Genomic DNA, 129,807 nt, shown 5'->3' with positions numbered 1-129,807 from the left:
CTTGCCCGAACTCTCTATCACTCTTCTATTACCTTTTTTATAATGATGTATGTTTGTTCCGAGCACTTTTTTCTTACGCATTTTTGGGGAAGAGGAGGGAGAGGAGAGAATGTCCTTAAATTTTACAATAAACTACCTATAACAGAATTTAATCTGGGAATGAATACTTGGTCTGAAAAGTGTTGTGAAATGATTATGCAAGTACATTTATTTTTAATCCCTAGCTAAAAAAAACAATAGTTTGAGCTGCCGAAATTGATTGGAAATGGTAACAAGCATAAAAGGTACAAAACAGCTGGAAGCAAAGAAAAGTACTCATGCTTGTAGAAACTTTTGTTTGTTTGTTTTTAATACGAATATCAGACACAGAGTAGGGGGTGGGCAGTATTTGTAACTGCTTTGGAGAGCAGGGCCTGGTGAAACTCCAGCTTACAATTAACAAACTTAAAGGATAGTACTGTGTAGTTTAGGGAGATCTGTCAGTGCCTGACTGAGAAGATGAGCTTCAGGAATGAGCGTGCTGTCACATAGCTCCTTCAGAGGAACAGAGTTACAGGTAAGCAGGTTTTCCTTGCCTAACTCTCGCCTAGGGCTAGCTTGATACATCAAAGTACAAACATTAGCTATTACAATTCCATTTAATACCGTCTGTCCCCAGGTGGATTGAATGCAATGAAGGCAAGTCTGATGGGTCTGTTTAGCTACCCATAAGACAAAGTTAAGGTCTACTTTTTTTTTATAACTGCCCAAAAAGTCCCTGCTCTCGTTTTCCTGCAGCTAGTATTGGCATGGTATGTAAATAGTCTTTGTCTCCCTTTAGCTGAATTGCTTGTTCTAGACCATTATAGAAGGCAAAAATACTGTCCTTGATAAACTACGGGACTGATGCATTTTAGAAACTGAATTACTTCAAAAATGTTTATGTTTAAAAATAAAATGGGAAATTACACCGATGTCCCACATCTAGGATCCTAATCAGGGGAAAAGGGAGACAAGTAAAGATACAAGAAGCCCTCTGCTTTAGCAGTGAACAAAACAAATTGCCTTTCTGAATAAATTCAGAAAATGAAATGGAGAGGAAAAATAGTCGGTGCCATTTGCCCACTATTCCCTCTGAACAAGAAGGTGCTGTTTCATGTCTCAATTATGCCAGCCCTTGTCTCACACTCTCTCTGACATAAAGATGAATTCTGTGATGATCTATTTCTTAAAAATGTTTACAGGGATGTTAGGAATGTTTTGATCTCACTTGAGGCAAGTAGTATAAGCATCCTGTTATTCATGACTGCATGTTGAGGAAGATACTCTTAAAGGTGATATAACATATAGTACAGTGATTCTAGTTGTCTATAAAATGCCAACAAACTTTACAGTCAGCATGGTTATGATTTCAAAACAAGCAAAAGGCTAATATTTCAGTTTTCTTGTTTTCTGTCCTCCCTTTCAGCAGAATTGCTTTAAAGGGCTAATGATTTTTGCTGAAAAAATAGATAATCCTTGTAAATGCCAAACAGATGCTGGATATTTCACTGGATGATAGGAACGTTTTGAACACTTGATCATTTTGTTGAATATTTAATGAATCTTAAGCTATTAATTTTATAATTTATGACTTTCACATATGTGTGAATATATAAAAGATTTCTTTATGCTATCTCTAACAGTTTACCCAAACTTTTTAGAGCTCTGATTCTAATAGGACTTAATTCTTTTTTTTCTTCTATATATTATGCAGCATGCTTGAATGCTGTGTAAGAAGGTTGCTGGCCATAGATCTTTGAGCTGTTTCCATTCACCACACAACTCGAACACTGTTTCTGAGTTGTCAGCATAGTTGTATTTCTGTCTATTGTCACTTCTGCCTATCGTATGGCACAGCATTGGCTTCCTTGGGATGGAAACATGTTATATTGACTTGGGTGCTTCCCTTCTGTGGTTGCTTTACACCGTAAGTACCAGTTTGTTATAAACTCTGGCCTTTTCCTTGTTCCAAGGGTCTGGCAAAGTCATTTTGTTTCTGGAAAGAAATGCATGATCTTTACCTGCTCTTGTAATTTCACATCTAGCTTAGATTTTGTTGTTGTTTTCACCTATTGGATAAGGGCACACATCCCCACTTAATAACTGCCCTTTATAATATGCCAGGCACCCAGACATGTTCATGAGGGTGCATAAAATCCTGTGGGTCTTGTCTACCTAAGAAAATGTCACCACTTTGGTGGAATTAGATTGTTATAAACACAAACTTTCAGAGATTGTAAAGTTTTGTTCTGGCATGTCTATTGATTTATTTCAGTCCAGCTCATGTTGCTGGAGAATAGTATTAAGCTAAACTTAAAAAAAAAAAAAAAGCATGTGTATAGTTACTAAACCAATATAAAGCCACTTAAAAATTTTGCAGTACATCATTTCTTAAAGTATCTGACTTAAACCAAAGCAGTGTTCTTACAATGACAATTTCAAAGAAATTTGTGCCTGTTTTGTGAAGAGGTGAAGATTAGTTTTACCCTAGTGAAGTTAGATTCCTTCTATAATGAGGCTTTCCCAAGCAAATATGAGAGCAGGATCTGATTTAGCCAGCTGTTAATCACTATTAATGCTGCTGTCAGTAAACATAATTTAGTAAAAAAAAAAAAGAGTGAATCACAGACTTTCTGTGCATCATGATCCAGTGATTATCTCTCTTTTTTCCTTCAGTATTGCATTCATTTCAAGACTGCATTTCTTTCTAAGGCCCAAAGTTACTCCTCAGATGTCACTGTCGTACCTAGGGCCTTACTGCAGCTTAGTCTAAGTAGGGAAGCTTTTTTCCTGAATATTTTTTCAATTTTACTCTTCAAGTGCTCAGAAATCTATTATATTAGTGTTTATGGGTTTTGAATGGTGCCATAAGCCTCCACCCTGAAAGATTTTGATATTTTCTCTAATCTACCGACAGCCATTCAGCCCCTTGTCTGCAGCTGGCAGCAATTACCACTGCTGCTGCTAGTGGAGTTGAAGATCTGTTAAGAGCAAGAGACCTTGGTGTGAGACCTATACTTTATACACATTGAGTATGTATTAAAAAACACTTGAAAGTGAAGTATTTCTAAAGCATGTTGATATGCGGTTTTAGATTAAATGAAAAACTTAGTTGTTTTTCAAAGAGCATACTTGGAATATCTTTTTTGGGTTTGGTTCTGGAGTTTTTTGATTGTTTTTTCTTTTAGAATTTCAGTGGGAAATGAGGTTAAGTCAGTATTCTGCTGAATTTTGCTGTGATGAACAATTAAACAGGCTCAGAGCAGCAGTACTTGTGATGATCTAATGAAAAACAGTCTCACTGTGTAATTTGCACACATGCAAAATTGAGTACATTCATTGAAGGTATTTTGACTTTCTGTAAGTAAAAGTTAACTGTATTCTAGTCTCTTTTAAGGAAAAAGTTAAGAGTTCACTTCTCAGTCTTCCGTTTTCCTGCAGAGTAAGGGAAATCCTCTTGCTTGGTTTTAATCTGACATTGAGAGGCTTATAGACATTAAACAAACTACCTGTATGTCGCCCCAGTGGAACTTCATTGCACCTCTGGGCACAATACGTGCTACCCTGCAAAGATTAAGAATGGAAATGTCATCTTGTACATCACAGCTTGTACAAGCTGAAATTAAAGTGAACTGGTGCAAAATATAATGTGAATAAGTGAATATTGTATCCTCATCTATATCAAAATCTATATAACAGCTCTATTCCTGAATGGGAATTATTTTTTGTACTGCAATCTGTATTAAGGTTTTATCCAAAAATAACACAGGAAATACTGTGCACCAGTTACTGGAGCAAGGCATTTCTGGCACATTGCCATGGCATGCTCAAAGTCTGTGAACTGGCCTACGTTTGTCTTTCATTTAAAAATGTGGAAAAGATTTTGCTAAGTGCTGACTACAGCTCAACCCCCTACCTACTGAGCAGAGGGTTGAAGAGTCACAAGGCATTGTTAAATAAAGGGGATTTCAAAATTTGCAAGTAAAAGTGTCTTGTGTTAGTGATGTCTTCCTTATACAAGACAATGGATAATAAATTATTAACCGAATGAGGTAAGTAATTCCATTTCCTACAGTTTCCTGCTGCCTGTAACAATTCGAAACCTGGGAGTTTCTAATTTCTCAGGAACAAAATGCCACCTAGTGGTAACTGCTGAATATTTTGAACAAATACTTGGTTTATATTGACATAAAGTTTTCACATTTTTCCTGATACTCTACATTTTACAGCACATTAAGCGCTTGAGAGAAGAAGACAGAGTGGCTGGGGAAAAGTACAGCTTTGCCAGGGCTGTGCCTGTAGGGGCTGGGATGCCGTGCTGCCTACTGCCCAGCTGCTTGAGAACTCCCAGCCTTCCTCTGCCGCCAGCCTCGGGCAGGTAGTGGAGTTTTCCCTTGCTAGGAGTTGAATACACTTTCATACATAGTTGGCAGGCTGCACCTTACTGTTACTTGATAATAAAATACAAAAATGTTTATTTGGCCAGGGCTGTATGAAAAGAGCTGAAAGCCACCTCTGCTTCACTGACTCTTCATCTGTTACTCTTCTGGTGGGAGGCTTTTCCCTCTGGTTCGTCATTCTCCAAGGAGCTAAGGGGAAGCCATTTCAATGTATTCATCAATGTAAAGGGGACAGGAGACAGCAGTCACACCCTGCATGTGATTTGAGCCCATTGATGGAGATACTCCAGCTTTATAAACAGAGCTGACTGAAGAGCACTCTGCAGTGTTTCATCTTTCTATGGTTCTGCACTTCATTGTGATAGGGGATTTGTTGTTGTTGTTTATGCCTTTGCCATGCACTATTTGAATTTCTCCATCTACTGGTCCATGTCGCCCTGTTCCATTGCAAGATGCTTGCAGCAGCGGTCGTCAGGGCTGTAACTAGACCGAGGGTCTCTGAGACGTATTCTGCAGGCTGTTGCAGAAATCTAATCTGTCCTGCTGATGTTATTGTAGAAGTTGATGAAGATAGCATGACATTGGTTTGATGGGCTGTGAAGGAGTTTGTGGATGGATAAAGACATTCTTCAGTTTGATTCTTGTTTTGTATGATATTTGAAGTAAACTGCAGTAGACTAAAGCGTCTGATTAACAAGGACACTCACAGCACAGCTCACCAAGAGGGTTGTTTGAGAGCATGCTGCTGTGGGCTCACTGCCCTTGCTGTGATGCCAGCACTGGCACTCGTGCACTCATCTGGCCCTCTAGGAAGCGGCTGGTTATCTCCCTAGGCCGCGGCAACGGCCAGCGCAGCTGCAGAGAAGGAGGGAGCAGAAACAGGACTAGAGCAGCACTGGTTTAGGTGGGAGTAAATTATCATGGAAACACATTTAGGTAGGCGGAACGGGAAGAGTTTGGGGAGTGTTGGCAAATGCAGCCTGAAAAGCATCAAGAAATTGGTCTTGTTTGTCCTAGCTAAAAATACATGAGGAAATCCCTAGATCTGGGGCAATTTCTTAAAGCTAGACTAGCAGCCTTGAGTAACAACTGCAGGCTTGCAGGTGTTGTAGCTGTATCTGCCCTTCGCTCTCAAGTTTTCAGAGCAGCAGGATGCTTTGAAGAGGAATGATTTTTCACAGTCAGAAGGAAGGTGTTCTGTTGTGCACACAGGAAAGAAAAATCTTAAAAGCAAATGGCCATGCAATCAAACCTTGAAATAAAGTGGAAAGAATAGTGAAAACAATCTGATTAGTAATGATCCATCTGAGCTTTGTGTCTGTTCTCTGAACCTATCAAGCTAAATCCAAATGTAAGTGAATCAGTATATAGTGCCTCCGCAATGTTTTTCATTCCTTTAAAGAAATGGACAAAGCACAAGCAGTGTTACTTTTAACGTTTTATTGTCTTTATATGGGTAATGATTATATGCTATAAAGAGGAAATTAATTTTAATGCTGTATAACATGATAATCTGGATTAATGCTTTTGATTTTGACACTCTCAGAGAATAAACTAATTGGATTTCTTTGTCCTATGTTCCCTTAAAACAGTTCAAGACACATTCTTCTTAAAAATATGTCCATCTAAGAGCAGAAAGGGGAGCAGTTTTCCTTTGGTGGACCAAATAAACTGTTTTTTTAAGAACAGGCAGCAAATCGGCAGTTGAAACTTTGCTGCAACCCACACTGAAATGGTGAGGGCCTTGGTTCCCCTGCTCCTACAGTACTGTACAGTGTTTGTCCAAGAGCTTTGCTTGGTTACATCCTTTCAACACGTATTTCCTTGACTTACTGGGGTTTAAGGGAAAAAAAAAGGTCTTTGGAAACTGCTCCCCTTATCAGTGACTTGTTGCTGCAGATAAACTCTGAATTCTTAAGTCATAATATTTGCACAGGCTGAAAGCATTGGTATAACATCTCTACTGCATGTAAAAAAACACTAGGAACTAAATTTTGGAAGGACTAAACCAGGAATTAGTTTCTTATATATCTGTTTGATTGGGGATTGCGTGAGTTTATAACTGAATACATGAGGTTGAATTCCAGCTCTGAGGTTGGTGCAGTGATGTGCAAATCAGATTGCAAGATCAGTCGTGTGATCTCTGATTTCGTTTAAAATAAAACTGCCACATGCACAGCTGAAAAGTCAACAAGTCTTAGTAATTGTCTCTGGCACTGCCAATTTAGGACCTGGATATCTGCTAATTTAGTTTTGCTTTGTTGAGGGGCTTTCCACATGTCTTGGTTAACAATAAGCAAAATGTGCACAGCCATGGAATGTAATGATTTTATTATTAAAGAAAGGGGAAATATTTATTTTCTCCCTTACCCCTCCCCTTCTTCCCCAGAAAAAACAGTGACATCAGGTACAGAAAAGAGACATTTCTCTCTGTGTAGGCCACATAATAAATTATGCTTTTTGGCACAGATAAAAGAGCTCAGAAGGAATCAGATAATTTTGTCCTTTCATAAGGGATCTTATTGTTGTAAACTTACAGTTCACTAAAACTATTGTGAGACTGGCAGATCAATTAATGAATAGTGAAAATCTCAAATCCTAATTAAATCTCACTATTACTTCCAGGATTGGTTTATCTGCCTGCTCTCCAAGAATACTTGATTTGAACAGCTCATTTAACAGAAAAAGCTATTGATCCCTTCAATAACACTTTAGAATCATTACGAGGAAAAACTTTCATCTCCTTCAGCTCCTTGAAATTGGTTTGGTTAATGTCTGCTGTCTGTGATCCTGAAGGGCTAATGCTGGTCTTGAAAGGTATTGCCAATGTTATTCTATGTCACTTTCTGGGCCCTGCTGCCATTACCTGCCTGCTTGCAGAGGTAGCTGTGGTAAGTGCAGTAAAGCAGAAAGGTTCCACTAGCGCATGTGCTTGCTCACTCGGTTTGGAAGGTTTTATATTCACCTTCAAAAGTCTTCCTGGTGGAAGAAAACACAGCTCTCTTAAAGATTTGAACTGCAAATCAGTCATCCAGGGCTTCTGCTATTCAACACTTTGAGACTTGGACTTAGTAGCATCTTCAGGTCATTAAAGTTCATTCTACAAAAGCATTTGATAACCAGATTGCATTATGTCTATATGGCAGGAAATTCTCAGAATATTCCCAAAGTTCACTTCTTATATAGTCCATTTTTCTAAAGTATCACATCAAACTCAACTTCAGATCTGATGCAGTTTGCCTTACCAGGACCCATACACCTTTGTTAATATAAAGCACATTATTGATCTTTAAAATACCCTTAAATGTTTTATGTGGTCTAAACCTTGGACATTCTTTCAAAGAACCCTTAAGTATCCTAGAAAATGCAACTCTGCCTGAGAAGCAAGTTGCATGGGATAACTAATACCCTCATTAAAAAAGTTATTTTTGACTGCTTTCAGTTACATGTACATTGGCTTTTCTAAGAATGTAGAAATCCCTTTGAGGGCTCTGGTTCTCAGAAAATCAAATAATTGCACTCAGAGTGCACAGGTTCTATATAGGACTTCAGAATTGCAGGTTTGCGTTGCTTATGCTAAGGTTTAATTTCTTTAACGATTCTTCAAAGCCATCCAGTGGATCTAGAAGTCTCAACTGACTGCATGAAGAACCACCACCAACTCTGTGGCATAGCTCATGGCTTCAAGTAGGAGATTATCCGCTAGGGTTAAAGACGTTTTCAAAGTCAGAAATAGAAGTATCTTTCAGATAATTTTTTTTTGATGGCTAGCTTGTTCTTAGTTTTTAGTGTTTATATATGAAATTATACTCATAACAGTTTATTTCTAAGACTATTTTGCCAATGGCTTGCCTTCTGTTTTTTAACTTGCAATTACCAATTTTTTTTCAAATACATACAAGCACTACTTCAACTAATGCCTTAATATGTATTTCTAAGCATGGTATAAAAAGGAAATATTATGATAGTTAAATAGAAGCTATAAGCTGCATTTTACAGCCAGTATAAACACACTTGGGTGTTTTATAGCCATCAGTATTATCTCCTTTGACACTTGAGGCTTGTCCCTAGGAGACAGAAAGCAGAAACTTCCTGGAATTTCTTTAATTAGCCTGTTCATTTCACTTAATAAAACGAGCAATCAAAACCATACTGTGTTTCATACACGCGCCTCTTAAAAATGTAACTTAGAGTACATAGCTCTTACATCTGAGCAAAAGTACGAGCAATTTTGAAATTTCCTAGTATTTTAGTAATTTTATTAATAACTGATCTCACGTTAGAAGTCTATGCTGATGGAATATGCTAGTAAGTGTGCACATGAGCAGTAAGAAAGCTCATAAAAAGTCTGGTGTTAAAGTCTATTCAGACCAGCTGCAAATAAAAACACCCTTTTGCAGTTATAAATATTTTAGTAGCTCGCCTATTTTGATATTGCTCCCTCTAAATATCACCTGGAACCTGTTGCGAGAAGAAAGCTCCAAGGGTCAGCATAAACCCCAACACCCTGAGCAACCACAATCCACAGTGAGCATGAGGGTGACCAGAACCTTGTTTGTGTGCTTGCACCATCAGGAAGCTCATACCCTAACAGAAGGTAAGTCTCAGTTTTGGTCAAATCTAGCAATCTATGTGATAGCAATTATAAATTTGGATAGGCCTGGATTTTCCCTTTCCATATATCACACTTAATTTTCTAATCCTTTTCCAACCTCCATCCTTAGACATGCAGGAGGCAGGAAGACCAGTCCTTCTTCGGCACCGTTGTAGTGCTGAAAGTACCTGTAAATTTGTGTTTGAAAGTATTACAGATGTTCATCAATGTTTATTAAATAAATAATAAGGTAAAGGTGAAAGCTTGGAGGAAAATAGCAATGAGGTAGTTCTTGACTGAAAGACAGGACAGGATACCTGTCAGAGAACCTGAAAGCAGCCACCTAATTCAGAGGAAACGGTGTGCTTCAGATGGACCTAGCCCAGCCTTTCCGTTCTCCAGCCTACTTACATCTGCGGTGTTAGAGCAGAGATGTTACTGAGGGGACAAAGGTAGATGTTCTTGGAAAGTGCTGCTGGCTTTATCTGTTGCATGGGAAAAGCTGGCTATGAAAAGTAATTCAGGTGGTTTTCTTTTAATGGAAATTATGTCAAAGATTAAGATCATATGATTTTGCCAAGATACATGGATAGCATCTACTATATCCCATCCGTAGTACCTGTTCATTATGTAATTATGTACGTCTTGGAAACCCAATTAAGTGGGAGCTATAATGTAAAAGTCCTTAAGGATTATCTTAGAAAGGACTTTGCTCAGAAAACATAGGCAAGAGGGAGCATTCTTCCTTTGTGCTTCCGTTCAAAAATGGCATGTCTCACAACATCATTCTAAACACAGCAAATTGTTTAGATGTTAAGCAAAGAGCTTTAGTTTAGTTTTAAAACTAAGATTGTGCTCCTGTGCTGCTTCCCCTTAGATCTTGTAGCATTCACTTCTACTGTAACCACGAAAAAAATCTAGTTCTAAAGGTTGTCGTCATCACCTATGTCTGTTAAACTTTTTTCATGATCCAGAGAGCCAAAGCAGGCTTGTTAAGCCCATTTTTCATTTAATTGATGTACATCACCTACTGTGCACTTAACTGCTCTAAGTTGTTATGGGACATAGTGCAATTCCTATTGATCAGGTTAGGATGCCAAATGTGAGTTTCTAGTGTGGTAGTTGTGAATTAAAACAGAAGGTATTGTGGATATGTTACACATATCCCACTTTCTTTGGCAATGATCATAAAATTCAACACGCAAGCTCCTCCTAGTAACTGTTACTTTGCTAGTCTGTTCTCTGTAGATAAAAGAAAAAAAAATTAATTACCACTAAAATCTACAGACTAGCATAGATCCCAGTAAAACACTGCTTATGTCTGGTTTGCAAAGGTTGCTCATAGGTGCAGTACTTGATGCAGGGTTTCTGCCTCCCTCTATGCCTGTAATATTGTTGGGTAATACTGTGTTTAAATGACTTTGCCATTAATAATGAACAACAACAGCATCCAAAAGATAAGCTCAAATGCCAGTTCTCTCATCAAAGGGAGAAAGATTACCCAAAATGCTGATAATGTGCAATTACAATTCTGGATTTGGTGATAGGCTTGATGTTATATGTTCAATAAGCTGTCTTCTGTATAAACATTAATTTTAACTAGCAGGCTTGGTAGTCAGTCTTCAAACTTTTTATTGATGACTTTTAAATTAGATAGAACAATTGAATTTATCTTACTGAACAAGTGATAGAAATCTGCCTTGCCATTTTCCAAAGAGTAAATGTTCCGTTGCAAATAGCGTGAACTCTGAATCTGCTCAGAAAAGCAGCCCTTGGCTTCCTCCCCGCCTGCCCCACAAACTCCCAGCAATTACAAATTAGAAGTTAAATAAAATTCTGCACATGACAAGGCTTCTACAGTGCTGGTTTCCTGCTGTCAAGGGGGTCTGTTGCAAGAAGACACTAACTGTAATAAGATGCTACCCCTATTCATCAGGTAAAATCTTGCCATGTCTTCGCTTTTACTTCTTCCCATTAATACAGGACAGCTTTAATTTATGAGGTTTTTTCCCTCACACAACATTGTATTTACTAGCTGGGAACCTTTCTTTATAGTTGTGTATAAATCTTCAAAAATGTCAGTGATTAATTTTAAAATCTCATTTATCACTATATGATCAGTGAATTAGTTAAGGTTTGAAGAATAAATGTCTGGTAATTAGAAGCAATTTTGTACCAGTCCCTCAGACAAGGTGATGGATCAAAGAAAGGCCACTTTGGAAAATGGGCCATTGCTCCCACAGTGCTCAGCACTAAGAGTGAGGGGGCAAAAGGAGAGGGGCCAAAATAAAAAAAAACCTAAACGCTGGAAACCAATCCCAAATCCCGGTAATGAAATTTTTTGGGAAGAATTTAGTAGTAGTAACTGGCTGCAGCATTGAAAGAGCCTTGAGGCTTGGGAGACAAGGCAAGAAACCTACTGAAGGACATCGAGCAGGCCAGAAAATAGCAGGTTATGTATACATTTCTCTTCTGGAGACTCTTGAGGTACATCCTTGTAAATACACCCCCCAAATATTCCTACCAGGTGGCAAGTGTAATAGTGCTTCTTCTACGGAATGTGATGCTAACAAACCAGTTTTGAAAAGGAGAGCTCTTCAAGGGCTAAAGATCCAGGGGAACAAGACACCAAGCTCATCCTTGCTGCCATTTAAATCAAGGTTGTGCAAAACAGGGTCCTCTTTTGTGCTCTCCCCTGCAGAAGAGCAAACATGCGAGCTGGGGTCTCTCGAAAGGAATGGCCCCTCGGGTCGAACAGGGCCCAGCTGGGGCTTTCTGCGAGCTGCTCCCCACGGTTCCTCCCTCGCCCCTGTGCAAGGTGACAGAGCATTAGCACTCGGTAAGCTCCAGCTCTCTTCTAACCAAATTCCCAGAGTTGTAGTTAAATCATTGTTATTGCTGGTGTGCTCAGATGTGCTGGCCTGATAAGGCATTATGTAATTTTAAGATAAAGTTGTTCAACAGAAACCGCCATGAGGATTTCAGGTCTATTCAAAAAGCTGGGTGTGGGAGAAGGGATCTTCACCTAGTGAACTCTGGGCTAATTTTTTTTTCTGATTTGCACCTTTGAATTCTTCCTGCTGTGTCAAGGCTATCAGCCTTTGTAAAAGCCGGAGCTGCTGTCAGTAAGATGGTACATACTGCGTATGCCCACACTCCTTGCTACCCCCAGCACCCTTCTTGTGCCAACTCCTGCAAGGGCCAGATGAGAGCTCTGGGTATGAGCCTGCCTGTGAAGTCCTTCCCAAAACTGCTGCTGCTCTCTGCAGGCTGCTGGAGCCCAGACCAAAACATCCTCCCAAACCGAGCAAATAATCTAATCAGAAATAACGATTGAGCAAAATTTGCTTTGAAAACTCACATCAGCTGCAGAACTCTTCCTGGCACAGTGAAATATGGCTCTAGTAACTAACGGTGAAATGACCAACAAACTTCCCCAGGTTTTAGCCATAACTGCATTAATAGCAAAGGCATTGTTAGACAATTGAAATGACTAATCAAATTACTCAGACTGATCTTAACAACTCTAGTAGTGATAACGCCTATTATGAAAAATAGCGCTATTTTCTCTGGACAGGAAAACATTTGTAATGTAAACATGCAGTTCAGTAGATAGCAATAAAGATTTTGGAGCAGTGGAAGAGTAAAAGCTGGCTATTTAATTGAAGGAAATTGGAGTGAAAGCTTGGTATTTAAATCCAGGAAATACTAGAGGAAAAAAAACCTCTATGAAGCTACAACTTATTTCCAAAAAGCAAAGCAAAATGCTCTCCCTGCACACAAAGGTCAAATCATGTAGGCAGAAAGTCAGGGATTTTTTTTGTTGCTTTATTTCAAACCATTTTTCATCTATTTTTAACCTTCTTTTAGCCCTGCAATTAAAAATATTATTTCTCAGTAGACCAGTTGTTCAATAAACCCTTGCACTTTATACATGCAAAATTAAAATGTTTTGTAAAATCAGGTCCATCATTTGCAAAGGAATAAAATGGAGAAAATGATCACTCAGGGAATATATGTTTATTTTTCTAAACTTTGCACAATAAGCAAAATATATCAACATAAAAACCTAACTTCTGAACTATCTGACAGGTATAACAGAACCCCATATTTTTCTTGTTGTATTAAACAAGATTTAAAGGTATTGAAAACTTCCCCACACAATCTTTCCCTTTTGTTGTCTACAAAAAGACTAGGTGGAATTCAGAGCGTGAAATCCCATGTGCAACAAGCGACAGCAACCACCCCTTTTTCAGACAGACCTTTATGTTTTAGCTGCCTTGCTGCAAGAAAATGTATTTTATGTACTTGCTGACCCTGAGCTGCATTCACACGACTGGAACCACTAATTGCCGTGGCTGTAGATGCAGCCTATGTACGTGCTCTTCCTCCTTCAGACTGTCCTATGGCAAAAACCTTGACTTGGACACTTGCCTCCCACTGCACGCCCGCTCTGGTAGCCACCATGGTGCCCCAAGCGAAGGTGGGACGGGCTGGATGATGCTCATAAAAACGCCTGCACCATCTGCTTGCCCTGGTTGACGTCTCCAAAAAGCCTCTGCTGAAGGTTGTGGATTTGCACAGCTGTAATGGGTTGAATTTGAGTAAACGATTTGTGTCGATCGTGCTCCGGCTGGATTTCAACTCTCAGCACACACAGCTTGCATCCGAAAGGTGAAGTAATACTTGCAAGTGAGAAACTACTGTATTGCTAAACGAGGTGGGTTGGATTCTCCTACATATGGTAGGGAAGATCTGCCAAGTACAAACTAACCTCTGTTTTCAGGTAAAAAATGCAAACTGTATAAATGAGTTACAGCAGGCACGATGCTGTCTTTTCCATTAAATGCTTTTAGCGCTGAAATTTACTGTCCTGGACAGCAAAAAATGACAGCAGCTGGGCTAGCTGAAATTTCTCACACCAAAACATTTTGAGGGGAGTTCCACAGTTTTGCTCTCTTCATGCTTTCTGGCATTTACAGGGAAATTTTAATCTCGCTTTTAAAAAGCGATGTTCCTCACACGAGCGTTGGTTCTTCTCCCGTACCAGGTAGGCGCAGCCCTCCAAGGCTGGAGAGGCAGAGGCCGACCCTGCTGGGCCGCTCCCCGGGGGGCAGCGCGCTACCCCTCTCCCCGCGGAGCATCTCCTCAGCGGAGAGGAGTCGTCCGGGACGGCCCTGGCGGGCGCCCGAGGGACGAGCCGGGCGTGGCCGGTGCCACGTCCGTGTGAGCGGCTGGGGGCCGGGGCCGCCCCGCAGGAGGGGACGACGCTTCCCTTTGTGCCCCGGCGGGCCGGCCGCGTTGCCATGGGAACCGTCCCGCCGGCTGCAGCGGGAGGAAGGCGGGTCGTGTGGCGGCGCAAGATGGCTCCCCGAGGCGGCGGGCCGCAGCGTGAGCGCGGGCGGGGGGGGGCGGGAGGGGCGGGAGCGGGGAGCTCCCCGCCGCTGCCGCGCGTCCCCAGCTGCCGCCTCCGTCCGTGTCCCCCCGCCCCACTCCGCTCTCCGGAGCGCTGCCCCCCCCCCTCCCCGCCGCCGCCGCCGCGGGCTGCGGCCGCCCCGCCCCGCCCCGCGGCAGCAAGTGGTGGCAGCGGCCGCCGGTGCCGCGGGGCGCCCTGACAGCCCCGCGCCCAACTTGTGTTGCAGGCGCGCCCCGCCGCTGATGCGCCAGCCGCCGCGCCAATGCCAGCCCCGCGCCGCCCGGCCAGCCCCCGCCGCCCCCCGGGCCCGCCCCGCCGCCGCCGCCGCCGCGATGGCTCTGACCTTGTTCGGTGAGTAACCGCCGCCTCAGCCCGGCGGGCGCGGGGCTGCCGGCCCCCATTGTCTGCCGCACGGCAGCGCCTGGGCGTGGGCGCCGGCCCGGAGGGCTGCCGCAGGCCGGGGCCCGCTGCGCCGCCCCGCGCCTGGGGGTGGCCGCGGAGGTAACGCGCCCCGGGGGCAGCCCCCGGTGCCGGGCGCGGCGTGGGCTCGGGCTGCGAGGCGGCCGCGGGGCGTGATGCACGCGTAAAAGTTACAAGCCGGTCGCTGAGGAGCGGCGCGGCGAAGCCACGGGCCGGCTAACGAGGGACCCCCGCTCTCCTGGGAGCGGCGGGCTATGGGGTTTAATTGCCCGTAACGATCAGATGCGTGTCTGTAATTGTGTTTAATGGCACAGGTCCGTGAAAGGACGGTTTCAGGAGGCTGCGAGTGCTGCTGTGGTTGGCTTCGCAGCCGGAGACAGTGTAGTGGGAACCAGCCTGTGAAAACTGGAGTTTTAACTGTTGAACATGTGGGTTCCCTTAAGTAAGGTTATTAAGCTTGCTTATGCTTAATACGCTTAATTTTACAGTAGGGAAAAAAAAAAAAAACCACAACTGCAGACTGCTTCTAGCAACATTAGGTAAATGCAACAATGCAAAGGAAAGCAGAAATTAGCGTGGCTAACATCAGTACGGAATTAACAGGATAATCAGAATACTCATACGAAGCTTGTGCACCAGAAATGATTTTCAGTGAATAGGTTTAAGTGATGAAATGAAGTTTATTCCTAGTGTTTAGGCTGTGGATTTTACTTCCTGCATAAACAGATGACTTGCTTTCATTCATCGCGTGATTCTTGGGCTGGTACAATTTCTTAAAAGAGTAAAAATGGTTTCAGGGGTTTTCTTAAAATTTGACACCTGTTATGTTATTGTGGCATATTAAGCCCCATCTAAAAACAAGTTTAGTATGTGTTGCAAGATAGTTCCTAGTAGATAAAATCCATGCGGTATGGGATTTAGCTACACTGCTGTCACTTATATTTCCTGCCTGAGTTTTTCCAGGATGCAGAAAGCGGTAAATCATTGTTCACAGTGGAGCAAACCATCCCCATCATTATAGGCCTGATCTTGTGCCTGAGTTCACACAAGCCCCCGGACTGCTGGAGGGGTCAGCGCAGGTATGGGGGGCCCTGCACGTTGCCAGTTGCAGGGTGGGTATCAAGCTCTTGAACTTAGAAGCACAAGTGAGCACAGAGAGTGCCCAAATGGCAGATGGGCTTCTGTAAAACAGCCTACTGTCCGTATTGCATTGTATTATTGTAACTTCACCTTGTCAAGAAAAGGTGTAGTTGTTACACAGACACTTGAGGTAAATACTGTAGCTGTCCCTAACCAAAAATCAGATTTTTAGGCTATTGAAATACATGCTTTTTCCATGGTAAGTAGTTAATGTGTCATTACAGTATTTGGCTGCAAAAATTAAGAATATTTTAATTTCGGCTTTTAAATAAAGTGGCATTCCTGAGTCAGGTACCTGTTTTTTAAAGCTTACGTGATTCTTTTTTAATTCACGTGTATTTTATCTACTTAATGACATTTTTCTATTAATATAAATTCACATTACAAAGTAAATTGAATTAGATGTTTTTGTGTGCTGTCACATCTGTTGTTAGAGTAAATGACATTGATACATGTAAAAGATAATGAGCAAAGAGAAGATAGAGTGGGGCACCCAGCTGTATGTAGGTTTTAAACAATATCTTGCTAAGGGTAAAACCTCAAGATTTCACCCTTTTAAGAATGATAATAAAAGTGGCAATAAAACAGTACAACAAATAAGGCTAATGTCTGTCAACAAATGAATGTGGTGCCTTTCGTAAATGTAAAAGCTTTAGAGTACATCTTAAACTATGAATGCAAGAGTGTGAGTGGGAGTTGTGTAAATGCAGAAAATGTGCAGTATGTTTGCAGATGAGGTTGTGATTAATTTACGGTTGAGTTAGCACAGCTTAGTGTGTTGCTGTGTGTCCTCTGAGCTGAGGTAGCTTGCCACACTTTGTCTCTTAGTGTATAACAAAGGCGGACCACCACATGAACTTCAGGAACAGTGTTCAGGCTTTATCTTGAATATTGGCTGCCTGTGGATAGTTGCATTTTCAGTTACTGCACCACAGCTGACCCATAGTAGCTCATTAAAAATATGACTCATGAATGAGTGTTTTTTAATTTATTTCAATGTAAACCCCTACCAAAGCAACATCAGCGAATGTGGGGAAAGGCAGAATAAATGTGGCTGAACTAATGTATCTGTTTTGAGGGATTAAGCAGCTATAATTGTACTATTTTAAAATCACACCTGTCTTACACCAGTAAAACTGTCCTGAGCAAACAGGTCCTGAGGGAGGTGTTTGCTTTGGTTCTGCTCACTCACATAAATTCTAGGCTCAACGTTGCATATTTTTTTTCTAATCCATAATGGTATATCACACTGAACCAAATTTCACACGTTCTAGGGCAGCTTCTAATAGGATGTGCTACAAAGCGTGTAAAACTTGAGATAAATTGCCATGTCAGCTTGGGGGGAAGACCCACCAAGTTTGCCAGGTTCCCTTTCAATTATTGTGTGTATGTGTGTGAGCGCAGCAAGAGAGAGAAGAGGGATGGGATATGTCATAACATGCTTTCTCCATGCTCTTGATACTGTTTTATGGCAGTTTCAGTGCATAGTCCAAAGACTGTACTAAAAGGGGACAGGACTGGAGGGCGGGGTGACATTGTGGATTATGGATTGAAACGGACGTGAGGTTATGAGGCAGTTGAAAGGTCAGGTATGCCTTATTTTTTCTACTTGGCAGAGTGGCTGGGAGTTTCCCGTTCCTGTTGGCAGTTGCCCTTTGCTGCTGTCCGCAGAGCAGCATCACGTAGCCGCTGGAGCGCTAACTGCAGTTTGCACCTTTGAGGTTGCACCCTGAGACTCTTTGGAAAGTTGGTTGGAGGAAAGAGCTTCCGGTGTATCAGCAGCATTTGTCTGCTACAGAAGAAGGCTGTTACCCTTGGAGTATATGTGTCCCCTGACTTCTTATTCCATTTCAGTTACAGTTTATTGTCCAGATGGTGATGCAACATTAAAGCACGAAGGAGGAAAATGTTAAGACTCTTCACTTTCTCAGTCTTAGTTATTTTTACATTTTTTTCATCATCTTGTCATGTTCTCCCAGTCATGACCAGGGTGTCCTGTGCTGACTGTTGGCTGTATGGAAGGTGATAGGGAGCTGCCCATGTTCCCACAGCGCAGTGGTACAGCTGATGAGTCCTCCGTCTGTGGTGTGGGTTATGAGGCAGAGCAGCCCCTTTTGGAAGCAATCAGAGATGGGAGAGCATGGAAGTTGTTGGCTGAAAACAGACCTCATGTTACCTATCAACCACCTTGGCTACTTTAGGCAAAAATGTCATCCCAACAGGGTTCACAGTTACACAAAGTTACAGTGGCAGAAATGGCCTGTTGTCACCATAGGTGGTCACCCATGTGTGACATGGCTTTTTGTGATACTAGTAGAAGTAGGGTTTCACCAGTACATTGAGTCTGTGTTCTAGTGGCCAAGCACTTTGAGTGCAGGTTTGATCTAACAGAGGAAGGTAGATCCTGTACTGGGCCACATCAGCAGAAGACTGGAAGACAGTCAATATATCTGAGAAGTGAAAAAAAATTCTGCCCAATCCTGTTGTTTGTTGCAAATAATAGATGTGATTAATTTGATACCCATATTCGTGAATTGCCTACCAAGAGTTGGCAGGGATTTTAAAAACGTCTTTGTCTACAAAACGGTGCAGGCTTTCACGGCCAGTGCGTATAAAAAAAACTTGAATACACGTCCCATTCCAGTGCTGCTGTTCATCTTGCAGTAGATTCATGTTCCCTTACAGAAGGTTGTGGTGACTACAGGTGTAGCCTCTCTTTCTCTCTAACCATTTCTTTCTGCCTGCTGCAACAGCTGGAATGACATATAAGCTGGTGTCCTCTGCCATTTCATCACAAAGTCCAGTGGCTTTGTGCCCAGCCGTTGTGGAGCTGGGCTGAAGCCACTTGCCTGGTTAAGCAGGGAAGCAGCTAAAGGATACCCACTGGTTCTGCTCTGCTGAATCCCTGTGAGGGGTAGCAGCTTCGTGGAGGCAGGAAGAGCAGACAGTTATGTTTCTGTGGCTAGACTTCCCAGAGCCCATCTGTTAATAGCCTAAGCTGTGAGATCTCGCAGTGACAGGGCTGAGGTGTGTGCTGTCTTTCCACTTGGATGACTCAAATATGGGAAAGATAACAAACAATGTAGAGGAAAAAGGAGGGGAAGTGTTAAGTTATCCCATTGCTACTGCTGTTTGCTCGTGTCTTTGAACATCCTGAGAAGTGTTTAAAGAAAGTCAGCATTGTACTTTGAAAGAAAAATAGCTTTATGTTATGTTTTAGTGCTTATGAGTTGTCCTTATGTTTTATGAATTCCCTTTCTGTTCATTTGTTTGCTCATCAACTCTCTTGTGTGAACAAAGGAAGACGTTTCAAAACGGCCATGAGAGATCTTCATGGACATATTTGTCATTAGTTATTCATGCTCTCGCTTTCTTGCTCAGAGCCTGCCAGTGGATGAAAACTCACCCTTCTGAATATTGGTGGTTAAGAAATGAGAAGTGAAGCAATTCTCTTTTAATCTTTGAAGTGCTTGCACTCTGATGAGTGGCTGCAGATGAATGGGATTAGAGACAGAGCTGTAGTCAGCATGACAGATATGGTTATTTAAGGAGATGATGAACAAGGGCAGTTTTTAGAGAAATTTATAGGGAAAATATCAGATGAAAAGAAACAAGCGATACGCTGCTACGGGCAGGAAGGGTAGGGACAAAGAAACCAATTATACCTCCATTTCAGGTGTCCATACATTGTTGAAAGAGCATGCAAATATTAATTTGCCGATTTAACAGAATTCCTTTTCACAGCTGCAAGCTCTGGTGTCATTCTGCACAGAAGTAATTTTCTATGAATCTATTTACTACTATGCGTATGAAGCAAACCTTTTGAAGTAAGGTCTTCCATACTTGAAATGCTAATTAACAAATGACTATTTTAAGTTCTGTTAATCTGTGATTACTGTTTTCCATGCAAACTGTACTTACCATCTCGTGGCTGCTTCGAAAGGTAGGGTATGCTTATGTTGGTACAAGCACATATTTTCTAATGTCACAGGTGTAAAGAGAGAAATTAAATAAATTCATTGTTCTCTAAATAAATGTTTTGCTTGCTTAGGGAAGGCTTTTAAATTTTAGAGTGCTTGGTTAGCTTACATAGAAAGTACATGTTCCTCTAAAAAGTGGCTCACAACAGGTAACGCTTGCAGATTCTCTGCAGGATAGGAAATACTCAAAAATTAATCTGCTTATTTCTTATGTGCAGAGCTTTTCAAGAACAGGAGGTAAACAGATCACACACAATTCAAGTTGTTCTCCTCTGTATTTTTATGTGTGGCCCTGAACTATGCTTAAAACTTGTGGCTAGCTGTGGTGGTAAAAGTTTACTGGCAGAGCCCCTTAACAGAAGAGGCAGTTTGTGCCAGAAAAGTGTTCTTTGGATCTGGTCCTTAACTGAAGTAGGTAATGGAAGTTTGTTCATGGAATTGTGGCATTTATAGTAGGGCTTTTGTCTCTACAGGGAACATAAATGTGGAATGCGATAGGAACGGTACCCGTCACTAATGCTTCTAGGCCAAAAAAAAATGCGTAAAGAACATCATTGCTCATCTTATGCTCCTGAAGTGGTTTTTGAAGTGAATACATACCCCACATTGCACTGCCTATGCTAGATCTTTTTCACCAGTAAAGCAGGGAATTCAGAATGATCTTTTTGAACTGGTTACAGTAGATGCTCTTGAGGTGTTTCTCCCTTGCTTAAAATACTTGGGCTTCATTCAGTACTGACTGACACAGGCTAATTTTAAAGGAGATTTAAGGAATTCAACATCTAATCACAATAGGAACTTCAAATAGTCTAATTAGACAAAACAATTTAAGGACATTAGTACAATGGGGTTTTTTTGACAAGATTTAAAAATGAAGGTGATTTGTTAAAAATGAAAACGATATTAGAGAGAAACTAGATCTTCTGACTCCCATTCATGTGTCAGAGAGGGAAAGTGTCCAAGTGCTGAGAATCGTAAGATTTTCTGGCTAGGTAAGATTATTTTCTTGCTAACCTTACCTAATTTAGAGAACCTAATGAAGCAAATAAGGAGAGCAACCTTGAAAAGGTTTTGCTGGCAGTGCAATCTCAAGAAAGAATCGAAAGGAGAACCTCCATAGGAACTGGGAAAGGAAGATGGATCTATTAACTAGTAAATTGGTATCAATTGATTAAAATATCAGAGGTGACACTAATACTTACACACAAGAATGAAAAAATTCAGTCATGGCTTCTCAGCTTAGCGCTTAAAGTGTGTTTCATGCAGTGGCTGGTATAAAATTGTGTTTTAATTATGAATATTGTATAAGAATCTTAAGAAATTAGAGATTTGAGGATTGTTGCTGAAGCTGGAAAGGGCAGGTCCAACTGTGTGGATAAGTAATGAATTAAGATGAGGTTTTGGAATTTTCTCCAGAGAGGTTCTCTTGCAACATCATCAGCTCAGGCACACCATTGAACAAATGCATCCTTTTTCTCCTTGGCATCAAGTGACCCACTACAAGGTGGACACAGTCTGAGTAGCACAGAATCTCATCCAACAGTGTTGAAGTGAAATATACTCTGGATTTGAGGCTCCAGTAAGAATTCCCAGGCTTTGCTGATGCACACTTCACATCAGCCAAGGACCAACGTTTCAGGTGTAAATCTGGGTTTTCTTCTATTTCTTTTGGACTCAGCTGATCCTTTCTGCCTTGTTGGGTTTGGGGACTTTATTCTCTTACTAACTCTCTCCAAGAGTTCTGAACTGGTTTTTTAGATGGGCTAAAAGATTTCCATGTGATAGAAAGCATGTCTTGGTGTCAAGAAAAGAATGTGTTTACGTACAATGGCAGTACCATAGTTACGACTTCAATACTACTTTAATCACTAAACTCAAAGCATAAACCTACTACAAGCCTTTTGGAAGACTATGTTATTTTTGCCAAAGAAAAGCATGCTAATCGGGGTCCTCCAAGGGCGCAGGCATAGGTAACTGCTCTGTGCAGTCTAACAGTCAACTGTGCGTTGTTAGATGATTCTTGGCATCTGCATCTCAGGCTATTTAGCTGCCCCACCTTGTGGACAGAGATCGTACAGTTCTGCAGAAACGTGTCTTCAGATGAAAAGAAACAAAACAGACCCAAGACCTGGCCCAAGAGCAGTCCTGTAGTTATTAAAAGAATATGAAACGCTTCCTGCTCCCTTGTAAAATCATAAACTGATTTGGTTGTCATTTCAGTGGGGTGGATTCTGTTTGCCTTGCACGTCTTCATAAATGATGGCAGAAGATTAAATACCCTATAGATTTTGCCTTTTCGAGTCTGTCTTGAAACAAGGAAAAGTGTCATTTAAAGCCAGTGAAATATTTAGTGCTCTAAAGCATTTAACAATGCTACTAGGACTTTGTAATTGGATGGCATCTGGGCCTTGAGCGTCCTCACAGGCCAGACCCAAGAAGACACTGGGAAGAGTGCCTGCAGTTCTCTACGCTGTTCCTGAGGATTTAGCTGCATGTCAGAGTAGTGGGTCGATGTCCTGGTTCCAGTCAGGAGGAGGAGGATTGATCACACCTGGCTGGGAAGCCGGGAGTATTCGCCATGTGTACAATAGCCTCTGAGAATGTGACATTTCCAGCACTCAAAATATCTGTTCATCCTTTGTCTGAGTGAGAAAGGTGGTATTTCTGAACTGATTTTATAGTTTCTGGAAAATGTGCTCATAAAATTCTATTTATTCCTGCGGGAGTCTGATTTCCGTGATATATTTTGATACATCAGTCCCCAAATATATTTTTGTCTTTTGTAAGCAGTTCTGTTATAAGTATTGTGGAGAGACCTGGAGCTGCTGTAACTGTCAGAGCTGTTTAGAGCTTCTGGTTAACATTTTGTTTAATGCTGATAGGATGTGGTAACGTGCTCTGGCTTTTCACATGACCAAATCTTAGTCCCTGGGAGAAAACATTAGGAAAACTGCATCCTCTGGTTGCGGACCACTGTCAGAGTTGCAAGCTAGACCTCGCTGCTCACAGTGAGCAGGTAGCTATGCTTGTGGTCTTGGTCATCTCCGTGAGTAAGCCCACAGTCACATCCATGTTTAGTGCAAGTGTAGGATCTGGCCCTGTTGAATACATCGTGTGGTTGGGGATGCATGTTCCTGGTGCTAATGGGAGGCGCTGGTTCCCTCTTCACTGCACTCCTGCTCCCCATCTCTGTCTCCTTCCTGCTTCCTTCATTGCAAGAGCAGCAGCTTACAGGTAGCTTTGCCATTCAGGAATCTCAAATAAAAACATAGTTTCTGACTCTGATCAGAAACTGAATGTCCTGGGACAGCTTGCTTTGGGAAATTCCCACTCCAAATGTAAAGGTAAAACACTGTTTCCTAAATACTGGGATTGTTTTATTGCCCACTGCATGGTGGTGTGCAACCATGGCTAGCAGAGCCGCAACTGCAACTATTTAAATTATCTAGCAAATACAATAGAGCGTCATGTCTTCGAGTACTGCTGCAGCAATGGAAAAGGAGGTATGGAATTACTCCTCATTCAGAGTAAATGGGGAACTGTGAAAAATGGAGTAATAGTATAGTTCTGAAAAACAAACCCAGTGCTTTAGTGCAGGATCTTTCTCTTGTGTTAGCAGGGTACAAGCCAGTCTCCTCAGTGCTGAATTAGTATCTGATAAGTATACAATCCAGAGCAGACTATAAAAATAGCTGATAATTATTTGGTAGGGCCAGTCTTCCATACTTTTTCATCTGTGCTTTATGGTTTCCATATGAATCTGGACATAATGCTTCAGTGCAATGTTGGATCATTTTTTATTAAAAAAAACCAAACAGGATGTAGCTCTTCCTCACCTCTGCCTTACTCACTGAACACGCACACATGGGTATATCCTTCCAATAAAGGAAGCATGATTTTCACACAGCAATTAATTGTGCTGATTTCCTTTTCAGTTTTTTCAAATAGTATATTTATAAGTGGGACTTGAAAGTGTTGAAAAAGTCTGGTTTAATGGAAGCAGAGAAGTATTTCAAAATCAAATAGTGATTCTTCTTCCTGGTGAGAAAACATTCAGAAACTTTGCGTTGCATGTTATTTCAATGCCAGAATTTACGTGGTAAAGGAATTATGTCAGGTACTTTTTTATTGAGAAATAACATTTGTAGTATAACAAGGTAAATATTTGTAAGAATGTAAAAGAAAATTACCAACCCCCCCAAAAAAGAGGAGGGGAAACTTACCACAGCATTTCCAGTGGTGCTGTTGCTTTATTGTGATTCTCGGGGAACTCCTGACTGCACTGCATATCTGCCCGCTTCCACATGGCGTCAAAGCAAGCTGTGGTCACAGCCCCCTCCCAGCACCCTTGCCTGCCCCTTCTCAGTGGCAGAGCAGCAAGCTTATCAGTAACCCGGTGGAGCATCCCGTATTCCTTAGCTTGTATTGAAACTGCGCTGTGTAAGAAGATACCCCCAAGAAGATATCCACATCCAACTGCATCAGACCAAAGCAAGATGATAATTTTTGTCCTACCTTGCTCTTCTGCAGGTTCAGAATTTGCAGGAGTGACTCGTAGCCCCAGTGTTGCTGCTGCCCTGAAGCATGGCGAGCCCCGGGGCGGGACAGAGCGTGCTGCACTCCTGGGACCATAACTTGGGGTGGGGTGGGGTGGGGGTGCCTCCAAGCAACCTCTGAGCTGAGTGAGTCACAGACTGCTCTGTCTGAGGGAGAGCTCACACTGGCTAACTCAGCTACTAAGCTTGGTGGCATTTTTTTCCGCTTAGTAGAAAGGTCTGTGAGAAGGAGGAAGAGTTTTTTCTGCTTATTAAATGTTTTGTTGATGGGGTAGCCCTGCTGTTAGTCATGACTCTTAAATGTAAAAACTCTGCCTTTTTTGGAAGGCATCTTCCTTCTCCCATTGCTGTGCAAGAGCAGCCGTGGGCAGGGCTTGCCGTGTCTCAGAGCTGTATTAGCATTTGCCCTTATTTCTGTACAGAAATCCTTTGTATCACAATCTGACAATTTCTTGTAGCAGCCTGTCTTGTGGCAGTTCCCATCCAGCCACATAGGTAGGCCAGGACCATTTTTAAGCTATAAACTAGGTTTTTGTTCTGTCACATTCTGTAGCTTTTCATGTGTCTGTCTGTATGTGTCTTCCTGTGCTGCCAATTGCCACGGTAGGGTTCTTTTTATAAAGTCAGAGTGAAGCTAAAGACACCAAAAGAGCTGTTATCCAGAGAGGCAGTGCTGGGGAGTTATTGGTTTGGCAGGACTTGGGAATAGAGATACTGATCTTTGATCTGTAGGATGATCTCATCTACGTGGGCCTCTGCTTCTCTCTCCAGAAAATGTTCCTATTGTCTGTTCAGATGTCTCGTTCTGTGAAACAAAGTCTGCTTTTCGCTTGTGGACATTCCTGTGGGATCTCAGTTCCAGTAAGGATGCATCAATATCCCAGAAACGCAGCTAATAATTGTTGAAAACCTCCTGTTTAACATGGTACCATGATAAAGTGAGAGATAATAAATCCAAGTTTCCGTTATTTGCGGACCAATTTGTCTTTCTTCTAATTAGTGGAAAAAAGGAGAGAGAACTTCAAAACAGAGACAAGAAAACCGTCTGAATTAATTTCCTGGAGGGGAGAAGAATCATATGGAGTTACCCAGAAAAGGGCTTGGAGGTTATCTCTTAGCATCAATCATATCGAGCTTTCTGGTCAGTGACAAACCTTTCTGTTCAGCTCTCCTTCCAGCAGCCTGTTCCCAGCTCCCCTGCTCTGCTTTCATCCTCCTAAACGCAGAGGGAACTGAGGACAAATGAGGAGCCCATACAGAAAAACTTCTCTGTGCTTGCAGAGCTGCTAAACCACCTTTGAGATCATCATTTTTGGCTGTTGCTCCAGCCCCACAACGTACTGGGTGGTACAGGAGTGGACCCAGAGCACAGCTTCTCTGCAGACTGGACCTCACACCTGCTCCCTCTCCTTTCTCTGGTTCCTGCCTAGTGCAGCAGATGAACCTCCTGAGGAGGAAAAGAGTTATGAAAAAGATGGATTTAATGCTATAAAAAGGGAGAGACCCGTGGGTAAATATCTTTTGTCGTAGTTCTTTAACTGCAGTTATAATAATGAGCCACGAATTGCCAAAAGGGAATGTGAAGTTCTTGGCTTTTCTACCTAGAGCATCCTACTTTGGCCATTGGAGGCCTCTTGGATGTTTTATATAAGAACAGGAAGAGGTCAGGAATGACACTTGCAGCTTTCAGATTGGGGAAAAGCTCACAGCAACTGGGGAATGACTTTTGGAGTAAGAATTCCAATTCGAGAAAAGACATCCCACCACATTGTGTCCATTTCCCTTTCTCTGACCCTGCCAATAGTGTTTTTTAGCAGTTTTCCTTCATGACGCTATAAAAAATTATCATGGTTCCAGGCAAGGGTACTTTACTTGGTAGTTTGTCCTCCTCCTTCCAACCATGAGTGTTGATGTATTGCATCTGTTGTGGAAATAAGGACGTAAATACAAGCCATATTTTGCATGAGCAATGGCGTGTGTTATTGACGACTGTTTTAGAAAATGAAAAATCTGTTTGTAATAAGAATAGTAGTAGGTTTGTTATAACTCTGATGGTCTAAGAATTTAAATGGGTCAAGTTTGGGGAAGGAGGGGCAACAGCATCTATTAGACCATCTGACACAGCCAGAGAGAGACATGCTTTGGAACACGTGAATCCATCTTGAGGCCAGTTCTAACAGCAGTCAGAAATCAGATCCACTCTTAATTTTTTCTGGGTGACTCTGATTTTTGCCTGGGCTGCTGATGGATGGTTTTGGTTTGTTTTCTTTTTCACCCAGGAGGCTAATGAATGCACAGCAGCTATCTTGGTCTAAAATGCAAGGGAGAACAAGTTCTCAGCAGATTTTTACCAATAGATAGGGAAGCAGGGTCAGTGTTGTGCTCTCCTGTTATGGTTTGGCTTTTGGTAAAACCACAACGCTGTATTCAAAAGTGGAATTTAGATCAGGAAAGTGAATGTGTGTTCATTATCTTGGTGCTGTGTGTGGAAAAAAAAAAATTCAAACCAACCAAGCAAACAGTGATAAAACATGCCTTCCCATTTAGCAGATTAGGGCATTATGCAATGGACGGAGAGATTGTATTTCAAAAGTGCCTGATAGTTCATCCTTTATTGAGGGTCTCTTCCACTCAGCCGTGACTGGACAGACTTCTTATTCAGGGGAGAAGATTAATTTACAGCTAGAAGACACTTTTATACCATATCATATTGTTCTTTTTCATTATTAGGGGGACTGCTCAGAATATTTGTGTAATTGCACTCCAATCAATATTCCCTGCTGGATATGTTAGCAAAATCAAGACAGAAACATATTTTTGTGAATGCCTTGAGGCTGTGGCTATAACACTTGTCACTGGCTTGAAGTTATGGTAAAACTGATAAAAACCCTTGTTGGTGGTATTAATGTTTGGAAGAAGTAAAACAAGTGACAGGAAATGAGCTCAGTCTCTGCTCAGGCAGACTTTTAAAATAGGAGACACAGAAGGGTTTGTGGAAACAAAAAGTAGGAAACAGAAAGGTAAATGTTTTCTCCTATATTATCCCTTGCCATGGTTGGAATGAGAGCAGTGTAAGAGCAATAGCCTCAACAGGTATTTCTCCTGGTTTCCAAACAAACTTCACTGACCATGATGAAAACAGCGTCTCCAATGAAAACAAGTCTGGATTTAAACCAGGGACATTTGATGGCAGTGTCGAGCTTGTGTTACCTGATGTTATTCTGAATTGCTCCAAGACTTTGCTCTACTGATACAGAAGATACTTGGACAAATTATCTGTCAAATCTAAAAGATGTGATTCATCCAATAAAGGCATATTTCTGTCAGTTTTGAACTTGCAAAATTAGTTTGCAAGAGATCTTTCAAATAACCCTTAGGGCGGATGGGAAACTACCCAGCTCATTGATCCAGCACTTCGGCACTGCAGCCAGCCGCAGTCAGTTTTGCCACATTGAGTGTAAAAAAAAAAAATTTGTCAGGCTGTTTTTCTTTGAAATAGATAAATTAAAGAGGCATATTTGATTTTGACAATGTTTTCAGTTGCAAGTTGTCTAGTGTGTAAACCAGAGATTTCAGGATACCTATGAATCTATAGAGCTATTGTAACTCTTGTAGTGATGTAAATCAGAGGGTTACAGACAGCTGGCAGCCTGAGTGTTGTACCTACGGCTAACCCCCAGAGCCATGTCAGGTAGCAGTGTCCATCATGTCTGTCTTTTCTCGGGAAGCGAAGATGGTGTTCCCAGAAATGCTGAAAGTTGGCTGCAGCCTGTTGTCTGGAGTCTGAGACACCCCGCTGGAAATAGAAAGCAACGTTAAATTCTGTGTTTGTTAAATGCCCACAAGGTGGCACTTGTCATCTTTTTACCTTTCTGAGGTCTAAATTTTTACACTTGCAGCAACACTAAGAAATTATTTTAGAGATTTTGAAACTTTTCGTAAACAGTAAGCTAACTGTGCTTTCATGTGCTGTGTATTTCCCACCCCTCGTGAAAGTTGAGAAAGTTGAGAAAGAGGACAACAGCTGTGTTTTGCTCATTTTCATTGCATATGTGAAAATTCCAGTTTAAAATTAAAAATTCATTTTAATTTTTTTTGTTATAAAGGACTTTTAAAATTTTTGTCATCACTTTGTGTAGTCATATACCACTTTATCTGGCAAAGAGGAGGAAAAATGAATACTTGCTTCCCTTGCTTTGGTTAAATGAAAATCTAGAAACAGATCATTTGCAACCTGGTCTAATCACCTAGAAGATGAGTTCATTTAACAGCAGCAGTGCCTGTGATAGGCAAAATATTACTCATTAAAATTTTCCCATCGTTCATAAAGAGGCAGTAATAGTAGACCTGCTAATAAAAGGCATTGAACTCTAGCTGTTTTCAGTGGGTCTCTCATTCAACCCCATTAGAAGCATTCCCACAGAATTATTGCTGTCAGATCAGACGTTTGTAGAAACCAGGATGGTAGTGTAATCTTTCCTCTCTTCTGCCCTCAAGACTGATGCAGTTATTCAGAGCATGCCCTTCTTTAAGCCCCTTTACTTTTGCTGAGAGTGCTTTCTTGTCTCCCACTTGGTCACATCAGAGAAGTGACAGTGGCCCTTGTAGCTTTCTGGGGCATCGTTCACACTAGCTTTCTCTTAATCATTTTTACTCCAGTAATAATTAGGAACCTAATTGTATTTTTTTTGAGTGGTAAAAGCAAAAACATCTGAGGACGAAAGAGCAGAGAAAAATAAGTTCTGTCCCATTAAAAAATTCCTGGGGCACAGTGTGTGCGATGTAGTGCCATTCTGCAGGCAAAGGGATGCTTTCATTATCGGTGCCTGTTTTCACTGGTTTGTATCTTTCCCTTAGATTGTGTTGTAATCCTGTTCTCCCCCTAGATGGGAGTGCCTTTAGAAAATGTGAAGAAAATACTTCAGCTGTTTTCTTGCTTAAATAACTCAAACACAGTTTAGTTTTAAAAGACCAAAGTTGACCACGTGCATGGGATTTTATGGGCATTCAGGCATGTAGCTACCTGCACCAAAGGTCGAGGCAATGCAGTAAAACTTTGTGTAAGGAGATTTGTTGCTGGCAACTGTCCCCTCTGCCCACAGGCTTGGGCACATCCCTGTGGATGGATGGCTTTAGTGCCTGTGTGCCAGCTCCTCCAGGGCTGGTCTGGAAACAGTTGGGTGCGGTTGAGCAGGCTGCCCAGGACCTCTGCCTGCAAGTTGCCATCCCCTGGCAGGAGTCGAACCATGTAAGCTGGCGATAGCTCCTTTTTGGACCTAGAGGCCATTTGTCTCTGTGATCAGACTGGGCTTTAGTTTAACACTTGACAGCTATCGCACTCCAGCTCCCACCAGGGTGGGTTGTGTTGGCAGCACAGCAGCCTCAGCACAGGGGACCCTCGGCTGGAAGGGTTAGCTGCCCGCACGCAGCCAGGACGCATGCTGACCTCTTACGTCTGCCTGCCTGTTAAAGTGGACGCCTGTCTGGCGTCTTTTCTCCACCTTCTTCAGGTGGAGAAAATAGATGGTGCTTTATTTTGAAGCTTTTGCACAGAAGCTCCTTACCGTAATGGTATCTACCTGCCTGAGGAAGAGCCTTAACATGTCTAAAAGTTTTCAGAGCTTTTTTCTTTTTCTTAATTCAAAGGAAATCGTGTGCCAAGGATAACATTAAAGTAGCATCAAAGACTCGATAACAGTCTAGCAGTATCAGTCATTGTTGCTGAGTGTTGTACAGTATATTGTGTATTTGGGAATTGGGAGAAAATGTGATGCTCACTGCCTGGGGTGTTCTTAGCCCTGCAGGGATCTGCCCGTAAACAAAGGAGATTCTGTGACAGCCTAGCTGTGAAACCCTGCATGTTTTCACATGGGCCCAGGCCACGTGTGCCATCAGGTTCTTCTCATTAATGTCTTTGTTTTTAGGGACTAATGGAACTTTTGGATTAACATAATTTATTCAGTCACTTTTAAACCCCAACATTTTTTGTAAAATACCAACGTAATGTTTTTCTATTTAAGAAAAACGGAATATATGAAAAAATATTTAAAAGCATGGTGTAAACCCGTATGAGGTAATTTGGTCAGAAATAATTTGTTACCCTTTGCTATGAAAAGACAAAGACAGGACAAGACTGAGCCAGAGGATCATTTCCCTTTTAATATTCATGTAGAGGACCTGAATGCTGAAGAAGTGTTTGTTCCTAAGAACACATTTCGTGAAGGCAAGAAAGGTTGACCACAGCTTTCTCTTCTGTTTACTGAGCACTGGCTGAAATGAACTTTGCCACCTTTGGCAGCAGTGTGTGTGGTACCCTGTGGGAGCGGGGGGCTAGTTTCTGCAGGACCTCGTGTGATGGGCAGGTAGCCACTGCCCGGTACCCCATTACAGACTGTCATCTAATTTACTGGCTGCTGAGAGCAGAGGTGTAGCAGTGGGGTGGAGAGAGGCTTTGTGGAAAAAAATGTGGATCCCAAGGTCTTGTCTAGGAGACAAAAAAGACCTTTGATGTGTGCCTTGCCTTCTTCAGTACACACACAATAGGAATATTTTGGCCATTCTCTGCACCCTCTGCCCTGTTGCCTCATTTCCAGGAGCTGCCCGCCATCGCCTTCCCCTCCTCTGGCTGCGCAGGGACTTCTGCAAAACGCATCCAGTGCTGCTGGGTGCTGCCACAGCCAGCAATCAGCTTCTCCTATTTACCCTGAAACCATAGTATTGTAGCCCATCTGTTTTACTACCGCTGCCTAGGGCAGTGGCTGTATTCATCCTTTAATTACCTTAATGCTGTTTGAGTTTTATTTTGGTTGGAGTGCATAAAAGCCCTCGCTGCTTGGCTGCTGCTTAAAACATTTTGTGATGGCTTGAGCTTAGTTTCTGAAATGCTGTTGGTACCTGTACTCCAAAAAACAGATGAAATTATATTTTCTGTTCAACTGCACTGTTTTTGTGGCTTGAAAATCTCACCAGCAAATAAATTATGGCTTTATTTCTCTAAGTCAAGTGATTTTACGTGCATCCTTTGGGCATAGAGAAGGTGTTAACAAGCAAGATTCTGAGACTGAGGAGGAATTTTCTAGAAGTTGGTTTTTGAGCACAAAAAGAAGTCTGTTGTATGGGTCAGCGAATAGCCACGTCTGCTGGTCATGCATCTCCCCAGGAGTTAAATTTTGACACATGCCGCTGCCAAACAAAGCAAGATTAGTATCTTAAAACCCATGTTAATGGTCACTAGTTAGTGCCTAGGCTGTAGCTTACAGAAGAATGTTTTATACTTTCTTGCATCTTTTGCACATTTATGACTTACACCATTCCTTGGTCCTAGATCAGTTCAGAAAACATGAAATTGGATTTTCTTCGCCTGAATGTGTTGATGTTTGGTTCACATGGCTAAGAACTGCCCTCTTCCACAGGATTCAATACCTGAGGCCTCACCTGGGTTCAGTAGGGGCGTTGCCAAATAGAAGTTTGGGGCAAGAGCTGCTGTGTCACCAGATAGCTGATTATTTCCTCCCAGACAGTGTTAAACTAATCTCCAGCATGATGTTACAGATCACCATGCTGCAGGGAATGACATACAGTAAAAGAAAAATAAAACTGAATTCTCTACGGGAAACCTCACAGTAAGTCCTAAATTGCTTTATGGGTTTACCATGCGTAGTTAAGATGCTGATGCTCTACCCTAGAGCTGGCTGATCTTCAGTGGGGAGAGAGAAAGAACCATTTCAAGCAGAGGTAAACATTTTTATTCTTTCTATAAAAGGAATACACAGAGACAAGCAGTCTAAACAGTTTGAGGCAATAGTAACAGTTTTCGTGTCTGCAGTTAAAATGTACACTCTGAAAGTACTACAGTTGTCCAGATTTATATAAGGGCTAAAATGGAAATGGGTAAAAAAGAAGGAAAATAACGAAGAGAAATGCTACACTGTTATGTCACGATTAGTCACATTTGTGTTTATGGAAAAATCTGAGATGCTCTCATAGTGTTTGTGTCTGTATATGAACTTCTAAATGGCTGTATGATTTTCTATTGGCAGAAGCCCTTTTCTGTGCAAGCATGTATTTCTGATGATCACTCTGTGCTTTTCACTTCTTAATTGCAGATGATTCGTGCCCAAGATGCATAGTTTCCTTTTTCTTTCATTAATTTGTGTGCTTAAAGGAGGGCACACTGAGCCCAGAAAGCAATGCTTCTGCCCCCTCTGACATTTCTGCCTGTAAAGGGGCTGTTGCCAGAAGCTGCCTGTTGTGCCGTTCTGGGCTTTTCTGCATCTGTTTTCTCTGCGTTTAGGCAATTTTCAAGGAAGCCTTGAGTAGAGATGAGATGGCTTGAGAATGAGATGCTGAGGAGATAGGGTGGACTGGGTAGATGAGTTGTAGCAGGACAGCAGTGGGGAGCAAACCAAAGCATTGCTCAGGGATGAGGGGAGAGGTCTTGTGTGCAGATGCACATTGCTGAGGCTAGGGGAAGGCAAAGTCCTGGAAAAGAGAGGAGGAGAGTGTGTTTGGGAGAGAAGAAGATGACCACAAGAATGTGCTAATAATTGTTTAAGAAATAGGGATCACTTCTGTCCTTGTCCATTGGAGAGAGAGATGGGCTGGCAAACCCTTGTGCTTGGGGAAGCTAAGCGAGAGATAACCTGTCACATAGGGTACTCAAGAAATACAGGTCTGTGCGTGAACTAGGGTCACCAACAGTTATGGGTCTGTGATAAGATGCTTGCTTTGAAGATGAGTTTAATTTTGCTGTTGGTTCAAGAGCAAAACTGCTTCTAGAAGGTAAAGGACTATAAATGTATTTTCATGCATCCTGCACATTGTTCCCCCCCCCCCCCCCCTTTTACCTTGCATATAACTTTGGGTCTCAGTGGGATTTCAAGTGATGTATCAATTTAAGATATTCTTACTCTCTTCTTTACACATACATACATATTTATACTATGGCAGGTCTATTCAGAAGCTTAAAAGTACAGGTTTGGGCATACAGCCGTTTCTTTTCTAATCTATTCCAGGCTGGGAAGTATTAGATACCGGTATGGATTCAGGGTAGAGTTTGAAGAAGTCCCCTTACATTATGTGAAAATAAAATCTTATACCCTTCTAATCAGAGCAAAATTCTGAAGAATTAAAAAACTGTCATTGCTTGGGATAGTGGGGTATTATCAAACATTTTAACTTATAAAGGTTAGGAAGACTATTCAGCACCAGCATCTGTCAGTTTGCAACAGGGCTGAGTTTGAAATTGCAGTTTATGTATATGGACAGTCTGATCTAAAATGTACTTGCTGATGAGAGTGCCCTCATGCCGGCAAAAGGCTCACCAATGCTGGTAGGATCAGTTTATGCATTTATGTTTTCTGTAGTGCTCCAGACCTTTGGAGAAGAGCAGCTTTAAGCTGAATTGCATCTCACTTAAGGCAGAAAATACAGTTAAGATAAAATGTGATGCACAGCTTGTAGAAAACGATTTTATTTTATCGTGAAAACATTTAGCAGAGCTGAGATACTGTGCTGATGGGAGCTGTAGAAAATCTGAGAACTGACAGCGTAGAGTTTATTGCATTAATTAGAAAGTGGTGCAGTGTTAGTGAGAAAATGTATTTTGGGTTCAGCATTTTCTGTGGCTTTTTTATCATGCCTTAAAGTGCTTTTTGGGTACTTTGGATGCCTAATTGGAGATGCTGTATCTGGAAGCCTGCTCTATCTGAAAATCGAGCCCTTTTCCTAATAATGCATTTCAAAGTACTGATGATGTGTTAAATGGGACCGCATCGATTAATCTTTAAAAATGGGTAACTAGCAGACGGGTCTGATGTTTATGCTACTTCTATTTTATCTTTGTGTAGTGGAGTTGTTTTAGCAATAGAAACATTCTTGCACAGAAACAAACACTACAGACCCTCTGCTTCACTGCTGTAACTGCACTGTACTTGCTTCTACAGTATTTTATGTCAGATAACGTGGTTTGGTGGGGTTTTTTTAATCACAATAGAAATGACCTTTTGTTTTTTTCATTACCTCATGTAGGATGGCCGGAGGGTATTCTCACACAGTAAAGGCAGTAAAGCTCACCGACAGATTTTCTAACAAAATCCTTGTGCACAGCTGCATAACATAAATCATTCCTTCCAATTTCAGAATGTTAAATGTTTGTTGTATGAAAGTTACTGCTGTTCTTGCTTGACTTTAACAAGGCTTGGGGTTTTTTGTTTGGCACAAATATTGTTGCTTTTCAGTTTTATAATCATGCTGCCCTTAGTTGTAACAATTATATGGCTTGAGTGCGAGCAAGTGTAGGTTAGACTGCCAAGATATTTGTATTTTCATAACAGTCAGCTCATATTTTTCAAATACAGTGTGTGTTGTCCTTCACTTAAATTATTTATTTGTAAATTCAATTGCTGCATATATTGCCAAAAACCAGACTATAGTAGAAGAAAATTCAGCTAGTGGTGTAAGAGTTGTCTTCTGGGACTAAACCCATTATTTTTACTTACAAGTTTTGCCCTTTTTCCATGTGACACTGCAGTGCTAAGGATCACATTACAATGCTTCTGGAATGAATCGACTTGCACTGCCTTAATTAAAGGTATCAAAGTAGGAATGAATAACCATGGCTGCATCTGTTGCTGATGATGTTGTTTCACTGCCATAGTGCAGAGCAGGCTGCTGAAGGTCTCTGTGCAGATTCAAAGTGCTCTGGCTGATCCCCAGGGCGTGGTAGTGCATCTACAGGATCTTCCAGAGATCAAAACCCATCATATTCTGGAGGATGGCAGTTTGACCAAGTGCTGCATTAATAGTGAAGTCATAATGAATTGTATTTATAAAACCCAGTGCCACTGAGGTAGTCCGTAAGGACTGCACCCTCTTCATGCACAATGTTAAAATACAGGGTAAAAATTGAGCAAAATGATAACTCAGACAGGGCAGAGGGTGTGCTGGGTGAGTCTGGGGAGGGTCTGGGCAAGTCTGTGCCAATTAACTGGAAAATATCTCCTTCCACTAAGATCTAATTTAGAGATATTTTGACATGACTGTAGGTGGGAGAGGTGGATCCTTTCCCAGCTTCAGGCTCAGTTTTGGAGGCCTTAAAGACTCTCAAGTGGAGATGCCACTCAGGCCAAAATTCAAGCAACAGGTTCCCAGATTGCTTGATCTTCACGTAACCTCATAATAAAAACTAGAAGTTAGGGGTTTGTTGGATGCAGCGGGTAGTTCCAGTGAGCAGACAATTGCAAACAGAGCTCGGAAATTAATGCTGCAGTGAGAAGTGGCTTCAGACAGCAAGGCTGGCTGCATGGCTGTCTCAATTTATGACCCTGTGGTGTAATGAGTACTGAGTAACTCCCACCAGCTGCAAGGCAGGTAAGCACAGAATCTTGCAGAAACCTCAGTACCTTGTAGCATCAGAACTGAAGCTGGTCAAAGAGAGAGGAAATTTGCAACAGTCCTGAGCTCAAAATCAGTTGTCAGCAAGTCATAAGGGTGACAGAACTTAGAAGACATTGGATTATTTTTTTTTTAATAATTTTATTTGAGAATTAGAATTTGGGATTAGAAATATGCTGGTACTTTTAATACATATTGACTGCTTCTGAGTAGAGCTTTTATTTGGTATGAAAAAACCCCTCCCTGTTTGAAAAAGTATTTCGTAGTACTTACATACTCTGATTTTATTCTAGGGGTTAACTGCTGTCCAGAAGACGAAAAAGCTAATGGCAGGAATAAATTGGGTGAAAACTGATTTATCAGAATATAATTTGAGATTTTAAAATCTTCCTGGTGTAATTTAAAAGGGAATTTACAGATATATACATAGTAAAATAATATGCATTCCCCTTCCCCCCAGTATTTTGGCTTCTGATCTGCATGTTTGCCATTTTGCAAACGTATTTCTATAGTTTTTATTCTAGCTGGCTAAAGAAAATACCTTCTCATATTTTCAGTTTAAGTAAAGAGGGGGAACTTTTAACAGGTTGTTCTATACTCTGATAGTAAAAAATAATTTTAGAATTTAGATGCAGTATTTATCTTAATAAATCTGCAAGTGCTTCTGCACAGTTATTTGTGTTAAAATGTTTCCAACACAACATTAAGATTTGTTGTTTTTCTTTCAGATACTGATGAATACAGACCACCTGTTTGGAAATCTTACTGTAAGTATCTCAATGGATTTTTTTTTTTTTTTCCCAAGTCAGAGCTGAAAAAGTTTCAGTTGAGTGCTTTAAAAGGTTCATTTTTCTTTTCATCAGAATGTGAGTTTAAGAAGCACCAGAGGGTTCATTACTATTTAGAGATAGGTGCAATTTTTTATCCTCAAGGACCAGTGAATGCAGAGTAAATGGCAGAGTAAATTCACTGCACCTTACTGACATAAGTGGTCTCACTCCTGTGTGGGTCTGACTTACATTGATTTGGCTGCCTAGACCAGGGCTTGCATAAACTCTATTCATGCCTTAAAGTTGGTATCCTTGCAAACTTTTAGGGCTCCTGTGCATCACTGGAGCTGAGACTTGAGCTGGTTAGAAAAATTCAAAATAAATAGTTTTCCCCCAGAAATTTGCTGATGTAGTAAAACAAGAGCATTTGTTTGGCCTGGCGTGAAAAATCATAAGCAGGGTTTTTGAAGCCCTTGAGAGAAGGGCCTGGTTTCCTACCAGCCTGCTCACCTGGGCGCTGCAGCTCTTTGATGTGCATGCTTGAGCTCAGGGGAAGCTGGCTTTGCAGGCTGCCTTAGTCAGGTGTGCAGGGCAATAGTCAGGGCATGTTGCCCTGAGATCAGAGTGCCACTCCCTTGGGAATTTCACAACTTGCGGTTTTCATACCTAAATAAAAAAAAAAACCACAATATCACTGCCCCCTCCCAGCCTCACCCCAAGAAAAACCACACCACCAAAAACCCCTTATATTTTTAAATACAAAAAAATTCCAAGTAGAGGAACGACCTGTTGTTTGGCAGTGCTGATGGAGGGTCAGGGAGATTGAAGAGATCACAAGACAAATTACACCATAGCAAAGCATTGTAGATTTCCACAGTGTCTCATCTCTAAATTCTAGTTCTTTGTAAATAAAAAAGCTAAGGTGCAAGACATTTTGAGACTTGAGGAACCACAGCAAGAAAGAAGTCTTCTGTTAAAAGCAGATTTTGAAAGCAGAATGTTTGTGTGTTTAACACACTTAACAGTTTAGGGACGTCAGACTTATATTTGCATTTTCTTTTGTATATCTTCCCAAGTTTGGTGTCTTCATGCTGGCTAAAAGGATTTGCTCAAGCAATATTTCACATGATGAAAATGTTGCTCTCTAAAGGTTGGGGAGATGTAACACCTGAGAAAATGTAGTTATTTCAAAAAGGTTTCTATCCTGCAGTGGGAGATTCTTTTCAGTCAGAGATTTTGGGTTGGTCTTAAAAGGCTTGATGAAAACTGTGGTTAGAAAGAGAGTAAATGTAAGAGAGCAGATTAAAGTATTTTTGTCAGCTAAAATATATGTAGTAGAATTAAATGAGCATTAGAAAAACAGCTTTCCTGTCACCTAGACCAGTCTTCTGTAATGGCTCACAGAGGTCAGTTGTTTTTGTTCTGTCCCTGCCATTGCCAACCCAATGCATTCAAAAGTCAGTTAGGCCTCAAAACTCATAAATCAGCCTTGTTTTGTTTGGCTTCCAATTTTTGAGTTGTTAATGTGATCATGAGTTACATAGTCAAGATCTTCTATGCAATATGAGCATCAGATGACTTCTGTAAATGAGAACATGTCTCATAAGAAATTTCAAAGAGCTTAGGCTGTAAGTAAATAGATATTGTGAAATTTGTAGTGAAAATTACAGGAGTTGGCAAACTGCATACACCTTAGCAGTCTAGGAATGTCAGGGTCTCTTAAAATACATTTATGTTAATTGAAGAAAATAGAAAGGCAATGTCTAAAAAAAGGCTGAAGACTTTTAATAGTCCATCTTTGAGTGTTTTCTTTAGGTGGATGACTTCGAATGGTTTTTAATAATTGCCAACATTTGCAATTGCTGTCATGTAATGGAGACGGCTGGGACCTTGGTCTGTTTGTGAATCTGGTGGCAAAGCCTGTGTGTGCCTTTTGAATCATCGTTCATTATACCAGTAGCTTGTCATATACCAAGTCAGCCACTTAATATTAAAGAATTTGCACACAGAATTATTTATTTGAGCAAGCTTTTTTCTTGCAGCACAGGACTAAAAGATAAACTGAGACACTTCGCTCCTTGGTATTAAACATTCTTAGTCATGATTGCAGTACATTTTTGTACTTGTTACTGAGATCTGTGTATTTTGCTCCCAACTGTAAGCATTACAAGTGAATCACAGCTCTGTATCTTCTGTGAACTCGAGCAACACGGCCTCTTTGTTTGGTTTATTCCATGCCATAATCTATAACAGGGAAGATCCAGCCTCTCTTAATAGCAGATCTTTGTTGGCATCTTGCCAGGATCTGGAGGCTTGGGCATGTGCAAATATGTGTGCACCCACTCTCCCACACCATAATGCTTCGCCATGGTGAGCCCTTCCCAGAGTTCAGAACTAAGCACAGAGTCATGGGCTTTGATCATAGTTCTGTCCATGATGGATGAAGAGGATGGATGGATGATGATGCTCTTCTGTGGAATTCAGAGAAATCCATATTTGCTCTGTGAGTTGTTGGGGTTTTTTTCCCTTTGAACTTGACTCTACAGTTCTCAGAATTAGATGTGGACAAGGCCCAGTGCCATCAAATAAGACTTTTACAATAGAAGCTAGGGAATCTGTGTGCTGCCAAAATAAATGGTCATGCTATGCTTGAAATGAAAATTACTGGTTTATATACTAGTGTGCATCACTTGCAAAAATCATTTTTGTAATGCCAATACAGAATAGCAAGGACTGATTTTAGTAATGTCAGGAAAAAACATTAGTTTTTTTGTTTGGAACAAAGGGAGTGAATTTTTCCAGTTTATCTTATGATTGCCATATCATCAGGCATCTTGCCATTTTCTCCATTCCCATGTAACTTAGTACATAAATACAGCATTTGTCAGTGGAAAAGACTTGTGATCAGATGAGAAGTGTAATGAAGTTAAGTCTTACTGGTTAAGTCAATGTATGGTCTTATTACCTGAAGAAGATGACAGCACATGTTATTAGATGTTGGTGTTAGTACTAGTGATTGAAACATAATTTAATTTTAAAAGATAACAATTCCAGATGTCCATTTTATCAGTTCTGGAGTATTATTCAAATACTAAGTGTTGACAGCCTCATTTTGAAGGTGGTTTGCCAAACCAAACTCTTCCTAGTATAGAAGTTGAAAGTCACTCCTTTGGTATTATGTTAGAAAGTCTGCACATTAGTACCATTACATTTACAACTGGCTTATAAGACTTATTCTGGCTTGATGAGGCTTATTTGAAAAAAAAGAATAAAAGGGGGAGGGAAGATACTCGTAACTGTATGTCATAATTTGGGCCTTAACTGTTTTACTCTGCTACTCAACTCCTGATGTCTTTAGATCTGCAAATGCAAAGGCAATTTTTCTCTTTGTTCAAAAGGGTCATCAGTGAGTAGTGGCAAAAGGAGGGCGTTTGATTCTGTAAAGTTCTGAATGATTCTTGTAAAGTCTTGACGTATTTCAGGTGACTGAGTGTGTGCCCAGCGTAGTAGGATGGGACTCCATCTGCTTACTGAAGAAAGTCTGACATCAGCCTGATTTGCCTTGACTGGTCTCACCTAGTTACTCCATAGTACTTGATCAATTAATTGTAAAGATAATCAATAATCCCATTTTGGCTAGCAACATTCTGTTTTCTGAGCACTTGTAATTTTTGAGACCTTGGTATATGTATCCTTGCATTAAATCTTAAAGTCTTCTTTATTTAAACGACAGTAGTTAATGTTAAAATGCCTAATGTATACAATGATCCTGTATTAATCAGAATTTAACTTCTGCCTTCTTCCAGTGTATCAGTTGCAACAGGAAGCTCCCCATCCTAGAAGGATAACCTGCACTCGTGAGGTGGGTATTGTAAAGGTTCACTTTTACAGAGTCCGTTAATTCCAAGTGTGTACTTAATGATGTCCAACCCAAACAGCAATTCCTTGGGACACTTGGTGCTGTGGTTAGAGTAAGTAGCCTTGGAGGCACTGGTACCTGGAAATCCATTTGATCTAAAAATTTAATTAAAAAGCATTTTGAGTAGGATGTGTATATCTGTGAATCACTAACTATTTTTTGATTCTTAGATACATGGAAACATGCTTTTTCTCCTCCTTTTTGGGTCAGAAATTCATAGAAGGAAAAGCAGAGCTGTACAAGGGAGCCATGCACCTGTTTGTACATCCATTGCTGCTGGATGCGTGCAATAAATCAACAGAGGGAAGACTGAAACCTCCCCTGGTGCTGTTATTTGAGCCGTAGTAATTAAGACTAAGTACTTAATAATAGTAGCTAAGCTATCAGAGCCACAGATTTTAAGGATCCAAACATTAACAACAAGATCCTGTTAATATACAGTGATACAGAATCATCTGCTCATGGGGTCAGTTGTTGAGGCAGACCTCAAGTTAGGAGTGTGCTCTGAGCTGCCGTCCAGCAGAGCAGCACCTCTCCAGAGCTGTGGTGCTCGAGGGTTTAACTGATACCAAACATCCATGCCAGCAAGATTTTACTCATAACTGCATCTCTCTTCCGGCTTCAGTTAGGAACCTGGGAAACTATTTCAATTTCAAAAATGCTGAAATGTTAGGCTTGAATTGTTAAGCAGTATTACAAAACACAGCTCTTACTGAATAACCACTGGAAGTTATTACATTGCTGCAATAAAACTTAAGCATTTTTATCATGTGCCAAGAGAAATGAAATTAATCTTTGAAATGTGTTAGTCACTTTGACGTAGTATTAAATACAGAGGGACACAGAACTGCCAGGAACATTAACAGCTTACAGTCTAGCTCACGAGGAGGATTACTTTACAGAATTAAACAGGCATTTCTCTGTCATCTTTTCAAATGCCCAGTTGTGATTCTGTGAAGTAGTCTTGTCAATTTTTAAGATGAAAAGTAGAGATTTAACAGAAGTGAAATACTGCACATCGTGAAAGCACTCTCGTTTTCCTTTGTTAATTTGATAGATTTGTCTTTTTATAAAAGGTATAGCTGTAGCTGATTGCACTTAAGCAAGACATAGCTGTAGGAACAATACATGAATTTTACAAGAAGCACTGTAGCAAAAAGTTTTGTTTTAATCAGTGTTTCTACTGTTAATGAGGACCCAAGCAGGGGTATTCTTGTTAAGTTTGTTGTGCAGATATCTATCTTATGTACATCAAATAAGGTGGGACGGAGATTTGAAGGAGAAGTCTATAGAAGATAAGATCTGAGCTGTGAAAAATGGGAGGTTTTCCATTTTTTGATTCCCATTGCAACATTATTAGGAAGGTTCTCTTTATTTTGTGTGTTCTCTATGATAGGGTTTTTCATTACATTAATATACAAAATAACTGAAGTCTTGTAAGAGCTTAGTCTTATAATACAAGTTTGTGATTGTGATTATAAAACAGGATTGTGTACTTTACTCCCTGCCTCCAATGGACTGTGTTTATTGTTGTTAAGTGCTGTTGAATAGTTGACTTTTCCTTCCTCTCCTCAAAAGGATTACACTGGTGGAAGCAGTGCTAGTAGGTATGTAGGTGTATGTATATATGCATGTTGTAAAACATAGGAGGGATTTTTGGTAGCCTGACACTGTTCATTGAGGTGCTGACATTATGGCTGTACAATCACTGTAGTCTTTTATTTGCTGAGTCTTATCTCAGAACCCTGCGATTTTTTATTTATGTAATGACAGACTTAGAGTGCATGCTCATAAAGTTGCCTGGCTCTTGAGGTGATGAGCGACAGTTCTTCAGTTTCTTCAGTTAGATGCTTTGCGAGCCTCAGTTGTGAAGGTTTTAATTCTTACAGAATTAGAGCCTTCATTTTTCTATATACCTTTTGATTTCTTTGGGAAAACAAAACAAAACAAAACAAAAAAACAATAGATATGTAAGGAGTGGGAAGGTACCAGCACAGTTAAGGAAATCTGACAGCAGATAATATAATGATTGTAATTGTTTTGCATGGCCACTGCACAATGCATACGTACCCTGTAGCCAGGGAGAAGCTGTAAACTGATAAAGGGTCCAGCATATTCAATAAGATCTGTTGGCATTGTATCCTGTGCTAGTTTGACTACAGAGAAGTGCTTTGGGGACTTTTTGCCCTAGGTGGTAAGAAGTCACAAACAAATTTTGTACTAAATTCTCCTTCATAGTGTTTCTTGAAATACTGTTAGCCTATCCAGTCAAGTAAGCAAAGATATAAATGTGTATATAGCATCTGAAAATTAAAATTGTCTCCTGCCTCTGGAGTGCTGGAAATCCTTCAGCTATGGATCAGATCCAGATTGCCTTTTTTTTTGGAATTAAACGAGACCTACTCTTGCCAGCCAAATATAAAAGCATCCATGTAAAGTTTCTTCAAATATGAATCACACTGACCACTATAATTTTCTCATCCATGTTATCACTGAATTGTAGTACTGTTAATTATAAAAATTTGTTAGCTATTATACAGGCGGCAAATTGTTTTAGGAAGGAAAATTCGCTGTGGGTGAGTGGTGTCCTGCATGAACTAATCATCCAAGCTCTTTGGAGGGTATCTGAGCATGCTGCATCCGTACAGAGAGAGAGGTGCTCCTGGTCTAATTCTATGAACAGGTAGTCCGTTAAAGCCAGTGGGGGATTGGCGAAAGTACCACAAGCAATCAAAACACTCTGCTGAGTGTCTGTCTTCAGTGTCACTGAAGAACGAAATGTAACACATTAGTGTCTATAATGTCATATTTCTATTAATTTATTCCAAAACGAGCTTATAACTTATGAGAAACTTTAAGTGTAAAACTTTCCCTGGGCCAGTGTGGAAAAAAAAGGAGAGACATTCTGTGTTTTAAAATAGTTTCTTGAACTCTGCAGAGTAAACAAACCTGTGTCTGCACCATGAGCATTGTTAACAGAAACTGAGAAATAAATTCTGTGGGTTTTAGAAACTAATGAGAATTGAACTAAATAAAATAGAGCTATGAAAGATTCAGTCAGTTGCAGGTATTTAGCTGCAGAACAGAGAATATTAAATGTACATTTTCTCATTAAAGAATCCATTTACCCAAAAAAAGCTCTTTGAAGCTTATTTTTACCAAATAAAGATAAAATTGAAATAATACATTATCAGTGTGCATTTTCCTACCTCTGCATTAGTTCATTATAATGCAGATAACTGTTTTTCATTGTAAGTATTGAACAATTTATGCAACTGAGCCAGATTTGAAGTGAAAATATATTCAGCGAGCAGTAACATGTTTAACCTTTCTCTCTGGTCTCAGCCTCTCCTGCTAGTGTTGAGCTTTGTGATCTCCTCTTTCTCAGCTGGGTTTCTATTAGCAGCCATGTGTGAATCAGTGGGGAGCAGAATCTTTTCCTAAGTGGTTGAATTATTCAGCTGTGTAAACAAATTCATAAATATTAGGAAGAGAATTTTGGTCCAGAGAACATCAAAGAGGTCAGTGGGAGGGAACAACATGTAATTTGGTAAGGTATTAGCACGTAAATTGCTCCTCTTGCCTTATTGTATTCCACTTGTTGACATAAGCAAGAGTGATGATTAGGGGGAAAAGCACTTGTTAGAGAATAATTGGAAATCACACCATAAAAAACCCAACCTTTTAGTTAAGGTGCAAAGGCACGTGTTGTACAAGTGCTAATACTGAGAGGTACTTCTCAAATACAGAGGATTTGAGTTTCTTCTCTGTTACATCAATTTCATATCAGAGCAACACAGATCAGTGGAGTTACGCTGAGGTAAAAAGAGCATTGCATTCGTGTGGGATTTTTTTATTGTGAAGGTGCAGCAGAGCCAAGGCTTTTAAAACTGTATGATGTTCATTTGTAAAGTTGATGATTCCATAATATTCTAAGGATGTTTGACTTCTGCATGAGGCTTACATCCAAATTGTAATGTTGTTTGTCCAATCAATATTTTATTACCTCCATGGAATTTGTATTTGTTATGCATATAATCTTTTATATACACACGTGTGCATGTACAGGCATATTTAGGGCATCCTTGACTGCTACATGAAGGCACTCCATGATAAATTTTAAATAACTATGTATGAAAAAATAGCAAACAGACAAATGAGGAGAGAGAATTAAAATCACTGGCCTTTTCCATCCTATTATGAGACTTCATCCTAATTCAGTGCTAGTAGTTAACAAGCCTGATAAACAGCATCTGTGTAGTCTTGTGAAAATGGCCTCTGTGAGTAGTCAAGAAACATAGCATAGATGGGCATATACAATGCACATCCTTGTTAGAGCTGTTCTCAAAGTATGTCTTTATCTATATGATATTCATCCAGAATGACTTCCCAACTTTCATGGTAACTAAGCTCTTTTCTGAAGGAATGGCTACCGTAAGGCTCTTGCCAAGTCTGCTCCATTTATCTGTTTATAAACTTGGTTCCATTGGCTTCACACCTCAGTTTGAAAAAAACAGAAATAAAACAATGGTGCATATCTCGTTGACCTTTGTGCTTCTTGCAGGTATCACAGTAAGACCTGAATCTTTCCTGTGGCCACTGCATCAGTGCTATACAAATAAGCACACTGAAAACAAGTATCTCACAGTTATTTTTTTTCTTTTTTTTTTTTATGTTAGAAGCAATTTTTTAAACCGTGCCAAACAGCAGTAGGAAATTTTTCCCATAAATAAAAAGTCCCGAGGAGTCAAAAACTTAGCATTCAGCTGATCTTCACTGGATACAGAGAAAATGAAGTAGCTAAGGCTGCCTTTACTCATGCTTAACAATACTTTGATCCAAAAATACTGCCAAATCAGAAAGAAACTCTGGAGAGGATAATTACACTGTATTTTCAGCTAACAGCTTTAGTTAAAATGGCGGATTTCTTGCTGTTGCTTTGATTTTATTTAAAAATGTATTTCTTTTCTTAGGTGGGTTTTAGTTCCAGTCCAGATGGACGTTTTGGTTTTGTCTCCTTAACTTAAGGCTGACTGAGTGTGAAAGTTAGGCTAATGAAGCTTCTGAACTGAACTGTTTTGGCTTTCAGTGCTCAAGTGCAACTGGAGGATATGTGGGTGCCTGCAATTGTAATTTGTAGAAATACAATCTGACAGGAACTCTGTGAAGTCCAGGCAGACACAAAAGACTAGAAAGCTGCATGTCGCTTCTGGTTGTGGTGCAGCTAAGGATACCTGAAGTAAGAACAAATGCTTCAGTGTTTTGCTATGAGTAAACTTGGTGTAATGATACTTGTAGGAAGCATTATCGAAAGCCGGAGAACAGGGTTTACTGTCTTACATGGTAAATTGGCTACGGGAAATCTGTGTGTTTTAGTAAGTTCACATGGACTGCATTAAGTGTGTATGTAGCCCAACTAATTCTGAGTGAATTAGAAGGCCCCTGCTGAGTTCTGATGAAGTTACCTTAGAGTCTAAATGTATGCGTCCAATCTAGATGTCATAAAAACCTAATAGTATCATAAATTTAAAAAGTTATGAAAAAAAACAAAACTCCAGAAAGCAGACAATAAAACTCAGTGAGCTGGGGGTCTAGTTGCACTGAGTCTTATACAAGCAAGCAGTGTTACACATCAGCATTTATACTGAAGTTTTTGTGAGTTGGTAAAACTGATCAGTAGAGACTCAATGTTAGCAGAAGTGGTTATTTTCATCTATAACTTGTCATCCACCAAGATGAGCTGCAAACCCAGCTACAGTTGCCTGGAAGCTTTTCTCTGATGCTTTGCTCCAGTCATCTGCCAGTTCACATTTTCAAATGTTTGCACACATAATATTATAATTTGTCTTAGGATTTGCAAGTACTCTGAAGATGCCCTGTCACATTACTAATCCATTGCTGAAATGGAATGCCTTTGCCTATATAAATTTTCCAGTTCTGTCATCTAAATTCACTGCATTCACTTGAGATAACTATAAAATGTCAATAGACAGACAACAAAATCTTATTCATGACAGGATTCTTTTTTTTAACAACTGCCTGAGACTAGTGTCTTGTCTTGAGGGTTTGAGTAAGGAATTGTGGCAAGTTTCTATAATAACAACAATAAAATGTTTTTACTTTTTCTCCATTTGTGTTGCTGTCTTCCTATTGAAGAAATAGGTTACATTTAACAAAAAATACGTAAGACTTTTTTTCTTTTTTGAAATGATCCAGTCTCTTCAGGCCCTTTGAAAACGGTTATCACACCAGTCAACTCTTGTTTGCTGTTATGTAGGAAAAGGAAATATTTTAGAACATTACAAATCTTTCCAGTGATGGAATGATTTTTCAAAAGTGATGAACCATCTCAATAGCTTTTTATTTTCTAAGAATGTGCAATAGTAGTTGTTAGACTGTACACCAGGATGTATTTTTTGTTGTTTTGGACATCTGAAATCTTTATTTATACTCCACTGAGATAACTGGAAAGAAGTGCTAATTTTAATAGGCTTTTTTCTGAAAAGATAGAAAAAAGAAACTGAAGCAGCAGTTTACTGTGAGTATTTTGTGTTTTATTATAGCTGGATCATTTTATACTCTTGTAGTTCAGGTTGTATAATTGTTTAATTTTACTACCCAAAGGGTTTCGTCTTTTGAATTTAGCAAGGAGGGACAATCTGGTGGTTTAGATTATTGAGCAGATTTCTGGGAGGTCTGCAGTTCCTCACATGTCTCTAAACTTCCTGGACAATTGCAGATGAGTTACTTTATCTGAAATATTTACAGGCAAATTGTGTTCTGGCACCCTTGCATGTTGTGCACATTTACACTGTATGGTCTCTAGAGAACAGACGGGCTGGTGTTACACAGCATAACACATGCATACCTGTTGTTGAGGTCTTTTAGGTGATCCTAGAGATCACACAGCTTAGTGAAGTCAAAAAGTGCAAGGCTTAGGCACTTGGTTGTTTAATCTACCACTTGCCCTCACTCTGAGGGGTTATGGTGGTGGCTTAATTTCTCACAGCAGTGGTACCAACAGCTCTATGATGGAAGATAACTTGTAAATTTTAGAGTTTTATAGACGTTTCACTGCATTAGTGCACTTAACAATATATTATACTTACACTCATGAAATTAATCTTCTGGCAGTTTGTACAATCAATGCTTAATGCCATTGGTTTGTATTAGCAGAGCCCTGAGAATGATGTGATCCAAGCACGTCCTTTTCACTCTGTTTTAAGCCATTCGGAAGAGCAGTGTTTCCTAAAGGTCTATCTTTGATTTCTCTATATTCCACCCACAGAGAAAATCCTATTTTTGTCTGTACTTTCACATTATATCCCTTTCTATTTTTAATACTATATTATGGACAGTATTCTTACTGTATGGGTTCACTTGTTATGAAACATTACAATTTCTGTTGTTTTTTCTAGGTAGAGAACAGACCCAAATATTATGGAAGAGAGTAAGTAACATACGTCTCTGAAAGTGATGTATTTGGACGTGTTGGTTGATAATAGTTACAGAAAATGTTGCAAGTGTTTGCTCTGGGCCCTTTGTTTCTTCTGTCTGTTTTACAGCAGTGTGTCTTGCTCACCATCAGATTATTACTTCAGTACCATCACTTTTGTCTGCCTAAAATTACAGCTGAATTTTCTGATGGATATGGATATCTTTGAGTGCTACCTTAAGTGAGAAAAACATACATTTCCTTACTTTTAGAGGGTTGCCTTTGTCTACCTCCCCCTCCAGTTGACTTTTGCAAAAGGTGTTTGTGTGCAGGAAAAAAAAGATTTGGATCACAAATGCAATATAAGTGTACAGTATCTATGTGTCTTCTATTTCAGATTGCTAAGGTAAAGATGGTAGCAGATCTTACTTGTGTTTATTTTGTAAAAGATGTGTAGTGTTGCTAGGTTATTACACCAGTAATTACTGAGATTATATGCAATCCCCAAGATTTTGGCAAATTGTCATAATATTCCTGAATGCTGCAGAATTTTGGATTGCATGCCACTGGCACAAAACATGTGAAGCCAGCAGGAGAAAATGGATTTATTTCTATGTATTAAATTGATAGATGCAGATTTTAAAGCAATATACTTGTTTCATAGATACTGTTTCATAGTAGCCTTTCTAAACCAATTAAAGTGACTTCAAATGCAGGCAGAAAGGGAGATTAATTTAAGCTGTAGATTCCTGCAAATCAGTCATTTTTATTTTTGTTTCTTTTTCAATTACCATGGTTGGTGGTTTTTAAAAGAAGAGGAAAAGGTGATTTAAAAGTGAAAAGACGTGTGTTTCAAAAACTCTTTGTCCCTTAGATTCCATGGGATGATCTCAAGGGAGGAAGCTGACCAATTATTAAGTGTTGCAGAGGGAAGCTATCTCATTCGTGAAAGCCAACGGCAACCTGGAACCTACACTTTGGCATTAAGGTTGGTAATTAATATTTCATTATAAAATTTATGAAATATTCAAAGATTGTACTGTTTTGTTGAGCTTAGTGCTTAAATTTCCTTGGCAATGTTTTCATTTTTTAAAAAAATGTGGGTACTTTTTTTACCCTAGTTACAGATTTGGTATTTTTAACCTTCCCTAACCCTTTCTGAAGTGCTAACATTTCTGATTGTTTGCACCATCAGGATAATAGCCATTGTGTTTTGCTGGTGCCACTTTGTTTTGCCCTTCTCCCACTACATTACAAATGTGACCCCATGTAGATGTTGGGAGAGCAGGCGATCAAGAAATAAAAGGCATCTTAGGAGTTCACTTGACTAGTCTACTGTGTGGATAACTTACTAGCTAGCTGTTGCTGAAGAGCAGTTAGTTCTTTCTTGTCCCTCTGTGGGATGGCCAATAAATCAGGAGGTTTTTTTTGTCTGAACACCTGTTAGCTAACAGTGTTCGCAGATCTGTTTCCTCACTCTGCAAAATTCTGGCAAGTGGATCAGATACACATAAAAAAATGAAAAAAAACCAGCTTATATAGTTGTAAGTTTTAAATAGTTTAATTGCTTTTAAGGTGATAGAGGTTATTTTGGCCTAGGCTGTACACCTAAGTACTCAGATGGGAGATCGTGATTATTAGCAATGTTTTAAATCTAAGTGGGACAGAAAAACATTGAAGGAGAAGATGCAGTTACTGAAAGTTTTATATGGGTAAAATAAGATTGCAATTAAAATAAGAATATGTCAAAATAATAGGGGGTGATGAATTAGTTTTCTTCTTTTGGGGGTGGGGGAAAGGTATATTTTACTGAGATACTTGTTTGTGTAGTAATAAGATTCCAAATAGAAACATTACACTGGTCTGCATTAATGGTGTAAATAAATTGGTGTTGCTTATTAGGGTCTAATACTCCGTTTCATCTACTTCTGCTTTTGCAATATTTATTTAAACCTAATAAGAAAACAGTTGTCATAACACCTGGCTTGAAGACAGAACTCCTGCCAGTTGCTTCTGATGGTGCAGAAGGCACTGGGCCTATAGACTGTGAAAGATGAAGCTGCTGAGCATCTTATGGAATGTATTTGTATGGCTTGTTTTACAAATGCTCCTCCAGTCCAGCAAGTCAAAAGATGGGTCTTTTCTAGGTTTGATGGTATCTCTTTCAAACTGGAACACCTCTTTGAAAGCAGTAAAATCTGTTTTTATACCCAATAGAAAAGAGAATGGATAGCTGTTGGTGTTCAGTTTCGGAAACAGTTTCAAATGATAGCAAAGCTGTTATCATTGATTTATTTTGAGGAAATTCAGCATTTGGCAAAACACCTCAGAATCTGAAACGGCAGCATGTTGCAGCCATTTCATTATGTTTAAGTTTTAGCTGAATGACTTGTATATTAAGGACAGTGGTCTAGGTGCTGTTTTCCATCCCACAGCAAGTAATGCTCTGTTGTCCTGCTGTTGGCCTTTAAAGTATACGAGTGAGGATCTTTGCTCTCTGTGAACTGCAGCACTGTGTCTTCCATGTGGGAATTTTACCACTAGGATCTCTTTTTCTCTCTCTACTAGGAAGGGTAGCAGGAGTCTGCGTTTCCATTGACTGGAGGCGGAGTTTTGCTTGGTTTCCATTTTTTCTCCCCCTGGAATTATATATGCAGAATATACCCATTAGCCAACATTCCCACTGACTGAGTTGCTGATGTTGTAGCATCTCTTATAGACTAGGTAATTTCTGCGGTCTGTCGGTTCATCCTGACTGGGAGAAGTTTGCTGTGATTGCCATAATGAGTTTATGTAATTTTACCTGTAATTTATAGCATTTGTGTTTGTGTCACTACACTGCCAGGTGGCAAAGGTAGCTCTGTCTGCAGTTTAGATAATCTCAGTAGGAATTTCAGAATTGGCCAGAAAAGGAGCTTGTCAGTAGGGTGGTATGTATGGGCAAAACCTTTCCAGGTTCAATGGAAGACTTTGATTGACCTCAGGGTCTCCGATGTCATTCTTTCTTTTCTAGGTGTGAGATTCAATTTGATCTTTTCATACTAGGCTTACATACCACTGTGTCATTCAAGCAGACATGTTAATTTTAAGATCACTTCTGTATGATTTTTGCTTTTCCTTCTTTACCTTTGTTTTACCCTTTAGAAGATGTGGGAGGAAAGAAAACTTGGTCGGCTGTTAGTTTTGTATAAAGAAACAGACACAGAACAGGTTTCACAGCATTTTACAAAGTTAATCCAGCAATGCTGAAGAGGTGCGCTAATTCTGCAGTAAATAACATAGTGACAAAACATAAAACAGAATATCTGTTTTCTGATTGTTTTTTCAGGCATGCTTTGGAAAAGGAATGGAAAATGTTGAGTAAAATTTAGATGCTTGAGGGTACCCATTGACTCTTGGCATAAATACTTGGTTCCCTCTTTACTTCTACGTATCTACTCAATCTATCTCTCACTGTGTATGTTTGTTGCCTGTCTTGTCTGTCTTTGACAGTCTGTCAACTGTGATTAGGACAAATTGGAAGCTACCTATGAAGTGCGGTTGCATCATAAAATCCCAGTTCATCGAGACCTAAAAGTCTTGTGGAAACATTGGGTAGGATCAACTGCTGTTGAGACTGAGACAGGATTGTTTCCTGGCTTGTAGTTACCGGTTCTTCTGCTGAGGGGCAGGCAATTCAGTAATACAGATGGCTCAGCACGCCCAGCTCTGGCAGATGTCTTCTTCCTGCATTTGTGTCAGCATGTCTGGGGATCCTGAAAAACCCAGTGCATCCAGTCGTGAAGAGCAGTTTAGTGAAACAGGATCATAACCGTTTCCATGGCAAGGTATGATGTCTCTGTAATGAAATATTTCCAGTCTTCATTTCTGCAATGGAAAAACCAAACGCTTTGTGCTTTGTCCTGAGGACCCAAACCAGCCAACTCCCCAAAAATCGTCATGGAACAATTTGAATGCTACATTTGATTCCACCAGCTACTGTAGCTGATGTCTAAAATCTTGATGGTATGTTCATACCAGCTGTTGATGAAGTTGTTTTGAATTTAGTTCCAATTGTAGTTCTGTTCTGTCTAATATTTTGTTTTGGTGCTACTAAATTAAGTGAAGGCACTGTGTCCTCTGCGTCCTCAGAATTCAGAAAGGAAGATATCCTGGTGTTTGTTGTTTGATTTATTTATTTTATATTACAGTTTATTTAATGAACTTCAACATCAGGTATCAGCTGTGTTGGTAAAGTTTCTAACATAGCTAAATTAGAAATTAGAAAAAATGCTAAAAAAAACCCCTTTGACTACAAAGCAAGCTAGGTGAGACGTAAAGGTAGAACTCAGAATCCTTATTATGACTCCCCAGACATTGTATTTGTGAATACATCATCCTTTATGCCACAAATCTGATAGAGATTAATGAACCCTAGCTCAACTTTGTAAAGTGAATATTTATCTTCTTCTGGAATTATTAAAGAAGATCACCTCACAGAGGGCTATATTATAGGGGAAAAAAAATTATATTCTCTCTTGTTCTGTCTCTATCCTCATTGCTCATTCCCTTCTAGACTGTACTTGTAGTGGGCATCTTCCAGAGATGCTCAGATTGTCTTCGCTCTACACTGAAGATTTCCACTTGTTAAACAACTTATCTTTATAGAAGATAAAGAATAAACTGTTAACATCACAAATCATAACTCCTTTGTAGGCAGACAGAATTCACAGTTATAAAAACATGTTTTTGTGAAATCTGTAACAGATTGGACAATCACACTAAGCTACAGCCTTCAGCTACAGCCAAAATGCACAGAATGCAAATGCAGTTGGTGCATGAAGGTTCTTTTGTGGCCCGTTCTACTCCTAACATAGCTCTTCTGCATCTCACTTCTTTTTAAGTTAATCTAAGGGATGCCTTAAGTCATCGTAAAATAGGCGGATCTGGGGAAGAGATCTGGGTAATTGGTTGCAAAGAGTTTCATCCCAGTTACATATCTCTGTTACTGTATTAGCAAGTTCTCTGACTAAGAACACACTGGGTCAGATCAAAGGACCGGTTCATAGTCCGGTCCAGTATCCACTCTTCCGTAGCTATTAATAGCAGACATTGACGGAAAAGTGTAAGAACAAGATGAACACATAGTAGTTCTCTGGTGTGCTCTCCCAGCCTCTGAAAACTTGCTGTTCAGGGGATTCTGAGCAGAATTGTTATCTTTGTTATTTTTTCAGGCTTTTGATGGAGAGATTTTTGATTTTTGTCTAGTGGTTTTACAAGCATATTTTTGAACCCTCGTAGAGTTTGCTGTCTGCAACTGTAGCATGAGTTCCATGTCTTAACTAGGTTTTATGGGAAATAGCATCCCTTTTTTGAAGATTCCATATGGCAATTTTTTTGGATGCTCCATAGTTTTTGTATTATGAGAAATGATGAACAACTGATGTCCGTTTACCTTTCCCGTGCCACTCACGTTGCCCTTATTGTTCTCTTTATATGTTGATGAGTCCTAGACTATACATTAAGGTTTTATAGTGAAGCTATTCCATACTCCTCATCACCTCTGTCATCTTTCTCTGTGCCTTTCTCTTATTCTGTGATGGTCTTTTGGAGATGAGGGGACCAGGATTGCACATCCTGTTCAAGATGAAGTGGGCCATGGAGTTTTCTTTCTTTGTTCTCTAAGCCTTTCTAAATGAATTTTTGACCGCTGTGGAGTATTAGTCTCTGATGCTTTTATAGAACTAACAGATCTAAAGATCTTGCTCCTGAGCCACAATAGCTACAGACGTAGCCTAGCACCGATAAATGGCCAAATATAGGACAGGACAAATAATAGCTTTTGCAGGCTTAACCGACACAGTCAAATATTCTTAGTGCAATGCTGTGGAATAGTTAACTGAGTTCAAAGAGAAGATTTTGAATACTACTTCTTGTTTAATAAGGTAGAGAAAGTGATTCTTACCCCAAAAAACTTTTCAGTTATTAAAGTTGCTGGTGAGTTACTGTAAAATCTGCTTTCCACTTATAAAAGAAGCTGCATTTTTATCATCTTCTGATGAGCTATTTTTGTCTACTTTTGTCCATTATTGTGCAATTAATTTGCATCATGACTTTTTTAAAACAGACTACCTTTAAAATCTAAAAACAAATTTCTCAGAACTGGTAACAGAGGTAGAAGTATGTTCTTAGGGAAAAAGAAAATGATAATTTAAAAGTTGTTTTAACTGTGTAAGTTTGGATAAATATTCAGAGCTGTCCTTCAAATGAAATTGATCTTCAGAGCCTAAGAAGGCCTGAGAAATTGTATCAGTTCAGACACTGGGTGAAACAGAATGAAGCATAAACACAAATGAGAGCAGCAGATCAGCACCCTACTATATTTAATGCCCGTATTTAATCATGGATGTGGTTTCTCATAGTTATTTAAAAAAAAAAAAAAATCACAGCAGAATTCAGCAATGCTTACTAATTAATTAATCAGAGAATGCCACTGAAAATTTTTTGCAACCCTGAGATTTAAAACAAAGTTACTAACAAGATAAAATTACTGTAGGTATATATGTTTGTCCATACATATCAGCAAGTCTCTGTGACAATAAAAATATATAAAATAAATTGTGATGTTAATTAGATGTTCCAAATAGATGAAAAGAACTGAAAATTCCTAATTAACTCCTGGAGGTATTAGATCTGCTTTTAAATTTGGCAAAAGAGTAGTGCAGTGCTTAACGCTAGGACCTATAGCAAATGACAGTAACAATAAGACATGGTTTGCAATGTAGCCTTTTGTGGTTGAGAGCTTGTTTAATAATTAGGATGAGGATAAAGAGGAAATGGGTAGAGATTGTACTACTCGTAGGCGTTGAAGTGTGATGGTACTGCATGTTCTTTTGAGCAGATATCTGCTGTAGCACGTTTAGTTGGTTACCATGGTTTCCCTTCCTGCAAATTCTATTGTTGTGATACTGAGAATGAATCGAAATAAGGTTCTGCAGCATGATTAAAAAAAAAAAATGGTAATAATGTTAGCCGTGATTATGAATCATGTTTTCTTTGGGAGTTAGGGCACATTCAAGAATATGAGGAATTCTTGAGGCAAAATAAATGTCAAAAATCAGTAATCCTCATGTATTGTCCAAGAAACTGATACACATGTTCTCTCTCCCTAAATTAAGAAATTGCATTAAGAAACTAGCCACTGATATTTTAAAAGGAGGCATAATTGGTAGGCTATTAGAGCATAGTGCTGCAAATGAACCTTTTTAATTTCAGAGGACAATTGCTTTGGTAGGTGAATGCTGTTCATTTTCAGTGGGCTCTTTTGGGACACACATGTAGCGCTCTTCCAGAACATGCATTGATTGTCACGGGATTACTTACACACATAAAATTCAACCTCCGCAAAAGGCTTCTTGAATTCAGAGGTTAAAACTGTGCATCTGCATTCTGCTGGAAAGCCTTGTTGTACAGGCTGGAACATGGGAGAGGAATTGGGGAAAGAAGAATTGTTTGAAATGACTTTCTATGTGGTAATAGCTGAATTACATTTTTTTAATTATGAATGTATCGAAATTTGGTCATAGTTTATTCTGAATCTGCAGCTGATCTGTTAGTAGTCAGAAGGAGCCCAGCAAAACAGTAGCTGACTGCATCCATTCACTTCACTGTGGTAATGGTATTTTGACATCATGCTAGTTGGTAGGAAAAAATGATCAAGACAGTTTTAAAGTCTAAACTTTGCATATCTTTCTAGCTCTGTATTTTTTTACCTGATATGCAGATGCAGTGATTGGCAGTAGCAAGGGCTGAATTTGGTGTCTAGAAACCTTTCTAAAATATTCACACAATATTCCTTGGTTGCTAGCTGAAAAACCTGAGAAACTATATATACATATACACAGACACACACGCACACACTAACTTTAAAGCTTAGCTGGGTTGAATAGAATTGCATCAAAATGTGATCAAACCTATCTACGGAATAAATATGTTTCAGCCTGACGCACCTTGATCAGTTTTCTTTATTCTGCATGAAATGGCAAAAGAGTGCTCCTTCCTCTGTGGCCAGCTGAAGCTCTTGGGGAGGGACTCTTCCTTCTCCCCCAGGCTTAGCCCGTCACACTTCCATAGGTGCAGAATTCAGGCAAGTTTCAAATATTGGCCACTCAAGTATCTGCGGCTTCTTTTAGATGAAAGAAACAGTTCATGCTTAAAGCTATTTTAATAGACTAACACAACAGGTATGCCAGCTAATATGCTGGGCTTTTTTTTTTTTTTTTTTCTCTGTGAAGAGTCAAATATTTCTGTTATGAAGGCCTAAATTCTGCTGAAACTAAAGATGTCATTCTGTTGGCTGGTGTATCACACAAGCTAGTGCTAGCCCCAGGGGAAAATGTGCTGATAAATTTTGAAGCTTCCTTTTCTGCTCTAAAGTAAAACAATTGGATGTCTATTTAAATGATCTTCCATGTGAAAGAAGTTTCTTTTCCTATATAAAATTTTATACCAAGTAATATACTCTGTTACTTTGTCAATAACATGGAAGGTTCAGCTACCAGTAAACAGCATAGGTGTCCTGCATGTCATCTGCCTTATGTAAGTGCACCTGGGCACTACTGAGGTGGCTTTGCTTAAGTATTTAGAATCATAATAAATAGCTACTAACCTTAATGAGTAATTAACTGGCTACCTAGGCCCTCCCACAAACTAGAATGCTTTTTTCCTTATGGTTCACGTCTTCTTGCTGTGTTCCTGTTCTCCTTCCCTCCTCTTCCCATCTGTTGTTGTTGTCAGCTCTGTTTTCTTTTGGCTGGAGTGTCTAATTTATCTTTGGCAATTCAGTTTGCTGCATTCTTTATCCTGCTCGTTTAAGCTCGGCACTTCTTAGAGGAATATTCTCTGCTTTGGTGGTGTTGTGAACTTTTTACTAACTTGTCCAAGAGTTGTCTATGCTCAGTGCATATAGCTCATGTTCATTTTATGCCGTGTCCTTCACCTCTGACTACAGATCTGGCAACACCACAAAGATCTACTGTAATCTGGTGCACAGTAGAGGCATTAGGCTTGTGGTGAGGCACTGTGGTGGAGCTCAGAATATCTGGGCTCATTTCTTGGCTTCACATATGACTTGGCTCGAGGCTTTTAAGTTTTCCATGCCTCATTTCTTCATTAGAGAGGATATTTTCTTTCCCACATGCCAGTTCAGTACAGAAGTCTAGGATGTCTTAGAAGTGGCCCAGACAAACTAAAAGTTGTACCTCATCTCTCAGACTACCCCCAGTGACAGCTCCTGAGAAGGAATCTGTTATGGGATATAATGTCTGCCTGGTTTGAAGCTTCTAGGCACTGTTGGAGTTGAAGTAGTAAAGTCAAATTATGATGCAATCAGTTGATAATTAAATTGTGTATAGGTGTACATAGCATACATTGCGCTCTCCTTCTGTCCCCTGTTCCCTCCCCTGTCAAAAGGATACACAGCTTTTCTGTCTTCCACAGGTTCTACTGGAATGTTTTTTTGCTCTATTTCTTCTAGAAAATGCTAATTAGAAATATATCTTCAAGTTAGTCCTTTTCCTTGGCCTCTTCTTTTGTATGCTTTTGAAATATGTATTTACAAATTTTTGTGTTTGGATAAATAACTTTTTCCTGTGCTTCATCAATAAGCAAAAAAGTCCTTCAGTTGCAGATACTATGGATGCCGTATAAATACGTTTTCAAAATAACCCACAATAGTCTCATATTGTTGTTTAATCTCATAATTGTTTTCATCAAAATATTTATGAACTATTCAAACACTAAAACAACTGACAGCGATAAATGTTATCTGGCCCAGTTTTCCTCTTCCTTCTTCTTTTATACTTGATGTAGCTCAGCTGAGTTAAGTATAGGTCCTTCTGATTTGATAGGTGCTAGGAAGAGAATCAAGCTAATTTTTTTTTCTTTTATTACTTGAGTAAATGAACTCTAACTAATAAATTGCCATCTGCCCCACCTACTGCTGCACTTGTATGAAGGAAGAAATTGTATTCTAGAAAAAGAGAATATAATAACAGAAAAGCTATCAGTCTTTATTGATAAGCTGTTGGTAGCCCCCAAAATTCTAACAGTGCATATTGTATATGCAGGAACCATTTCATTTTGCATTATTATGCTTGTTTATTGTTAAGGAATGCAACTTTGAGGAAAAAAACATTTTAGAGAGCAGGATGAGTATATTGGTGAATCTCACCATGAAAAAGTGGTGAGTGATTACTAGAAGATCAGAGGTATAATACATTGAGAAAACAACTTAAGTAAGTAGGAAATTTTGTAACAGCTTTAAGTAAGTTGAATAGACCTGCTTTGTAAATGTGGGATCAACCATCAATGGTTGGTACATCAAAGGTTGGGATTTTTTTAATATAAACTTTGAGACCTTGAACAACAACCTGTAGAGTGTACATTAAAAAACAAAACCAAAACAGGAACAACAACAATGTTTCTTCCACTTGCTCTCTGAACACCCTTTTTGCACTTGCAAAGCTATTTTATAAGGACATCTCTTCGGGTTTTCACTTTATGTCTTCCACTCAGGTTTCCTTGATATATTGAATTAAAATATGCATATTGTCTTAGTAAGATAAATTTTTAGTGTGAGAAAACCTGTAGAAGCAGGAAAGAAATGTGACAGTCATGAGTAACTTTTAAACTGAAAAAGGGTAGCTTTAGACTAGATATAAGGAAGAAATTTTTTACAGTGAGGGTGGTGAAACAGTAGAATCAGTTGCCCAGAGAGGTGATAGGTGCTCCCTCCCTGGGAACATTCAAGGCCAGGTTGGACGGGACTTTGAGCAACCTGATCTAGTGGAAGATGTCCCTGCTCATTGCAGGGGGAATGAACTAGATGATCTTGAAGGTCCCTTCCAACCCAAACCATTTTATGATTCTATGAACTTAAACCCTTGTAGGAAAAGCTGCTGTAAGTGAAAGAAAAATTAACATGTTTGAGCATTATGCCATGGCAGTTCTTTCTCCATAGTATGCATGATTGTAGTGGAATTTCTGTTACAGATCTGATGTTGTTCTACTTCTAAATTTACCAGAAAAACAATGTCATATATGACCTAAAATGAAAATGTTATACATAGGCAGAGTAAAATTTGTACACGCATTTTGAAGTTTACTGAGCAGACACTGGTGAGGGTTGATAGCTTAGAAGAATTAAAACACAGTTCTGCTTTAAGGTAATATGAAAGCTCTCCATAACATGAAGTCACACTGTAAAATTAACTCTTGGAGAATATTTCTTCAAAATTTTTGGTAAAGAAACAACTGTTTGCTTAATCTGAAACTGTGAATGTTAATAACATTCCTGCTAGTAGTGTTTCCAGAAGGTGTTTATTCCAAGCATGTTAGCATAGGTTTCCAAATATTGCTTTCATTTAAAGAGAAGGTACCAGGCTTTTATTACTTTCCCATGAGTATATAGACTTAAAATGTGTCTTAATCACTAACCAGTGAGTCTTTTCCCAGGAAGCACAAAGGTTTCATCAGGTAGAAAAAGCAGTAAAACATTGCCCAAAACATTCGTATTGATTCTGATTCAATCATCAAATCAATTCCAGGGATTTATATCAAGTTTAAATGGAATAGGGCATGCAAGCACAGTACTAAGAAGAGGTAGTACATCTTTATAAGAGCTTTGTTTCAGAACCAAACAGATTATTTTCAAATGATCTGTCACTGATCAAGAACATTGAGTGATCTTAAGTGTTAAGTGATCTTACTGCATATTAATAGCGTACATGGTCCTTGATCAGCTGACATTTGTTCACAGTTTGAGATGGTGAAAATCAGCTGTTAAAAGCTGTTAGAAGTAAAATTAGACATTGAGACGAAAGAATACTTATTATTTTGTTAGATTCATTTGTGAAACACACCATTACAGGTACCAAGGGCTGATAATACTTTCAGTCTTCATTGTTTTCAGCAGCTGTTACCTACTGCCGAGCAGTTGTCTCTCTCCCACTTGTGTTGTCCCTGACAGTGCTCATGATCCACAGGAAAGTGCCATTGCTCTGGTCCTCACTGCCTACTGTTTGCAGCATGCTATTTGCACAATATTGTTTCCCTTTTGGACAAGGAAGTCTGGGCAGTGATGCAGGTAAACAGTCTTCAGTCTCAATTGAGAGAGACTGCTGGGAAGCTGTTGTCAATGATACAGCACCAGCTCTGAATTTTTTCACTTGAAGCCAATTAGAGAGAGCGAGTTGAAGGTTGTGTCTGCATTGGCATGGGGTAGACACGTTGCAGTTCCATCTCTGGGATTTGTTTTTTGTTCTGAAGGATGCCACACTTTTTCCATGCTAAACTAAACTATTCTGCATTCAACCAGTGCATGGGTCTGATTAGGTTTTAGGGATAACTTTATACCTAGTTAATGTTCATCAAGCAACAGTCAGCCAGCCAGCCAATGTTGCTTTTCCACATGGCACAGGAATACTATCTACAGTGACTGTACTCTGCCACTGTTCCCATCCATATCAGACAATGAGGATTTTTTGTCTCCACTTGTACAAAATGCACCTTTACTTTCAATCCCTAATGCATTTGACTTCGTTTATACATATTGTGTTCTTGTAAACTACTGCTAAGATTTTGGAGGTGCAGATGGATTTGTCAAGCAGGTACTCTGGGAAAATGGTAAGTTCCACAATTCCCTGGCCATCCTCAGAAATGTTGTTGCCAATAAATAATAAAAACCCCAAAAATGAGCTGATCTCAGGAGCTGGAGACCTTCAAGGACAACTGTGTAGAAGAGGTTTTAGCTGTATGCAAGACTTGTGTTTCTTTAACAAGGAAACGGGGCAAGAGAGTATCTGTGGAATAATTTGTTTTCTTTCACATGAACACAGCAAGGTTAGGAGACATTACTGATTGCAAGAGTGCTTATATTTCTGTGGTTTTTTATGGAGTGTCAAGACTCTAGTCTTCATGTTGGCTGAGAGTTTTCAGAAGTTAGAGCTGAAATTCTGGCACCTAATTTTAAGTGAAACTTGTACCTTCTGGCCTCAAAGCACGTTAAGACGCTTTTTCTCCAAGGGAAGATTAAGTCCAAGTGACCTTCAGGCACATGTACAGAACTTAAGATTCCCCAGCTCAGTGTATGAAGTTGCTTGAAACTAATGAGGACACGAGTAGCCCCGAGGGGCGTTAACTTTGTGGTCTGGTTGCAGCTACACATTTTAAATAATGCCTTTGTCTAGATACTCTTCTCATCATAAAATAGCCTGTAAAAGAGGTGAATAGCTACTGTACAATTCTGTATGTGGACTGTAAAATCCATCTTCTTAGATGGTAAGAAACTGTGGATGGGCTTTTGGTCCTTCACTTCTTCCTTTTGTTTCATCAGTAAGTGCTTGCATACAGAGTAGGTGGCTGAGTCTGAAGCCTGTCTCTCTCGTGTTATGATACCTAATTCAACCCTCAGTCCTTTATTACTAGCCACATTTGCTCTACCATTTAGTATGTTTTCCCACGTTGTTATCCACTCTGCCCCACTGGCAACCAAAGGGACTAGACAGAATGATTGCTTTTCAGGCAACTTGGAATAAAAAAAGTCTTTGATCTGTAGTCCTGCTGCTTGCAAACAAATGCAGAGTGGACACAATGAGACTGTTTGACATGTCAGAGATCTATTTCTTTTTCTTGGAAAAACATCTAATGTTCCTCTGTTAAAGCCAAAAGAGAACATACATTATCTGTGTCCTGCTCTCTATTTCTTAAACAAAAAACCAGCTGGTACTAGCGCTTGCCTTTAGGAAGAGACCATCAGGAAGTTGAAATATCAAATCTTGGCTCTACTTAGTTGCTACGGTGATGTACAATTAACCAGGCTGCAGTAATGTTATAGAAAGTAAACATAAGGAAGTATTCTTGCTAATGGAAAAATTGTTTTAAGTAAGACTGAAGGGACTGAAGATTAAATTTTAATTGATCATTTGCAATTGGATGTCTATGTTTGCATTTATATTGTAATTTGATCAAAATAGTATCATTGTGGGGTCAAAAAGAAATTTAAATGAGTTTGAAAGAAATAAAACAGGGTTCTGAGACACGTTATTGATGGTACAGTCTTTGTAAGAGATAGGCATTTCATTGATTTGTAGGGATTTGGGTTTTTTTTTTCCTCCTTGTTGCTAATAGGATTCTATTTGAAAAACAATACATTTCCCTACAACGTATCCAATAAGAAATGAATAGAGAGAAAAAAGTTTGATTTGAAACAAATAGGAAATCAGATAAAGGCAAACCATTCAATGTTCACCTCTTGCAGCTGATATGCAAGCACCTTTTCCAAGTGGTTATGACACTGATGCGGAGTAATTTGTTTGTCCAAATACCTTTCTTTAAGTGGTAATAGTTAAGTTATCCTAGTGTATTTTAAACCAACAAAGCTGAATGTACCTTTGGAAGGCCACACATGCCAAAAGAAATTGATGTGCAGTTCCCCAGATCCATACAGGAGGAAGTTTTGGTCTGTTTGTGAAGTTTACAAGAGAGAGGAGTTTAGGCATGGGATGCTGTTAAAGAATTAAAACTGTGAAATGTTGTCTGTGAGATACTCATGTGCTGAGTCGTGGGTCAGGAGTGGTGGTATAAAGATTATGTACTTTTGGAAATCCTATTCCTTGTAGTATCTCTCAAAGACATGCATTATGTGCAGCAGTCTGAACAGATGTACAGCATAGGGGCTGCTCAGTAAAACGTAGCTGGGGTAGAACCATGAACCTACTGACTCTGATGGTAAGAGGATTAACCCTTTAAGAACTTTTGTTCATTCTCTGCATTTGGCCATCTTGTTGTTCAGAACTTTGTTTTAGACTCTGCAGGATGTTACTAAAATCAAGACACCATGTGTACTTAGTAATTGGCCCTGAGAAGCTTTTCTGTGCTTTATCTTCTCTTCATGAGATTAGCGTAATACTTTCTCTTCTAGAAAGCTAAGAGCAATAAGTGACCTTCAGCTTGTTTAAAACTCTACTATAAGTACTGTCAGAGCATATGTTACTGATTAGAGCAGCAGTTCACCTGCTACATGTCTTAATAGAAATAATTCTATTGCATATTGTCATTTAAGACCCATTATTCTTTACCTTCCAACTTACTCGGTTCTCCTGTCAAATTTTAACATCATAGTGCTTGTATGTACTCCATGTGCATTATTCCCACTGGCTTGAGCAGAAGACAGTGAAGGTTGCTCAGTTTGGCACTGCAAAGTGCTGAGCACTCTTGGCTCATGTTGACTTCTCTGACAGTGGAAGGTATGCAAGGAGTACGTCTCATGGTCAAAGCTTGTTTGCCACACACTACGTTGAGTAGAAAGATGCTCTTGAAGAATGAGCCTAAACATGTTCCTGTCCCTTCTGCTGCAACTTAAGACATTATCTTTCTACTTTCTGAATGACTTGTATTCACTCAGAATTGCATCTTGTGATGAAATTAGCATTGGGTAAAAATGCATTTCCTTCAGTCATTTTGTAATTTCTCGCTTTTCAGTTTGATATGGTGAACTTTTAGTTTGTGTGGCATAAAAATGTGCAGAGAAGTACCAATTCATTTCCAGTAAAATGCCCAGGTAGTCCCTACACATCATGTCTCTACTCTTACTGAGCAGGACACGGATTCCAGAGGGCCCCCTCACATTTGAGCATTATGTAGAAATAGCAACTCCTGAAGCTACAGTTACTGACAGATTATTGATAGGGGAATGGGAAGGTTTGGCATTTTGATTCAGAACACAAGAAAAAAATATATACATCACAGAACAAGAGATTTTGCCCATATTTGTAAGAAGAGTGCAATATTTCACCCGAGGCAAGGTCTAAAATTATGCTTTCCCCTGTTTGGCAAGGCCCCACTGAAAAGGAGCCACTTCAGCAAAGCACCAGTGTTCACTTCGTTCCTTAACATCTCCTGTGAAGCATTTGGTTGTAAAATGAAAGCAATCCATCCTTTCAGATTTAGCTTTTAATATTTATTTGGCAGATCAGACCTCACAAGGGGGCCCAATACCCTGAGCAGAGCCACCCTTGCTGCTGTCTGACCAAGGAATAACACTGGAGCGAGCTGTGAAAGCAGCTTCTTGCCTCCATCTTCTCCGCAGGAAATGCGTTGGTTGTTGCCAAGTGCAAACACTGGTGTGTTTTCACACGTTTAGATTGCTTTTAGGCAGAAAATTGTTGCAGATTCTAAGTACAGTTTTTGAAAATATGCTAATATTCAGGTAAAATTGGCATTCTTATGGTTGCTAAGAGCCTATATCAAAATCCTATTCCACCCTGACTGCAGAATGGCTAGCGTCAGATAGCTTTCACATTATATATCCTGTATATTACAAAGATTTGCTTGAAGCTCAGGACTTAACAAGCATAACACAGAAGGACTTTTGTACAAAGCTTGAAGAGTTAGTCCTTGGCCTTTGGCCAGGAATAAAGAATGCTTGCCCTTGTGCCATTTTGTCCTGTGCTGCTCCAGTTCTGGCAGCAGTTCTGCTTCAGTGTAATTGTTGGCACTGAAGCTCAGCTGAACCCTGAATGGCCTCTTCCTGCAAGCAAGCAGGGGCACAGAGGTCCGAGACGGCATCAAAACTCCATATTGATCAACTGTAATAGAGGACTCAATTATGAGAACTCTTCATATCAGAGCCAAGCAAATTGACTACAGCGATGCAGTAGTAAAGTACTAAAAAAAGCCTTAAAGAGTGTGAAGTAATTTTCAGTTTTTCCACTGGATAATGGAGGGGCTAAAAGAATAAGAGAACAAACAGCTCCTTCTGGGACAGTCACTGTTTTGGCTATCTATCTGTAGTTGTTGTTGATCTCTCCTTCCTATCTGTGCTAAGTAGTAGTGGAGTTTTTCATTCTCGTCTGGAACATACACAGAGCATAGTCACAGCTTTAAGTGATAAAGTGTTTTTTATTATTTGCAAAGGCTTGCTTACTCTTCTTTATTCTGCTTACTGTTCTTTAAAAAAAAACTTTCCCATTTCATTGAGGCAGATTTGGAAGTCAAACCAGAAACTTCAGACTCTACTACGATGGAAAGCACTTTGTTGGGGAGAAACGTTTTGAGTCCATCCATGACCTGGTGACAGATGGATTGATTACTCTTTATATTGAAACGAAGGCAGCTGAATACATTGCCAAGATGACAATAAATCCAATTTATGAACACATAGGATATACAACTTTAAACAGAGAGCCAGCACACAAAAAACATATGCCAACCCTGAGAGATGAACATGATGGCAAAGAGTCTACAGGAGAGGATGAGGTAGCAGAAAAGAGGGTAAGCAATTATTAACCCACACTCTTTTTTCGGTTAGACTTTTTATTTTGTACTTTTAACCTTCCCCCTTTACTATAAAGTGCTAAAGGTATCTGTAGATATTTAGTCTACATATTATTTCTAGTATTGCATTAATAGTAGTATTTAAACTGGTTATAGGGTTTTTTAATGGTAAATTTTGCATATTACAAATTTCTATGATTTGGAGGTTAGTTATCTTCAGGTATTTTCGCATTGGTAACATAGTTGTTACCATTAAGCCATTCCTTTATTTCAAATGGGCTAAGAATATTTCATCTTATAATTGTTTACAGTGTATAAGACAACTGCCCTTTGGCCAAAATTATATTTCTTAATATATTCAGCATTCCCCAAACAAATGCATTCCATAATCTATTCAGCAGTCTGCATACAATGACAGTAAAGTTGTCCACATCATAAATAAGCCTGTTCATAAAGTTGGTAAAATGTTAAAACATTTCACTTGGCTAAGTTCAGCCTGTCAGAAGCTGACAGAGCTATTTTTGGCCTCAGCCAGACTTACGAAGAAGGATTGCTCTCTTCAGAGAGTTGCAGTATCAGCTGAGAACTAACTGTGTCCTGGATTATAAAAGAAAAACTAACAACAAAGAAATCTTAGAACTGGTGAAAATAGAAATATTAAAGGAGGTTGGGAATGTATCAGGCAGACAGAGCAGCTTCCTGAAACTTCATTGTGTGACAGAGACTGAACTTAAAAAGAAAACATAATGTAAATTCCATCATGTTAAACTAAATACTTTGTTTATTGAAAAGCTGACATATGAAAGTGCTTTTAAAGTGTATGTTTACATATGTGTAGGTGTTCGTGCATGTATAATAGTCTGATATGCTCCCCTATTTCACAAACTTCAGAATGACATTAGTTGTATCTAATATGCTTATAGTGCTTAAAAGAAATTCTAACCTTAGTTGGGATCATCTGTTTGTCTTTCCAGTCAGAAATATGTCTGGATTTCAGTTTTTCTTGAGGTGGAGGAAAGGTCTCTCTGACAATTTCCAACATACATGACTATTACAGTGAAACTAAGCTCCGTGCAGCATCCACAGAGAGAGAGGAGGCTCATAGCTTTGGTCCTTCAAATCCTTCTCCAGCAGAGTCTGTCATCCTGCACTGAATTTGCTGAGAGATGAAGCATGCAACTTAGCTTAAAGTATGAATCTTCACTGTTATCAGATCATTTTGACAAAAGAAATACTAGTGGGGATATTGAAGCTATCTGACCATGTTAAATATCCGATTTCTTGCCTGTTAGGTAGCAGTAGTAGAGGGGTGAGTTATCAGTTACAGTTCCTGACAGACACTGACTTGCAGCATGCTGTTTCAAAAGGATTTTTTTGCATATTATCATAGAGAGTTCATTATAATGCAAAGCCTGGGTAAAAATCTTCTGTAAGAGTTCTGGAAGTCACTGCTTCGAGTTTCTTTGGTAAAATTAACTCTTCCTGCATTTAGCAACTTTCAGGTCACAGCAGAACTCTGTTCTGTTACAACATTTTTTAGACTGATGAAAACATTTTTCATAGTAAAGGGATTTCAGTGGTTATTATTGAAGAATGCCTTTTTTTCCATAGATTACATGGTGTTATGTCAGACTCATCAACAAGGTATACATATTGTTTTGAAACATTTGTCATGAAATAGCTCAAGAAGTATTAAATATTTCTCACAGATTGAAATTTTAGGTGAAAAACCTTTAGAAAGGTTAGTCATGTGCTTGCAACTTCCCACCCCATTTGTCTGGAAGTTACAAGCAACTAAAGTGGCTTCATCTGCAACATAGTTGAACAGCAGTGGTGTACTGGCCTGAAGCCCAGCTTTTGAGCCTTTTTTCTTTATTTGTCTTGGAACCATGTTTATGTGAACACAACAAGGCACACAGACATCACAGTATTGTTAAATGTGGAGATTTCAGTTTAATTTTCAAGTCATTATCCAGTTGAGATTACTACCTGTGGCTGTGTGGGAAAGGCACAGTGTGATCTTTTTCGCTGTGGAGTGGTGCAGAGGTGACATCTTTGCTGCCTTTACACCTCTCAGGGTCATTGCTGGAAGATGACACAGAGAGTCCCGAGTGTCGCTTCACCCAGCAAATCTCCAAGGAGAATAAGGCATTCAACCCCATGATCAACACCCGATCCCAGTAGCAACCTCAGCATTTGGAACAAGCCCCAGCGTCCAGCTAAGGCTTGCCAAATCCTTTCTCCCTCCTCTGTAAGTCACAGGATGTGGGGAGCATGGGAAGGGGGAGAGATACAGTGGTGGCCTCACCGAATGTCTCATGGGGGGTGGTAGCTATGTGCAGTGTAGGAGTGGTGGGGAGAGGAGGCCTCAGAGGGCTTTCCCAGGTGTCTCCCATCACTGTCTGGGGCACTTGACTACTTGCACATCCACTAAAGCTGTCACCTTGACAGCCTGGGAGAACTCTTTTTCAGGTTCAGAGGGGTGAACATAACCAACTGGCTGGAGGACTGTACAGGCAGGTGACTGAATCACATCTAATGTTAATTTTATTAAAAAAATTTGAAATAATGACATATATACTTGTTTGACAAATAATTTGCATTTAAAGCATGAGTACTGGATGACAGAAAATATCTGGCTTTTTTAAAAGCCTGCATACTGTAAAAAGTTAACATGCTAGCAGCAAGGAACATGAGAGAGATTACGACTTCACTCTGCTAGTTTATAAGCTTTCTTTGGTGAAATAATAATAACGAAATAAGAAAAATAGACATATCCTCTACTAAATTGCTCAGAAGGTAATTTTACTCTTTTTGTGCAGGCTCCTGCTTCTTACTGATATTTACTTGAAAACTTCAATTAATAATAACATAGTATTTACCTTACTATGAATCATTTAACCATGATACAAGGAAGGTTTCTTATAGAACATTTATAAATAGGTCAAGTAGTTTTTCGTTCTCTTTGGTGGGAGGAATGGCAGAGTGATTCCTGTTGTCCGATATAAAGAGAGTATCACTGAATCAATACTGATAATTCTCACAAAGAACGCAAAGAAAATTGTTCAAAATCCAACAAGAAGAAAACATTGTCTTATGATCCAAACAGCAAAATCTGTGTGCTACAACATTAGCCCCATGGTGAGGATGAAAATTTCTGCAGGGTACAGTATTTGGCAATTAATGCATCTTCATCAGTTTTATACTGTAGCCACACAGCTTCTCCCTACACTGTATTCTTCCTCCTCCGTAAAGAGAGGAAGAAGTCTGGGTCTTGAACATCGATCATCCTGAGCCAAAATACATTCCCAGATTTGCAGACTCTGAGGCTGTTCAGATCCAAATCTAAACTTTGTGCCTGCGACTGTTGCCCAATCCTGTGTGGGTGGTGTATGAAAGATAAACCCTTCAGAAGAAGGAAAGGAGAGACACACAGGCTCTGACTGGGGAACAGCTGGTGAAAATGTAGTTTTGCTTTCTGCCATAAAACCAAGTGGAGGAAATTGGGCAGCCAGAGAACACACCCCAGACTTGAGAATGAAATATTAAAGAGCGCTTCACCTAGCCTTGAATTTGGTAGGGCAATAGCAGGGAACACCACAGATTTGTGTAGATGCCTCCCAGCATGCACAAATAATACTTTATTTGTTCCCCACTCTTTTCAGCAATTAATTTATAGTAGCAGAATTCAGCATGTGTTAGGTGACTTGTCATATGCAATACTTTAAAAATGAGCCTTAGTAAAGGGAAAGGATTTAAAAACCATAAAAGATGAAAAGACAAAAATTATGCGATCGTTAGATGAGGATTATAGGACAGAAATCACAATACTCCGAAGTACTGAATCCTGCAAGAGACCATATTGTGGTGTGATTCAAGATGCAGTTTTTAATAGGAAAAGCATGAGAATATAATCCACTGTGCAGCATGTGCTTCACTGATTATGAGAAGGAATTTGACTGCTTACCATATACAAGTATATATTTAAAATTCCTGGTTAATGATTTATGATTTTCATAACCTATGAAAGAATTAATAAGTAGTCAGAGATAACTGGAGGCGTGGAGATTGAAAACGGGAGAGTGCTTGTCATGCTCAAATGCCCTGAATGGATATTTTAGCTGCTGTGCTAAAAAGGTAATGCTGGTTCCCAAAACAGTCTGCGGATTGTTCAGAACTCAATTGTGCAGCCATCGTGGTCTGTGTGTTAAGAGAGGGCTAAGATTCATTTGAAAGAGGGCTTCCCGTGTGGATTCAGTCTGTATGGCCTAGTGTGGAAGTGGAAATAATACCCAGTATCACAAGATTTACTATTCCTCACATGCCTTGAATACTGATGGATCTCTGAACATTCTCCACTCTCAAAGGTAATTATGGCCTTGGAACAGATGACTTGATTCCGTTAAATACCTTATAAAAGTGGTAGCTCTCAGAAATTAATAAATACCAAGACATATATGAAAGTCCTTCTTGAAATCCCTGCAAAATATGATTTTTTTTTCCATTTTGACATGCTTTTGAGATATTAATATAAGAATTTGAGTGATTTATTCAAGAGTTAATATTTGTTATGAGAAAATGAAATAATCAGTTATGAGTTATCCTGTCTTTCAGAATGAAATGCTGAGGTTAATGTTAGGATAACATCTGAATCACATTTATTCATGTTTACTTTGGTGAGAAGTGCTATTTCTTCAAGAAACTTCAGTGGGTGCAAATCAATTAAAGACCCATTTCTAGAATGTACTCCATTCAGTTCAATTCCTACAGACAGAAGGAATTGAGAGAAGGTTTGTGGCAGCAGTCACCCAACAAAAGCACTCTTTTGTTCTATTTTTAATGACCTTAGTGGTGATACTATTTTTTCCTCCATAGTGATGAAGGCTGGTTGTCTGCAACTCTGTGCAAGGAGATCTGGAAATGTAAATCTCTGTCATTTTATTAGGAAACATGCTTTTAAGCCTGCCTCCAAAGATAATACAGATCACAAAGTTAATTGCAATCTCTGTGTACATTTCTAATGGATTCATAACAGCCTCCACATACAAAATCAAGGGTCATACTTACAGGTGTTTGCAGAGGGACCAGTCTCACTTTCCAACCTTGAACTGACACTGGTGTTTTCATTAATGGTACTACTACTTTTCTACTTCTGCTCTCAATCAAATCTGTTAGTAAGATCTACTTTAAATCTTCCTTCACCAGAGTTTATTTTATCTTCAGGGAAAGGACGTCAGAAAATGTAGCCAAGGGAGTTACAGTAGCCTGTCACAGAAGTGCAAGGTCTGTGATGAAGGAAGACAGCTTTGAACAACACTGTTTGGTGCCCAGTAATGTCAATGCTGGGACCAGTAGGAACTAGAAAGAAGACATGGTCTTAATAATCAGAGAGGAAAGTGTGCTTTAAGAGTGAAGCAATCTTGATGCTGGAAGTTGTTTGAAATATTTCCATTTACTTGAATTAACTTAATTTTATGAGAAAAAGATGGTAGTGTAACGTATAAAACTCTAGACAAGCCATAACTATAACAAGGGTAGCAACAAAGCAATAATGTTTTTAAAAGTACAACTAATAAATGTCTACCTTAGAGTACATTTAAAGTCGCAGGAGACTGAGAACTGAAGAATCCCATGGGTTAACTTGAGGAGATTGTCAACTCTTTTCTCACAAATGTTCCTTTCCAGTCCCTGCGCGGGTGTCCATGACAATCACTCTGTAAATTTAATGTAATTTATAAATAAAACATAACTCTGTGGAAGGCAAAAACTTCTATTTATTTCTTCTGGGTTTAGCCCATCTTTCAGCAAAGACTTCAAAGCACAATTTTGTCAATACCAAGAAAGTTCTTAGGCAGGATGAAAGACAAGCGTACTTTTTAGGTAGCTGCTCTGGCGTATTGTCAGTGTCGTACTCTGCAGAGATTGCTCCAGCCACAGTCTTCCTCATCTTCCCTTTCTGTGCATGAGCATTTATGGCAGTAGGGACCTAGTGCCTTCTATGTCATTATATATGGCATATACAGTTCAAACTAAGACTGCAAATGGTTGTGATGCCTTTTTATAAGCATGTAGTTTTTAACTTAACTATATGTTTATTAAGACCTGAGAAAGGGGTGCTAATTACACGTGCTGTCTAGTGTGCAGACATCAGCACAAAGAAAATTCTTTTCTCCAGACTGCAGGGTGCTTTTTCTACTCATAATCACTAAGAGTAACCTAAGCCCTTATTTACGTTCAGTGTGGCAGTAAAATTGATACACTAAAAAGATTATATAAACTGATCTTGTTTTAAGATTCAGAGCTTCAAATTGAAGCATAAAAATTGCTAATTTAATCCCCAGGTCACAGAATGTCTAGTTTTTTTCTTGTCCATACCTCATGCTTATAGAGGATACATTAGCAAGCCAAAGTTATTTTTTAAGCAACTCTAACTGGACCTGCAGTGCTAAAACCGGTCCAATAGCTCTCCTGTTCTTCCCAGGCCAAATTCTTTCTTCTGTCCTTGCCAGCTCTGGTTGGTGCTCAGCTGTGCTCTATTAGTTTGTGCAGGTTACAAATGGCATCCCAGCTGATTCCAGTTAGCCTCGCAGGACCTCGCCTGCCTGCCTCTGTGTGTGTGCCTGTGCCTCCAAAGCACATTAATGTAATGCTTACACGATAATGTGTGGGATTAATGGGAAGTGAAAGCTGCGTGTTTGTGTGCTGCCTGATTGTGTGTTGCTGGTCTAGTATTACAAGGTTCAAAACAAATAAGGCTCCACAAACTTCAGACACTGAGGAGTGGCTTAGGTCAGGTTGTAATGCACAACGTGCCTCTTGTCACGATGCTACTCCTGTAGAGAAGTTTCCCTCTGTTTTATAGGTAAGCACAGTTGAGGATCAGCATCCCACTTCAACCTTTTGTCATGGGTACAAGTCACTTAACTGCTTGCTGAGATGATTTTTCACTTTACTTTCTGCTATTTCACATAAGCGTGGCTTTTTTATGATCTGGCATGTGAGATGTGTACACAAAGATACAGTCTTCAGAAAGTCCGCTGTCTAATTATACAGAGACTGGCAGCTGCCCTGTGAAATCGGGGGGTCTGGTCTCTCAGACTCACAGACCAGACCCTCAGCAAAAGTGTGGGGAGTAATTAGCCTCGGTGTATGCCCTGTGCCTGATCGAGCCTTTGTAAAATGAATAGTGTACATAACTGTTAAAAAGGCTGTAAAGCAGTACAGTTGCTGTGCAGTTAAATCTGAAGAATACGGCTTGTGTTGTTACTGATAAAATGAAACCCTTAGCAATGAATAAGCTGCTATTCTTTTCCTGTGTTCCTCAGTGTTGTGAGGTAAGTCAGTGTGAAGCCCTCACCAGCAGTTCTTTCCAGGGTTTCTAATGCTTGGTGGTTTGGATCTGGTTACATTTTTAATGCCTTTCAGAAAGTAGCGTATAGCCTTAGCTTCCCTTGTGTGTACTGACAGAAGTTTCCTTTTAAAACAGGGATAGGTTAGCACAAGAAAGGTCACAGGGAGGGAGGAAGGAATCTGCCTTAGCTCTTGAAGAGCCAAAGAGGATAGCTTGCTTTGGGTGCTCTTCAGGTGGAGAGAGATTTTTCCTATCCTGGTGGACCTTAGTAGATGGGACACAGAAATGCAGAAGTCCAGCTCAACTCCTGCTGAGCAATAGAGAGCTGTCATGGCTTCAGTCCTAATGCGCTGTAGGAGTCTGCAGCTCACCTTCCCGATGGGCCTTATGCTTGAGGTTTCCAAAAAGGCTGCCTACAGGTATGGTGGGGAAGCCTCATAGCCATATACAAGGAAATTGCAATCATTGTCCTTTTTTTAAAAAAAAAACCCACTATGGTTTCCCTTGACTTTTTATGCCTTCTCACAACTGAATAATCCGTGCAGTGGCTACAGAAAGGGGAAGGTGGGTCTGCTTCAGAGCAGTCTCCAAAGCTGGTGTGTGGTTGTCATTTATGGCTATGCAAAGAGCTGCCTGGACAGTGAGGGACTGCGGTGGGTTGCTAGCTGGCAGCTAGCATTTGTTGTTCTCTTTCCTTAGCTGTGTGAGTTTTGGGTCTTTTTTTTTTAACTCCTCCTCCCATCTGGCATCTCCTAATTATTTTCTATTACTAATCACTTCTACAGGAAACAGACTGGACTGTTGAATTAAGAGCCCTATAAAAGGATAATTTTGTTATTTACAAGTTTCTTACCTCACTTAGACTTTATAATGTGACACTGTATAGCTGGTGATAATCACCTTGGGCTACAATTGTATCTAATCTCATAAACTAGGCAGGGTCAGGTCTGGTCACTAGTTGAACATGAGAGTCCCAAGGAAAAGCCAGGGTTGCGGGAAGTGGGGTTGGTAGCAGCTTTGACTGTGAACTACTATCCAACATGTCTTGTGGTTTAAACCCTCTGCAAGTCTGTAGCCTGCATAAATCTGTGCTAAGAGTCTGACTACCAGGGATTTTCTCCACTTACCTCTATCATTATTCAGATAAGCTCCTTTTTCCCTTACTGTTTGCAGGGCGGGGGGTGGGGTGGGTGATTTTTTCATTTCAATAGGAGGGCAGAAAGCATTTTACATTGGTCACTGTTTACATGCTCACAAATACAAATACATGTCCTTTGGCTTCTGTACAAAGATGGAAAGGACATGGAGCTGTGGCGGTCTGGTATGTCACCCCCGGTTCGGTTAGAGAATCCCCTGATAGGCAGGCACATCTGCTCCACTTATAATTGCCCATTCATAAGTGGTTACCAAACCCTTAAGACCCATGAAGAGTAAAATGCTTGTTTTAGAAGTGGTAGCAGAAAAAGAAGCAGTTAGAGGTGCCTAAATGAAGTATTAGACTGTGAAAGAAAACAAGAACAACAATTTATGCTGTGATTAATGCCACAGAAGCTGATCTGTTCTAGCCCTTGTTTCTTTCCTTTCAATTCTTCACAAGAAAAAAGGTATTTTCAGATAAAACTTCTCATGCTTAGTTTTAGTCTCTAGCTGAGTGGTTTTCTTTTCTGAATTTGAACAAAGGAGAAAGGTTTGTTACTAAGCTCAATAAACTGCTTGCTCTTATTACTTCAAACCTGTCGCACTTGTCATCAGCAAAGACAGCAACTCTTGACAGTTTTGCAAAGTTGTCCTTTGATCATTAACTTTAATGTTCTAAAACTTTTCCATATTTAACCTTTTTTCTGCATGGCATCAATAGTTAGAAATGGTGTTGCTTCTTGCATTCGCTGTTCTTACAGTCCTAACGTTAAAGCAAGGTAAGAATTATCACCAAAAAAAAATCTGATTCTCAGTTGATGAACAATTTTTTCTCTAATCCTCATCATTTTAGTATTGATATTCCTCACATCCATACAACTTCCAAGATAACTACAGGATGATGTGTTTCTAATAGTGACATTCATATTATAATGCACTTGGACTATATTGCTTTTTAGTGAGGATTATTATTGCATTTGGTTAGAGCTAAAGCAGTTTGAAACAGTTTGCCTAGGGAACGTTAGAGCTAGTATCACAAAGTATAATTTCTCTATTAAACCTTAGTCATATGTGTTATGTGATCTAGGATTTTTTTTTAAGATTTCCAATTTGTGAATTAGATTAGTAGCACTTAGAGGCAAGCAGCTTTTCCCCTTCCTGAGAGAAGAGGGGAGAAATACTGTGAAAATATGAAAGGCTGTATTCCCAATTTCCATTTTGCTTGTAGTGGTGAAATATTTTAAAAGGTCTGTGCTTTATATCATGTACCAGATAGTTTATTAGTTGAAGACTGCTGATGCTTTTACATTGCTGGAAAAGTTTTGAAGCATTTCTCAAAGTTGATATGATAGTGGATTATATTTGCATTCAGGCATTTGTGTGAATTGTCTGATGATTAGAGTAACGATGTGTTTAGTACAAATGCACAAAAATTGCAAAAAATATCATGAGTTGTTATCTTTCACAGAATTTGAAGTGCTCAGTCTCTTAAGTGACAACTTCTCATTCACTCCAGCCTCCAGATCCTTGCTAGCATTTGTTGCAGCGCTGCAGCCTGGTGCCTGGAAGCTGCCAATCACCTTTGTCACACACTGGGGTTCGCAAGGCAGACACTGCTCAGCAAGCTGATAATGCTGAGAACTTACTGGATAATTTTTTTATTGGCCTTATGGGTTAATTCTCTTGGGCTGTTTTTATTGTTGAAAATTCAAACAACCTCAGTGTTAGAAATCTCCTGAGAAAGGTCACTTAAAGTGCTAGTTCATGGTGGCAGTACAAATAAAAAATTGCCCTGTAAGATGAGGTGACAAACGTGAATAAGTAAGAAGAAAGCAGTTGTGCTGAATAAACATTTTGTTCGTTGCCAATAATTTTGTTCACTGCCAATGAATTTAAGAAATGGAACTATACCCCAAACTCAGTCTTTTAGCTTCAATATGCCCTATACTCAAAATAAAAGCTTCTGTTCAAAGGTCGTTTGCCTCTGAAATCCCAAATGTCAGATCTTTGAGTTACTGATTGCGACCTGGGACTAGTGTATTTCCACTGAAAATAGACATCAACTAAACATTATGTTGCAAGAAACCACAGACTTGCTAGGAAAAAAAACCCCAACAACAACAATAAAAACCCAACAAAACAAGATAAAACCCCCCAAAGTCCCTCCTGTGTAACAGAAGTTGTCCACATGCCAATGCCTGCTTCTCCCTTAAAAGGTAAATAATCTGCACAGCCCAAATTTATGATGTGGAGTTGCATTGCCAGCCCCATTTTGAATCATTCAAAATGATTCAGTTTTCAAATCAAGACATTATTTAAGTTTGATTCAAAGATGCTAGGTTTGGCCATTTGAGATTATGGTTTCTTGAGTGCCTGTCTCACGTAGGAATTTTTAACAGTTATAGCTTCTTCGAGGGAGATGGGATGTTTCCTGCCTTTATATGAAAATTTTTATGACAGAGGCATTTTAAAATGTTAATTAGGAAACTAAGAGGGAATAAATAGGAAAGACGAACCATATGTGGAAAAGGAGAAATGAGAAAATTGGAACGCTGGTCAACAGAATGTAAAATGAGCCTTTTCTGAGAATGTGACCAGGGATTAGAAGATTTTATGGGTGGCAATAAACTGATAATTTGATAATAACTGATAATTTGACTTTGGGAGTATAATTCCACTGACAATTCCACTCTGGTTTCATTCATGTCAAGTTTCAAATCAGTCCTGATTTAAATAAGAGATTTATGCAAGGATAGTGGGAGCCCACATGAGAGACTCGTTTGAAGGATGATCAGCCTACCTCATTTTCTGAGTCTGCCTAATTGCATTGTATAAAGTGAATGTGTAGGCGCTGACCCACAGCACTGGTGCAGCTATGCCATGGGCACACATGTACCTAGAAAACTGGTAATCAGGCTCTGCAGGGACATTGGGGGTTACCCCATTTTGTAACTGTTCAGCAGTGAGGTGATCCGTAAGCAAGTTTTCACCATTATAAATTTTGCAAGAATGTTGCATGTCCATGTCACAATTCTAGTATTCCTTCAGGTTAAAAATTGTTTTCACCTTGATTCATGAGGTTGAATCAAGGGATAATTAAGGAGGGGTTAGGAGACTTTGCACTCTTAGTCTTATTTATGCTAAATAAGTGTGATTATGGACTGAAAGTATGTTGAAGAAAGAAACTGTGACAGCACATGTATCATAGCAACATAGCTTATTCAGGAAGAAGTAGATGGATTCAAAATAGAGGATGTGCCAAAGGAGCAGGTGTAGTTTGAAATACAAAGAGTGTTTAGAAATTAATGAGCTGCAGTTTTCAATTATAACATACATTGAATTACCCTAAATTGAATTACTCTGTAGAACAAAAAGGCTAATATTAGATGCATTAGCTGCCAGACAAGACTAATGTGAAATGAGTATTATATATTAGGTAAGAAAATATTAATGAGACATAAAAAGAAATTTTCATACTGCTTGGCTATGTTATACCAGTAGCCAAAGCTCCTATTCCATGAGGATTAAATGAGAAAAAAACACTAATAAATACAATAATAGAAAGACCTTCTGGATTATATGATTGTCATTATCCCCAAGTGTAGACATTTTCAGTTACAAAAAGATACAGAGGTTTATTGTAAAAACTGCTTTTATCAATATGATTCTTAAATGCATATTATAAAGGAAGTGTTGTAAATTAATTATTTCATAAAGTTTGGCCACTGTCAACATTGCCTTGCTAGGAGACAGGTAAGGTTCCTCATCAAAGGGTATGGTTAAGCTTTTTTGATGTGCCTTCTCTTCCCCACCCTGCCCCGTTATTTGAGGAAATCCTTGCAGCAGTGTAGATCAGATGAGAAATAAACTATCACCAGCCCTTTGAGGTTTCAGATTAGTCTAACAGCCTGTTTTTTCTTATGATACTTAATGTAGTATATTAGTAACAAAGAGCATTTGCAAAAAGGGTAGCATTCATGCAGCTGCCAATTTGCATTACATTTTGACTGTCATCACTCCTATAGAGCACACTGTCTTGTGGCATTTATAAATTACTTTTAAGGTACTTTTGGAATACAGTCTGCCTTGGCCTGTCACAAGTCAAGAGGCTTTTGCTGGAGTGACCCTTCACTGCACTGAATGTCAGCCATGCCTCGGTCACAACAGCACAGCTCCCTGCAGGCCACCGAGGAGACATGCCACAGAAAGAGGGGAGGGAAGAAAATGCAATGTTGTTAGCTGAAATAGAAAATGCTGACTAAATGAGAGAGAGATGGAGAAGCTGCTGAGGAGCAGTTTCTGCGTGTTGCTGGCCGATGTGAGGGTCGCTCCCTTAGGCAGAGCTTCTTGCTCCATTATCTCCTGTTCTGGTAGGTCTCATAGCTGCAAGACAGACCTCTAGCCCTGATTTATCAATGCGTACCCGTGTAATGGTTGACTTAAACTATGTCGGTAGTTCTCCCAGTCTCTCTGTTTCTACCTTTCCCAGGGAGAGGAATACCTGTCACAGGCAGCTGCTTTAAGTCACTATTTAGCTTATCACCGCCATGGCCCAGGCTCCTGGCAGGAGGAGAGGAAGATATCATGGACCAAAACCAAAGCTGTGAAGGATGGTAGGGTGGATGGAAAGGACTGAAAGCAAAACTGTAAAGGACAGGCTTCATCTGAAGGATTTACTGGAGACAAATTCTGGTGTTTCATGACGCTTTTCTCCTTGCACAGGAACTGTCTTGCATGCTCTGCCTGGAGAACAGTGATGCTGCCAGCCCCTGAGGCAGGGAAGTGGTATCTTCTGTGCTCTGCCAGCTCCTGGTCCTCTTCTGTACTCACCCAGTTTGGCTGGCGTTGCCCCCCTTCTTTAAGGCACCTTGTTTTCCCGAGGAGAGAAAGAGGTTGTGGTAACGAGCTGCTGCAAAGCAAGGAGAGAATTGCTGAGGCTGATACCTCAGCTTTGAACCCATGGTAATGGGGAACTGCTTTCCTCAACACAGAGTTAGGAGTGAAAAGAAGTTGTTTCTTAGCTTTCTGGATAGCTTTTATCATGGTGTTTGATTGGCATATCCTGCCTCAGTGTCACACAGATTGGTAGCAGCTCTGCATTTGTTGTACAGTCATATCTTGCCCTTTGCGAGCAGGCTGGTAGTCTCTGACTTTAAGGGAAGGGCTGGAACAGGTGGTTGTTTTAACAGAGGCAGCCAGGGCCATGGGGACATTCTGCGTCAGTGGCTGTAGGGAAGAGCCCTGTGGCATCAGCTGGCTCAGGACCAAACCAGGACAAAGCAGGAGCCCCAGGAGAAGGGAAGGACTGCGCTATCTCACCCAGAACACAACCCTGTGAGGAAGTATATTATTTATACAGCATAAATGAAGTCGTAGCTGTTGCTTGTAAAACCCAGCTTAGCACCATTAATGATCATAGAATCATAGAATGGTTTGGGTTGGAAGGGACCTTAATGTAGTTCCAACCCCCCTGCCATGGTCCACTAGACCAGGTTGCTCAAAGCGCCATCCAACCTGGCCTTGAACACTTCCAGGGAGGGGCATGCACAACTCTGGGCAACCTGTTCCAGTGTCTCAACACCCTCACAGTAAAGAATTTCTTCTTTATGTCTAATCTAAATCTGCCCTCTTTCAGTTTAAAACTGTTACCCCTCATCCTATCCCTACACTCCCTGATAAAGGGTCCCTCCCCATCTTTCCTGTAGCCCCCTTTAAGTACTGGAAGGTCACTATAAGGTCTCCCCAGAGCCTTCTCTTCCCCAGGCTGAACAACCCCAACTCTCTCAGCCTGTCCTCACAAGGGAGGTGCTCCAGCCCCCGATCGTCTTCGTGTCCCTCCTCTGGACCTGCTCAAGCAGGTCTATGTCCTTATGTTGGGGGCCCCAGAGCTGGACACAGTGCTCCAGGTGGGGTCTCATGAGAGTGGAGTAGAGGGGGAGAATCCCCTTCCTCGACCTGCTGGCCACACTTCTCTTGATGCAGCCCAGGAGATGGTTGGCTTTCTGGGCTGTGAGCACACATTGCTGAGTCATGTTGAGCTTCTTGTCAGCCAACACCCCCAAGTCCTTCTCCTCAGGGCTGCTCTCAATCCACTCATTGCCCAGCCTGTATTTGTGCTTGGGGCAATCCTTGGGGACCAAAGGACCTTGCACTTGGCCTTGTTGAACTATGGATGGCATCCCTTCCCTCCAGCATGTTGACCATGCCACACAGCTTGGTGTTATCAGCGAACTTGCTGAGGGCTCACTCAGTCCCACTGATTACAACATCCACGTCCCTGCCTGTGCGCATTCTCACGTGCCCATGAACACCCCTGTAGTGGTATTTGTACCTATGGAGTGTGAAGGAAATTTCCAGAATTATCCCCGCTCCTTCAGTGGACACAACAGGCCAGTTGCTGACCTCCCTATAAGCTAAGTTGCTTGATGTCAGCAAAGTCCTCCAGAACCAAACCAAAAGCAGAACTTGTTACCAGAGGTACTGTGAAATGTTTATTTTATTTTTGCCATGGCTAGATTCATGGTCATATCCAAAATAGCCCCTTCCCACAGGAAAGAACTGTGTTTGCCACTGAAAAGTGCCTTGCTTCTGTGCCACTGTCCAGAACAGCAAATGTTAATTGTTTTTGTCTTGTCAGTTACTGAAAAGAGGAATAGTCACAGTGGATGAATTTTGCCAGTGCACAGTTTCAAACTGTCATTTCCAAAGGCCCATACTGGTAAATGCCGGGAGCAAACCTACAACCTGTCATGCCACTAGGAACAAACTAAGCCGACTGACCTAGATCCAAATCAGCTGCAGTGACTGGTAGGTTATAGGGCTAAAGCTACAGAAAAACAGCTTTTCTGTTGGCTTCCCCTAAGATCTCTGCTTTTTTATGAGTATGCTCCCTTGTTTTGAAAACTTCAGGGTATTTCTGGTAGGCATATCAGTGCAAACATCTTCCCAAATAATGCTAATACACTCTAATTGTATTGCACAATACAATACCAAATGAACTCACTTCTTATGCAGTAATTTTTAGCAGCAATATTGGGCAACATTTTTTCCATAATTTAAACTTTGGTTTAGGTTATTTCTTGGTTTTAATTTAACAGTCATACTTTAAACCAAGACAACACTTTGGCTGAATTTATTTAAGGTTTTAATTAAAACTTTTTTTAAAAACTTTTAAAAAAATTCTAGCTATAAAAATGTGTATTACCTGCTGTGGAAATCACATACTTCAAAAATATTTATATTCAAAAATATAAATAGACATTTCTTTAGCTTTTGCAATAAGTATTTCCCAGGGGGGAGGTCTGATTTGGAAAATTTTGTTATAAAAAACAGAACTTTTCTCAGGAGTAAGTTTTCATCATTCAACCATGTGTTAAACCCTGACTCCCCTGTAGGTAACTGTGCCTCAGAGCGGGGTTGTGTGTTGCCTGAGGATCCCAGTATACTTTGAGCATTGTGGGAGCCTGATGCTGTCCGTGTGCCAGGTAAATGTGGCTGTGTTGGAATGGCAGCAAGCGAGGCTGCGTGATGGTCCTTCCCATCCAGCTTTTGAGATGTCAACTTTCAAGTTGAACTTTTCTTTTAATAGCATCGCTACCCCTCGCTCACACCATGTATCTGTGGGCAGAGGGTGTGCCTGGCATTAGCATGTCTACAAGTGAAGAAAATTAAATGAAAACAGCTTATCATCACTTTTAAATAAGAAGTAAAATTTTGGGCTCCCCTTCCCCCCTTGGAGTAATTCTGTGAAAGATATGACTGGGAAAATTATATTTAGCATGGAACAAGCCTTCACTGAGAACAGCATTGAGGAAATTGGGCTCAGTTTCACAATCTGACTGATTAGCTTTTGAAAATCGTATACTGAGCCCATAAAATATGCTCATAAAGCGTTCAGGCAAGGAAGGATTTTCTGAGCATATACATTTGGCTAAGTTAGCTATACAGTGAAACAGAACACAACATACAGTGGCTAACTGCATAGCAAACCAAATAGCTCATTTCTTGAGATATATACAATAGGGCATCATCTTTAATTTTTAAAAAAAATGCATGCAATATAACTGCTGGTTAATATTATTATTAAAATACATTCCTTAGGGGGAAGAGATTGTATTATATATAAAGTCTGAAACAATAAAGGCATGTTTAGGCATAAAAACATGAAAATACCATATGAGAATGAAAAGCCTGCAGTGTACTGCACATGCATTTCCCGAGACTGAAGAAAACATGATACTGTGTGTGAGAGAGGAGCCAGGTGGTCATGAAACTAAACACTCCATTGTACTGGAAATGCACGTGGGCTTCAGGAAGTCTGATCAAGTCTAATCTGGGCATTTTAGGACTTGTGAACTTAACCTGACTTGAATTTTTCTGGGTTTTTTCTCGAGTAATTTTAGTTTATTACTCAACAAATGGGAATGCTTTTAGAAAAATAATTTGTCCGATGTTGACTGAATTGTGTGACTGGATTAATCTTACATAATGTGTCTTTCAGAGAGTGACTAACTGGAATTTACTGTGAGCCATGGATGGCTTTAAAATTAGTTCTGTGGAGTCTTCATAATAAGACTTACTGATTGTGAGATTAGTACCAGAAAATACGCATACATTATCCAGCTAACACTGGGCAAATAGCGCTCAAGAAAACAGCTGTTTCTCCCGCATCCTGAAGGACTGCTCCAGGGGGAAGTAAGGAAAGCGGAGTCCCAGTAGGACCTAGATTGAACCCCTCTTACAGTTGAGGTTTTAGAATAAATGAGAACACTTGAGATAGCAGGTTACAGTCTTGTTTTTCTTTTTTTTTCTTTCCTTTAGTTCATATGTCCATATATACAATATGTATAAACAGATGTCTTGGTTTGAAGGTTGTCGTGTTGCTGGGTTTGGTTTTTTAGTGCTTAAGTCACTAAAATGTACAGGACTGAGAGGCTGCTCTGATTGGGTGCTCTGCTGAGAGGTTGCTCAGCTATTACTTCCAGTTGTTCCATTTGCAGTTCACCTCAATCCTGTGAAATCACGTCCTTAAATTTTAAAATGACAGCCCTGCAGTTTCCCTCCTCCTGGAGTCTGCACAGCATATTGCTCCCTACACATGCAATGATTGCAAATGTCTGTCACAAACAATTAATAAAATAAAATCAAGACTTTACTTAGAAAAGTGGAAGGGAGAAGACTTTCTTCCCCAGATTTCTACCTCTTCTTCATCCAGTACGTAGCAGACAGTATCTAATAATTGTCCCTGTTAAGGTAGACTTCAGAGAGAGCAAGTTATAAAGGTAACAGTTGGAAAATGAAAGGGCTATGGAGAGGAGAGTTGGCTGGCGGGTGGGAGTGCAGGAGCCATTGGTGGAGAGCAGGCGTTGAATCAAGAGCCAGCCAGGGTGTAAGAAGGCGAGCGGGACCTGCAGGCTTCCAGGCTGGGAATAGAGACAGCATAGAGTGGCTGGAGTGGAAGAGAAGAGCTTCCTGCAGTATTTGAGTTGAACCCCCAGGTCCATGACTTTGCTCTCAGGAATGGTGACTCATCTCTGCAATGACTAGGGCTACCTGAGGACAGTGACTTGTTCTCTCTTACTTTATTATCTCATGTACTGGTAAGCTAAAGGTCTGGACCTGCCCAGTGACCCAAACTGTGGTCAGGAAGGTGTGTACAACAGAAATTTCATTCTTTGTTTTGGTTTTCAAAAGAAACGAAGTGGGCTGTGTTAAGAAGAGCACTAGCTTGCAATGCCAAACTCCCAAAGTTAGGCAATGGCAGAGGAATGATCATAGAATTATGTCATCTGAAAGCAGTTATATGAATTCTAATTAAAACACTATTTTGGGGAAATATATGTAAGAAATAGCTAACAAATATATATTTTTTGTAATTTTTCTGTTGCTAGGTTTATGGGTTTAACTTTCTTTTTATCTAGGCTTCTGGTGTGCGCAACTGTAGTGCATAGAGCAAATGTGAAGGGCTGTAAGTGTGGGTGAGCCCAGTTTTGCTATATTTGTAAACAGCAGAAAATGTTTTGCACTGAACCGTGGGAAGCTGATTTATATAAAACCAATAAGCGGTCTGAGTTAGATTACTGTAACACACAGTAATGTCAGAATTAAAATTCATAATCTTATAACTACTTCCCAGATTATAACTCGTTTTCATAATCACAGCCATGAGGTAGGACCTTTCCCTGTTGGGTAGTTTTGCTTACCTTTTTATTGGCATTCTTAAGATTTAATTTTCCAGGATCCAGAGATCAGTTTCTACTAATGTGACTCTAAAGTGCCATTGAAAATAAATCCGTTCTTCAGAATTAGGAGGAAGGAAGATTACAATTAAGGAATAAATATATCAAAAACCAAATATGTGTTCTACCAATGATTGGAAGGAAAATTCAGAATTCTTTATCTTGCTTCTTAAGTGGAATTATACAAAATAATAAGGATTTATTCTGATAGTAAATGTACTCTTGAAAATTGCTCAGTTATTTATTTCCAACAAACTCAATTTTCAAAGAGTTTATTTCCTAATATGAAATTTTGGTGATTTCTTTTTTCCCTTTAAAAAATAAGGTAAATTTGGGGTTCCAACCAAGTGTGTAACGAAACAACGTTTCCAGAACTGCACAGTTTGCTTCCTGAGCCTGTTGTCACTCAAAGCTGTTTGGAGAAGATGACTCCTCTGGAGCAGGTTTAGGTCCACCTTATTCCATTAAGACTTTTACCTGATGTAGTTCTTGGGAATGAAACCGTGAAGTGGCTTTACCTAGAAAGAAAGGAGAGGATGAGCTCAGAAGTCTGTCTGCTTCCTCCTCCTCTGAGTCCCTACTGTTCTCACACTTACAGATGAGGTGGTCAGTTTTTGCCACCCTCACCTCGTTTTTCTTGACTTCCTATTGCCATGGAGTGGCACTTAGAAGGATGTGCAGAAAAATTCAAGAGGGTCATTATTCGCCTGCAGCGGCAATGAGTGGTTAAAAGCAGGACAGGCAGATTGGGGTAGTCATTGGAAAAGTATTCCTCAGTAGCCCTGCTTGTATTGAAACTGGGAACTGGGCCGGAACTGGGCCAGATACTCCTAAGGCCCCTGTATGAGCCAACAGCTTCATCCTGTATAATCTGCAGCCAGTGTTTCGATTATTAGCTATTAACTTGCATTGCAGATTAGTGGTTGGTGAAGCACATACGTTGATCCTTAATCTCTGCAGCCTGACCCTATGTTGAAACCCAGCAGATTTTTAAAACCTGTAGAGAAGGTACTGGTGGCCATGCAAGGGCAGAGGAGGGGCTCATGGTGAGCATTACTCTCAGCTGCATTGGCAGGATTGAGCTAAATGGTAACACTGTGATCCAGCTGCAAAACATGCCAATTCCACCCAGAAGCCTGCGACAAACAGTGCTTGTCTTCGGTTGTTACTGAGTCATGAGAGATAAAAATACCTTTGCTGCAGAAGGGAGAGCGGTTGTGGTGCTGCAGCCTGTGGCAAGGGAAGGGAGGGCTGCGCTCCGGCTGTGCACAAGGAGGGGTCGTCTTGCACCCTAAACGTCGGGATGGTGGTCAGCCCCACAGTGTAAATCACTGCCATAGTAAGTCAGATCAAAGGTCCGTTTTTGCTGTCTCTGACAAAGACTGTTCACAAATGCTTAGAGAGCACTGGAAGAAAAAGGGAGGGAGTCGAGTGGCCGTCGTGGTGTCAGCGCATGGCTGAAGCGAGCCTCCCTGAGCGGGTATGGCATGGGCTGCCCTGGGCCTCGTGGGCTCCTGTGGCAACGAGTTCAAGGCTTTAGTGGCCGTGTGAAGTACAGTTCCCTCTGGTTTGTGTGAGGGCTAGCGAGGACCAGGTTGTCCTCTGCACGTTTCCTCATCAGTTGCATCCGTCACACTTCAGGTTTCAGCCCCGTTTGAGACTATGTGTCACTCACCGTCTGTTCACGTTTGTGAATTCCTGAAGAGAGGCACCACCGCAATTCGGGGTTTCGGTCTTTGGTGGAAGGGGTGGTGCAGGGAACTCTGTGTGGCATTTGTGTTCACACCCCTGCTAGAAAAGGCCGTTACATGATGTGAGTTTGACGAGCCTCTTTTCATACGAAAAGCACTGGAAAATGCCGTTTTAAGGGAGGAGTGATGAGCATCAACGGCCGCGTTACCTGCTCCCAGCCTTACCTCCCGTGCCCAACCTCTGTCGGGGAGAGCCGCTTTCCGTCTCGTCCCCTGGGGTTGCCGTTCCCTGACGCCCCCCCGCCAAGGGGCGAAGCGGTGCCATTTTGTAGCGGTGCGTGACCCAGCCCTTCCCGCGGGCTCTCCGCGCCGATCCAGCCGCGCCGGGGCTCCATTGGCTGCGGCGGCCGGGGGGCTGCGGGGCCGCCCCCGCCCGGCCCCCGCCCCGGGGGCGGGGCCGCCCCCCGCCGCGGGCAGCGGGGAGGGAGGGAGGCAGGCGCGCGTCCCCGCCGCCGGCCGCCGATGGAGGGAGCGGCTGCGGGCTTGTCCCCCCCCGCCGCCGGCTGCTCCCCCCCCCCCCCCGCCGCCGGCTGCCACCCCCTGTCGCCGGCTGCCGCGCAGGCCCGGCCCGTCGGCCGCCCACCGGCAGGCCCGAGCCCCCCAGCCCAGCCCAGCCCGGCCCGGCGGGCAGCCCGCCCCGCTGAGTTAGCCGCGCGGTGAGCAAGCGCCCTGCCATGGCCGCGCCGCCCCGCCGAGCCGCTTAGGTTCCCGAAATGGTCCCTTCGGGTTTTTCAAACCGATTCTGATAGACACACAGGGCGCGCATCGGCCCGGGGGGCCGTTCCTCCTCCCCGTCAGCTCCAACATGCCATCCAAAGAGCCCTGGTCGGGGCACAGAGCGAAGAGGTCTGCGGTGCACAACCCGAAGCGGGAGAGCCGTCAGCAAGATTTATTGATAGCAGCCTTGGGGATGAAACTGGGTTCTCAGAAGTCATCTGTGACAATCTGGCAACCTCTTAAACTCTTTGCTTATTCACAGCTGACATCACTCGTCAGAAGAGCAACTCTGAAAGAAAATGAACATATCCCAAAATATGAGAAGATTCATAACTTCAAGGTAAGAAATTATGCTACTTCTTTTTGAGGCACCGGGGCTATAGTTTTTATTTTAAAACGCGTATGGTGTTGCAAGGAAGTAATATATATGCAGACTATGACTTTCTGGGAACTTAAATGCCTCAATTAAATCTCATTGCCGGTTAAATCAATTAGACATCTTTAGAACGTATCAGCAGAAGAACAAGGATTGTGGTGTTGACTGCTTGTGTGCATGTATTTGTTTCAATGATATTTGCCATCTGTAGGTTCTCTCTTTTATTTGGAATTGTTTTGTACCGGGAGAGATGCTAAAGGTGAGAAAAACTGGCAAAGTTTTCTTTCAGTTCAAATGAATGTAGCTCAGTTTTACTTACAATGATATGATGCTGAAAAATCTTTTAGATCTGTGGTTAGAGGATTAAACTGATCTTATCTCAATTTGTCGCTGGTAAATAGCTTTGGAGGTAAGAAGCATGTTCTACTGCATCTGGATTGAGCAGATGGTCTGCATTTCCCTTAGTTTCTGGCTTTTCTCCTGTGTTAATGAACTGAGTGTGTTGAAAGCAGCCTGGCTTATACATTGGGGATATTGGAGCTGCTGGCATTGGCAGCTACCGTGTGTTTTAATAAAACTTACTTAGTGTTCTATGTAGCTTCTAAGTACTCGTTTAATTATTTTAAATAATTGGTCAAACGCACTGCATGATAGGCAGTCTTTATTTGTAAGAATTGATGTTATACAGAATTTCTGTAGATGACGGTACAAACTTCATATCTAGTACCTGAAGCCCAGATTTTATCTTTAATGTGTGTTTTTCTCTCCCATGCAGCTTTTTCTTTTATTTATTTTAGAAGAAGGGAAAATCATTAATATAATACAGGCATCTGATGATATAAGCATCTGTTAATTGTCTCTTATTTTCAGATTTGATTTCCATCACACACATGTGCATGTGTGGATGTACACATGCATGTACATACGTATATTTACCTATCATCCACCTGATTTTATTTAAAACACCTTCTGGCTTTTGAGTTCAGATAATCACTAAACTTGGAAACTTTATATGATCAGGATGTTTTGTTTTATTTGAGTTCTTCAGTAAAGCACGAATTTGAAAACCATGTAGAAAATGTTACATAAAAAAGTGTTTAATATGAACGCTTGGCATAAAAAAAATAATCCTGCTGTCTGTCAGTTAAATGTAGAGCATTTTTTCACAGGCTCCTGAGGTATCCTAGAGATCTGAAATGTCTTGCAACTTTCATTTGTTCCTTAAGAGTTTGAAGATAATTCTTGCTGATGCCAGCAGATAGCGATTTTCCATGTACTACAGTGTGTGTAGGATAATTTTGCACACATCTGTATTTCTTAGTTGCTTTCTTTTAGCAGCCTGAAAAACATCTGTTTTGAAAATAATCTGATAACCTGATTTTCGTGTTTAGGTTTGTTTATTTGTTTTTCTTTCAGAAACTGTTTCTGGAAAGTTTGGAAGCTGTGAGTTTTCCAGTCTTTTTTCAAAAACAAACTGTGGGACTGATCCAAGGTCATAGCTACAGCACAAACTTTCCACACAGATTGTTTTCTTTGTAATAGTTGTACTGTAGTTCCTAGATACATACTTGCCAGAAAAATATACCTTGAGAAGTAACTCTTTTCTCAAATCAGTGAAACGGAGTCACCTTACACAGATGATTTTTGCCATAAAAAAGTAGAAGGGAACAAACCCTTTGCCCCTTAAAGGGTGCGCAGCAACCAACCTACCCGCAGAAGGAATGCTGCTGACGTTCGTGGGCTCTAAATGTGGCCACTAACCCATTTTTTTAAAAAATAACCATAAGCCCTTCATAATTATTGCGTTATAGATCTGAAATGAATGGCCATCGTTAGCTCATGTGTTTCTCTCCTTTATCGTTCCTTACATCTCTCAAATTTTTCTTCTTGCATGTATAGATGTCATCGTTTAAAATGTCTGCAGAAGTCTCCTAGGTTGCCTGCCAAGCAGCAAATGTGCCACCCATGTGGGAAGGAAGGAAATGTCAGGCCCAGAGTCTTGAAGCTAGACTTCTGAAAGAAAACAAGAAAAAACAACCCAGAAATGAAATAAATCTATGTAGTTCAGCTAACCAACAGTGACTGCTGTCCCCAGAGGCTCCACCAGCAAAAAAGAGGACACATGCTGCTTTGTACCTCTGCGGCTAATCTTCTCTTCCTTATACAGGCACGAGGCAACAGATAGGGACCCCTAACCCTTTCCCGGCTGCTTCTTTGATCAGTCACATCGCTAGTCACAGAAATGAAGGGGTCTCAGAAATCCTTTGTACTGGAAATGCTGTAACATCCCAGCAGAGGGAGAAAAAGTGGGGAATCAATAATGCACAGCAACTAGCACTGTTGTCTTGGAGAAGGGAAGAAGACGGCAGCAGCCGCTCCGGAGGCGGGCTGGGGTTAGCAGATGCTCGAAAGGCTTGGCCACAGGTTCGGAGCCCTCAGTTCTCCCTCCGCCCCTGCACCTCCTGTCCCTGTGGGGTGAGTAGGTGGGGACAGAGGTGGAGTTTGGACCCTCAGACCCTGTTGCCTCCAGCAAAGCTCAGGTAGAGGAACACCGTGGCAGAGAAGCAGTGTAGTGATGGTCCTCACAGGAGTGCAGTTGCCTAGGAAAGGGGTGAACACGAAAGCTGCTTTTAACTCTTAAATCGTCAAGAGGTCTCCTGAATAAATCTGTTAATCTATGTTTTGCTCCAAGGGTTGTTTGAAAGAAGAATGTAAAGACAACCCTGCTAGGAGTGCTGACGCAGCTGGGTTTTTTTGAAAGGTTTTAGTCTTATTTAAATCTGCTGGAATGTGCGTTGTCTCCTGCCTGAAGAGAGCAGGCTGGCTAGCTGGGGCGACGGCGAGCTCTGGGGGCAGAGCTGGCCAGTAATGATCTCCTCCAGCTCTGTAATATTCTCCTGGCTGGGGAGGTCTGGTCTCTCCTGAGCACATCACAGATGCAAATAAGAGTGGCTGAATTCTCTTAAATTAATCTCTGTAAGAAAGGCATGATGATTTATAAATGTCAGAACTGACTGAGTTTTTAATGCCTATTCCTCAGCATGAGAGTTAGGTATTAAAAATATGTTATTTTTTAAAGCATATTTTGACTTTTTCTAATTTATAAAAAGTTTTCAATTAATACTTCTGCATTCTCTATAAATCTAACATGAAATATTCATTTTCTATTCAAATATATCAGCTAAAAGAGATCTACGTTGTTTGACACAGCATTTTATTTAGCTCTAACTGAATAACAGGATTTGAAGGTGAGGTAGGACTGTGAGTGTGACTTGATGGGGTCTGTCTATTTGCATATTTGATTTCTTTTGCTTTCTCTCTGTATACTCTACTTTTCTGAAATCCAGAGCACCGAATGAGATCTCTTGTAAAATGAATCATCAGACCAAATCAGGGCAGTCACTTCACCATCAAAATTTCAGCCCCACATGCTTTTGCAGAAAGGTTTTTCCTCTCTTTCAGTTTCTTACCCATTATGGGGAAGAAATCTCGCCAGGCTCTCTGGTACACAAGTATCTATATGACCGTGTGTGTGTGATGGATATCAAGTTCGTTCTTTCACCCGATGTGGATGAACAATAGCATCTTCTATTTGGAAGCTCTAAGAGGTCTGTGGTGCTGACAAGGAGCATAGCTGAAGCTAGTGGTGTTATTTTCTTACAAAAAGAAGCTTTATTGTAGCAGAAAGTTCTGTAACATTTCATAGAAGCAGACAGAGTAGATTTATACCTAATTGTTCCCATAAATTTATTCTACAGCAATAAGAATGCTTTTTTCTGTCCCTTACAAATCTCTTATTTGCTTATCTTGTCCCTAAAATGCAGCAACTGTGATAGCTTGTAAATTAAAATACAATTTCTTACCTAGCTGATATCTGATCCATTCAATAATTTTAAGGGGAGGAAGCAGCTGGGCACCTCGTGGGCAGGCAGGTGAAGGAGGACCTTCAGGCAACAGCAGGAACCTTGCGTTTGAGGTGAAAAGGAGCCTGTGGTGAGGTGCCATGTGGATTGAAACATTCAGGGTTCGTTATTGAGAGGAGGACCGAGGGGACCTCTGGGTTGGAATGTGTGAGGTGGGCTTTATGCCAAAGGATGTACACAGCAGGGGAATCTGAGTTGGGTTTAAGGTTACCCCATCTTTTCTCTCTTTGGTGAGGCAGTTTTTATTAGGCTACTAAACACACAGGATTCCCCTTTCTCAGTCCTCCAGACTTTCCATCTTTGCATCTCCTCATCATCTCCCTGCTTGTTGTGGTTTAACCCCAGCTGGCAACTAAGCACCACGCAGCCACTCATTCACTCCCCCCCTCCCCAGCCCCGGTGGGATGGGGGAGAGAATTAGAAAAGTAAAAATGAGGAAACTTGTGGGTTGAGATAAAGACAGTTTAATAGGTAAAGGAGAAGCTGTGCATGCAAGCAGAGCAAAACAAGGAATTCATTCACCACTTCCCATTAGCAGGCAGGTGTTCAGCCGTCTCCAGGAAAGCAGGGCTCCATCACTCGTGATGGTTACTTCGGAAGACAAACTCTGAACGTCCTCCCCTTCCTCCTTCTTCCCCCAGCTTTATATGCCGAAGCATGACGTGGTGTGGTGTGGGATATCCCCTTGGTCAGTTGGAGTCAGCTGTCCCAGCTGTGTCCCCTCCTAATTCCTTGTGCACCCCCAGGCTCCTCGCTGGTGGGGTGGTGTGAGGAGCAGGAAAGGCCTTGACTCTGAGTGAACACTGCTCAGCAATAATGAAAACATCCCTGAATTATCAACACTGTTTTCAGCACAAATCCAAAACATAGCCCCATACTAGCTACTATGAAGAAGGTTAACTCTATCCCAGCCACAACCAGCACATCTCTACATCCCATAGTTTTTTGCTGTTAAAAAAAAAGATACACCTCATGAGGTACCTTCTGCCCTGACTCCATCCCTACCTGGCATGAAACATCTTCTGCACCTCCTCCACACCTGGTGCCATGCATTAGACTTGGGCACTGACCTCGCTCCTTTGCCTGCTGTTTGTGTGGGATTGGAGAAAGCAGTAAAACTATGCTTGAAAAATGTTAACAGCAAGGAGGGAAGTCATGGAAGAGGAGCATTAGCTGGGAGTTATGGGATGATAGTTTAAAAGGAAGAGGAAAGGGAAAATTTGAGATTAAGAGCAAGAAATCTCCTGGGCAGTGAAACTTGTTAGTCAGTGCAATAAGATCTCCTTCACTTGGCAAATGTGAAATAAGCCTGGACAAAACACCTTAAAGGTCTTTACTTCCCTCCAGCTTGTATGAGTCATGAGCCTGGGGGAATTTTTAGCTCCCTTGTCTGGTTATAGGTATTCCTTCAGACACCTCTGGCTGCTGATGACTTGAGCTGGTGGAGCACTCACTGGTGTTTCTCACTGCAGGTGTTTTGTAACTGCCGATAGTCCAAGGCATAAAATCACTCTTCTGCCTAAATTAGTGCTGTAGTGCTTCACTGAAGCAAAAGAAGGTGTCTGAGCCTGTCAGAGCTGGACTGAGATCTGTGTTTCCATGCATCATTTTCCAATATTGTCTCATTTTTCTCTTGCTCTTCACAAAATAGATATGTCTCCAGAAGACTGTTTTTTGCTATCTTTCTGTGCAGTATTTGGTACTGTCATGCTGTTTCTTAGTCACTACCTTACTAATGACTGAGATAGCATAGTCAATTAATTGTAATAAATAACAATTGGAAGGCGGCTTGGTGAATTGGTGAACATTCAGAACATAATTCCGTTTCAGGCAACACTTCTTCCAGAGAGGAGAGATGTTTTTCCACGGTTGCTTAAGCCAAGTCACCAGAGATTCTGATGAGTCTTGTTTGTTGAGATTCCTCATCTCCCTCTTTGACTGAAGCAACATCCTGGCTTTCTCTTTGAGGGTGACCCATTTGAAAGGCCCAGTGGGGAGCTCCAGAGCAGGGACAATGTGCTTTTCCAGAAATAATTGGGGGTAGAATGTAGCCTTAAATGTGCACAAGAAGTGAGGTCTCAGATGAGGACCAGTCTCTACTGGAAATGATTTGTCATCATAGACACACCCAAGCACCACTTTATGGAGAGACTGCTGATTTTAACAAGAGTTATTCTGCAGGTGGAATTTGTACTGCTTCTTTGAAACAAATAAGCTAACCTGGCCCTGGCCCTGGCACAGATTTCACTGGTGTAATTGCATCTGTGCTAGGTGCTTTGCTAGTGTAAAAAGTCATAGCAGATAGCTTCCATGCCAAATCTTACTATTCTAACAAGAGGTGCTCAGCAAAGCCATGCCTAAACACTGGGAAACAGGGAGATGGAAAGTGCAGAAGAAATGCTGCAAAAAGACCAGAAACTATAACAAACTTACTATATTAAGCAGAGCCATTTTCCTGTGACTTCTAACATGAACTCGTTTCTATTTCTGATCTTCTGAAAACTGGGGCAGATGCTGATTTGGGGTAAATTGGTCTAGCTCTGCTGAAAAGAGGATACTGATTTTTTTATTAGGTACGGACTTGGCACTGAATATATTTTCAAAACATCCTTAAGTGAGTCACTGCACTCAAATGAGTATTCAGAGAGAGAGCTGGGTGCTTCTAGCACAGTCCCCAGGGAGGGTTCTCTGCACATTCTCACAGATAAGACCACCTCAGGAAATTTGATGTTTCTTTTAGACTCCTAGTACTTGAGGGAAAAAAGTGTTCAAAGGCAGGGAAAATATCTGGAGAACAAAACTGGAGACAAACTTCCACAAAACTTCTGAGAAGATCTCATCAGCTCTATGTTGTTGCTTCTGAAACTTGTAGTGTGTTATAAGACAGTTCAAGCTGGAAAAGCTTTTAGATGTTGATGGATTTTAGTCTCACAAGGTATTTATTTAATGTTACTTTTACTTTTTTACATTTTGGAAAAGCCAGGGCTTTCCCAAAGCAGATTCCAAATAGCACAATATTATTTAACCCTTTCTGGTTTCTTAGTGCTAGTCCCCAAGTTCAAGCTTTGCCTCCATTTAAAAAAAAAAAATCCCACCTTTTTTCTAAATCCTTGATTTATTGAAGCTGTAATCCCTTCCCACCACACCAGTAGTTTTATGAGTCCCCAGATGTGGATCCTGTGAATCTTCCATGTGGACAGCCCCAAGAATGGACCAGCTCATGTCTGTAGTGAAGCTTAGAAATACTTTCCTGAGGAAGAGTGGGATTTTGCCTCAAGGAGCATGTAGAGGATGTTATGCTCTCTTATCATCAATAGCTTTTCCTCCAAATTAGCCTTAGCATCATTGCAAAAGTGTTTCTTTAGGAATCTCTTAGGGGTTTATAGTCTATTTACATCATTACATATATTATATTTACATCATTGCATATATAGTGTGTATATATATATACAGAATTTTAATTCTAAGGATTTTATTCAATTTTCACCTCTAGTTTCAGAATTTTTTGCATGGACACAGGTATCAAGCGACTTGGGTCTGGAATAAAATGGACAATGTTCCAGTTCATAGATATCAATTAAAAAAATTCCAGTTGTTCCCATCTCTGACATGATCAGCACAAACCAGAAAGTAAACAAGACATGACATTGCTTCTGGCTCCAAGTGGGTGAGGACCTGGAGGAAGGTTTGCCTGCTCAATGTTCGTGTCAGTGTACCCACTGGCAATAACGATGCTATTTATACTCGATGCTCTGAACGATGCAGCGTTCAGCCAGCATCTCTCCTCCCAAGAGCTGCTGAACAAAGTCGCTGGGACAGTCCCAGGCTGGCTTCCCATGCTTAACACACCAGCTGGTCTAGGCAAAGTCAGCTCAAGTTTTGGAGAAGGTATGTTCCAATGGTCTCAGTTACTTTCATTCCTGTGACACCTTCGCATGAAAGCAATTATCTTGCAGATACAGCTCTGCCGTGTGGGTTGTCATGGCAGTCTTTTCGCTTCTCAGATTACTCATCAGCAGCAATATTTGCTTCACAGGAGGAATATCAAGTGCTGTAATATTGGGAGTGCTTGAGACCCTTGTTTTAGAGGCACTGTCTAATCATCATAGTGTATGCAAGGATTAAATTGAAGCATTGCCCAAACTGATAGTTGAGTCGATTGACTTTCTCACTGATATCTCTCTGTACCCATCACATCCAGGCAATCTCTGCCTGGACCAGGGATGGATGAAAAGGGCATGCCTATTGGGTGCCAGCACGGGTATGGTCAGTGCCTGATAAAATCAACCCTGACAGGGAAGACAGACATTAATAATACAGGTTGAGTTCATCGTTTTAATTGAGACTTATGATGTCTCCCATATCCAATTAAAAGCTTGATAGAGTCCCAACAGGCAGAATTCAGTTGATGGAATTGCAGATCAGCTAGGACCACTGAGCTGACAGCCTTCATCAGCAGCGTCCCATCATCCTTGGGAATTTGTTTGAAAGAGAGTGTAGCCAGCAGAAGTGTACCTTTGGAGCACCATGCAGTACAGATGCTGGGGGTGTGCCATTTATTCAGTCCCTGGTCAGCTTGGTCTCTTCTCCAAGCACCAACAAGGCTTCTACCCAGAGTGTAGGACTCTGGTCTGGTAGCCTGAGAGGCTGGATCAGCAATGTTTTTTTCCATCCTTTTTCAAGTTGATGTATTTCGTCCCAACACGGATGGTAATGCCTGCATTTTCAAAAACCCATTATTCTCACCAGCAGTTCATCATGGAGGGCCATGGAAGAGGTGTTCTGTATGGAGCAGGGTCCTGATGGAGCGGGCTGTCAGGGGGACCATGGTAGCAGCCTCTCAACAAAGGAAGGCTTTTTTGTATCCTGTCACAAAGACACTTGTTTTCTGTGTTTGGTGTTGATATTGCATAACCATGGTTTGTCAGATCCAGCCCTGCTTTCTTCCCAGCAGTGACTTTGCCAAAGCTCTGCCAGTCCATCGTGTTCTCTCATACTACGTTTGCACAACACTCTGCTGTTACTTCTTCATTCTCTTCCTCCCTGCCTTGACAAGTGATACAATGTAAGTCTCCCAGTTACAAATACCAATTACCTGCTGGCTCATTCTTGGTTTTCAGATAGTGATCAAGACTAGATGAGTAACTGCCCAGTAAAAACCAAAAGCATAAAAAATAAATGGTGTTACGAGATACATGGGTAACTAACTTCAACGGTGACCTTTATAGAGCCTGAGAAATAAGGGTGAGAGATCTGCTTGAGGATTTCACAGCTTGTGGTATAATCTGTTGTCAGAGCCACCAGATCATTTTTTATTTGGTTCTCCCAAAACTTTGGTTTTGTCTCTTTTTCTAAGTAACATTATCATGAAATGCAAAACAAAAATAAATTAAATTCTATAACACTTATAGCTATTAATCACAGAAGTTAAGCTATTTTTCGCTGTGTATAAGAAAATGTCTTTCAAGCCTAAGCAAAAAACTGTCCTCCTACGTAAGATCACAGTAGTTAAATGTTTATTATACCTTGCTGATGTTGCGAGATTGTTCAGAATAGAAATGCCTGGGTGTAAGCCCAACATGAGGTTCTCCTCTTACCTCAGACTTGCAGGACAGCTTAGTAATAGGATTTTATCTAGTTTTTGAAGCAGGTATTTTCCTTTAAAATTATCTAGATTTTTCTTTTAAATTGAATGTTTCCCCTGGAATTTTACAAATTAAGATTAAAACCAGTTTATCTTGCTCTCCCACTCACCCATTTTCCACAGTCTTAAAAAATCACTCACAGATGAAGCCTTATGAAAAGAGAGAAAAAGATTTTTGGGGCGGGAGTGAGAATGGAAGGGTTGGGAGATATAAAGCCACAGTTGGCAATCCTGCTCTCTCACATTTTATAAGACAGTAAAGTCTGCATATGGCAGATGCTCTTTTTATAAGGGGAAAGAAACCCCTTGTAATTTAAGTCAGGATCTCTGGGACTCTGCTGGGTGTGTTTTCAGAAATTCTTCTGGAAAGCATGTTTTAGTTTTGAAAACAAGCAAGTCACTTGGCAGATTTTTAGAATGTGGAATTAAATATAAAAATCAGAATGCTATATTAAACAGTGTCATATAATAAATGCAGTATTGTTTGCAGGTGCTGGCTCTTGAACTAGCAAAGGGATGCAAACGTGTTTCTTTTTAGCATGCTGCCAGGCCCCACTCTGCAGGATGAAATGGGATTAGAGGGTGTTCTGACCTCAGAAGACCAATTTTTTGCTATTTGCTGGCATCACTTACTGTGTCTGATTTCATTTCCAGAGATGGTGTGTATTCAGACCGGCGCAGGGTTAGACGTCCCCTTCTGCTCCGTGGTAGTGGGAGGATTAACGCTTTGGCACTGCTGAGCTCTGGGAAAAGACAGCACCGCTTAGAAACCACAAAAGAGGCTTCAGAGCTGATCCTGTGGGGTTGTGTACACCAGGGGCGGAAGGACATGATGGCCTTTGGGCCTCCTAATTTACTGCCAGAGAACCTCCCTATTGCATGTCAGATAAAGGACAAAGCAAGGTAGAGCGTTACGGAGCATAGAAAAACCTACCCTCACCTTTTAATTTGTTTTGAGTTTGCAATCAGAGTAATAGATAAGAAAGAGTAATTTGGATGGGGCAGTGTAAAGCTGAGCAGGCTCTTGATAAATATTCTACCAGATAAGTTGATTTCTTAACTGATGATATGAAAAGGCAGTTCAGTATCTGGATGAACCTTGGATGCACAGGACAAGAGGACAGTGATGCTGAGACAAGGATCCCAAAGGGCAAAGTCAATCCTGGTCTTGCGAAGGGTGACCAATACATGCAGTGTTGGTAGGGAAGAGGAAAGTCTGTTTTGTCCTTGTCATTTTTGATGATGAGTCATGTAAACTTCTCTGAGGGGTGAGCCAAGAGCCAGGATAATGTCAGGAGAACTGGCTGTAGTAGAAAGGTAATTTTTTTTGTATCTAGGTGGATAATAGTTATTAGAAACTATAATATAGAAACTAGAAACTATAGAAACTAGAGCTATAAAAAAATCATCATAGTAAAAATGAAGGGAGGCAAAAGATTGGTGTGGCAAATTTGGGATGAGGTAGACCCTGCAGAAGAGTTCCTAGGGAGAGTCAGAAGGAGGTGGAAATGTGCAGGCCATGGTGGGGAGCAGGGTGCCAAGTAGGAGGGATGTTCACCGCTAAACCAACAGCCGGTTAAGAGATTGGGCACCTGAGGTTTGGTGAGTATCAGAACTGGAAAGGCCAGGATAGGACCCCAGCACCCAGGGAAGGCATTAGAAATGCTTCAGCAAAGGCACATTTGGTGAATTTCATGACTTGAAATTAGCACACAGAGGGGCACAGGATAGTATCATTCTTTTTATTTAGCAAGAAATATTAAAGTGTCAGAATTTATTCTTGTTCTACCTGAAGAAATAAGTTAAAATGGCAGCATTTCAATAAACAAGACAAAATTTCCCCTCCTTTACAATCAGAAATACTAAAAAAGAATTTTTAAAAATACTCATAAAACTGAAAAGGATTCTGACAAAAGATTGTTTTTTGCTCAGACTTTTGAACTGTCATTTTTGTTTTCAATTTTCCTCAACAGGAATTTTGAGAAATATTTTAGATGAGTGTTTTTGGGGGGGAATGTTCCTCTGACAAGAAAAAAAAGGTGGTGACTGAAAGGAAGCTTTTTTTTTTTCCCCTGGAAAAGTTCTGTTAGTCCTGCAGGCATTAAAGCACAGTGTTTTGCTTGAGGATATTAGAATGTGCTTATTCTAGGAAGGGAACACTGCCAAAGACCTGGAAAAAAGACACAAGGCTGAGGAAGAAAGCCAAGAGGATGTGGGTAGTGCAGGTGGGTAACAGAGAAGAAGGTGTGAAAAATCTCTTTGTGGTGAGAGGAAAAAAGAAAACGGAGATTACAGCTGCCGACAGTCTTGTCATCGTTTGCTTTGTAGAAGTCAGCTGGAGCTGCAGGGAGAAGGGGGCTCGTGGAGCACGTTGCACCTTCAAAAGGCACGTGGGAGTGGGTGCGGACGGCAGCTAGCACGGCTGGGGGGAGGCAGCCTGTGCCAGCACAGGGAGAGAACGTGACACTTCGCACCATTACGCTTCCTCCAGAGATGCTCAGCAGCGTAGGGCTAGAGGCAACTGCAAGCCTACTTTAGCACAAGCATGCACGTGAATTATTTCGTGAATTCAAGAGTAACTTTCCAGACTAACACAGCAATCTACCTTGCTGCTGCTTCATGGGCAGTAAATGCCCAGGAGGCTACAGACCTTCCTGTAGCCAAAACTGAAACATGGTCTGAATTGCTGGGTGCCGCTGTGGGTTGTCACTTGTTCGAGGTAAGTGTCACCTGGGATCCAGCTGCTGCTTAAATCAGCAGCGTGGGGGACGCTCACCACCTCGGTCAGGCCACTTTGCGTTTTGCTATTTATAACCAGAGCTCTGTGCGGATGTCAGGCACGCGTGTTTCCACCAGCTCCTTCTCTCTTCTGCTCCACACTGATCCGACCGGGCAGTGCACGTGCGTGAGGTTACTGCCTGCTCTGATACCCGCTCAGTAACTCTGGAGAACCAAGTGACTTAAGCCTAAAGCATTTTTACTACATTTCACTGCAAATTTCATTTCTTTATGATCATTGGTTACTGATTTTTTTTCTCAGCCTGTCTATTCTAAATAGAGGCTTCAAGCCTTTTACACTGGCTAAGGAAGTAATGATTTTCTCTGTAAAGAATCCTGTGGTTTCCTACAGCAGGAACTTTATCAGAATAAAATCAGAAGCAGCTAATGGTAGCTGCAGGATTTGTATCAAGCATGTGAGCTGGGATTGAAAGCAGCATTGGTTTCTTCTTTAGCTTTGAATTTTTTCCTGGTTCAGTGGATTCTTTTTTCCATTTACCGGATTAATTTGGATTTTCAATATGTAGCATTAGTCTGAAGAGAATTAATTTCCTTTTAGAGTTATTCTAAACTGGAAAGTCCCTAAGTGCGTTTGCAATATTTCTGTGTAGCACTGGTATTTTTGCCTGGCAGGACTCCCTCCGCCCGAGGCGAAATCTTGCAGCCCCCTACGCATTTCACACAGTACCTTATGGAGGGGAGGGCAAAGCAGAAGACATTTTAAATTGAGAGGTGAATTCTTGCACGGTCGCTGCAAAAGCCTCGTCTCATGGCTAAAATCCTGCCCAGATGGAGGGATGCTGGGAGGCGGGAGAAGGGCTGTGACCCACCACTGCTCCTCTGCCCCACATGGTCTGGGAGCAGACTCCCCCCAGACCCAGTTCTGCTGCTCTGGATGGCTCAGGGTTGGAGAGCTCCCATTTCCCATAGGTCTGCAAGAGTCTTGGCAGTTAAATCTTTCTTACGTTTCTTTCTTCCTTTCCCGCGGTGATAAAGGGAAGCTTCCAGCGACTGCATGTGGTGCCTTCGAAGAAGAGGAGTTCTACCTTATTTAGACACATTAATATTAATGTCTGTGAAATAGTTGGGTCGTTCTCTGTAATTTTCCTTTCTGCTACTGTCTTCCAGGTGCACACGTTCAGGGGCCCGCACTGGTGTGAATACTGCGCCAACTTTATGTGGGGCCTCATTGCTCAGGGAGTAAAATGTGCAGGTAACAGTCATTCAGTCTTCTTTTCCTAAGACAGTCCTAATGTTGTGACTATTTAATGTGCTGCCTGCTCCACTGTAACTCCATGTGGCAAGGGTCTGATCTGGCCCCTGTTAAAATCGAATAAGTGAATCCACTCTGCGGCTGATGGTGTCAGGTACCTGTTTCAGTAACGTCACTGCAGTGATTGAGCGCTCGTGGAGGGGAAATGATTATCATCATTAAGGGATTTTTTTTCCCCCCCTTTTAGAATGGAGAAGAAAATAGGTACATGCATTGTTAGCTTTGTTTCTTTTCTACCACTTGTATGTATTGGTAGGTGTGAGAAACTCACTTGAGGATCTCAATGTGCAAGATGGGCATTAGCAAATTTCAGGTTGCTGCTGTGAAACAGGCATTCGGGTTAATCGTATGTATAAGCCAGCAGACTCCCAGCTAAGTCATGTCTCCTATTTGGAAACTGAAAAGTTAAGAAAAGGGATGATGAATAAGGAATGCATACTGAAATGTTACATAAACATTCAGGTGCTGGTAGAAATGTATTACATGCATGGGTGTCACTGCAGGCATTTCTGGGATAAAGCCTCCCTGAAGTAAAACAATTTGACAGTTTTATTGATAAGATTCTTCTGAAAAGAAAGAATGGTCAGCTTTTTTCAAAGGAAAAAAAAAAGGATTAAAGTGACCAGAATAGTTTACTGTATTTAAAAAGTATTTTATGACATCCTAGCAAGCAACCACATTTATAAAAACGGTGCAAAGAAATGTTGATGTATGAAGACCTGCGTATGTTGCCCTGGAAACTGAATTTTCAAGCTAATTTAAGAAAATCTGCTCTGTCTAAAGCTTTCTGAAGTCTTGTCTCAAGCAAATAAGAGGGCTTTTTATCACAGAACTGCAAAATAATGTAAAACTTAAAATAATTTACAGCCAAATAGGATTGAAATATTTTTAAATCCTTCCCCAGTAATTATTTGAATGCAATATTCCATTGTTATCGATACACTCTGCACTGTCCAGGATGTATTAGAGAGTGCAGCTCTGTTTTAAGAAACTATTGTGTAAAAATGGCGTTTCCTTTCTCCATATTTTCCCCCTGCTAAGTATTTAGGGTTGCAGCCACATCCTTCACTTATGAATGAAAATAGTTAATATTTTTTACTGCTGTTGATTTTGCACAGTGTACAGTGCTAGAAGAGAAGGAGTAAGCCTAATTTTGCTCTTGAATCGTTTTCTGACTAAAGTAGTAATTTTTTGATGACACATGAGCCAGTAAATGTGCCATCTTTCTTCCTCGCCTGAAGTAGATTCCTCAGTCTTGGCATTTAGGAGAAATATCAAGTATTTTTCAGATTTATGTTAAATAACTTTGATCCAGAAAATCAATAAAAACGAACAGTATGAAAGCTTGCAATGCTGCATGGCACTGTGGAATGAACAAATAATATTGCTTTTATAATTAAACCCAAAGTGCTTATGATTTTGTACTGCCTTTTTGGTTTTTTAAACTAAAGTAGAGCTGATTTTCTGGGTTTATGCAGATTTTTCTATATTATGAATTTCCAAAAGCTTCCAAAGTCTGGTTTTCTTTCCTCCTTACGAGGATGGTAATAAGTACTGCATGTCTCCTTTTTCCTTCTTGCAGTGTAGAGGAGCATATGTGTATTAGATGACTTCATAGATTTAGAAACTATAATTAGGGCTTTCTATCTTGTGTAAGGTTTCATATTACTGTTGGTAGCTTCCAGTAATTTCTATGATCTTATTTATATTTTAAAATCCCATGTTGTATGACCACGCTTGCTGAAGTGTCAGCAAAGCATTAGGGCAGGGGGAGGCTGAGGTTTTTCAGGCCATGCTCAAGGTCATTGGGCACAACCAGGTGAGCTGGTGATATGCAGCATCGTCAGCCAGAGCACGAGGAGGAGCTGGTGAGGAGCCGTGGGGTGGCAAGGCTGCCAAGCAGCACTTCCTCAGCCTGGCAGGTCTGGTTGCTGCAATGTGTCTTGCGTGGCTTGCTTGGGGTTGAGGAGAGTGGGGCTTTCCCAAGGACATGGCTTGCAGCCGACCCACCTCGCTTGTCCTTCCCTCACCGCAAGGCTAGCTGTTAGCCACTAGCCAACCTCAGCGATAGCTGACAGAGAACTAGGGGCTTCCCAGGTGATTTTATTCTCCTAAATTTCATAGAAATCAGCGTCTGGATGGAGGAGAGGGACTCCAGGCAGAGCCCCATGGAGGTGGAGACAGCAGGACAGGCTCAGCAGTTCCCCAGTCTGCCTTGACTGCACCTCACCCTCAGCAGTGTCTACCTGCTTCCATCAGCTGAGGCTGTACAAGCCATCAGAGCCAGAAGCTGTACAGATCTGGGCGTTCAGAGGAAAGTCAGAAGTGCACGGATACATAGTGAGGACCTGCGTAAGCAGTGTTAATGTGCTAGTGTGGAAGAGCTCAGGCTTGAGTGCCATGAGTTTATATGGGTCTAAAAAAAAAAAAAAAGTAATCATTTTGCTTCTGAACTGAGCCATTTTAATATGGAAACAATGAGGCACAGTAAACAAGGAGCCACATGAGGCCATTGCTTTTCAGAGTGGGTTCATACTTCAGAAAAATTACAGCTTTTAGCAGGAGGCAGCCCACTTGCATTCAAATGGGGCTCAATGCCACTCCAGGGAAATCCACAAAATCTGTTTGGTGGTCTGTATAATCATTTTATTGGAAATACCTATGAGCAAAACTGCACTGATCATATGTAATTTTATACTTTTTAAAGCGTTTGCTTTTTATAGCAAACAGTTGCACATCTCAAGAGGACTCTTTGCTGTACAGAAGTCATAAGTTTAACAAATACAAATGGATTACTGCATGGGCTACTCTCATCCATTTAAAATCTCATCTCTGCAGAAACACAAAAACATGCAAGAAGATAAGTGTGGGATAGTCCAAGACTGGACAACAAAGATAAATGTCACCCATTTCAGAAAGGAGAAGGAGCTGGAGGAAGAAGTGGAGCTTATTTCTGATAGCTGATAGATTAGTTTATGTTACACAAACTAAGCCAATTCTTGGAAAAATAATAAACCAGAACTAAACATTCATTACAGTACACATGCCATAGCAACCAGCAAGGGTGCCTTAGCAACTTGAACTGCCTTGACTCATGCTTTGTTGCAGTCCGTCATGACTGAATGTGTCCCTCTGCTAAAATACAGCCTTGAGTGCATTCAGTATCTTGTCAGGTACAGTCCTGTATGATTAACCCCTGGAAGATGGATTCTCCCTAGCTTATCCTTGTTTGGGTTTTATGACAGACAAAGAAGGAGGAGTACGTCTTTTCCTTCCATAAAAATGAGAGGTAAATGTAGGCGCCGTGTTTGCCACCTGAAGAGTGGTTATTGGTTGAAGTAAGATGTTGGCTGTCATCTTGACTACAAGGGTTTTGGGATTAATGCAAGCCACCAAACTTGCAAAGATTTTATTGTCTTCCAGAATTAAGATTTAGGGTGATGTACAGGATTTAGATCCTGTAGGAGATTAATTTGTGGACTTGGTCTGACTCCTGCTGGAGGTATATCCAGCAGAACAGGAATAAATTATTTTTCCTTCTGTGTTAGTCTCTCAAATTTGATTTTTATTTCATCAACTTCTTTAAAGACAGATTTGCTTCCTCAGAGTGAAGCTTCATAATAGGCTTCTGCCCTACTGCCTCAGAGAGTCGTGCTTCCAATTTTTGCATCCTAGCCACAGGCCCTTAAAATTTTTGTGAGATAAAGACTCATCTGTATGCAAGGAATCTTCCTTTTCTGATGGCATGCTCTATCTCCAGCGTGCTTTCCTGCAGGCTTTTGCCATAAGTAGAAATGACTGAAGAAGTGTTTGAAATTATAATGCCACCAGCTTGCGTAAACATTGAAGCTCAGCAGAAGCTAATGAAGACATAAGAGTTTACCCCAGCTCAAAATCCAAAGCATGAACTTACAAAAATGTATTCTTAATTACATTCCTCCTGTGTAAGGCTCCTCCATACTCACAGGGTTCATCCTGTTGCCCAGAATGCATTCAGGAGAGAAACTATAACAATATCCAAAGAAAATTTGCAGATACGCACCAGGGACTTCATTTTATGAATGATACAAACATGTAATACCCAGTAGCATTAACAGAGAATAGTGTGTGTTCTCAGAGACTAGAGCATGGCATTAATGGTGCTGTTAGTGTACTACCCAAGTAGACTTGTAGACAGGCAGACTAGTAGACTTGTCAAGCTTCTGCAACTATTTCAGTTACTGTATAATCTTCTCCTTGCTCTGTACCCTTTTGCTTGTTGTTCTTACAAATAAGTTATTTAATCAGAAGATTTTTTTGGAACAGGCTGGTTTAAGGGCATTAATTAGCTCATCTTAAAGGAAAGATAATTTTTTTTACTGAATTTCACTGGATGCTTTTGATAGTGTTTTGGGCTGCTCCTTTTAACACCAGGCAGCACCACACTCTGAGGCTGTACGTGAAGCACCATTTCTGCTGCCTTGATAGAATAAGATTTGCTCTGAACTATATCAGCCTGCCACCCATGTAGCAGTTGCCTGTCCTTTGTTTTCCTTGAAGTAGGTAACTTCTCTCTGAAGACTTGATAGAAATAAACTTGCAGCTGAACTATCAGTGGGGGGGCAACCAGCTGCCACTGGCTGAGCCCAAGCAGTATTGCTGACAGCCCTGACTGCAGTAAGCTCCAGGAGTTCATTTTCAGAAAAGTTAAAGTACAGTCTCAAAGCAGGATTGTTTTGTAAATTACTGCTTAAGTATTTAATTTCCCCATTTCATCCATTTCCTTCTCCAGCAATTGAAAAACGTACAGCTGCCTCATTTTCTTTGCTGTTTTGTTTTGCTTTGCTATTAAATCCCTTGCATTGGACAGCCCTATGTTGCTCCGTTGGTGTGTAAAGGATGGAGACCACGTTGGAGCCTGCCTATCCTCAGGCACTAGTTGTGCAGGCACAGTGCTCACGATTTTAGCGCCTGAAAGAACAGCTGATTGCTCTTGTGGCAGTAACTCAGCAAAGGGGAAGGCAAGGTGTGCTCAACACGTTGCCCACTCTCAATGTATTTTGCATGCCTCGGTCATGATAAGCTCCCATTCTGCCCACACTTCTACCTTAAAAACACATCCAGGCTTCTTTTGAGATGTACACCCAGATTCTGCTGGTTTCCTTGACCATGTAGGGCATGGACAGTCAGCTCAGAAAGGGAACGAGAGCAAGGCAAAGCCACAGAGGTCAGGGCTGTGGGAAGGGGACTGTTTGGAGAACAGTCCCTGCCCACCTCGGGCAGGTGGTGATGCTGTTGGAGGAGATGCTTGCTGCCTGACAGGCTGTTCCACCAGCTCAGGATCTGGTGGTGTTCCTGCAAGGAATGAGCTCCAAAATTTTGAAATGCTAATCAGGCAGCAGAGCCTTGCTTCAGAGCCGTTCCCATGGGGAAGCTATTCTGGAGCTATATATTCTTGAAACTGTAAGTCCTAAAAGTGGGTTTATCTCCAAGCCCACACAGACCTGGAAGCTTTGAGCAAGCCAGCGGCCCATCAGGGGAGCTGTCGAGAAGGTAGGCAGGTGCCGTGGCAGGAAGCCAGGGAAATTTTTGAACAAACTGACTCTGATCTTTCAAGACTACCATAAAATCAAACCATCGCCACCAAACGTGTTCAGCTTTTGGAGGCACAGACATATGTATTCTTTTGATTTAGAATAAGGGGGGGGATTGGCTTTTTTGATGAGCTTTTTTTCTTTTTATTTCATAAGCCTGGATTTTTCTGTACTATTAGGTAATTTTGTTGCCAGGTAACTAGCTGCCCTCTAGAAATTCCATCCTAAAGAATAATGTACCCTATAGTGCATAATACAGTAGTATGGATGATAGCAGGTTTGAGGGAGCGTACATGTATGTTTGGAGGCAATTTTTGCCATGGCACTGCTTAATAAAGTGGCTTAAAACTGGTGGGACCATGGTTGCTTCCAGATGTGCATTGCATATTAACAAACGGCACGTACGTAAGGCAGTTGCCACCCAGGCTAGAACAGCTCTGCCAGGGTGGAGGAAGAGGGCAGACCTTCACTGCACCCCCTTGCCTTGTGCTTGGAAGCACAAAATGCAGCATGTGGGGCCGGTGAGGTTGCTACATTCATGTGCTTGTCCTCACACGCTGCATCCGAGGGAACAGAAAACATTGCTTCCTCTGCTACAGAAAAGAGCATTAAATTATTAAAGGAAATCTACTAGCTCATGATTGATTTACAAGAGCAAATTCCTTACTAACTTTTTCACCTTTGCAAAAGTAATGATGCCAATACTTTGTGCTTGCGTGGAACCCATCGTCTCTGCATGTCAGCTTACCACAGGTGAGGGCGTTATCCTGTCTGGCCAGCACCGCAGTGGACCTGCCCAAGGCAACGCACGGTGCCAGCACCCCAGCTCCACACTTCCCACCCTCCCACACTTACCATAAACCTCTGAAGTCTTTCAGAACTTTCTGCAGATAATGTAAATCTACCTTTTAGCTCTTAAAGCTGCTCCTCAGAGTGACAAAATGCATGAATTTTCTTTGGGATAATTCAAAAATATAATTAGAGTGATGGATGTAGCATACGGTATCGTTCCAATGGAGCGTGATCAGCAGCCATGTTAGTCAGTAAATCATAAACCAAAGGAAATCTAAAACTGACTAAAGTCAAATCAGCAGTATAACAAGAAGTGACAGCTAAGTATATTTTAGTCTCTGCAAATATTTATAATGTGTGTTCATGGGGCAGTATTAACGTACATATATCTTTTTGCTCTGCTCATGCATTAATATGAACACGTTATTTGTTCTTTCAGCCCAGCGCACTAACATCAGTATTAGCTGTTTCTAAAACGTTACCAAACCTTTTGCTCGGCATCATAGGAAAGTATTGTCAGGCTGGTTTTAAATTTAATACCTCTCATAGAAGTAATGTCGCAGCCCACCTGAACTCCTAGATCAATATGCTATTAAAGTAAGGGCAGCTTATCACAGACTTGTAAACCTGTCTTCTAAAATTACTCTTTTTTTTTTTTTCCCTAAATTTCCAAACTTCCTATAAACTCTTGAATTTATGGCTGCATTTTTTTTGGTCATGTTTGGTATATATGAAAGGTGGCCACAGTTCTGCACTGTAAAAAGGAATAGTAAACATGACTTACATTTCTAGTCCTGAGAAATCATCTCTGTATAAGGTGAAATTCTGATTAACTGAAGTCAGCAGAAGTTTTCTTATTGACCTCCAAGGGTTCATGACTGCATTTTTTAAATGTGTCCTGTATTATTGTAGCAAATACAATGCTTTAGGGGCATTCTTCTGTAGCTCTTCACCAATTTCTATAGCCAGGCAGCAGGTAAGTTCTAATGAACTTCTGTAAGAAATGGATAAGGCTCCTGGTTACTTTAGATCCAGAGTAAAGCTGCTAATGCCAACTTAGCTATTCTGGATTTATTTTGATATAACCAAAAGTGAATAGACCCTAAATTTGAAATCAAATGATTCCTCTTGGTCTTAACAAACCCAGCCAAATCATGAAGCTCATGTGCAAAGAAGGCAAGCAGTCCTAAGACTTCACCATGTGGCAGCGTGCAGAGATTCAGGGCTCGGCTTTCTTGTTCCTTCCTACTTGATTCTAAAATAATGGGTTTCAAAGTTTTTGTGAAGCATCTGCAATGAGAACAGAGGACATTTTTATTTAATAATATGCAATTTGCAGCGTAAGTCCTGTCCTTCAGTACTAACAAGTGAGCAGAGTATATTTAAGAGTGTAAGACTGCCACATTCCCAGTGCTCTGGGGAGGGGAGGACTGACCTCCTGCCATTGTGCTTTTTAACTTGTTGGAGTTAAGAAGACATCATCCTTCATCCTAAATTATCAACTGAACCAGAGACTAGTGACTGAGACATGGCTGTTGGGCCTTTCATGAAGTATTGTTAGCTGGGGAGAGGGGCCAACCTGGAAGGAAGCATGGCATTGGTAAGATTCAGCTTCTTTATTGGAAAAAATACATTTTTTCTATTGCAAATTCTCTGAAATCTCCTAGATGTATTTATTGTTGCAGAATTGCTCAAGTAAGGTGGTCTCCTACACTTAGGTAGGAGGCAAAGAGCCTTGATTGTTAGAAGGATACCACACAGCCCAGTAGTAGTGAACATAGTGCTCATGCATTTTCTAAGCATTAAGTATCTGAAATATTTCTAGGTTTCAAATGTTTCTCAGAAGTGTTTGTAAGCTCTTAAGCAGTGAGCTGGTACGTAAAATCTAATCAAATGCAAAGAAAGAAATAACGAGAGAGGAGAAAAGTTTGCCTTTGTAATTATTATTCTGGTATTAATGAGGTCAGATCTAAAGCCAATTTGAATCTATGGGATTAGGAGTAACACAATTATTTTCAGAAGCAAGGTTTTCACATTGAAAACATCTCCATAAGTTAGATATTTTAATGAAATGAAACTTTCTTATGTATAAATATAATTAGGATTATCTTAGTGAATGAAATAATTGTTTTAAGATACTTGGAAGCGTGTTTTTCCTTTTTTTTCTTTTTTTTTTTTTGTCTATTTTAGTCTTAATTATCCTTGGATTCCCAGAAACATAACTCTGAGCTATACTGCTATGTGAAGCAGCTAATTTACACTCACAAAATCACTCACGAGTCCTCATGAGTGAGATGTTGCCATTCCAGTCTTGTAGACATCATACTAGATCATTTCATGCATGTTGGAAAAGGTGCTTCTTGCAGCAATTTTAGGAGTTCTATGTATAATAATCATATTTGCATTTGTAAATACTATTATTGCAAAGTTTCAAAATAAAGGAAATCAAGAATTAAGATTTCCTGTGGTCTTATTTTGCTTCACTTCTGTGTGTGCATTAAGACGTTGCCTCTAATTATTTGACTACTTATTTTTACTCCACAACTTCATCTTTATTCTGAAAGCAGAATGGATGGTACTTGCTTAATAGCACCTATTCAGTATTTTGTCTTCTTGTTGTCAAAAGTGCTAGTCTTACTAATGGTACAGTATTCAAACCTTACACCAAAGATGAGTAGTTTTTCCTCTGCATTCCCACAAACATTTAATGAATTTGATTGTACAAGACCCAGAGGAGGCAAGAACAGCTTCTCCTTCCTGTGTTACAGCTGAAGCACTGAGACACTGAAGGGTTCAGGTCACATGTTTCCAGTGAATTTGGGTTCCCTATTTAAAGCACAGAGGGACCTGGTTTTTCAAAGTTCAGAAAAAAAGGAACACCGGACGTAGATATTTAAAGCGTAGGTGGAGCTCCCCTTGCCTGCACTGGCTGGGGCACTCAGTTTCTTCGTTTCACCCCGCAGACCCACAGGTGGGGTAGACGCTGTGCATGAACAGATGGTGTGGTCATGCACCTTCCAGTTTGGGGTCTTATAAATGTGGGATTTAAATAAGTGCTCGGGTGAAAGCAAGTGCTTTGGCTGTTACTGTTTCCTCTCTGTCACGAACGAGGCAACTGAGCAAACATTGAAGGAACCTGGGTGACCAAACTGAACTTCTCCACACCTGGAGGGACAGCGGTTGAGCGTGCCACCACCTGAGGCTCCAGGACAACCAGCTGTGACCTAGTGCAGCTTCTGGGGCAAGCCCAGGCGAGGGCTGTGGGTCAAAGCAAGCCACTGAGGCTGACCAGGGTGGGCCCCCATGGTACCCCCGGGGGTACTGCTTATTTGCAGGGAGCAGAGTATTGCGTTGCACGGCTTTGCCCAGGGTGGGGTTTGCAACACAAAATCACAACCAGGTGGGAAATTCAGCATTCACAGCTTCCTGTCTTGTACATTAACTGCTCCTTGCAAGGAAGGGAATGACTCCTGCACAGAAATAGCTAAAGAGAATTTTAATCAGCCATTTCGTCTGGATGAGGATCTGTGCAAGTTTTGATTGATTGAAGGTGACATGCTGAACTTTAATTGCAACCAGAGATTGGATGTTTTAGAGGATCCTAAGTGACAAAGCTGATTACTTCACAGGCCTGTTAAGTAAACAAAGTGCTTTTAGCAGCAGGCTGCAGCTGACTTGGTCAAAATCAAACTTAGTGATGAATTCTGGGATTTACTGTTTTGGAAAGAACAAAGTCAAATAATCTATGGAGCATTAATGAAAATACAAGTATTGGCAAAATCAGGAATGAAATATGAAAGGAATCTATGTAGACAGATACTCAGTACTGCAATGGGAGAGGGAAGTACAGATTTTCATCAAGGCATTGATCCTTCAAGCTCCTACATCCCTTAATTCTGCAGAAATCCGGGGGTCTCCGAATGGCAATGCAGCAAGGTCCAGAAATACAGAACTGGAGTCTGCGTTAGGTCAGAGCATGGCAAACGCCCTGACTGCAAAGTGTTGCCTTTCTTGCTGGTTGCTATTTCCTCGCAAGCACCTGTGAGTCTGCATTGCAAACAGGAGAAATGGCAGTGAAAATGGAGTCACTGGGGGCAGTGCTTACTGGGGGCTGCTGCTTACACAGGCCTGCTGCCTGAGAGTGTTGATGGCAGTGTGTGCTTAGCTTAAGGGCGACTATATTGTTCTTCCCATCTTCACTGTATAATTGGTGTTTTCTGAGATTTTTCTTTCCCAAACCCTGAACATTATATTTTGAGTGGTGTTTAGGCAGAACAAACATTTTTCTGTAAGCTGATTTCAGTTAAGTTTCACTTAAACTAAATCTCATTCTCAGTATATTTACGATAAGCTGTGGAGCTGTTTGTTTATGTTTCAAAAAATCACAACAAATTTTTCCTAAGTCATTTTCAAAGTAAATAGAATTGTTTTGGTGCCTGCCAACACTTTGTTTCAGAAACACCCTGTGAAATGGAAGCAAGGATTGCCAGCCGCTGTGCCTTAGCAAAGTCCTTTGTAAACGGCTCAGTAGCAAGAAACCACCAGCCAGATTGGTGACCCCTATGTCTGTTTTTCATCTCCCCTCCGAGCTGGGGAATGGACCCTGTCACTAGCAACACTAAGCAAGGGCTAACACTAAGCAAGGGCTGCCACACCTGGCAAGAGCGTAGGGGTCCCTGAAGTGGTTCAGATCTCAGGGCTGCCTTGCCGACGTGTGCTGCAGAGGGGTTGTAGCATTCTGAGACCCAGTCCCTACCTTACTGTCCCCCAGGAGGTGTCTTAAGTGCCACAGTCCAGGACTACATTAAAGCTGTATGTGTTAGGAAATCCACAGCAGCTTGGGAAGAAAGTTTAGATCATGATAGAAACATATGTAATAGTGGTGGGGAACATAACTGACCCTTAGATCCTGATTCGAAAAAACATATGGAAAGTTTGTCGCTTTGTGTCAGATCTTCTAGAGATAGAAGAAATGTCTTGGGTAGAAAATCAGTCTTACTTAAGGTCTGTCCCTACCTCACGCTTTTGATGGTTAAGAGGTCTCAACAGAAGTCGTAGTTGCGAGATCAGGTCAGATCCTGCAGGAGCCATACACGCTCCACAATACTGACCCCAGGCTACATTTTTACTAAACACCAGCTTAATCATCTTTTCATTTTTTCTCCCAGATTGTGGTTTAAATGTGCACAAGCAGTGTTCCAAGATGGTCCCAAATGACTGCAAGCCAGACCTGAAGCACGTCAAAAAAGTGTACAGCTGTGACCTTACAACGCTAGTAAAAGCACACTTCACTAAGAGACCAATGGTAGTAGATATGTGCATTAGGGAAATTGAATCTAGAGGTAAGGCATAGTTAATGGACTTTCATTGCTTTACTGATAATCCATTTAGATTGATCTGGGTCATCTGGGTTTCTGCTGAAATGTATGATTGCTCAAAACAGATTTGCGCAAGACGTTTTATGACTGCCAATTACCCTCCACAGCTAATATTATACTTTGCATTATTTCATGGTTCATACCCATTTATAATTTTTATAGATTCTGCTAGAAATTGCTTAATGGACAATTACTGCTTTATAGTTCTATTTGGCACCTATCTTTCCAGTAATATTTTTATTAGAAAAATTAAGAGAATGTGCTAAAACAAAGGCAGTTAGTATTGATGTGTTCTCTCTTGGTAGTTGCCCTAGTCCACACTGAGTATCCTTTTCTAGAATTAGAGTATTTGTTTTCATTCTGAAATAATGACTGAGCATCAAGTATGCTAAGCTCAGTTATTTTTAAATCGGTTTTAATTGGTTTAATATGTTTCTTCAGCTCTAAAATCATTTGCGTAAACATAATTTAGTGCTGATATAACAGGGCAACTAATGCAAGGGTCAGGGTTAAAAGGCCAGAATAAGATTTCGTTCTGAAAGAAAAGACTGATAAGGCTTTTGAAACGTGTTTGCTTTTTCTGCCTTAAATGAAGAACCTGGCAAAGGAAGAACTGAGGGGAAGGAAACTGTAAGATTAAGACTAATTTTAATCTTGTTAAAATGTTCATTGCAGGTCTTAATTCCGAAGGACTGTACAGAGTCTCAGGATTTAGTGACCTTATTGAAGATGTCAAAATGGCATTTGACAGAGGTACAGTCTTTCCTGCATGCTGGAACTTTGTGCTGATGTATTAAATATACACAGTTTTTCTGCACAGCCTCTGTCTGTCTCATGCTCCACTGCATCAGTGGTCTGAAAGAGTCCGGCAGCTGTGCTCACAGAAGGGAAGTCTCCCCATCAGAAAAGCATATCAGCTTCACTTTGGCCTTTATTACCAAAATCTACTTTTCTCCTTCCATCAGTATTTGTGCTTCAGTAATGATGTGCATAGTAAAGGACAAAGCTTTCTGAACTACTGCCCTAGTCTGCAAGTAAAACTATGCTCAGTGGGATGGGGGAGGGATAGAGGGCAAGTGGTAAAGTGCGTTAAGAGGGCTGTGCAACTTAAATCCATCTTTCTGGATGAAAGCTCCAAAATAATAAGATGAATACAATTGTGCAAACAAAATTTGAATTAATACAGTCTAAAAGAAGGTCAGCGAGAACAAACTCTTCTCTCTGAGAAAACGCAGTGGGAAAATTAAAGGCTTTCCAGCTGCAGTCCCCCTGTCCCAGTAGAAATCAAGGCCAAAATCCATGCTGGAAACTCTGTCTCCTGTTTCTCTGGAGGACTGGACCTATTCAGACAACATCTGCCTCCTCTGCAGCATTAGCAGGGCGGGGATGCGCTGGAGAAGCCAAGTTCTGTATCTCTGTCCACTGCGGTCAGATGTAGGTAGTATGCTGTGGCTAAATGGTGAACACATGTTTTTCCTATAAAATAAGGAGGCTGTGGACTAAGTTGGGTTTCTTTCTTTTACTTTTTTTCCCAGACTCCCCTGATTTCTCATTCAGTGCTGACAAATGCGTTGTTTGGCAACACAATATGTGCAGAAATAGCTAAACTTCCACACATTAATACAAGACAGATACTGCTAGATCGAGCAGGCAGGTTTTTTCAAAAAAAAAAACCAAAACACCCTGTATTTTTTTTAATCATTTGAAATGAAGAAAGGGTAGGTTTCTTTATAAAATACTTGAGGTTTTCACCCTGAAACAATGAACTTCACAGCCCAGTAACTCTCTGTTTTGCTTATGAAAGCCAAAATCTGTAGTTGTGTCCTTTTTAATAATGTTTGCTTAAGCAAGTTATTATTTTCCTTTTGAATTCTGTTTTACATCTGTTTACGTTTCCAAGGCTTTAATGTCAGTCCCTTCTCCACACAGATGGGGAAAAAGCTGATATTTCTGTGAATATGTATGAAGATATCAATATTATCACTGGTGCACTTAAACTGTACTTCAGGGATTTGCCAATTCCACTCATCACGTATGATGCCTACCCAAAGTTTATAGAGTCTGCAAGTGAGTATAACGCATTTTCTTCCTGGTTTTCATTCTCAGCCTTTTCTTCTCCCTTTTCTGCAGTACTTGCCTATTCATTTAATAGCTGTCCCATCAGCTCTTACCCTGCATGCCGTGTTTAGTAAGGATTGCAGAAGTAAATATGCACTGCACATTATGACATGACTGTGTGGTGCTATGTGATCATGGCTACATTTGTCTTTGCCTTTGTCACCAGGAATGCTTTCTTTCATCACACATTATGGATTACATCGCTTGTATGTCTTGCATGAATCCCTGGTACTTGACAGTGACATTTAAAGTCTGTTGGTTTTATGTTGCCAGAAAGAAGGTGATATATGAAAATGTTTAGAAATAAGACAAGAAGTCATTTGTTTCTGGAGGTGTCCATTTTGAATGTTTTCATAAGCTGATAAGCACTCATCCTAAGGCCACCTTCGAGGCTGGCCTTGCAGACAGTGAGTCTGCAAGTGCGGCGGTAAGCCCAGCTGGAACATCTCTCCCAAGCATCCTGGCTGCCTGAAGAAGCATCTCTGCAATGTAGCAGTCACACCAACCACACCTGGAAAGGTGTGAGGTAGCCGTGGGTAGAAAACAAGGGCCAGATGCTGGCCTTACCGCTCCTCTGGAGAGGCTCTTTCCGAGTAGTATGGACACAGCCAAAGATGCTGATGGCAAAGTTCCCAGTACCTTCTGCTCTCCCAGGGTTGCACCTGTAGATTATTTGTGCAAAACTAGTCCAGTCAGCAAGGACTGCCAGGGGAATTTTTTTTAGTGGGCTGCAGGGAATCTTTCGGTAGAGTGCGGTTTGCTTTGGGGAGTTTTTTTTGTTCCAAAACCAGTCACATCCTGATGGTGCTCTGAGCAACTCTTTGGGCAGGCACGTCCTCCGCTCTGAGGTTTGGATAGGTTCTGGAAATCAGTAATCCAGCAGAACTCTGAGACTCAATCTTCTCTGCAGGCCACTGTTGTTGTCTTTTTGTGTGTGAATTCTGGCTGTACGTGTGGTGACAGTTGAACATCTGTGTTTCAGAAACCGCCGATCCGGATGAACAGCTGGAAATTCTCCATGAGGCGCTGAAACTGCTGCCGCCTGCACACTGTGAAACATTACGGTATCTCATGGCACATCTGAAGAGGTAGGTGGACTAGCTGAAAAGAACTCGTAAGCCTACTCATTTTTAGCAAAGTCCATGTTAGGACCTCCAGAAAAGTCTGGGCAAGGCCCACCAAATTCTGGAGACAGACCGTGCCAGGGAATGGTAATCTGCACAACAGCAAGTACCCAAACACTGGGATTTATCCCACTTAAAGCACTTGCAAAGCACTTAAAGGAAATAAGTAAAAAATCTCACAGTTTTGAAGCACAGAAGTCGTCTGCCTAACAAATTTGCTCTATATTTAAGTTTACAGTGAATATTTATGGTAAAAAAGCCATTCATACATCTGGGAGTAATAAGTCGCTCCCTGGGCAAGGAACTAATACAACTTAATGGCTGTAGACTGGTGTCTTTTTCTGCTAAGTCTCATCTACCCTGGTCATCCCTGGCACCCTAAAAAAGGTGGCACACACTAGGCTTGAGCTGACACCAATTAGGCACAGTGTTAATTGGCCCTCCAGCCATGCGTCTGGTGAGGTCTGCCAGCCATTCTTCATCAGTGTGGAGCCCCTTGTTCCACCTGCTGCCTTCTCAAAACTGTAGGAGCATAAATTCTGTCTGAAGTTTCTCCTGCTGCCTGAGACATGATTGAATTTGGTCAGTAGGCTGAAAAATTGTTAGAGAGAGACTGATGGGTGAATATCCAGTCCAACAGCACAGGTTCTATTTCTTTCAGGAAAGCAGAGAAAAAAATCCATGTGGCATGTTAGTGTATCCACTTTAGTTTCTTGAATAACATGAACTTATTGTCAGTATATAAGGATCATTCCCTTTCTTTAGAAAAATACTTTCTTTTAAGCTCTCTTCTGCTTTTTTCCTTTTATAGTTCTTCTATGAGTAGGAATATGTTGACTCTGCTGAGTGCCTCAGGCAAACTTCAGCTACAGGGTTTCTGCCTGATTTGTCCATTTATTTCAATGACATTTCTAATGGATGTTTTAGAACAGACACGGCGATGAGAGATGCAGGAACAAAAAAACCCCACCTTACTGTTTCTGAAGTGTGAAGCTAATTTTTCCTTACCTTGTTCAAGAGTAGCTGTTGCTGCTCTAGTTAGCAAGTTGCTTTTGCACATCATATTTCTGGTAGAGGTGAATGATAAGGTAGAAGGGTGACAAAATTCACTCGTTTTTAAAATTCCTTGTAATACCTTTGCTAAAAAGAGCTGTGGTGCTCAACAGGCTGTTGTCTTGCTGCTGATTCAGGTAATCAGACACAGCTCTTTATTTGGAATAATTACAGACTGAAGACACAGCAGCTTGAAAACATCAGTCTGACTTGTTTTAAAATAAAAATTAAGGCAGAAGGGGAAAAAAGGAAGAAAAATCTTGACTTTTTTTTGGTTTTGTATACCAAAGTATTTGTTCATGCAATGACAGTGGTGAAAAGACAAATAATTTAGCCAGACTTGCCATTGCTGTCCCTGGATTCTTAGCTGTTTCTGAGAATCCTTATGGATTCTTTAAACCCTAGCATGTATTAAAACATTTGCATAATCTAAATTTGTTTCTGTGAGCAAGGCAATTCACCAGGATAAACCAAGGCAGAAGCTTAGGCTTCAAGGCACGTTTGTGCCTGCTGTGTCCGTTGCAGCGGGCAGCAGCGATGGGCGCACGTGATGTCAGGATACCCCAGGCAGGCTGGCCTCCTCCTGACCCCCCTGTGCGGGACCCTGCGCTCTCCGTGCTGAGGCAGAGCAGCACAGGAGAGCACAAGCTGCCTCTGAGCCCACATGAAGAAACACCACCCCATGACCCCGGAGACCATCGTGGCTGAGCAGCAGTGACCGTCCTGGCGTTTGCAGAGCAGACATGTTTCTGCAATAGCCCCGGCAGCGGATGCCTCTCCTGTAGGTACAATTCTTGGGCAAATAACATTTCTGGAGGTGGCCTGCAAACCTGCCCCGCTGCAGGGCCTCAACCCACAGCTTTGAACAGGTCGGATTCCTGTGGAGCAGCAGAACGTGGCCTCCCCGCCTCCTCCTCCTCCTCTGCAGATGGGAACCAGGCAGCGGGAGGCTTCCCTGAGCAGGGGGCTCGGCTGTTTGGCAGCTGCTAAACACCCCAGAAGTGGGAAGGGTGGAAGTGGGCCTGTCAGAGCACAGGTTTAATGACCTGCTCAGGCTGCCGTGCAAATGAGGTTACAGTGAGAGCCTGGTGGTTTCAAAGCCGCCCCAAAGTGATGATTCACTTTTTTTTAGTACACGCCACAGGATGTAATTTATCTTGAAGAGGAACCAAGCATCCAGCTTAGCACAGTTAGCCTGTAGTGCCTAAAGGCAGGGAATTCACATGTGATGTGCTTCACCCCCACTGCCACCATGTGCACGAGAGGGGAGCAGTGTGGCCACGTGGAGCCATGCCACCAGGGGAACCTGGGCAGAATCCCACCCAGGTGGGCACAATAGCACATCTCTAGTGACCATAAAACTGCTAACATAATAACAGACATGGTCTGTTCCCCATAGGAACAGCCTCCGAATGGTGCCGCTGTAAAGAGCCAAAGCAAAATTGTTCTGATTTATCTGAATTCACCCCTCAGCCCCCTCCCTCGCCATGGAATACCAATCCCTCCTGCAAGTAAACCTGGTCTGTGTGCGTGGTAGGAGGACAGAAACACCTGACTCACCATAAACCCGCACAGCATTTGCATTCACTAACCTCTCAGTGTTTCACCTGACACCTCCATATGTATCCTGCTGGAAATGGCAGCCTCTCCTAGGTTTTGGAGAAAGGCAAACATTTCTGTCCAGTTTCCCTGGTTTTCAAGCATATGCAGGCATAGTTTGGAATGTGAAAAACACTGTCCTTTTTTTTACAGAGTAACACTCCATGAAAAGGAAAATCTCATGAGTGCAGAGAATCTGGGCATAGTTTTTGGACCAACTCTTATGAGAGCGCCAGAACTGGATGCGATGGCTGCATTGAATGACATCCGTTATCAGAGACTTGTGGTGGAGATGCTTATAAAAAATGAAGACATTTTATTTTGAATATTTTGGGGGTTTTGTAATAAAAAAGGAAGCAACAGTGTTCTATGGATGAAGGAATATTTTAAAGTAATTTAATGGCTCTTGTCGCTGAATTCCATATTTGCTAGAGCTTTTGATGTATTCAGGATAAAAATGAAGGAACTCTTTGTCGTTTCTGTAGTGCCATTCAGCTGATGTTGAAAAAGGTTAACACATACTTTCCAGTACTAGTAATCCTGGGTGTTTATCATGTTAAAATAAAAAACAAAAAGCCTAAAGCTATTGCATGATTTGCTCCCTGTTCTCCCTGTTCTGGTGAGACTCATTCCATGAAGAAAACAACTGAACTGGTGCAGCATCTTTGTTCTGGATAGTTTGTGATTGTAATTCAGCATGTTTCTCCGTGTAAACCTGTTGTGAATTTGCTTTCATGTTCTATGTAATTGGTTTCTGATACTAAAAAGAAGGCCGACTTATGTGAAATGGAGCCTTTGGCAGTTTATTGACATTTCATATCATTCTCTGCCACTTTTGGGGCCAATTTCTTCTTGGGTTTCTTTCGTTTTTTTCATCATATAGTAATTTGTTTTTAACAGAAACAAAATGTGTACTTTAAATGTTACTTTTAAGTAATTCTCCATGATGTTTATGGTGGTTGCAGTGAAATCTGCAATGCTGAGCAGTGTTCCTTTATTATTATTGCTATTTCAATTGTAATTTTGTATTTTTATCTGGCATGCATATATTAATTTATTAAATTTTGCTTTTAGAACTCTAACATTAAGCATTTATTTTTACTTAATGAGAACGTTTCAAAAATACTGTTTGTTTCATTTTTTACATTGGCACTTTAACCCTGAAAAACCTCTGACGTAAAAAAAGGTGAGTTAGAGTTTTACAGGTTTTGACAAGACCATTCTGATCTAAATACTTTGGAGCCAGACACTTTGCTAAGGTTCCCACAAATTCCTCTTTAGTTTGAAAATTTCTTTCTGCATTATCCAAGGTGCCTCTCAAGATTGCTTCAGAACTCTTAAAAAACCAAAAAACTATTGTCAAGCCATCTACTACTTCATTTTTTTTATATATATAGTTATAATTACCTATATACGAACTGGAATTGCAGTTTACCATTACACAGTTGTAGCTGCCCAGAGGAGATAGATAGACCACTGAATTTCAAGTGCAAATACATCACAGAACACTTGCTTTGCACTGGAAGTGGTCAACTGATGCAAGCAGTTTGGCCTACCCTGCAGACACCATCAGGAGGAGGAGGAGGAATAATCCCCTGGCAATCGCAACCAGCTGTGCTCCCTTCCTGTCAGCAATAAGGTGCCTCCCTGTATCCCACCTCTTTCCTTACATGCCTGGCCAGGAGAGGAGATGAGATGAGAGGGAAGGGGAGATGGCAGCTCTCCTACAGCTTCCCCTGGAAGGGGGGAATGAAGGATCCCAGGAAGGAGAGGGTAAAGCTGGGGACGCACACTGGTAAGCATGCGGGGAGTGCTGCTCTGCGCTGGGGGGGCTGCTGGAGAGGCAGAGTCGGGGGAGGTTTTGAGAGAATCTGAAGTTTGGGGTTTTTTTAAATCCTCTGTAGTACTAAAAGTGACTTGCTGCTATAACTCCTGTATTAATTTGTGCACATTATCACTGTATTTATCCCAATGAACTGACACAGCTGGAAAACAATGTCTTTGACCACAATCTTGCCCCCTCCCCCCAGCCCAAGAGCAATGGCCCATATGTTTACCAGTCACATCTGCCTTGCACTCTCCAGCAGCCGCATATGTTCACTGCTACCTTGCTCCAAGCCAGCTCCTAAACATACTGCATTTCCCCCTGCTGCCTTGACAGTATGCAACGCGTTTCCTCACTCCTGTCTTGGCTAATGGCCCTGTGTATGCCAGTCCTCACACCGTCCATCACTCCTGCCTTCCCTTCCAGAGCACCTTGCAGTGGCTCGGGCTGGCCCTTTGCAGTGTCCTATCCCTGCAATCAGCTCTCAGCCATGGCAAAAGCATCATTTTCTCAAAGCACCCAGCAGTAGCTGATACAGGCACGGCCAGAGAAGGGCATGGCTCTTCCTCCACAGCTCTGGCTGTGGTGGTGGCACCCCATGGCCTTTGGCAGCCCCGGTGAGCCAGAGGAGCCCTCAGCTTACCTGAGCAAAAGGCATCTGCTGTTCCCCACTGCTGTGCAAGCAGACCTGAATTAGGTAGTTGAAGTCCCACTTCTAAAACGTATAGCAGGAAGCAGTAGTAAATAGGAGTAATTAGGATAATTACATTTTCTTCTTGTGTGAAATATCCAGCTTCTCCACCTCAGTGCAGCAGCAGATGGGTGCTGCTGACACTAATGTCTGCTCCTTCACTTTACAGATCCTTTCAACTGCGTTTAGAAGTAGTGATGGCCACTGAAAGGTGCAAAGCTGCATCAGAATCAGAGAAAAAACACCCAAAATAGCAAGCCTATTTTGCTCTAGGGATAGCAAATCTCTCCAGTGCATGCAGGGCAAACAAGATTTGTTAGCTACTACCAAGCGCAAGTCTCCTGCTGGAGATGCCTTCTTTCCAGCAGAGTCTAACAAGTGTTTATAATCAGGGAAGTTCCTGCAAGAAAGGAGAAAACCTAAATGGGGACCCACTGCTGAGAGAAGAGCAGTCGGTTTGCTGACCAACTAAAAAAGAAAAAAAGGAGAAAAACCCAAAACCAACCCCCCCAAAAACCCAGCTCAAGAAATGTAATTTTTCCTTAATGTCTGTGTGCCCCCTCCCCTGAGAGCTCCCTAATGAGCAGTTATGGCAGCTAGTAGGCACAGGAGCTTAGGGGTCAGGCAGAAGAGTCCCTTCTGTAATAAGCACTCTTTATTTTCCCTGAGTCTCACATTCTGACTAGATACGAAGGAAACTATGCCAAGTGATGATAAAGTTTCAGAATATGTTTAACACCAAATAATCTCAGTATTCAAGTAATTAAAGCTGACAGTGTCTGCTAACCATGCTGCTTGCCCTACGCAAGGCAAAACTGCCCCCCGCAGAGCACGTGTGTCTCGGGATCAAATACGCAGGTCATGTGTTGCATTAGGGACAGGGATGTGGGGTGGAGCACCCCAACAATCAATGAAGTTCTTGCTTGACTTTGAATCCCTGGAATCTGTATCCAGTGACTATTTTAAAAATTAATTTAACTGTGATTTTTCATTAAGTGTGTAGGCAAAGCCTCCATTTTAATCTTGTTTTTGTTACTATCCTAATGAAGCTGATCTTCCCTGAGTGGTAACCATAAAAGAAGGTAGAGTAGAAATAAATGTTGTCTTTGCAGTGAACGTGATACTTCTTTTTGCTAACCAGGAAGATACTTTGAATGGGCATATAAGCAATTACATGAGTTAAGTTTCATTTATTCAAATTTTTAATTAAACGCAGAAAACTAGTATTTTTTAGTATATGTATTAGTTAAATGACAATACAATAAATAACCTAGGTCTATAAGAAGTAAAGGTTATCACTAAGTTGATTTGTTCTCTGAAGGAATTGATTTCCATGATGAATGCATGTTATCTGTAGTTCAGGAGTTGATCTTACTGTCTCCAGTGCTGTGGGGTAAGCGTCTACAGCGCAATGTGGGGCGGAGCAGAGATGCTGGAGCCACCTCACTGGCGACATCTTATCAAAAGGCAGTTGGCCACATTCAAAAAGATGGGAAAGAAGGGATTAAACTGAGAAAAACTTCTTCCTCAGACTCTAAGGAAGAAATGAGGGACACTGGCAAGAAGTACGAGTTGGTAGCAGTCAAGGAACTTGCACAGAGCATGAGGGAAAGCAAGTCTTCAACAAGGATAAAGGAAGGCAAAATTATTAAAAATTATGGAGGCAGTGAATAACTTAAAAATGTATGTCTAGCAGATATTAAATACCAGAACTATTGGGGGGGGGAAGCTATTTAGGACAATGCTTGGGGGCATAATTAGGAAGTTTAGGATGAAAAGGAAAAAAGGGAAGAAATCTTGTGGCAATTTCAGGAAAATATCCCAGCAGTGAATTAGCCCAGTGGTCTAGCACAGGGTTACTTGACCTCTTATCATCTGGGTCAGGCCTCTGCAACTCAGTGCACAAGATGTCCCAGCAGCTGGAGGCAGTCTGGCCACAGAGGCCCTTGGTCCAGGCTTCCCTCCTGGCAGACCCATAGCAATGCACAGCAGCCCAGGACGTGCGAGGTGCGTTGGACCCGCTACGTGTGGCATGCGGGACACCCCTCGGGAGAGCAGCATACGTGCTCCCCATGTCCCTGGCCTGGGTGCAGGGTTCCTTCCCTGGATGGGGCCTGCGTCAGCCTCCAGCTCCCCACTGGAGGGATGTGTTACCATCCCCACTTCAGACTGCAGGGCAGAGGGAAAAACGTTGTGTGTTGAGGCCATATGAAGGGAGCCTGTGACGAGGCTTTAGAAGTGCTCTGCAATGAGGGAAGCAAGCTGCCTCCTGAAACAAGAATGCAAACTTGTGTTTATGGAAAAACCTGTGATTTACGATTTTATGCAATACCAAACTTTTCTTGTCCTTCCCCCTTCAATGGCAAAGGAAGAAGTAAAGGCTTCTAAAAGGCATATATGATATACTTGCTCTGTTCCTGACCTAATTTTTGCATGCCAATGAATGTTCTGCAATGTTTTTATTATAGCTATAATTATATTGCAATAAGGGGAAAAAACATTTAGTGAACCTAGCAATCATGGATTTCTTTTTTAGTCATGCAAAATTACTGCTTAGCAACTGCGCATTGGCCCTAGAAAGCTTATGTAATGCAAGAGAAGGAGGGTTAGGAGATGTGTTGTGGATGACAGTGATTGCTGAGCAAACCATATAAGGCAAGAGTGCCTTCTGCTTCACTCACATGCTATCAGGAGTGTAAGCAAACAGCGGAGGACACATGTCTGGGAGCAGGGCGTGAGATGCTGGGTGCAGGGCTTGTTATCACCTCCAGCAAACCTGCCCAGGGTCCCCTCTCTGCAGCACTGGTCTGGTTAGTGCTGTGAGCTCTGCCTCCAACAGGATCCAAAGACCCCAGGCTGATGTGCCAGGAGGAGGAAGCCTTACATACACATCAAGTGATCCAACTCTTCATCAGTTCTTCAGCACACCCTTCCTGGGCATTTGAGGTTGTACTGTTCTCCAGAGCCCTTGCATGGACTGATCATTTCTTCATGCTGGCCTGATCTGCTCTCCACATGATCTGGGCCACACCACAGAGATGCTTTTCTTGATGCCACCTTCTATATCTCAATTTGGACAACAGGATTCATTAACTTCTCTGTTACTGGTTTCATGGTCAGTGTACCATTTTTTTTTTTCTTATTTGATCTCTCCCAAGAGTGATGTCAATAAGCTGCTCAAGGTATTTGTTTAAGAGCTTTTAGTTAGGAATCCTTTCCTATTTCTTATGTAAGTATTTTGTCTCGAGGACATATGTAGCTCCTTGTATTACTCAGGGCTTTATCACTACTCTGCCTTGGTGGATTGGAGCAAACAGTTCTTAGGCCTCTGGGAGCCTTTGATTAATGTATTTCCTGAGGCAATTAGGCATCGTTTTGAAAAACAGATTTGGCAGCCAACCAGGATTCATTTTCAAGCAATGTTGCCTGTAATTTTTGTTTCTTGCTATCACACCTAGAGTTTGAATGCTAAGCTTTTTCTCTTTGCTGCTTTTTTTTTTCATGCCTTATTACCGTGTCAGTAATGCAAATAGGATTGTCCAAACTATTAAAATTACTCATTTTGTAGATTAATATTCATAAGGTGGTATATCCTGAAGCTTACTTTGAAGGATCACTCACTAAACCTAGAAGAACTTGGCACAGCACAATGCTGTTGCTCACTCCCCATCTCCAGCACCTACTCTGTTCTCAAAAAGGGAAAGGGGAGAGATTCCTTTAATTGCTTTTCGTTCTTTTATCCTCTTTCATGTTCTCCAGCATCATGATGCTGGACATATGTTGTTTGTATCATGCAATAACTCTCATGTGGCATCTTCCAGTAAACTACTGGAATTCAGGTACACTGAGATTGCTGCAAGGTGGATTAGATGCCACCAATATGGTGCAGTACAAGCTACCTCACAAAAAAAAAAAAAAAGGTTCAAAGCCCAACTGAGCTTCTTTATTAAAAGTAGGCAGAGGCCAATAATCAAATACTTGCAGAGGAGTCATAGCATCTGTCGTAAGCTGTTCCCTAGGTGAGTTGCAATAACACTTGCAGATCACTTTCTCACAGAACACTAAACTTCTGGAAGTTATCATGTCAGTTTGATAATAGTGTTAATTAAGAACAGAAAACTAATCTGCCAGTGCAGCTACACCCAAGTGTCCTTCTGTTATGAGTAACTTCAACAGTGAGCTTTGACCTAGCTAAACCCCCTCTCCTAAAGCTTCCTTGGCCTCTAAGAAAAGACTCCTTTCAGTATCAGAAATAGAGGCAAATACACTGCAGAAGGTGAAGGTAACAAACTGGATACTTTTCTTCACCTAACAGTGCCAGCTGAGAGCTTCCCAAGTGACTATGGCTGCTGGTAGGTAGGGATCAGCAGCAGGGTGGGCATACAGGCACCCTTCGTTGCTGTCTCCCTTCCTGGTCTGAAAAAGGCCAGCACGGTGTCAGTGGGGCATCCCGCTGCTCACTTGTATGTATGTTAGTTTTGTAACAGGATGGAAGGTAGCTAATCTGTCTGCTGGTTAATGTTTGCAATGAACATGGAAATTGTATCCCTTCGTGTCAAAAGATTGAAATGGCCCAAACCTCACTCTTTGTTCCTTTGGTTCTTTTTTGTCTGCTTATATTTACCTAGAGATACTAAGAAGAACCTCGGAGTGCAAATGTTATCTTCTGTCAGCTGATCTCTGCTGAATGGCACTGATGGTACCAAAAAGTGACATGTTGATTTTTTTTTTTTTGTTTCTTTTTTCCTCATTACACTGGCACGTGAATACACTGGAAGCACTCAGAGGGATGAGGCTCTTGCTGCTGTCACAACCTTCCTGGAGAGTCAGTGGTCAGTGTAGCATCCCTCCCAATACCCATCCCAGTACATCACCAGTGACTTGCAAGTGCAGGGGGCACAGAAAGAGAAGAGAAGAAAAGAAAGATATCATAAAATTTTCAGAATTGATTACCTGAAGTAGCCAGGAAAACTGACCAAGGAAAATGGTCACATGGAGTATTCTCTTGTTTCTTAATGAAGGCAGTATGGATTGGCTGGACACTGTACAGAATGACACGTATCATGTGGACACAAAAGGCTGTTAGCACCACAAAGCCACTGGCCATGCCATACTTCAGCACACTGTAAGCTTTTGTACGTGAATGGAGACTTTTGCTTGAAAACAAAATGCAAACTGTGTGATAGTTTGTGACAGGCTGTGTGACAAGTCAGTGTTGATGTGGCCTTTGTCTGCTAGGAGGATGAATTTCACAATTAGGCTAATCTGAAAACTAGACTTTGTTAAAAAGCATTAAGCTGGAATGCTGCATTTTTGTTTCAAGTCAAGTTCCTCTGATGTGGCTGTTACTAGTCCTGCTTTTGCTCCTGCACTGCTTGTGTTACACTAACACTGCTCCCCTTGCTGTGGCATGCGTTTACCAAGATATTCCCCCAACTATCTTGAGTGTGGTGTTTTGAACTCCTGTCAAATCCCAAATATCGATGAGCAGGAAAATCTGGAATTTGACTTCACATGCAATCCTGAGTACAAAGTTAGTGTGGGCTGTCAGAGAAGTGGTAACCACCTCCCAACTTCTGTCTGGCATTCAGATCCACACAAACGTGCCTCACCACTGCAAGCCCCCACCCCTCCTGCGGGAACCCAGAGCCATCATGTGCTGCAAAACATACTCCAAAAGTGGCTTTTTAAATATAGTTACCACTTTGATGGTGTTTCTTGAGTTGGTATTTTTTGTTGTTCTGCTTTATCAGTTATAAACACAAGCTTTTAAGTTCACTGTTGTTCAACGCAAGAGGAACGTGGCAAGGAGGCAAAATAAACATTGTGTGACAGGTGAGAGCTACACACCAGGAACCATAGAAGTCAGTATTTTCCACTAATTACCAACAAAATGCCCTGTGTGTGCTGGCAAAGATCCTAACATAAGCAATAAAAGTGTGTATTTTGGCATGAGGTCAGTCCCGGGTAAAGCACACATCAACAAATCCAAGTGTGTCATGTGCAGGAGCAGAAATCTGACCCTGGGAGCTAATGGACAGCACGGGTAGAGGATGGCGTTTCCTGCTTTAAAACGCTTTGATGGCTCAGATAGCACAGTGAGGTACAGGTTGACTTTTTAACGGCAACCACTGCAGCTCTAGGTGAGCAGGATGCTTTGCAGAGATCTCCGTTAAGTGTTTTCTGGGATCACCAAGGGCTTAGGGAGGGGAAACGCTGTGTGCGAAGGGAGAGAGTGCTCTGCTGCTCAGACTAGTTGCAGAATTAAAAATAAGATAAACTTGTTTCTACGTGTTTATCCAGCTAATACTGGCAATGAGAGAATCTGCACCTCAAAGCTAGATATCCTGGGGCTCTCACGGGGCTACAGAGGTGTTCTGGGGATTGCAAAAGTTTATCCTAGTTGCACTTACCACAGGTGTGATGTGGGATGGTTTAGCATGCCTGCCTCTCCCTGCGATGCAGGCGCTCCACGGGAAGCAGATGATGTCCAGATGGATGTTTGTGCTCTCATCCTGTAGCTGGGGCTATGTGGGGAATGTGCCATGAGGGGCTCCATGTTCCAGGACTTAATTGCTTTTGTACTTGGGAGTGATGACATTGCAAAAGGGTTGTAGTCAATTATATCCTTATGGGCCAGCAATCGGAGAAGAGTCTGTGTCAGTTAAGAGCTAAAATGTGATTTTTATCTTTTTTTTTTCCCCCCTGTGAACTGAGTAAGAGAAGCAGCTAACCAGTGCAGCAGCTTTTAAGCATTAAAACATACCTCCCACGTTGCCAGTTCTTTCCATTGGCTGGGTAGTGGAGCTCCCCTCAAAAAGTCTTCAGGAAAACTCAGCTACAGAATACTGGCCAAAATGTGTCAGACCGCATAGGGGCTGAACAAGCAACTTGCTTTTATGTAAAGCTAAACTTGAACAGTCTACACTGCAGTTACTTCAATGGAGAATCATCTGCATTTGAAAACAGATATGTTTTCATTTAAACATGTAAATGTGAGCATCTAGAGAGATACTTCAGGATAAATGCTGTCTGTGGTCCCACTCATGAAAGCCACTGTAGGAAACGGTAGGGGTATGATATGACATACATGCATTTCCAGAAGTCAGGCAATGCAGGCTCTTTCTGCACTGGTAGTAACTCAACTATATTATTACAAAAGCAAATCAGCATCAGAATATGTACCCAAAATATAGTATGATGATATAATGCTATCTCCAGAGGCAGACACTTCCAGGGGAGTGCTCAGGTGCCCAACACTTGTTTAAATGTTGCCTTGGATGTCTCCACTGTCAGGATGTGGCAGAGCTGGCAGCACCCACCTGGATCCCAGCTTTGGCACCTGGGCCACCCTCTCTGCACTATCAGCTGCCCGACTTCTGTGCTTTGTGGAGCTCTTCTGCATCTGCAGAGAGAAAACTCATGCCTGGTTGTTGCAGATGAATTTCAAAACAGGTAGTAGTAGTGGTCTATACCAGGCTGCGTGCATTTTCCAGCTGATGACTTGTGCTGCTGGGAAAGGGCAGAGTTTTTAATAAATACAGGTGTCTCCTAGCTGCATCCAAGTAGGAATGAGATTTTCCTGACCACAGAAGCAGAGCATCTGAGGAGCCCCATCCATGAGGGGATGGACCAGCAAAGCTGTTCCTTTGCTGACCTTGACACTAGCACGGCTCACGCAAGCTGCAGTGCTGCCAGTGGCCCACAGGGCAGAGTAAACCTCACATCTAGTGGACTTATTCTCTTTAGTTGTCTTGTTTGGGTCTCCAGCATGACTCACCTAGGTTCCAGAGATCAGCCCCAGTACTCAAATAGGCGCCTTAGAAACAATCTTGTCAGAGATCATAGCTGGAGTTGAATTTACCACTGCTTTATTCAGCAGTTTTATTCAGTTCCATGACTGGTTTCCTGGAGTTCCCATAACAGAAAGGCAATGTGAAGCTGCAACCTTCTTACTGATTCCTCTGACACTTTGTGGATGGTCAGCTTGTGCCTGTCATCTCACCCGATAGTGGTTTCAGTTATTGCTGGTCTCCGTTCTCACTACTGCACCTGCCTTGCCCAAGCTGGGTAAATAAGGCTCCATTGCCAGCGTCATTTTTGTCAGAGCAGCATGACCGTGAGGACTGATGCCTGTTTAAAGGGGAACAGTGTTCCTCCTCACCTGTGATAGGTGAAGTCAACACTTGTGTCACTGATCTACTATATATTTTGTGACTGTGGTTTTTCTATTTGACTGTGGACCTTTTCCCTGTTCTTTCTTTCTAGAGTCAAATCCTTTTTTCAGAAGCATCCTTCTGATTAGATAAATGTGCATGATGTCTATGCTATAATATGTAAGCTCTGTAACTGCAGAAGTTAAGATCACCGCTTTTGAATGAGTTATTGGTATTTTTAATTCCTTTGGCCTGTATAATAGAAAACAAAGAAAATATATGCTGAAAACGAATTTGCTACAAATATCCATGTGAATAACACATTTGCAGGATGGCTGAGATGTGTCTCAGTATGGAAAACTGCAACTTTGAATTTCTTGATTTGGGGAATTAAATCCTATCTGTCAATATGTACTGATGTGTATATCAATGCTTACCATGTTCTTATGGGCACTGGAATAAGCAGGGGAAGTACAGTCCGCTAACATCTCAAGACTGTCGTTAATTCTTTGAATGCATTTCTTCTTGAAAATATTTACTCCCTCTGTTTTGCTCTTGCTAGGGAGTGTTTGCGATGGTTCTCTCGCAAAAGCCCGGCGTGTGCCCACCGCATCTTTTGTAGCCATCTGTTGCCATCTGGTGGCAATAGTGCTGGGCCGCCAGACTCCTGTGAGATGGCTTCCAGCAGGAAATGTGTGCCATACTGTCTATAACTAGGGGCAATCTGGTAACAAACACATGGCAAATTCACAAATTACTTGTCTAACCATCTGCCTTCTCTTATTCAGTGCTGCCATAATCTACTGTCACCAACAATGCCATTTTTTCTGATACCAAAATGCAATAAAAAAATGCATATACTGCATTTGGAAGCTAAAAAAAACCCCAAATGAACACTGCTATTATTTTTAGCCTTGGGGCCCTTAACTTCCCTGATGTAATATCTGAATTT

At 41.1% G+C, this 129,807-nt stretch overlaps 1 protein-coding gene across 1 annotated transcript; it reads left to right on the top strand.

The window, feature by feature from the left end:
- The first annotated feature begins 14,683 nt into the window (after positions 1-14,683).
- On the top strand, positions 14,684-119,265 carry CHN1 (chimerin 1). Its single transcript, XM_074829156.1, has 13 exons — positions 14,684-14,782; positions 36,650-36,688; positions 40,498-40,553; positions 48,029-48,060; positions 48,920-49,033; positions 65,067-65,355; positions 86,815-86,892; positions 100,402-100,486; positions 112,080-112,253; positions 112,965-113,042; positions 114,219-114,356; positions 115,390-115,495; positions 118,337-119,265. The coding sequence occupies exons 1-13, from the start codon at positions 14,764-14,766 to the stop codon at positions 118,506-118,508; spliced, it is 1,380 nt and encodes a 459-aa protein (XP_074685257.1). The 5' UTR covers positions 14,684-14,763; the 3' UTR covers positions 118,509-119,265.
- The last annotated feature ends 10,542 nt before the right edge of the window (positions 119,266-129,807 follow it).

This window comes from Strix aluco, chromosome 6 (assembly GCF_031877795.1).
Source record: "Strix aluco isolate bStrAlu1 chromosome 6, bStrAlu1.hap1, whole genome shotgun sequence".
NCBI classification, from domain to species: domain Eukaryota; kingdom Metazoa; phylum Chordata; class Aves; order Strigiformes; family Strigidae; genus Strix; species Strix aluco.
This window is presented reverse-complemented; position numbering and strand designations above follow the sequence as displayed.

What these genes read in the sequence shown, in the direction of transcription:
- CHN1 (XM_074829156.1), top strand. An exon ending in AGAAGATTCATAACTTCAAG is followed by an intron (nt 86,893 to 100,401) that starts GTAAGAAATTAT and finishes ACTGTCTTCCAG; the next exon opens with GTGCACACGTTCAGGGGCCC. An exon ending in CAAAATGGCATTTGACAGAG is followed by an intron (nt 113,043 to 114,218) that starts GTACAGTCTTTC and finishes TTCTCCACACAG; the next exon opens with ATGGGGAAAAAGCTGATATT.